Source organism: Stegostoma tigrinum, chromosome 11 (assembly GCF_030684315.1).
Source record: "Stegostoma tigrinum isolate sSteTig4 chromosome 11, sSteTig4.hap1, whole genome shotgun sequence".
Taxonomy (NCBI): domain Eukaryota; kingdom Metazoa; phylum Chordata; class Chondrichthyes; order Orectolobiformes; family Stegostomatidae; genus Stegostoma; species Stegostoma tigrinum.
Window position 1 is genome coordinate 13,991,845 of NC_081364.1, and position 144,179 is coordinate 14,136,023.

Consider the following 144,179-nt stretch of genomic DNA (forward strand, 5'->3'; position numbering starts at 1 on the left):
AGCTGGCCAAGCAGCATCTTAGGAGCACAAAAGCTGACGTTTCGGATCTAGACCTTCATCAAGCTCCACACCTTGAAATCTCTGCTTACCCTTCAGTTTCTTTGGGGGGGGAGCTGATAGATCTGCGCATGCTCAGTATTGGCAGGACCGTCGGCGCAAGCGTGACGACGCCTCCCCACAAAGCCAGCGCTGCGCACGCGCACACGTGAAGAACCGTTGGAGCGGCGATGAGGGGAACTTGCTCGTGTCTGCTTTCCCCTTCAGTTTCTTTGGAGGGGGGGAAAAAAATGCCGACAGATATGCGCATGCGTAGCATTGACCGGCGTGCCGCCTCCAAGACAGCGCTGCGCACGCGTACACGTGAGGAGCCGTTTGAGCGGCAGAGGGGGTCTCGCTCGTGTGTGTCGGCCATGTTGGACGTGGCGTGGGACGACGTGCTGTCGATGGGCGGACCTTCTCTGTCCCGGCGTGCAGCGCGGCAGCTTTGACTCCGATCGGACGGGCCTGGCGGCGCCATTTTGTCGGTGTCGGCTGCGAAGTGTCCCGGAGGACGGCGCCCCTTTTTCTTTTCTCTTTACAGAGGCGGTAAGCTTCGTCCTTAGCGGTGGCGGCGCCTCTTGTTCGATTGTTTTCCCTCCACTCCGTTGTCTGCGAGGGACGGAATTTGGCTGAAAATGAGTAGTGTGTTTTTTTTCGCGGGGGGTGGGGGTGGTGAGGCTCTCCATCCCGGTGCGGGGTCGCTGATGTTGGGAGGATTGAAATCTCGGCCTAGGCGTAAAGCCTCGGCCCTAGGACTGCCACACACCATCTTGTAGCATTTCGTCGTCTTATCAGCATTTCCAGCAGCTGCCTTACTTTAAAATCTACTTGTCTTTAGACGGAAGCAGTTGTTTTGCGCTGCGTTTTATGTGCTGTGCATCTTTTAAAATATTTACCGTACTACAACCTGCGCATTTCAGATTCAACTTTGTGTTTTGCGATGGCCGTCAGCTGTGTTTTATATATGTACTTGTCACCCTTTTTACGATAGGCCCCCTACTTTGGGCATTTTGCTTTCGAATGTTTTCTTGTGTCCGGTTTTGCGAGTTTCAGTGCTCAATATCGTCGAAAGTTGTGTTTCCCTCGACCTTCGATTTGTGCTTTTGTAAACGTGGAACTTATGCAGAATCTACAACGTAAAAACAAACGCTTGGACCGACTGGTCTACACCAGAATTTATACCCAACGAGTCTCCTCTCGTTCCAGTGGCCTCTGCCAAATTCTGTATTTCTATTCTGGTAGCTATGTGTCAGTTCTATTTTATGCAGTACCAAGTTCTGCAATGAGCACTCAGAATTCCTTGTTCATTGCTTTGTATATTTGTAAAAGCCCAGGTCCTCACTTAACCTGCATGATCAAAGTTTCCACATCCGTGTTGATCTACTTCATTTCAACCAGTCTGTTTAGTATAGTCCCTTTTTTTTGTACCCAAAGAAAGAGATTGAATTTCTTTAGACTGTTCTGGTGGTTACTTCCTTGATTCCAACAAATTGTCTTCATTCGAGTCATAGAGATGTACAGCTGGGAAACAGATCACTTGGTCTGGCTCATCCGTGCTGACCAGACATCCTAAATAAATGTAGTTCCATGGCGCCCTCAGCCCTTCCTAGTCATATACCTATCCCAATGCTTTTAAAATATTGTGTTCGTAGCAGTGGCCTCCACTTCTTCTGGCAGGTTATTCCATACATACATCACCCTCTGAGTGAAAAAGTTGCCCCTTCAGACCCCTTTTTAAATCTCTCCCCTCTCACCTTAAACCCATGTATTGGCATGGATAGATGATTGATTGACCAGTAGAAAGCAAAGAGTAGGGGTAAATGGGTGTTTTTCTGGTTGGTAGTCAGCAGCTCGTGGTATGCCTTGGGGATCAGTGTTGGGACCTCAATTATTTTCAATTTGCATAGATGATTTGGAGTTGGGGACTAAGTGTGATGTGTAAAAACTTGCAGATGACACTAAGGTGAGTGATAGAGCAAAGTGTGCAGAAGACACTGAAAGTCTGCAGAGGGATATCGATAGTCTAAGTGAGTGGGCAAAGGTCTGGCAGATGGAGTACAATGTTGGTAAGTGTGAGGTCATCCATTTTGGTAGGAATAACAGGAAAATGGACTATGTTTTAAATGGTTAAAAAATTGCAGCACGCTGCTGTGCAAAGGGATTGGGGTGTCCTCATGCATGAGTCGCTGAAAGTGGTGGGATGGCAGGTGATTAAAAAGGCAAATGGAATTTTCTCTGCCATTGCTAGAGGAATGGAGTTTAAAAACAGGGAGGCGATGCTGCAGTTGTATAGGGTCCTGGTGAGGCTACACCTGGAGTACTGTGTGCAGTTTGGTCTTCCTACTTCAGAGATATACTAGCACTGGAAGGGATGCAGAGGAGATTTACTTGGTTGATTTCAGAGTTGAGAGGGTTGGATAATGAGGACAGACTGAGTAGACTGGGATTATACTCATTAGAATCCAGAAGAATGAGGGGAGATCTTATAGAAACATATAAGATTATGAAGGGAATAGATAAATTGGGGGCAGGGAGGTTGTTTCCACCAGCAGGTGAAACTAGGACTGGAGGGCATCGCCTCAATAAAGGGAAGCGGATGTAGGACTGAGGTCAGGAGGAACTTCTTCACCCAAAGGACAGTGAATCTGTGGAATTCCCTGCCCAGTGAAGTGGTTGAAGCTACTTTGATGTTTTTAAGGCAAGGCTAGATAAATTTCTGAACAGTAAAGGAATTAAGGGTTATGGTGAGTGGGCGGATAAGTGGAGCTGAATCTCAAAAAGATCAGCCATGATCTTCGTGAATGGCGGGGCAGGCCTGAGGGGCCAGATGGCCTACTGCTTCTAGTTGTTATGTCCTCTAGTTTTTGACTCCCAATCTGAAAGAAAAGACCTTGTGTGTTTACCTTATCCATGCCTCTATGATTTTATGAACTTCTACAAAGTCGTCCCTCGGCCTCTGACACTCCAGGGAAAATAACCCCAGCCTCTACCTCGTGCATAAACTCTCAAAACCTGGCAACATCCTTGTAAGTCCTTCCTGAACCCTTTCAAGTTTCACAACATCCTTCCTATAGCAGGGTGACCAGAATTGCATGCACTATTCCAAAAGTGGTCTAACCAATGTCCTGTACAGCTGCAACATGAGCCCCCAACTCCTCTGCTCAATGTGGTGATCAATAAAGGCAAGCATACCAAATGCCTTCACTGTCCTATCTACCTGTGACCCCACTTTCAAGGAACTGTAAACATGCACAACAAGGTTCAGTGATAATTCCCAGGGCCTTACCATTAAGTGTAGAAGTCCAGCTCTGATGTGCCTTTTCAAAAGGCTGCACCTCACAGTTATTTAAATTAAACTCCATCTGCCACTCCTCGGCCCATTGACCCATTTGATCAAGATCCTCTACTGTGAGGCAATCACTCTGAGGTCCACTACAACTCCGTTTTTGGTGTCTTTCACAAATTTACTCACCATAACACCAATGTTCACATCCAAATCATTTTATAGAAATGATGGAAAGGAGTAGACCCAGCACTGATCCTTGTGGCACACTGCTGGTCACAGGCCTCCAGTCAAGCAACCCTCAAACACTGCCCTCTGTCTTCTACCTTCGAGCAGTGCTGTATCCAAATAGTTAGATCTTCCTTTATTCTGTGATTTAACCTTACTAACCAGTCTAGTAAGGTTCCAGTCTAGGAACCTTGTTGAACGCCTTACTGAAATCCATATTATTCACGTCCATCACTGCACTCATCGATCCTCTTTGTTACTTCTTTAAATAACTCAAGTTAGTGAGGCATGTCTTCCGGCGCACAAATACATATTGACTATCCCTAATCGGTCCTCACCTTTCCAAATGCATGTAAGTCCTGTCCCTCAGTATTTTCTTCAACAACTTGCTCACCACCGATGTCAAGCTTACTGGTCTGTAGTTCCCTGGCTTTTCCTTAAATAGTGGCACCACATTAGCCTACCTTCAGTCTTCTGGCACCTCACCTGTGGCTATCGATATGTACATGTTACCAAGAGGCCCAGCAATAACTTCTCTAACTTGCCACAGAGTTCCAGGGTACACCTGATCTGGTCCAGGGGATTTATCCACCTTTGTGCTTTAAGACTTCAATTTTTTTTTGTAGTGCGGAGATTGGAACTTTGTTGTACAGTTTACGAGGTGTATTCTTAACAAGTTTCCAGATGAGTTTAAAATTCTTCCTTTGCTTTCCCATACTGTTTCTTTTGATAGAATCCCTACCTATTTTTGCACGGGTTAGTTTTTCTTTCATGGATTGGGGGCATCATTGGCAATGCCAGCATTTGTTGCTTTTCTTGGACTGCAAGGCCATTTTGGAAGGTTTTTGAGAGACTAGTGACTTTGTGGGTGTGGAGTCAGTTATAAGCCAGACCCATTAAGGAGGGTGGGTTTTCATCCCCTAAAGGACATTTGTGAACTAGACCATTATCAAGTTGATATGCTACTAGTATTTTGTCAGATCTCGTATCATTTAATTTCTTACCTTTGAACAAAGGTCACTCCTTAATCCTTTCAATAATCAACCACTTCGCACTTCACAATATTGAATTTATTTTGTCATTGTAGACATGCTGATGACTGACACAGAAATACAGAAGTGTCATGGTGCTGCAGGAGGCTGTTTCTCCTATTGTCTCCACCAGCTCACCACATCAGGCTAATGACTTACTGTCATTCTCCTGCCTTTCCACTGTTCTTGTACATTGTTCCTATTTCTGTTTATTGTCTTGTATTTTTGGTATAGTCCACAATTTTTTTGGATCCTTAACGTAGCACACCAGCAAACACAATTCTAAAGGTAACAGCCACAGATCAACCATACTTGATGTCCTATATCATCAAGAGAACCCTCCCTTCAAAACCAAAGTGGAGCCTTTTACCCATCTCCAACTTCTGTCTTCACTTGCATTCCTCTGTCTGACCTCGTGTCATCCCTAGATCTCTTTATTGCAACTGCTGGCGTGGCACTGATCATCCAAATTTCCCTGCTTCCCCTCACTCACTGAACTCAACCTATTTCTGCGTCAGTTCAATTTTAACAGCTTCGTCAAACCAGTAATAAATAGAATGATCACTACCAAGCAGGGGCCAAATGTGAACACACTTCCTGCCACTATCAAACATCTAACTAATGTACCTATGATTGTCACAGACATAATTTTCTCTGGAGATTACCCTCACCCTCTCAGCTTTCACCAGGTTGCTGCCTGGAAGAGGTTTAGCTTGGAGAGAGGCTGGATAAGCTTGGAATATTTTATCTAGATCAGAGAAAGACAAGAGAGCACTTTATTGAGGCGCATTATATAATGAGGAGCATGGACAGAGTGGGTAGAAAGTAGTTGCTCTCCTTATTTGAAGTAGATCCACCACCAGGAGAAATTGAAAGCTAACCGCCTTTTCCTTGAATGCAGTCTCTGTCAGTTCTCACTCTCCATTATTTTATTGCACCACTGAACTTGTTCTTACTCTGAACAGTTAGTCTTTGTCTGTGATAATAAAATGTGAGGCTGGATGAACACAGCAGGCCAAGCAGCATCTCAGGAGCACAAAAGCTGACGTTTCGGGCCTAGACCCTTCATCAGAGGGTCTAGGCCCGAAACGTCAGCTTTTGTGCTCCTGAGATGCTGCTGGGCCTGCTGTGTTCATCCAGCCTCACACTTTGTTATCTTGGATTCTCCAGCATCTGCAGTTCCCATTATCTCTCGTCTTTGTCTGTGTTTGTGGCCACTGCCATCACCAGGTGGAGCACTTTTTGCATACAGTAGACTATTAGACTCCCTTCTGCAGTAATCTTAAATGAATGAAAATAAGATCTTCGGGGCTAGAGGAATTCAAAAACTTTGAGAACAGTGGTTCCAGAAAATTTAGTGTAACCTTAATGTTTTCTGCTTTCAATGCTACATTTCCAGCATTTTCTGTCACCATTTACTTCTTACTCGGTCACATTCTGTTATAGTATCACTCTGTAGTTCAGCTCTTTTGTTCGTGGATTTAGATGTTAATGAAGTCAGAAGTGAGATTCAGCGAAACCCAGGCTAAGTGGCAGTAAACAGGTTATTGCAGTTTATCCAACTGGCATTATTATTTCCTCATTCTTTATTTCTTTGGTGCTCTCTTCTGTCATTTGACTGTTACCCAATATCATTTCAGGCTTTTTCGTTTGTTTTTGCTGATGTTTCTTTAATCCTGAAAAATACGAAAGTTGGGGCATTTACTGTGCACAGTTTCCATAATGCTTTTTTGAGGCAAGCATAATAGTTAGTCCAGTAATAGTTAGCTGAGCATCCAATTTTGCTTGCAGTGTGCATCTGTTTCCCACATGATAAATTCCTGTGTTCGTATTGGTAATGGAAATAGATTATGAAAGGTGGTTATAATAAGTTCTCCTTTGTCAAATGTAAAATGGTTTAAAAATGAGCACCAAATAATTTTTGGAATAGGGTCTGAATTACGTACATACTGCTTTGCCCAGTTATTCCTTGGCTCAATCTTCATTAAATAAAGGGTTAAACAGTAAAACGTTTGCAAACACTGATAGTTCACTATTGGATTGCTATGAAAGAATTTTGAACCTGGAGTTTCAACTGACCAATCTGAAGTTGCTGGTCTCTAAACGTGAACTGGAGAACTTTACTGAGTAAAGTGTTAACATGAGCGCTATTGGTTTTGTTCCTGTAAATTGTGTACCTAGATTTATTGAAAATTACCCATTTTTGCTTCCTCCTTACATAGTCAAAAGTTGGGAGAACTTATGGGGTTTTTGTGTGGCGGTTTCTTGAGTTTTTTTCAGAAAGATATTCTGCAACAAGTAGTGAAATGTTTTACAGGATAATGATGAAAATCTAAAAGCTGTTTTGGTTGCGTTTTTGTTGGAGAATGGGAGGGAGCTAAGAACTGAGTTGCTGTACCTTGTAAGGCAATTCGATTCTTCTGCTTGCTTTATCTTCATATTCTTGTACTTAGAATATTTTTCTTCTTCACTGTAGATTGCTACTCAAAAACTTAAGAGTTGAGTTTGCAATAATCCATAACAATGGGCTACGATAAATATGATAAACGGTAGGAATGTATTTCTATTCTGATGTCTTTTAATCTCTTGTCTATGCATGAGTTTAAGTTTTATGTCATTTGTCAAGGAGAGGCTTTGCTTACCCTTATAATGCTGTTAAAACACATCCCAGTATTTGAAAATTACATTATGCACTTTAGGTATTTATGATAGATGAAAATCAAACTGTTTATTTTACTGTTCTACGATTAGATGTTATTATGCATTCTTACCTGTCCTGGCTTGACAAAAAAAAGGAGTGGTGTGGTCCATAATTATCGTCTTCTGGTTACTTTACTGCTTAATCTACTAATGTCGCAGGAAACGCCTGATCTTAATATGTACAAATGCATTTATCTAGTTTGAGTATTATTTTAAAGTGCTTTAGAGACATTAGTAAGTTGATTAGATGTTTCTGGAGAATATGATTATAGAAAGTTGTCATAGGTCCTGCTAAACACGTGCCCAAATTAAAAAGCTCTTGCACCGTTACGATTACATTTTTGTAGTGAAACCAGTCGAAGTGAGCGGAGTGGCCGCTATGGCTCTGAATGGAATAGAGATGACCACAGAGAGTCACGGGGTAGACGTGATTATGACTATAAAGATGTTGATTATCGTGCTCCGCCAAATCACGGCAGGGACTATGATCGTGATAGACGTCGCAGTGACTATCGGAATAATGACCGCTATCAAGATTACAGGAACTATGACAATTCTGAGGTATGTAATTCCACTGTTGCAAGATTACTTGATGTTATTCACAAGCAGCTTGGTCATGGATTAAGTTGTCTGTTTAGACAATTGAGCCCTCTCAAAGGGCAAGTGTTTCCATTCACTTCTGTGTTAGATATCATTCCCTGGATGGGAACCTGGCCATCAATGATCCTGCATATTTTATTTTGATCTTGGCACGTGACCGAAGATGTTAAAGGTGTGCGAAAATGTTGAGGCCTGTTTTGTTTGAGGTGGTGGTTTTCAAGATGTTGTCAGTGAGTAAAGATGTCAGCATAACTCAGGGTGCTCATGCCCTGCTGTAATCTAATAAGTTTATTATAAGTGGGTTGTGAAAGGAATTGAACATGAGTAAAAGCAAACAAATGCATTTCTGGCCTCGTGGCAGTAGACAATGTCATTAGAGCAGAATTTGTGGATGATTGGCCTGTGACTCTTTCTGGAGGAGGTTCTGCAGTATGTGCTGCATTGATTGGCCACTGACACCTCCCACCCATCAGAATTCTGGGAGATTTATGCTTTGACCTGGCCTGTGTTTTGCTGAGGTTCCTTGTTACCGTGCTGTAATGCATGTTGCGTTTATGCTAAAGTTGAGGACTGTCATCTCTATAGGCATTCTGTTTGTGACTGTATATGATTGTTTCGTGGAATATGAATTGTTAGTGAGTAAATTTTACTCCATTTTGTTTATGATTGAGTCCTTTAATTGCTTTGTTTCAGAGGAGCAGCAGCCTTAATATTTCCAATTTTTTATGTACAGACCAGCTGGTGTGAATTCTGTCCACTCTCTCCCTGTGACAAAAGTTCATTGTAACCCATCAATTTGTGAAACGGCTGAATCCATGAATGTTGTGTCCTCAGTTTATAAATGTTAATGTTTCAGGTAAAAGTCAGTCTTGACGACAGGCTCCATGTAGGTCATTCTGCTTAGTCCTCTGATCCCATAATGCTGCATCCACTTACTCAGTGACGTGTCAATTATTTTGTTCCTTTATTTTGGAGTTAACTCTTGGCTAGTCTACTGCACTCTGGATCCGGACATCTGATGTTGATCTTACTGTAGCATGCTAAAAATATTTAAGCATTAGTTTTTCACAACTCTTTTACAAATGAATATAATTGGATAGTTTTAAAAACTAATACCATAATAATTAGTTTGTACGAAGATGTTAACATTTTGTTGTGGTTAGCGGAGAGCATTTTTCTTGACTTTCAACATCTGTCATAAGAGGGTGGCAAATGAAATTGGCCTGGCCCTGGACGTCCGTGTGTTTTGTTCTAAATTTGACCTGTTTTTCTGATCAAACTGTTCAGAGATGTTATTACACACCTCTGCAGTAGGTGGGACTTGAACCCATGCCTCTCAGTTCAGAGGTAGGGATACTGCCACTGTGCTATGTCTTTGAGGGCAATGTATTTGGGTTCAGGTGGTAGTTTAAAACATGAGCTCAATTTGAGAGTTCGCTTGGGTCTGTCACCTGTTTTGCCCCAAGTTTAATCCCAGCATTCATTGGTTGGTATTGTATGTAGGCATAGCGTATCAGCTGTAGTATGTCGTGGTTAAAATAAAAATCAGTTTAGCACGTTATGCTTAAAACTTGGTCTGCGTGTCTTTGTGTTTCTCACATCCTCACCACCACTATTGCACCCAAGTATTATGCAGTGAACGTGTTTTTCCAAGGGCAAACCACTTGTGAGAGGATAATGTTGCTTAATGCTTTTTCACCATTGAAAGAGACATTACATTTGAATTGCACTTGCCTACCATCATTGATATTTTGTACAATAAACAAAAATGTCTCTGCTTCCAGAATTGTGAAGATGACAATAGATTTGAAAGACCTGAGGGAAGCCAATACTATGATGGTGACTACAAGGACCATGATTACAGAAATGATGGAACTGAAGAGAGGGAGAACAAAACGATTATGTTAAGAGGTCTTCTGCCATCAACAACCAGGGAGGATGTACGCATATATTTATTGACATTTTTGTAACATTTGTGTATATTGCAATTCTAGGAGAATAAAAGGAGGGGTTCGGAATGCATTTTTAAAATTTATTTGAGCATTGAAGTATTTATTATTTGTTGTATTTGAGAAAAACATAATAAAGCAATCTCCTTTTCAGAGGGCCTGGGAGAACAAAAAGGTGCAACTTTACTTGAAGGTGGATGTCTGATAGCTAAATGTCTGCTATGAAATGATCATCCAACAAGCAGTCTAATTTGGAAACTGGTGATTTCTAAGCGAACTGGCATTGACAAACTTTTAATTTTGCATTTTTGCTTTACTTGACTACATGGCAACAAGCATTTCTCTGTTGCAATGCTGCATGGGAAGCTAGCATAGCAAAACACCACATCCATTGCAAAGTACATCCTTGCTATGATGTATATTGAGACAAGACATTGAGATGGTTCAGTGAAGTTCAACCCCTTGGATTCCTAAAAAGAGGCACATCTTTTCTCGCCAAATAAGTCATTGTCCCAAGATGATATTGGTAGCTTGAACAAACTGCTGCTGTTAAATTTGAAGAAACTAAGAAAGGTCCAGCTTCTCTTTCTGAATAGATGATACCCCCGAGTCACTCACCATTGGTACGACGGCCCTACTATGTTTCCCAATTTAACAAATGTAATTGCATAGATAGTGTACTTTTTTGAATTTACTGAAACATTTTTGTTTAGGGTGTTTTCTGTTTGTAAATTAGAAGAACTTCCAAGTTGTTCTGTGATTGCATCAAATTTCCAGTTTTTTTTGACCTATTACTAGATTCTCTGTGGGAAGTGAAATGTTTAAATGTGCCTGGTTCATTAGTGAGGCAAATCCATTCAGAGCAATTGTTCTTGGGGTCTTTGAGTTAGCTGTGTTTTATGCAATGGGTTTACATGCTGGGAGGGCAGGCTAGGTTCAAACAATTGGTAGTTAGGGGAAACATTACAATTTGGTGTTACGGTCCAAAGCATCTATTTTCTCTCAAAGTTAATGATAACTTTGAGCTGAACAGCAATATTCCAGTGCAGGTGCAAGGAAAGCTCAAAAGCAGGTATCATCAGATCGTTTAAATATAAAACATGGAAAATAGGGTCAGAGTAGACCATGTGGCTCTTTGAGTCTGCCATTCAGTATGGTCATGGCTGATCATCCAACTCAATACTCTGTTCATGTTTTCTCCCCGTACTCTTCCATCCTTTTAGTGCTAAGAAATATACCTTAACTCCTTCTTGAAAATGTTGTGTTTTGGTGTCAACAACTTTGTGGCAGAGAATCCCACAAACTTATCACTCAAATATGAAGAAATTTCTCCTGATCAGATCCTTGCCTCCAGGAGCCCGTTGTAGTTTACCCTGTCTCCTGATGTCCAGCGATGTATTGACACTATGGTCATGCCCTCATGTGCAGCCCTGATAAGGTGCAGCAATTGAATGTCAAATATTCATGTATTTGTATGCCAAAGCTACTTATCAAATAGCTAATGTAATTGTAAACAGATACTTTTGATTTCATGACTTCAAAATCTCTGGAAAAATAAAGCAGTGGATTTCTGATTTTCCTTTCAGATTCTTGAAATATTTCGGGACAGCGATGAATTTCAACCAAAGGATGTGCGAGTAATGAAGTGTAAAGTATCAGGTGAGATCTTGGCTGCTCTTGCAGCTTTTCCGAGGAAAAAATGTGTTTTCCTCTTTCTGGTTCAGGAAAGGCTACTGCCATTTGTCATGGCAAAGGAAAATATAATTCATGAACCAGTTGTAAGTGAACTTGTGTTAATCTGCAGTGGATAGGTTGCAAAGATTTATGTGGTGTTAGGTTGCCCAACCAGGAGCTTGTGATCAGAAGTAGTTCATAACTTCCATATGCTGCAGCTTCCAAAGTGAATCATGCTTAGTTATTCTAGGTACCACATGTAGTCCTCTGAATGTATCTTTTTCCAGGACCTCTTCCTCAAAATATTTGAATGAGACAAACTGTAAAAATTTTAAAGTTTTTAATTTGTGTGCCACAATTCAATTACTCCCAGTAACTTCTCTCTCTTACAAAGAGTTCTCCCCCTTGTGAATCTTTACATATTCAAGAGGATTTAATCATCCTTTCATTTGTAGTATGATTTGAATCCTTTTAATGTAACTCTACATCTTTTTATCTGTTAAAAATTGATCTTTGAATTTGAGCATTGCTAGTTTGAACCTGTTGACCTGAGCATTTTACTTCAAAACACTTTTTCATATTGTATTTAAAGAGTGAATGCCAGCAACTCCAAAATAAACAAAACTTCATTATTAATTAATCCCTTGAGTCTAAATAGCTTCTCAGGCAGGTTGTTTGTTTCCTTTAGTTAACATCAGTGTTGTTTTTATTCCAGCAACAACTAATATTTATACAGCATCTTTTCACATAATATGTCATAGCTAGGCCCTTCACAGAAATAACACAAAGTAATCTGTGTTAAAAGAGAAATGTTGTAGTTTTGGCCAGAAATTCCAGAGCCTAGGACAGTTGAAGGCACACTCACCGACAGCAGTTCAGTTAGAATGCAGGGATGCTCAAGACCAGAATTAGATGAGCACAGATATCGAGGTAATGTGACTGGAAAATATTGAGCTGATGATGGGTGAGGTCATGGAATAGTTTGAAAACGTGGATGAGAAATTTAAAATTGGTTCATCATGTGATCAGGAGCAGTCATAGGCCAGGGAGTCTCTGGTGTTGGGTGAGTGGCCTGGACAGTTTTGAATATTTCCAGAGGGTGAGTCAACCAGATGTGTGTTGCAAAAGTCAAGCCTCAGTTATGCAGCATGGATGAGGATTTCATTGATAGGTTGACCTAATTGATGTGATGGAGGTGGGAATAGGCAAACATTATGGTGCACAAATGTGATCTTCATCCGTTCTTAGGACTAGTCCTAAGTCAAGATCCCACAATTCTTCATCAGTTATGAGCTCTACAGGAGATACTTGTTCATTGATGAAATAACACTTTTAATATGTACCGAGACAGTCAGGTCATTTGAGACTGTTGTGACAATTGCCAACAAAAGATGGCTTACCCAACACCCCTACTGGTACATTACATCAGTCCTGTTCATAGAATAAATTTGCCTTCTAACATTAATTGCACAGCAGATGCGAGGAAATTATTTGCAGAATTTGAAAGATGTAGTAGCTACAAAAGGCACTGAGGGTGTTTTAAGCTCTATTCTTATTGTATTTTATTATAAAGCAGTATCTTGTGCAGTTGACTGCCTGAGCTCGATCTGGGATCAAATTAAACATTAACAAGAATTTTTTGTAGCCAGTCTTTCCATTTGCTTTTAAACCTTGATTGGCTCAAGTGAATAGTGAGAGTGATATTCTCTTATCCCATAGTAATGATAAAACTCGGATGCAATATGTAGGCAAACTGGGAATGTTAACTTGGGAAACATTTTATGTTGACTTTTTAGTTTCTTCTGAGAGAAACTAATTTAAACTGGTGACAAGTTGTATTTTGTATGCTTGCCCAGCAAAGTAGAGAATGGGTTGGTGACCCCTCATAAACAGTCAACTGCCTTGATTTATTAGGAAGACCCCTCTTTTTGAAATTTATTTTTACTGTGTACATGTGTTTTTATCCCCTTGGAACCTAGATGTAGGCAAATGTTAAATATGGTGTGGAGTTTTTGTTTCAAAAGTAAAGCGGTACAGTTTCTGAGGGCTGCAATGTTCTGTTTCTTCTGTAATTAGAACTGGGGCAGCTTCAACCAATAGAAGTAGTACTAAATGGCTTTAAGTTTGTTTATTGCAGTTACTTGATGTCTGATCATAATATTTAACAGCCAACTCAAAATTGGTGAGTCTACAGATTACTTTTCATCTGTCACTTATTGCTATGCAAATCCAACCAAAGATAACTGTAAATGAGGTGTATTTTCTTTGTTTCATATGCCATCTTTAGAGCTGAGGTGAGGAATTTCTTCAGCTGGAGGGTGGTGACTGTGAAAATCATCGCCACAGAGGGATGTGGAGGCTAAGTCATTGAGTGTATTTAAGATAGAAATATGTTCTTGATTAGTAAGGGGATCAAGGATTACACTAAGAAGCCATGATCAAATGGTGGAGCAGACTCAATGGGCTGAAAAGCCTAATTCTGCTCCTGTGTCTTTTGGTCTTATTTTAAATCTTATTAAGCGGGAATCATAGATTAGACAAAAGTCCAGAATTTTCACATTTGAGGTGGCTACTTGTACCATCATATTATTTTAAATAATTAAAAGATCATTCTCATCCGGAATGAGAAACTAATAACTTAGTTTGGTGAATAACTTCTTAAAACTATCTCAGTAACTCTTTGTCACATAAGTAGATAAAATTATGGCCATGTTAGATTTAAAAAATCTAATTTTTATTTGCTGTCACTTTTTCAGCTGGTATTTGAAGTTGCAGTTAGTGTGATGTAAAAACGTTTGTGAGTTATCTTGAATTTATCACCGTTCATGCAAGAAATGATTGAATGTTTATAAGGCTTCAACTGAATACAACTTGATAACTGCATTGAATATTTGAAAATATTCTATTATGGCATTAGCCAGTGTAAATAATTTTCCCAGAAGCTATATTGTCTGGTTTGCCGTTTAAATGTTGACACCCACTGTCCTTTACACATTTTGGAATTTTTCTTTGAAGAAAAGTCTTCCTTGTGTGTAGTTATTGTAAGGTGGAATACTTCGCTTAAAAAAATTCTGTCACAGGCAGAGCAGCCTCTGACTTTTGACTTTGACAGTGAGGAAATCCAATAATATGCCATTTGGCTCATAAGATGACCTTGACCCTTTGATCGCTTCATTCGTTTGAACATGCATATATTGCAGAGGTTGTTAATTTTTGGAGTGGTGAGGGTTGTATTGTTCAGTACTACATGTTGCTATATGTTTGGAAACAAATCACCCTTTTTAATAATTGTGGGAATTGTAATGTACTTTGCCTTAATTATGTCCCAAAATTGTGAAATAATATGGCTGGAACAGAATTGTTGTGTGTTTTAATAAATAGCAGAGGTGGAATGTGATCAATCTTGGTGGCCAGACTGAGCTTGAATGATCCCGTTAAGGAAGGAATATTCGAAAAAATATGATATAAAATATCTTGCTTTTAGCCTGTTTAAAACATAGCTTGTCACTTGTTACTTTGTCTTGGTACGTTTTTTTCAGTAATTTTGTTTCTAGGGCAGTTTGAAAGAAAATTGCTTAAAATGCTAATATTACTCCAAATTTTGAAATTCAGTGTAGAATAAATGAACATATTCCTCACTGTTAACTTAATGCAAGCTACCAGATTGCTAAAATTAAACGTTGATTGTCCGGATTCTGTCTCCATTCATGTTAATTTTATGGCGAGGCATAAGCTAATTGCTCATGGAGATCCTTTGATATTTAGAGATACTGGGGCAGCTGAGGCCCTGACTTTGCATTCAAAAATTCACATAAATAGTGGGGGACAACTGCCCTAACTATTGTTGCATATCTCCCAACAGTGCTTCTTTCAAGCATGGAATGGTGCAAAGTGCTGTGTGCCCTTACTGTTATAAGCAGGGAGCAGTGTAATTGGGAGCAATATGGTATTGGAAACTAAAACAGAAATTGCTGGAAAAGCTCAGCAGGTCTGACAGTATCTGTGCAGAGAAAGCAAAGTTAACGTTTTGGGTCCTGTGACACTCTTACCGAATTGAAAGCTGTCTCTTATGGAAGGGTTCAAGTATTTTAATCCAGGTAGGTTACATCTGGTGCTAGGATTGGCAGGGGTTTTGTTTTGCAAAAATAAACAATTGCAGCACATTTGTAAACTTGGATGATAGGTGATACTGATACCTGTGTTACAAATGCTTCAAAGAGTGTATGAAATGAGTTCAAATTCTGTTCCCGCCCATGTTTTTTTTAAAAAAGGCAATAAGGCATCTATCGTGCCACACAAATAGACATTTGTACATAACACGTGGCGACAGAATGAATGGCTGCTTTAAACACGCTGACTAACGCAATCCCGTCTATATCTGAATGCTGTCTCTAGGTCAAAGCCGTGGTTTCGCCTTCGTGGAGTTTAATCACTTGCAGGACGCAACAAGATGGATGGAAGCCAACCAGGTTGCTTCATCACAAGTCTAGATTTATTGAAGGGGGGGAAGGATCAAGTGTTTCCCGCTGCAGAAAAGATCCAGAGGGACCAAATATTATCCTGTCCTTTCCCTCAAATATCAGCACTTCACAATTACATTTGGAAAACAAACACAAGTTATTATATGGGTGTTTGTATTTTTATTTGCTTTTGTGGCCGTGTATCTGATAACTACTTTCTGTTTTTAAAAAAGTGATGAATTGGTGCTCATTTTGATCGTCAGTGTCATGTGGCACCTTTCCAAGTACATGCCTGTGAAATTCAGCATTCTGCCATTTAATGTCAAAAAAAGTGCTGGAAAAACAATTGGTCTGGCAGCATCAGTTGAGAGATGCTGTCAGACCTGCTGAGTTTTCTAGCAGTTTATTTTTATTTCAGATCTCTAACATCCACAATAGTTTGCTCTTGTTTTAGCTCCATTTAATGTAAAAGGAACTCTCCATAATACATGTGAGAAAATGGTTTTGGCAGACATAGCATGCCTGATTTTTTTTAAACTGGGTCTTTCCCTCTTCCATTTGCCAAAGGACATGAGAAATGTGTAGCTTCCAGTGCAGTGTCCATTAAATGTCAGTCTGTGCTGACTTAGCTGGTCTAATTCTCAGATGTGACTTCTCGTCACATTCCTGCCAGATTTCTATCTCAAGCAGCAGGATGAAGGTCAGAACCAAAATCATAATTCCTGTTGCTCATTATAATTGTTGACTTTAAGGGGAGATACGTATTAACTATCACTAGATGTTAATGTGCCATATAAATACTTGACATTTCATAAAATTAGTTACAGATCTCACTGAGCCATGTCTGCTGCACGAATGCCAAACGTGCATTGTTAATGGTTGGCTAAGGTGTCGTGGAGAATCTCAACTTAAATGGACTTTATTACTTAGCGTGTTAGTCACTTTACTTACCATCCGTTGAGTGAGTGTAGTCAAGAATGTTGGCTGCAAATCAGATGGAGCTTTATGCATGCGCTGTTGTCTTATATTTGCGCTGTAGATTTTATAGCTTATCACTTGACTTGAAAGGCGCACTGTAATGGCAATTTATTTGCAAATACAGTATCTTTGTCAAGTGACATTTTGTAATGAGAAGCTGAAGGTTTTTGTGGAAATGTTCACATCCTTGATTTTCTCGTGACAAACTGGATATTAAAAACTTATTCCTTTGGAAGGAAAACTGTAGAACATTGCAGTACGTGGACATACCCACCGTTGAGAGATTGTTATCCCCAACATCATGACATTTTTTTTTGAGGATACAACCTCAGGATAAAGCTCACCTTGCAGATTAAATGGGAAGACTATATATAGAGGCAAGCAAGAGACGTCAAGTAACGTTTCATATAGCAAAGAAGAATCAACTGTTTGCCAGTTAAACCCGATTTGCTTAGATTTTGCATCTTTGTTAGAAGAAATATTGTGTACCCTTCATCTTCCGAGAGTTGAGACCCACTTTGATCTTCGCAGTTAAATTGTGACTTCATTACCTAGGTGACTAGATCGACTGCATCCAGGAGGCCTTTTAAAGATATATTTGAGAGTAGTTTTCATTCCTTGTTTGGAACCGATGTGAACTGTTTGACACATGTTTGCTCCATTATGTGAGGTCTGACTTAACCCTTTGTTTTCAGCAGCGTTCCCTTACCATTCTTGGAAAGTCCGTTTCGATGCACTACAGTACAAAGCCTTTTGAAGACTGGAGTTGTAACAAGGTAGTAAAAATAGAAGCTACGCTAGAGCTAATCTGTTGCTTTTTTTCTATCTTTTGTTGATGTTTCAATATTTTGTACAATTGGGTTTGAATTTTGGGGGAAACTTTTTCATTTAAAGTTGAGAGGATGCTCTGTTTTCAATTGTAATGCCTCATGCTGCAGATTAATGGATATAAAGTTTTTACATCTTAATTCGATTATTCTTCCCTTGGGAGACAACGTTGAAAGTCTCTGAACAATTGGCAAAAAGATGTTTGATTATCTGGACAATATTATTTCATATGTTGCTCATGTCTTGTACAACCTTAAGTGTCATTGGAGGTGATGTTTTGCATGTTTTCTCTCATTCCTGTCCCTTTATTCTTCAGGTAGCATGTGCTCTATGTGGTGCCTGATATATTTGTGGGGTTGAGTGACTGAGGCATTGGTTTATTATACAAAGGTTTAAATTTTACGATGTTAAACGGGTCCAATAAAGAAACTTCTGTTTGGGAAACCCAAGAAAAACTGGATCAAGCGCAACAAAAAAGAAAATCTGGGAGCTCTTTCTTTGTACAGAATGTAGTTAAAATTTGAAATTCTGTGCAAAGGCTTTTGCTGTGATAGCAAACTTGAAAGTCTGAGATGTTTGTTTGGTCACTGTCTAAGGATATGAACCTAGGGCACGAAAATGGCGTTGGTGCAGATTGATAATGATTTCATGGAACAGATGAACAGTTTGAGAAGTGGCGATTGATGTACTCCTTCTGATTTATCCTAAGGTTTTTGTCATTTATGAGCAGCTGATGGGGACTTGCTTGAATTTGTGATGTGCCATGCCAAATGGTTAAGTTGAGATGTAAAAGTGACTCATTTTACAAAGGATCAACATTTGGCGGGTTTTTTTTGCCTTACCTCGGCTACTTGTTTATGCCATCTCATGAGTTTCCCCATGGCAATGAGCCGCTGTTTACTCTGTTTCTTGGAGGACTAGACTGTTAATCAGGAGAGTTGCAAGATTCCAGGATTGGCAGAAGATGAATGCTATTGTCTGTGACTCAGGAAAGTTGACTGAAACTGCATCACACTTGACATGAAATTATGGTGAATCTTGTGTTTGAGATTGTGGATTATTGGTATTAGAAATGTAGCACTTTTGTTTGTTTATACTGTACTTTCCAGAACTTTAAACCATCCTGATTTTTTTCTGTAGTGTGGGGTGACTAACTTCAAACGGCGAGAGAGATGCTTTAAATGTGATGCTCAGAAGCCTGGTAAGTAATGTAGAGTAACTTTTACACTGATGTATAGGAGATAGCAAGCTTCTGTTTTACACTATATCATTCTACCACTGTGTTGTGAAGGTGTATTTTTTTTTAATTATTCTTTCCATCTCGGCTGTGGAGAAACTCTGAGGAAATCGGTGTGACGATAGAGGGTTGGGGTAGAGGGGTTGTCCCTTTTGCATTCTTTATAGCTGTGAAGCAAATCTGATGAGTGCTGGTAATTGGGTGTGAAAGCCATAATCTTGCTTAGAGAAAATGAAAGGAATAAATTATCAGGGCCCACATTTCACATTTTGATAAATGCTGCAAGATTCTCTGGCCATCTATGTTTCTTTTCCCCCCACAATTTAATGTTGCAGTTAAATGACCTACAATTTCAAGTAAGTTAATCTTGCCCAAAAATGTGACTTTGTGAATTTCACTTCCTGTGCATGAAAGGATACTTCACCCCTGAAATGATTTAACATTTTCAGTTGGATTTTTGCATTCTTCTGTTTTTTTTCCCTAATTTCTGTACTGAGTTGAATTTCTCAATTTCTCCCAGAAACTGAAGAAGAGCAAGTTCGTGTGCAAAGTGAACCATTTATGTCTGACTATGCAAATGACAGTAAGTTTGTCTGAGTTCAGAGAAAAATAAACACCAGTTCCCTTTGTCTTTGTAGGTTTTGGGTTTTTTGAATTTTTTTTTGCTGTGCAGTGGCAGATCCGTCTCTTTGATCCGATTAGTGTCTGATCCAAACCTGATTTGGAAAAGTATTTTAACTGGACAGGTAACTTAGAATCCCAGGCTAATGTTTTGGGGTCATGCGTGTAAATCCTAAGACAAAATCATGAAAAAGAAGATAGCCTCATGGTGACTGTATTACCAATGTCGATTATCACAAAAAACCCCTCTTGTTCACTAATGTCCCTTACAGAAGGAAAAAAGATGAAGGGTCTAGGCCCGAAACGTCAGCTTTTGTGCTCCTGAGATGCTGCTTGGCCTGCTGTGTTCGTCCAGCCTCACATTTTATTATCTTGGAATCTCCAGCATCTGCAGTTCCCATTATCTCCAAACCCACAGCAATGTTGGCTTTAACTGCCCTCTGATCAGTGAGAGATAGGCAACAAGCTGTGGTCTAGTCTAGCAAGGCCAACGTCCGCGAACAAATTTTTAAAAAATCTTCCCATGTCATTTTTGAGTTTGCACAATGCATTGTATTTGGCTTTAGACTCTAGTCTTCACATTTACAATATTCTGTATAATATTTGGTTTATTCACAGCAGGACTGCTGACATATTAGTTAAAATTTCAGATTCTCAATTTCTATTACGAAAATTAAACTCGACCTTAGTCAAAAACATGGAAGTCAATGAGATCTGTGGATGAAGCTCCTCTCCCAAGACCAACTCCAAAACACAATTGTTGTATATTTTGATAATGTGGGTTGCTGTTGTTTCAACCAAGATAGAAATGTTGCGCTATTCACAAGGAACGTTTCAAAATTGTGATTTGTTTGTAAACTGTGGCTACTGTTCGGGAAATTAAATGCAAGTCATGATTCAGAGCAAATTGGAAGAAAATAATATACAAACCGTGTGCATTTGAGTGCTTTCTTTTCAAAGTGTGAGCTTTAACTGTGTCTGTCATTTACTTTTGTTTCTCCATGCTGAGATATGTTATGATCGGCTGTTATGAATTCTACTTTAGCACCTGGTGTGCTTCTGTGTTTTGAAAATCCCAGTTGTGTGTTGGGCACAATGAAACAGCTTGCTCTGTATTAACCTTGTAACTTCTTCATCCTCAGCAAAATATATTTCCCTTATTGCATGAGTTAGCATTTTTGTTTCTCCATGAGCCCTATTGAGTCTCAGTTTCAAGTACTGGGAAGCTTTGGCTTCTGGATGTATTGTTAACTAGGTGCCACATGTTTTTATAATGTTTGGAGCCATATGCTAGTTTATTTATTTTCCAATACTGTTTTAAAAAAACAAATTTTAGACTTCATTTATAGGTGTGGAACAATACTGAAATCATGTTAATTGATTTTGTATTTAAAATTCAATTATATTCTAATTTAAATCATGTAATTTATCAACAGCCATTATTTTAAGAAACATAGGTCCACACACACCAATGGAATCTATCCTGAGTGCATTGGCTCCATATGCTGTGCTGTCTCCTGCAAATGTCAGGTTGATCAAGGACAAACAAACACAATTAAACAGAGGATTTGCCTTTGTTCAGCTGGATTCATCTTTTGTAAGTTTTTTTTTTCCCTTCTATATGATGATTAAGAGCATAATGGATCCATGGAATAACTTTGACTGAGATATTGCCACAAATATTTATCTCTCTGACCATGAGACATAGGAGCAGCTGTAGGCCATTTTGCCCCTCAAATCTGCTCCATCATTCAGTGAGATCATGGTTGATCTGAATGTTTCTTCAGTTTTATGTGTTTTATAATGTAATTATGCGATCAAGCTTCATACTTCAGTTGGTGTCCTGTTTTAATTTATAATACTTGGGATAAGTTGATTGTGAGCTAATAAGAGCTGAGGCAGTCATGTTTATTTATGACTTTGGTTAATAAATATGGTGTTGCATGCAGCAAGAAATCACACTGAGCAATGGTTGGGGAAGTTTTGAAGAGTGCGTGGCTTCTGAAAGGATTTGGGGGCAATTTTGCACGTACCATGCTTGTTGTGAATGTAGTAAACTTTACATAATTTCTTTACAAGTTTAAGTCTCGATCAGAATTTTTTGCTTTAGCCTGATAGAGTGCTGCAATTTTACTTTGTTTATTTTCTACCTAATCTTTGGGGACATGCCTTAGCATTGGTCATAATGGTTGTTTTCTATGAATGAATTGGAATGTTGTGGTGTGACTTAACATGCTCTGCTACATGGGCGTACTGTATGAGAAACGCCACAATTAATTTAGGTTGTGTGTCATTCACTCGGTTATACAGCACAAAAACAGACCCTTTGATCCAACTCATCCGTGTTGACCAAGCTTCCTAAACTAAACTCCATCCTACTTGCCTGTGTTTGGTCCACATCCCTCTAAACCTTTCCTGTTCATATATCTGCCCAAATGTGCTTTAAATGTTGTAACTCCGCAACTATTACATCCTCTGGTAGTTTATTCCACATATGAACCACGCTCTGTGTGAAACATTTGCCCCTTGGGTTCCTTCTTGATCTTTCTCCTGGCACCTTTAAAAATATGCCCTCTAAGTTTGAACTCTCCTACAGTAGGGAAAAGACCATTGCTAATCACCTTATCTGTGCCCTTCATCACCTGATAAACCTTTATATGGTCATCCCTCAACCTGCTGTGCTCTCATGATAAAGTTCCAGCGTTTCTAGTCTCTCCTTTTCGTTCAAACATTCTAGTCCCAGCAACATATTTGTAAATCTCTCTGAACCCCCTCCAATTTAATAGCCTGTCTAAAGTAGGGCAACCAGAACTCTACATAGTACTCTCAAATATTTTGTAAGTCATATTTTAGACTCTGTGCACTTGCCAATGATGAGCCTCAGTATTTTACAAAGCTGCTGTAGTATGCAGTATTTAAAAGTGCATCTTTTCTCTTTTACAGGAAGCTTCTCATCTCATTCAGATACTGCTTGCTCTGCAACCTCCATTAAACATTGATGGTCGGACCATTAATGTTGATTTTGCCAAATCTTTAAAGAAGTAGGTTGTCTTCCAGTGTGGACAAGTTTTAAATTTGGCTAGACTATGATCAGTGTATCTGATGGGTTTTAAAGCATAATCTAAGTCATTTTTCACTTCATTCACTGTTGAGACTTCTTGAAACTTTTCCAATCATGCAACTGTGGACTGACTTATTGCATGAAAGTTAGACACGATTTTTTTTTAAACCTTTTCCCAAAATGTTTTACAATCCATAATTGAATAGTAATCTTTCCCATGTATACTACATAGCAAGTTCAAAGTTTAAAATGGATTAACTCTGGTTGGGACCAGCCCAAAGTAGAGTGGCAACAGTGGAAATCTCCACCTGGCAGGTAAATGTCAAATTCTAGTTTATTAATGCCACATACTACTCTCGCCAGGCATTGATTTTACACACAAAGCTAATAATGTTATTTCTCTTTTGGTGATGATGTCCCATTCTTTTGATTTCTGCAGCAGTCAAAAAGACTGAAAATAACACTGGTGATCTTATGTGGGCTTTTCCATCTTTCGAAGTTAAATATAAATTAGTTGATTCTGTACTGGTTCTGAAGCCCTCATCAATCCACAATTAACTGTTTATCTTAGGGACCATATCCTTTCTGATGGTAATAAGATCAGTTCGTCAACTGTTGCGATCACAGCTATTGCTGCAGCCCAGTGGTCGTCAAGTCAGGTAATGATTTTTGTGGTTTTCCTCTATAGTGTGCACTCTACCCTTTTTGCTCAATGTACAAACAGCAGCTTTGATCTACATAACCACATCTAAATCTACCTCCTTGGTTTGATTAAAATATTTATGTATTGCATTATGTAGTAAAATGTTCCTCTCATGCGGACTGATGTAAAGCTGACTAGATTTTATCCAGTTTTTTTTAACTTTTCTCCTGAGTTGCAAGCAGAAGAGGGTTATCCAAGCACACAGTGCTCTTTTGTTGTCTTGGCTGCGTCATTCCCTAGGCTTGATGATCAACAGTGGATATTGCCAGACTATCGATACCTGGTGATCATTTCTCATCTTACTGATAGTCATTGGCTGGTGGTTGGGAGTGTAATTTGAGTTTTTTTTCACCCAAAGATTTTTAATTGCAGGTGGGGCAAGGATCAGAAGATGGCAGCATTGACTACAGCTACTTTCAACCTGGACAGGATGGCTACAGTCAATACGATCAAGTATGTTGAAGTAAAAAAGGACATGTTGAAGTGTCTGGTTCTAGTTTATGTAAAATTTGTGGTTGGCTTAAATAGTGGCATATTATCAATGTTCAAACAAATTGAAGTGTGGCACTTTGAAAGTTAAAATTTATCACTATTTTGATCAGGTTCCATGCAAAACTGCTGTATGTTTTTCAAAACGCTTCACACACAATGCACAGAAATTTTGTGTGCCACAATTTTCATTTTCCCTATGTGTACATGCTCTTACTGTGCTACTCATTACCCAGTAGAAACAAGCAACTGAGTAACCCGCACTAATATAGTGAAAATAAACTTAGGTGAGATCGGTAATATCCGGTCAAAGCACAGTATGACTGTTTTATCTTTGTACTGCTTCAGATGGCGTATTCACAAGATTATGGACAGCAAAGTGGCTCTGCAGATTCCACCCAACAGGGATTGGCAGTTTATCAAGCACCTGCAGTAATCTCAGGTGGGTCGTCTTCTTCCCAATGCGTGAAATATTTCTTTAGCTTTCTATTTACCTGTGTTTGCTGCGAGTCTGCATTCGAGGAACCCTTAATATCAGAACCATATGGAGCAACTGTCTCTTGCCACATCCCTTGGTTTCTCAGAGATATTGCTTGGTCTCCACTTAATGTTTCTCTGCTGGAACTGGGCAATGGATTGTTTTGGTATTGAGGCCTTTGAGCAAATTTGAGGCCTCCCACTTCGTTTACAGGATGTTGGCAGTCCAGTGTGCTGCCCCACCTGCTAAAATTTTCAGTGAAGTAAATATTGCTGTTTGGCCTTTGGAACACTTTGTTTCACGTTTACATTTACAATTCCTAACCTTTTATCTCCATGTTGTACTTTGTTCTTTGATCCACAGTTTTTTCTCCCATCTTCTGTGTATACGTTTGGTTATCTTCATTCCTGCCATTTGTTAATTCCATTACTACTTTCTGTCTCTTCTCCTCCAGCACAGACACGTGCACATACACTCACTCTGACTTCTCTCATGTCGTGGAATGTTGTTTCTTACTGACACAAAATCTGATTGTTTACAGGCAGATGCTTCTGTAATCCTAAATTGCAAACTTGTTTGCTGCTGACTGAGCAAACCGGTAAACTTTGCCTCCATTGGAATTAATTTTATATTTATCGTGGAATGGTTAGGGGACAGACCTGCATCATATTGTATTACTAAAATATACTTACCACCTTTTTCACCAATACATTTCTAAATTCACTTTTAATTTTAACAGCTCCTCCTATGGTTGCTAAATCAGCAACAGTTTCCCAAGATGGTCAGTCCTATCAGTCGCAGAATCAATCTGAGGTATGTTGGAAATGTTTTGCCTCCTCCAATGTCATGGCTTTTTGAAGTGACTGACTGCACATCAGTTAGTACAAAAACATTCTTCTGTTCACTTAGTCAGCCTCAAGTGATTTACTGATCTCATTCGGATTAACCAGATAATAAACAAGTTTCTAATGTATGTGGTCTCTTATTCCCCCACCCCAAACTAATGTTCTCTGCTTGTTCCTTGCTTACGCCTAAACGAATGGCTGAGATGAGGGGAATTTGGTTGTTGTACTAACTATTCATATTTTGGACTGCGTTATCTGTAATGACTGTAATTTTTTAATACTTGAAAACAGACTCAAACTACAGAAACCATTCCATCTGATGGTACCACAGAGTCTAAGGATTCAAGCTACCGTGAGTATTTTACCCATCTTGCCCTTTAGTAAGTACTTTAGTGTTTATTAAATTATTTTTCAACTGAGCCGCTTTGTTTATCTGTTCCAGCTGTGCCAGATGTGTCCACATATCAATATGATGAATCTTCTGGATTTTACTATGATGCGCAGACTGGATTCTACTATGACCCAAACTCCCAGGTATAAACATGTCTTAAAGCAGTAAGAAGAAAAAAACTGTTCTGATGCTTTGGCAAATTACAGATTTCAGTGTCTAAGACTTGGATGTCTGCAGCCGACAGCATCATTTGATTGAGCTCATTAAGCAATCAGTGTTTAGATTAAGTTACTAAATGTATCACTCTGATTGTTGAAATGTTTAAAAATCTTTGTTCTTCCTCTAATGATTTGCATGTTTCGCTCAGTTGATCATAACCTTTTGAATCTTTGTGGTCTGAAAATTTCAGGATTTCTTTTGTCTGTTTTCACCTCAAAAGCAACAATAAAATAAGACTTGGTTAACATAATTTTTAGTCAGCGGTACTTAAACATCTAAAATACTCATGTCTGGATATTTTCCTCATTTTCAATTTAAACTTTTGGTATAACACATTGTAATGTCTACTGCTTCACCTTAGAGCATTTTTTTCTCTTTGATCCCAAGATGCACTTTCCTGCTGAAGCCTTCAAGTTAAATGACCCACTTTTTATTTTAAGAAGCTGATTTCTTTTTTAAGCCAGTTAATATCTGGCAATGTCATAGATGTAGTTAATGTCAGTCATTATTTTAAGCAGAAGATAAGGTAGTTTGAAAAAGGAAAAGCAAGTCTTGAGTCAGTGAACTGTGCTGGAATTCAAATATATTGAATTTTATTTTCTAAATGTTGAAGTAATAGGTGCAATAGCTGAATTTTAAAATAAAAGATTTTTGATTTAATTTTGTACTGTGATATCCTTTTTTGAATTTTTTTTATTCATTCATGGGACAAGGGTGTTGCTGGTTAGGCCAGCATTTATTGACCATCCATAATTGCCTAGAGGGCAGTTAAGAGTCAACCGCACTGCTGTGGATCTGGAGTCACTTTGTTGGCCAGATCAGGTGAAGATGGCACTTTCCGTCTCTGAAGGACGTAAGTGAGCCAGATGGGTTTGTACAGTATTGACAATGGATTCATGTTTGCCATTAGACTGTTAATTCGAAATTCATATTTCACCGTCTGCAATTGTGGGATTCACACCCAGGTTCCCAGCTCATTCTCTGGATTAACAGTCCAATCATAATATCACTAGGCTGTTGCCTCCCCTAAATTTGTTGGTGTTGCTAGTAAAGTACCAGTTAGTGGGCCTTGAGAAGGTTGTGATGAGCCACCACCTTGAATTACTAAGGTCCCTGTAGTTTAATGTCCAACCGTAATGATGCTAGGGAAGGTACTTGCAAGTCGATAAAGAAACGGTAATATAAGTATAAGTCAAGATAGTATGTAGTTTGGAGAGTAACTCGCAGGCAGTGAAGTTCCTATTCATCTTCTGACCTTGTCCTAAATGGTCGAGGTCATCGATCTGGAAGGTGTTATTGAAGGTGAGTTGGTAAGCCCACCTTGGTTACATAATTGGATTTAAATAGGTTGGTAAGCAAAATGTAATGAAGTTAAATGTTAAATATTTCACTGAGGCACTTATGTCTTTGGTTAGTAATGCACTTTTGAAATATTTTTGTTCCAGTACTATTACAATCCACAGACTCAGCAGTACATGTATTGGGATGGAGAGAAACAGACTTATTTGCCTGCCCCAGATCAAACTACACAGCAAAGCAAAGCAGCCGGTGGGACTAAAAGTAAAGAGGGGAAAGAGAAGAAGGAAAAACCAAAGAGCAGGACAGCTCAACAGGTAAAGATTTTGTGGATACTTACGAACATGACTTAGTTTAGTTCCTCTCCCTCCTGATTGTCTGTTTTGGCAGAAAAATGTTTTAAACAGCATATTATCTAAATAATGAGCGATTACAGATCTGAGATGCAGACAGATTTGGTTGTCTCACAAAAGATTAACAATATATGGGTACAGCAAGTAATTAAGAAAGCGAAGAGACACCCTCATTTATCATGAGGGAAATTAAATACATAGGTTATGTTTCCGTTATACAGGGCACTATGAAGACAGCTTCTGGAACTGTTTACAGTGTTTGTTACTTTATTTAAGGATGGATGTAAATGCATTGGAAGCAGTTCAGAGACAGTTAACTATATCAATACCTGGAATGGACAGATTGCTTTCTGAGAAACTGTTTATACAGTCTAGGCTTTTATCTGCTGCAGTATAGAAGGGTAAGAACTTACTTGATTGAAACAAAATCTTGAACGATTGTGACAGAGTAGGTCTGGAGAGAATGTTTCCTCCTACGGGAGAATCTAGTAAAAGGGATCACTGTTCAAAAATCAGAGGTAAAACTGATGAGACAAAAACAGCTTTAGAGGTCTTGAGTCTTTGGAAATCTCCTCTTGAAAGGATAGTGGATGTATACTTTGATAAGCAAAGGGTTTGAAGAGCTATCAGAGATGGGTGGAAATGTGAATTTGAGGTTACAATTAGATCAGCCATAATTTTGTTGAATGGTAGAGTAGGCTGAGGAGCTGAATGGCCTACCTCTGCACCTGACTTAATGGAAATGTTACCGGCACCTACTGGAAGACAGTCTAACCAGCAGAATGATGTTTACTTTGTCTCTTGTCGGGAATTCCTTGTCATCTTTTTTCATGTTGAAACTCAGCGGGACATTTGGTGCATGCCACTTGGGCAGTGACTGCACCATTCTTCAGTTTGAGCCCGTGAAAACAAAGGTGGGCCATCGATGAACATTTTTTCTTTTCACCTATAGATCGCCAAAGACATGGAACGATGGGCCAAGAGTCTAAATAAACAGAAGGATAATGTCAAAACTGCTTTGCAGATGATTGCATCTAAAGAAGAAGAGAGGAGAGAATCTGCAGCAGCTGATGCAGGATTTGCTTTGTTTGAGAAAAGGGTATGTGTGCAGTTTGCAAGTTGGCAATGGGTTGGACACAAAACGGCTCACAGGGTCATTGCCTGGATAATTTGTGGGATATGTGCACATTTGAGTCCTAAAGTATTTTGATATTAACCAGCAGAGGACATTGAAAGTGCTGAAGAAGGCTAAGGTGAATGGTGGTAGAACCTCAAAGTAAATGCTGACCTTTTCTGCATGTATTGTGAGGAAAAACTATTAAGTGCAAGTTGAGACCCCTAAGGGGAGTCAAGAGAATAAACTGGAGCCAGAGTACGTACTTTGTGTTTACAGAAGAGAAACTTCTTATGGAGGTAAATCCTGAATTTGTTAAAAACCAGATCAGAAATGTTGTAAATATAAATATAAATTGCAATATAAAGAGCGCAAAGCCCTATGATCTTTAACAGGCTATCTATAAATATCCTGAAATGGGTTAAGAAATAATGAAAGTGCAATAAATTATAATTCGGGGCCTTAACACATGGAGTATTAAAGTTGCTATCACAGTAACCATTTTCAAGAGCGCTGCTTGGATAATTATTGGTCAGCTAGTTTGATGTTGACCCCATTTTACTAATCATGGATTTTAAAAATAAAATCATGTTGTCTGTTTGAGCAAAAGAAAATAATTTGAAGCAGCTGATAACACTGATTTCAGAAAAGAGTAGTTGTGCCATGAAGCCCGATTAGTTCCTTCAGGCTAATGGAAACAGTGAGTGAGGGTATTGGAATGAATGTGTAAATTAACTTTCAGAAATCCTTTGACGAGCTGACAAGCGTAATATTAAGCATCATGGAACTGGGAGAGGATGTAAAGTTAGAGTTCAATAGGGCGATCCCCATGCCGCTGTTTTGACTAGCTCTGCTGTTTGCTGTATGCTTTTGTGACTTGGGAATGGATCTAGATGGTGATCCCTAATTCGTGGATGTTAGATGTGACTCATAACTAATACCTAGTACTAAAGAAAGCAGCAAGGTGATATTGATATAATGGTTGATACAGGCAAATAAGTGAAACTTTCATTCAATGTAGTAAACTGGTCCATTTCCATTTATGGGGTGGCTGGAGGGTATGTGAAAGTGCAGGCATCAGGACTTTGGGTTTGCTTTAGTAAAGTGTCTCAGATAAGACTGTAAGGTGGTAATAGAATGCTTTGTTTTACGTAGACAAGGCAAGATATAATAATTGTACAAATCTTTGTACAGTATCTAAATACTGTATACTCTTTTGGAATCCATACTTGTGGAAATATGTTAATACAGTTGAGCATAGATTAAGAAAATGCCCATTCTGATGAGATACAAAGAAAAGTTGATTTTGGTTTTGTCTTTGGAATAATGGAAGATATTACATTACCTGATAATTATCTTTTAAAATTATGAAGAATGCAGGAACTTAAATGTAAACAATTTTGGGTTGACAGTGGGAGGAACACCCTGTTTGTGGTGTAATTTCTGTCTAATTCTCTATAGTCTGTTAGCCACCTGAGAACGCCAATGCTAGATACTTTGTTGTTGCAGAACCTGCTGCAAAAAGCTTGAAACTTCTTTACACAACTGCATTCTGTTCTTAAAAAATCCATTGTCACTGGCTTCATCGCTCAATTATTCTTCAAAGGTACAATAATTAAATTTGCATTTAATATGTCTCTTACAGGGGATGATAGAACGGCAGCCAATGGTACTTGAACCATTCAGCGGTTTCGTGGAACATCTACGGGATGATGATGAAAGTCCGTTAAAGGTTTGAATGTGTTTCTTTCAAATCTCAATGTTGTTTTTTCCTTTTAAATCCTTCAAACTTCCACTTCTCCAGGCTGGCTGTAGTGTTTGCAGCCCTTGACTGTTGTCAGTTGATTTAAATGCTCCATTTCTTTGGAGCAGTGTAATATCTTCAATTTCTGTTCTTTGTGATGATAGTCATGGAGAAACACCAGTAATACCCAAGTATTGAAGGACAATCATGCACTGCTCTGGATTCATTTGAAACCAGCTGAAATTTGAGTTTGAGCTGTGTTGTCGTTATAGAAGCGAAGCGACAGTTTGTTCTGAGGAAGAGTCACTGGACCCGAAACTTTAACTCTGTTTTTTCCTTAACAGATGCTGCCAGACCTGCTGAGCTTTTCCAGCAATTTGCTTTGTTTCCTGAAAAATTTTCGTATTTCCTTTATAAAATAAAAAGTGCTGGTGAAACTTGAAATCTGTGGCGAGAGAAGGAGTCAATGTTTTGAATCCAATCTGACTGTTCTTCGGAACTGCTTCTTGCCGTGTGTGCAATATTTTAGCTTTTATTTGAGTGTTGTGTTTCCTTTAACCACTGTAGTGTGCTGCTATCATTTTGTGAAATGCATCTGGTAAGATTTTTATTTAAGATTCCCTACGGTGTGGAAACAGGCCTTTCGGCCCAAAAAGTCCATACCGCCCCTTGAAGTGTCCCACCCAGACCCATCCCCCTATAACCCAAACACCTCTGAACACTAGGGGCAATTTTAGCATGGCCAATCCACCTAACCTGCACATCTTTGGACTGTGGGAGGAAACCGGACCACCCGGATGAAACCCACGCAGACGTGGGGAGAATGTGCAAACTCCACACAGAGTTACCCGAGGGGGGAATCGAACCCTGGTCCCTGGCACTGTGAGACTGCAATGCTAACCACTGAGCCACCGTGCCATAATATACACAAATTTATAAATGAGATTGAGTGTACAACTCTTAAGAATGAATATCGATCATCCTGGTTTATGCAATTGGAAATTTTCAATGAACTCGAGCTGTTGTTATTATATCAAGGTTTAATATGTAGTGGAATTGACTGGCATTTTGCTGGTTTAAGACTTCATTCAGAACCAGAGTGTTGCTTTAATATTTCCTTTCCTGATAAAAATTAAATTACTTTTGTAATGTTCTGTTCTTGTTTTCCATTTCTGGTGTCCTTCCATGTGACTACTAATGTATCATTTGGGGTGCTGAAGTATCTTGAGATTTCACTATTCACTGAATAATTAAAATGTGGACAGTTGGCTTAAAAAATGCATGTATCAGACTGAAACTTGGTATCCATCTTACAGAGAAAGTCCAGTCCACTACAGGGCCTTGTAGCATCATACAGTGGAGAAAGTGAAGAGGAGGAGCAAGAGACAGTCCAAGAACTGGAAGAAAAGCTGACAGATTGGAACAAAATAGCCTGTTTGTTGTGCAGAAGACAGTTTCCCAATAAAGAGGCACTTACTCGACATCAGCAACTCTCCGACCTCCACAGGGTAATAAGAGCAAAGCTAACGACCTTTGTAAAATCATATACAATGTGTGCATTCTACAAACGTAAATTAGTATGAATTCAGTTGTCTGAATTCTCATCTCTTCATCTTATTGATTCCAAGTCTCCATTGTTCCACCTTAATATTGAGCCTGTGATGTAATTTTACTTGAGATGTAGTCTGTGATCTTTTGGTCCCTGATGAGAAACCGTGCACCACTCTGACTTGTATCCAAAAAGATGCATTGGAAATGAATCTGAGACCAAAGAATAAGGGAAATCTACTATGTTTTTCACAGATAGTTATGGGAAAGAAAATACTACAATGAGTTTTTTTTAAATTGTACAATTTTTACAACTGTACAAATCCATAAACTTGAAACTGCACAAAATACCATGCGCTGATAGAATGCCTTGTTCTTGCATGTACACTGCAGCTAATTTTACTTAAGTAAATTTACCTTGCCTTCTTTCAAGTTCAAACTGTTTGCTTCAAGCAAATATCATAGTATCACCATTATTTGGAGTCAATTATTAAATATCTTGTCTCTTCTCATTTGCAGCAAAATTTGGAAATTCGTAGAAGGTCGCGAATGTCTGACCGAGAGCTTGAGGCATTAGAAAAGACAGAAAATGAAGTACGTTCTATTGTAATCTAAACGACAAAAGCAAAGAGCTATGACAAGTGATGCAGCTGCCTCCAGTTTCTCTTCTACATGTCACCTTTCTGTGAGCAGTACCCAATAGTACATCAGATTTCATATGTCTGCTGACAACACCACCATGTTTCTCTACTCCATTCCCTCTGATTTTATGTTACTTTTGTCATCTGCTCTTGGATGAGAGAGAAATATTGTCTGATCAGATTTGGTTAACTAGAGCCATTGGCAATTTGGTCTCTGAAACATACTTCATTCTTCTGCTACAGACCTCCCTTTCTATTTTCTGAGGCTAAACCAATATTCTTTGCATTCTCTGTCATGTTTCACTTTGAGCTGAGCTTCTGTTACCAATATGACCTACTTCCTCTTTCACATTTTGACCTGTGTGATACTGTGCTGCTGTTATACCTGGATGAACTTGGATATTCTAATGATCTGTTGTCTGGTGTTTCATCCTCCATCATTGACAATCTTCATCCCAGAATCTGTAGTCAATTCCCTAAGACACACCAAGTGACATGTTGCTGATTCATGTGTGGTGACCAGAGTTGGCTAGGACCACTGTGATTTGAAATTCTCAACTTGGTGAAATCACTCCATTCTGTTTTCCCTCTTCTATAACCTGTCCAACTGTACAAGACTCACCTGTTCACTCCTCAGATTCTAATTGCTTGCCTGCCTTAGTTTCCATTGATGGTCATGCCAAGACCCGAAGTTTGGGGCTTGTTTATGATTCCCTGTTGATTTAAGCCCTTGTTAAAACCTGCCCCTTGGACCAATTAGTTGCAGTATGTCTGGCAATCTCATTGGTTAATATTTCTATAAAATGCTTAGGGATGATTTGCTATTTTGAAGCTGCTGTATAAGTGCACTTACTTGCAGTAACTGGATTGAACACTTGTAATTTGAAGCATCCTGAAGCAATTGCAGATTAATGACTCGGGCACTTTAATGATATTTGTATTAACTTTTTAAAAAGATTTTACTTAAATGAGTTCCTACCATAACAGTTCTTTAATCACTACCTCCCCTACCCCACCTCAGATGAAGTACAGAGACAGAGCAGCAGAAAGAAGAGAAAAATATGGAATCCCAGAGCCTCCAGAACCAAAAAGAAAGAGGTTTAATAATGCTGCAGTAATGTAAGTTTTTGTCATTATTTTCCAGACTTGTCTAATCAATTTGAAATAGATAACTAATAAATCCTGGTCAAAGCTGGAACTTAACTTGAGTCTGAACTATGCTTTCTCCAATTATTTCTAGCTGTTATATTTTAGAAGAGTTTTCTGCGTAGGAGTTTTAATTGAGTTGCTAATATCAGTTCCTCTTTTGTGAATTGAATTTTTTCAAAATGTGTAACCAGGCAGCCAATTAAAATATTGAAGGAAGTATTTTGTGGTGTGATGAAAAATGCAGCAGGGAAGAATTGAATAGAAAACTACATGCAGCCACTAATTGATTTGTAAAAAATGGTCAGAAGTGAAATCCACATTAATGTCCTTTGATAACTTAAGTCATTGAGTTGTACAGTCAGAAACAGATACTTCGGCCCATCTTTTCCATGCTGATCAGATTTCCTGAATAAATCTAATCCCATTTGGCCCATATCCCTCTAAATCCCTCATAATCGTATACCCATCTAATGCCTTATAAATGTTGTTGTAACAGCTTCCACCACCACCTCTGGCAGCTCATTCCAAATACTCACCGCCTTCTGCGTGAAGAAGTTGTTTCTTAGATCCCTTTTTAAATCTTTCCCCTCTTCACCTTAAATCTAAACCGTTCAGTTTTGGACTTCCCTATCCTGGGGGAAACACCTGGGCTATTCACCCTATCTATACCCTTCATTAGTTACCTGAATTAGAACTACAAGATGATCTGACTTTTTTAAGCAAATGCATTGTTTTGTTCCAGTTGTCTGTTTTGAGTAATTGGATAATTTGTACCCTTTAATGCTAAAATAGTTGATTTATCAGAAGTATGGTTTATTTCAAAAATAATTGGGCCAAAACCCCATTTAATTTTAGGCTACAACTTGAGGGAAAACAAGGTCATTTCTAAGGGCATGAAAGCAGAGCTGGCAAAAATGAACTGGCAATTTAGGTTAAGGGATAGGTCAATGGAGATGCAATGTCAAATATTTGTGGGGATGTTTCAGAAGGCACATACACTGGCTTGCATGCTCCATGGATGCTGCCTGACCCGCTGTGATTTCCAGCACTTTTTTTTCAGTACCAATTCCAGCATCTGCAGTAATTTATTCTGCAGGAGCAAATAACATAAGATTTTAGATAAGCATGTTTAAGGGGTGGACCCACCATCCACGGTAAACTTAAAAACCTCAAATTATCAAACTGAAAAGACATACAGAGAATACAGGAGACTGTAAGAACACAGCAAGCCAGGCAGCATCTGGGGGAAAGGAGAAGCCAGCATTTTGGGTGTTACCTTTCTTCGGGACTGGATGTGGGGTTAGGGGGAGCTGCAGATAAAGGGGAGGTGGGCAGTGAAATGGTGATGAGTGGGCACTGACAGTAGGTATGACCTGGTTGGTGGCTGGAAAGGAGGGTCAGAAGGTGGAACAGAATGGATAGGGTTGAACTGGAAAGGGAACCAGGTGATGAGTGGAAAGGATATTTGAAATTGGAGAACTCCGAACTCGGGATTGAGTCCTCTAGGCTGTATGGCGCCCACGTGGAAGATAAGATGTTTACCTTGGATTCCAGCATCTGCAGTTTTGTTTTCTCAAAAATCATATAATGGTGCAAAGATAGGTGGCAGGTTGGAAGATTGGACAGAATATCCAAAACAGCAAATGAAATTACTGATAAGATTAGTAATGAGTGAGAGAAAGTTAACCAGAAATATAAAAACAGGAAACGTTTATTAAGATTTTTAAAAGTTTCCAGAGTTAAGTTGATCCAGATGAAATTCTTCCTGGGGCCTTAAAAGAAATAGCTAGTGAAATAGTTTATGCGGATGCTTTAATTTTCCAAAACACATTAGTTTTGGGACAGGATATTAATATTGAAAAATAGCTAAAGTAATCCCTTTCTTCACAAAGGGAGGGAAGCAGAAAGCAAGAAACCACAAGCCAATTAGCTTAGGTTTTTTTTCTGATGAAGTGTCTAGGCCCAAAACATCAGCTTTTGTGCTGCTAAGTTGCTACTGTGTTCATCCAGTTCCACACTTTGTGTTCTCGGATTCTCCAGCATCTGCAGTTCCCATTATCTCTGAACCAATTAGCTTAACATCTGTTGTAGGATAAAATGTTAGGAGCATTGTTAAAGATTTTATAGAAGCACACTTGAATAATGAGTTTGAAGTAATCAGAACCAACATAGTTTTGTCAGAATGTTTATGTAATTTATTAGAGTTCCTTGAAGAAGGAACATGTGCTTTAGATGCAGGAGAGCCAGAGGATAGTATTGCATTTAGATTTCCAGGAGGCATTTGATCGTTTAGCTGGCTAAGAATTGAGATTAAAATCAGATCAGCCATGATCTTGGCTAACAAGGTGTAGAGCTGGATGAACACAGCAGGCCAAGCAGCATCAGAGGAGCAGGAAGGCTGACGTTTTGGGCCTAGACCCTATCTCTCAGCTATAATCTTGTTGAGTACAGAGCAGGCTCGAAGGGCTGTGTGGCTTACTGTGTTCCTTATTCTTTGTACTTTCATAACCAAATTCATGACCGTGGATTTCTCCAGATTGTATTGCTGAAGCCAAGTGCACTTTTAAATTTTTAAACTACTGAATGTAATTCTCACTATTGTTGCAACCAGAGCAATGATCATCTTTTATGGGGTGCGCTCAATGGTCAAATATCTGTAAAACAAATAGCTGTGGTTTTGGTAATAAGTCTGAACCTATACTTCCTATTTATCCGTTGCCACTGTTCAGTTTTTTTGAAGATGTTTGGTTTTTGTTTCACACTAGCAGTTGCTTTTAACAAGGTCGCTTTTGGCTTGTGCTCTTACGGTGGTTTTGGAGCCTAGAACTAGGGGCCTCCACTTAAGAAGTAACCCCTGATGACTGAGTTGAGAAACATTCCCACTTGGAGCAGAATGTGAATCACTGAATCCTTGACACCAGGAGTTGTGCATGTTCAATGGGTATATTTAAAGCAACAATTAATATATTTTTGGATTCTAACACATCAAAAGATATGGAGATTGAGTGAGGAACTAGTGATCAAGTTGGGAATTGACCATGGACTGACTTAAATAGCAGACCAAGCTCAAGGGGTGTTCTGGCTTATTTTATTGTGTACCTGGAACATAGAATTAGGTCGTTTAGCTTGTCAGTCCAACTTCTTTCAATTCGGTAATGCCTGAATGCTTACCTTTTGCTATCTCCTATCACTTGGTATCATTGTTGATCAGAAAGCTGCCTAGTTCTGTCAATTTGCTCAATTATTGAGGTTTCATAGCCCTGTAGGATAGAGAATTATAAGACTCCCCACTCTTTGTGAAAATTCCTTCTATGTAGTTATAAATGGCAATATCTGAGACGATATCCTTTGGTCTAGACAGAGCAGCCAGGGGGACCAGGTACATCTACCTGTCACACCCTGTTAAAAAGATTTGTATGTTTTACTGAAATCACCTAATTCAATTATTATTTCAAAAACATCTTATTTTTATGTGACTAGTATTACGTCGACACCACACCAGGCTAGGTTTTGGTGCAGTTGATTACTGCTTCAGAATTCTCAGGACTTGCTTGAAGTATTTAGCTATTATGATGAATTGCTTCCATATTAAATAACCTTTCTTGAAAAGTGTTAAAGAGGATTGGAGTGGAAATCCTGTTACATGACTAACATTTTCAAAAGGACAAACTGAACTCATTTTCTGAAATCTATCATTTGAATTCTCTGCTTATGAAGATCAAAAACTAAAATACATTTTTGTTACGACAGTGATTTTGAGCAACCAACAAAGAATGGTATTAACAGTGATAACATTGGGAGCAGAATGCTACAGGCTATGGGTTGGAAAGAAGGTTCAGGGCTGGGTCGAAATCAGCAGGGTATTACAGCACCTATACAGGTATGGTACTTTATATTTTCTATTTTTTCATCTATGGTCGTTTGATGCAAATACCATTTAATATGAGGGATTGTTTGATTCACAAAGTTAATACCATGGTATCAATAAATGTTTTGTTTTCTTGATTAATACATAACCTTTTTTAAGAAATTGAAGTCTGCCACGTTGTAATTTTCACTCTGCATTCGTTAATCATGGCCAGGGTGATATTTTGGAATACTACCTGATTTGAAGCTGTTTCTGAATAGGAATAGATTAGGAGCCACTTTTGGTGCTTACACCGTTGAGTCACTGGGTACTTGCTGTTCACAGCCTGCAGAAAGCTGGTATATTACTTATAAAACTACCTAATTAACCACCACTACCACCAATGAGAGAGGAATGGGGGTGGAATGATATTCGAAAATAAGATTTAGAGTTCCCTACCTATAATTAGGTCATTTTTACTTTTACTGGTGTATGGTCAGGCATTCAACATGTGATTATTATCTGAGCCTGCTTATTTCTGATAGCTGATGTCTTAGAATCTGCTTATGGTTTCTCTTGTATCCTAATAAACTTGGGCCATAAAATATGCTACTTAATAAAATAGATATGCTTTGTATCCTTATTGAGGAGAGCGGGTTCGTTGAGGCTAACTATATTTGCATACGGAGTATGCTGAGTTGATATTCTGTACTCTGATATTCTGTATGGCTGCAAATTAAAAGCAGCATTTTCAGCGACAAGGGAACTAATAATCTGAATGCCCTAAGATGATTTGAATTTGTCTTTCAAACACAATCTGCCAAGATTGGAGCTGGAGTGGTAAGGAATGATAAGCCTATTAAAATTTTAGCGAACTTTTTTCAAAATATCTACAAATCATTCAGATCATCTTAGAACATAGAACATTACAGCACAGTACAGGCCCTTCGGCCTTCGATGTTGTGCCGACCTGTCATACCAATCTGAAGCCCATCTAACCTACACTATTCCATGTACATCCAAATGCTTGTCCAATGACAACTTAAATGTACTTAAAGTTGGCGAATCTACCTCCGTTGCAGGCAAAGCATTCCATTCCCTTACTACTCTGAGTAAAGAATCTTGTTAATTTAATTTTTGAACTGGCATACCTGTACTATTTGAATTAGGTTTACAATGAGGGTGGATTCTGCAAGTTGTAATGATGTTTATTTAAATTCATTTGTGATGCATGCATAAATATCATCAAAATGTAGTCTGATATAAGGTGAGGAATTTTGACCAGTGTTAGCTATCAATCTTTCAATATGGAAATATTTTATCTTTGTAGTTAGGAAGTTGAGAGGCTGTAGTTCTGCTTCTCCTAAGTAGTTGTTCATGTGTGAATGAACCCAAGATCTAATTCCATAACTTTTGAAGTGTTCAGAACTTGTATCAGTAAATGTGGAGCTGGAAAAGCACAGCAGGTCAGACCACATCCGAGGACCAGGGAAGTCAATCTTTTGGGCCAAAACCCTTTGTCACAATGAAGGGTTTTGGCCAGAAACGTTGATTTCTCTGCTTGAATTGCTATCTGACCTGCTGTGCTTTTCCAGCTCCACATTTATTAAGTCTGTCTTCTAGCATCTGCAGTCTTTACTATCTCCACGCTTGGAACTTGTATCCTTGTTTGGTAGGAATGGGGAATATTTGAACATTTTTGAACTTGCATGTTTTCTACAGCATTCAATTTAATCGATTTTTGATTTCAGGCTCAAACAAGGATGAAAGGTGCTGGTTTGGGAGCACGAGGAAGTTCGTATGGCGTTACTACTTCAGATTCCTACAAAGATGCTGTTAAAAAAGCTATGTTTACAAGATTTAATGAATTGGAGTAATTTAAGAGTGACTGTACATAATGTAAATACTTTTTCCTAATTTTTGCTACTGGATATGTTCTTGAGTAAACAGTGCAATTTGTCCGTAGGAAATGTAATTTTTTTGCTTTGGTTAAATCTTATTTATGTTAAATGTACAATGTACATTTTGTATTGTCCATCAAGTGTATAATAATGTATCTACTTTTTTTTGCAGAATAAATTTTGAAAAGAATCCAAGCACTATTGTGTAGTCAGTTTCTACTTTACAAGAATACAATTTTCAGAATATAAGGGGTTTCTTAGCTACATCATAAATAATCTATTAATGTAATGTCAAAGATTTATGCCAAAGATGTGGAGTAATTTTCCTGTAAACAGTACCTTATTTCAGTCTTTAAGGTGAATATAGATGAATGTATTTTTATAATTTGAGACTTCTCGATCTGTGTAATTAGCCCTGAATAGTGTGGCCCAGCACAGTTTCAGAACCTGCTGTGTTATTACATTGAATCTGGACTTTTCACCATGACATTCATGTGTAAAGTTTGTCCACTTTTCCCAAATTTATTGGCCAACAATTATCCTTTAACCTACGGCTAAGCATTATCTCGGCACAGTGGCTCAGTGCTTAGCACTGCAGCCTCACAGCACCAGGGACCCAGGTTCGATTCCAGCCTCGGGTAACTGTCTGTGTGGAGTTTGCACATTCTCCCCATTTCTGCCTGGGTTTCCTCCAGGTGTTCCGGTTTCCTCCCACAGTCCAGAGATGTGCAGGCTAGGTGGATTGGCCATGCTAAATTGCCCGTAGTGTTCAGGGGTGTGTGTGGGTTATAGGGGGTGGATCTGAGTGGGGTGCTGCAAGGGGCAGTGTGGACTTGTTGGGCCGAAGGGCCTGTTTCCACACTGTAGGGAATCTGATCTGATTTCATTTCATTGATGTTTTTGGGTGTTTGTTGTGTGTAGTTTTGTTGCCACAATTACCTTTATAACAGTGACCTGTCTTCGAGCCATTCTTTAGTTTTAAAGCATGGTGGGGTATTGCTGTTGTGCAAGGACCTATATTTGTGAAAGTCCCTTTCTCAGTAACTTATGTTCATAACTTTAAAATTTCAGGTCCTGCAGGTAATAGGTTTATGTTGTCAATAAAGGAGAAATCATTGCTACATGAGTGACTAAGAAACAATTAAATAGAACTACTTAATGTTGCAAAGGTGCTGTCATTTTATGAATTTCTTTCTTCAGTAACAATATTTTAAGCAAGGTGGAACCACTAAAACCATTTCTCATGTTGAAGAGTAGACCTGATAATCTATATTGGTAATGCACACGTATCATGTAAAACTGTAAAATTTTAAATTTAACATTAACAGTAATGCTGTGATGCTCTCAGTGGTTGTTGTGGAAACTAAATATGGGATGGAGATGCAACAGTACTTGTTTTTCATTTTTGAGACTTAAATGACATAAGCTGATGCTGAAGCTGCTACTCCAGCAGGTTTGCTTGTCTAATTGAATTAATGCATTGAAAGTCTAAAAAGGGCTTGTTTCACTGTTGCGATAGCAAGAACTGCAGACGCTGAAGAAGGATCTCAACCTGAAACGTCAGCTTTCCTATTCCTGTGATGCTGCCTGGCTGCGGTGTTCTTCCAGCTTCACGCTTTGTTTTGCAGCTGATAGTTAAAGTTGTCAGAAGACGCGGCCATATATCTTGCCATGTAGCTGTATATAAGATATATGGTGAAACAAACATTAGGCAATTTTTTTATTCATTGAGATTAGAGCATTGCCCATCCCAGAGGGAAGAGTCAACCACGTTGCTGTGGTTCTGCAGTCACATGAGGTCCAGACCAGATAAGGATGACAGTTTCCTCCCGTAAAGGACATTAGTGAACCAAATGAGTTTTTCTGGTCATCAACAATCAATAACCATCTTAATTCCAGATTTTTATTGACTTCAAATTCTATCATCTGTCATGGCAGAACTCATACCTGGGTCCCCAGAACATTACTTGATTGTCTGGATTCAGAGTCTACTAATAATATCGCTATGCCGTTGGCTCTCTGTAAACAAACTGCTTTCCCAGCTTCATATTTTTGCTGAGCCTTTTCCCAGTTTATAAATGAAAACAAATTTCTGCCTTGATCTTATAAAATGACACAATTTAATAAATGCTGTCTATTCCAGATATTATGCAAATTTCATATTTCATCTTCACATTTGATCTTGTATTTTGGTTTTTGGTGAGGATGTGTGGAAGACAGTTGGTAGTCCAAATCTCAACATCATTACAGCTTGTTTTTCTATTTAGACTCAGAATTACAGCCTTTGGTTCACATCCCTCTAGACCTTTCCTATTCATATCTGGATGGGTATGCTTTTTAAATGTAATCCTGTCTGCCTCTGCCACTTCCTGTGACAGCTCATTCTGTATACCCACCACCCTGATTGGAAAAAGTTGTAATGCTCATATGTTTGTTTACATTAAAAGCAGTATAAAACAGTATAGACAGTGAGCTACCATTTATCAGTTCAAATCAGTGAAAGCTTGGTCAAAGTGACAGATTTCAAAGAGAGTGGGCGATGCAGGCAACAATGCTAAAGTACCGTGACTGAAAGCCCAGTCACAAAACACGGGTTTCGTGTGCAAGTCTACAATGTTATCCACAACCTGAGTCAAATCTTCTCAAAAACATTGCGCAGTCACTGGTTGTAGAGGGATTAAAACTTGGGCTGCTCAAGAATTAGATCAGCAAAAGTATTTCCTAGACTGTGGAAACAGCTGCTAGGGAGAGAGGATTTTGGAGAACTGAAAACGTTATATAACAGATAGTAGGAACTGCAGATCCTGGAGAATCTGAGATAATGGGGCTGAGATTAATTCACAGGTCGGCGCAACATCGAGGGCCGAAGGGCCTGTTCTGCCCTGTATTGTTCTATGTTCTAATAAGGTGTAGAGCTGGATAAACACAGCAGGCCGAGCAGGAAAGCTGATATTTTGGGCCTAGACCCTTATAACAATTTATTTGGCAACAGTGGAGTGAGTGGTGTGATATGGTGCAGAGGTAAATCTTGGGGTAGTCTGAATCATATACACTAGTATGACCAAGAAAAACCAAAAGAACTGTGAATGCTGGAAAAGCTCAGGTCTGACAGCATCTGTGGGGGAGAAAACGGTTAATGTTTTGGGTCCGGGGCCCGGTGTCCCTTCCTCAACAAGCAATGAATGCAAGTTTGCTTAACTTCTGAGTGTCACTGGATCTGAAAGGTTAACTCTGTTTTCTACTCCGCTGATGCTGCCAGACCTGCTGAGCTTTTACAGCAACTTTGTTTAGTATGACCATCGGGTTGCATCATTTGTTGGACAAACAGCATTATCCCCAATGACACAGGTTAAGTTTAAACAACTGCATTTCACAAGGATGAGATGTGAATTGCATCCACTGTTGTGATGAGTGTTCTCGTGACAGTCATGTTACTGAAATACTGGTGGCATTTCGCTAAACACCCCTCAAATTTCTTGAGGGAAAGTGGGGAAGGGTTGAGCCAGATAGGACAAAAGCAAAGCTGCTGGAAAACCTCAGCAGGTCTGGCAGCATCTGTGAAGGAGAAAACAGATTTAACGTTTTGTGCTTCCTCAGAACTGATGGTGGCTGGAAAAACGTCAGTTTATAGGCAGAAAATAGGGAGATGGGTGGTGTAGGGAGTAAACGATAGGATAGAGCCCAAAGAGAGAGAAAGACAGTTGGACAGACAAAGGAGTTGCTGAGGAGCTAGATAGATGTTAATCTTGTGGCGTCTGAACTGGGACTGGAGCAAGAACGCTCAGTCCGTTCCATGTCCGCCGAGGCTCTGCGCCATGGTCTAAATTGCGCATGTGCCGAACCGTCCCTGGCAATACGCCTGCGCTGTCTCTACGAAATTGCGCACGTGTCGGGGGTCGGGGTTGGTTTTATTGACTTTAACCGGGGTTGGTTGACGGGGGAGAAGGGGGGGGGATCGAAGGACGAGGGAGGGGGACGGGGGACGAAGAGAGAGGGGGAGGAGGGGGGGGGAGAGAGGGGGAGGAAGGGGGGGGAGAGACGGTGGGGGGGAGACGAGGACGGGGAGACGAAGGGGGGGGGACGAGGGGGGGAGACGAAGGGGGGGATGGAGACGAGGAGGGGACGAAGGGGGGGGATGGGGACGAGGAGGGGACGAAGGGGGGGAGGGGGAGGGGGATGAAGGGGGGGGAGGGGGAGGGGGACGAAGGGGGGGAGGGGGAGGGGGACGAAGGGGGGAGGGGGAGGGGGACGAAGGAGACGGGGGGAGGGGGGAGACGAAGTGGGGGGTAACGAAGGGAGGGGGGGGGGAGGGGGGACGAAGGGGGGGGAGACGAGGGGGGGGACGAAGGGGGGGGAGGGGGACGGAGACGAGGGAGACGAAGAGGGGGACGGGGGAGACGAGGGGGGGGAACGAAGGGAGGGGGAGACGAGGGGAGGGGACGAAGAGGGAACGAAGGGAGGGGGGAGACGAGGGGAGGGTACGAAGGGGGGACGAGGAGGGGACGAAGGGGGGGGAGATGGGGACAGGGAGTGGACGAAGGGGGGAGAGGGGGACGGGGGAGACGAAGGGAGGGAGGGGGACGGGGGGGGAGACGAAGGGAGGGAGGGGGACGGGGGGGAGACGAAGGGGGGAGACGAAGTGGGGGGGGATGGGGGGAAAACGAAGCGGGGGGCGGGGGGAGAAGGAGGGAGGGAGAGGGGGTGGCGGGGGGGGACAAGGAGGGGGTAGGGGGAGGAGGGGGGGAGAGACGGGGGGGGAGACGGTGGGGGGGACGGGGGGGGAGAGTGGGACTGGGGTGAGTGGGAGCAGGAAGGACGTGGGGGTGGGAGAATGGGACTGGGGTGAGTGGGAGCAGGCCGGAGGGCCTGTTTCCACACTGTAGGGAATCTGATCTGATTTCATTTCATTGATGTTTTTGGGTGTTTGTTGTGTGTAGCGCCTGCGCTGTCTCTACGAAATTGCGCACGTGTCGAGCTGTCAGAGATAATGGGAACTGCAGATGCTGGAGAATTCCAAGACAATAAAATGTGAGGCTGGATGAACACAGCAGGCCCAGCAACATCTCAGGAGCACAAAAGCTGACGTTTCGGGTTTAGACCCTGATGAAGGGTCTAGGCCCGAAACGTCAGGTTTTGTGCTCCGTGTCGAGCTGTCCCCGGCTTTCAGCCGGAGCTGATTCCAGGATTCGCTCGAAGCTGCGCATGTGTAGACTCGTCCCCGGCAACGCACCTGCGCTGACTGTGCGTGACGTGCGCGGCTGCCGTTAACGGTCGGACTTACTTCCAATTGTCGATGCTCGTCCGTCAGCTTCTACATTCCTTGTCGTTACCGTCAAATGTAAAATAGACCTGGTACAAGCAGGTTCTCTTCCGATCCGTCCGGACCGCTGGAAAAACCAAGGAACAAATATGTAGAGAGATCTCACAAATATGTAAGAATGATAGTGGCAATAGTAGATGATTTTCATTTTGTAAACATTGAGATTACCATAATGTCACAGGTTTGGATGGTGAAGTATTTGTTAAAAGCGTTCAAGAATTTTTTTCTGTATCAATACATAAATTGTCCTACTAGAGAAGGAGCATGAAGTGATGGCAGGGAAACACTTTGGTTCCAATGATCACGATACTATTTGTTTTAAAATAGTTATGGAAAAGGATAAGCCTCCTGTAAAAGTTAGCAGTTCCTAATTAGCGTAAGGTAAATTTTAATGGTATGAGACAAGAAATTTCAAAAGGTGTTTGGAGTAGACTGTTTGCAGATAAAGGTACATCGGACAAATGGGAGGCTTTCAAGTGTGTGATTATGAGAGTTAAGAGTCATTGTCTTCCTGTTAGAGTGAAAGGTAAGGCTGGTAGGATTGGATCTAATGATAATGATATTGAGGATCTAGTCAAGAAGAAAAAAGAATCATGTACGAAAACAGAAGTTGCCAGAACAGCTCAGCAGGTCTGGCAGCATCTGTGAAGGGAAATCAGAGTTGAGTAAAGTTGAGCAAACTTGCATTCATTGCTCAGACATTTGAGCGTAGGAGTTGGGATGTCATGTTCATGTTGTTTGTACAGGATGTTGGTGAGGCCTCTTCTGGAGAACTGTGTCCCGTTCTGATCTCTCTGTTATAGGAAGGATATTAGAAAGCAGGAGATGGATCAGAAGCAATTTTGTAGGATGTTGCCAGGAATGGAGCGTTTAAGTTATAAGGAGAGGATGGATAGGCTGGGACTTTTTTCACAGGAGCATAGGAAGTTGAGTGGTGACCTTATAGAAGTTTACAAAGTCATGAAGTGTATTGATAAAGTGAATAGCAGGTGTGTTTTCCCTAGGATTGAGGCTTTTAAGACTAGGGGCCATATTTTCAAGGTGAGAGATAGAAGATTTAAAAAAGACATGAGGGGCAATGTTTTTTGCACAGCGTGGTTCATTTATGGAATGACTTTCTAGAAGTAGTGAATGTGGACACAGTCACAGTGTTTGAAAGACATTTGGATAAGTACATTTGAATAAGAAATGTTTGGAGGGATATGGGCCAAGGACAGGCAGGTGGGACTAGTTTGGTTTGGGATTATGATTAGCTTGGACTAGTTGGACAGACGGGTCTGTTTCCATGCTATATGACTCCAAGTCAAAACAAAATGTAAGTGCACCTTCCCAACTGATCCTGCACCACGGGAGACAGGTGGTTGAGGAGGAGAGCTATCTGCACAGAGGGAGGCCAATCAGCTCATCAGCTCTGGGAAACCATTGTTGACAGTATCTGCAGCTCCCTCGATCTCCAACTTTTTGAACTCATTTGGATTAAAATGGTCAATAGGGATATGGGGATTATATTGGCATGAGGTAGTTGAACCGGAGCAGACATGCACCATAACAACCCTGCAATTTCATCGAAACAAAACATGTCCCATCTAGAGCTAATCTTGGTCTATAGCTGTGTCAATTGTGGCAGTTTCAAGTGTATTTTTAATGCAATGAGGATTCCTGCTAAACTTCCATGCTGCGAATTCCAGACCCCTGTCACCTTCTAGTGACAAAAGCTACTCAACTTCCTCCCGATCCATTAATATGATGGATCAACTCCTGACTTTTGACTGTTATACATTAATTTCTCTGCTCACAAAAATAAATCCTTCCCTTCATACTTTAGGTTCGTTCAATTATATCTTACTTCAGCCTTCTCTGTTCTTAAAGTAAACAAATCCAATTTAATTTTTCCTCATCGCTAAAAGTTTTCATTCTCGGCAATTCTTCTGGGCATCTGCTGTGTGCCACTATTGTCCCTTTTTGTTATTATTTGTGCATGGGGGATTTGTCACTGACTGAACCAGCATTTATTGCCCAAGAATGGATTACTATCAACCACATCAGTGTGGGTCTGGAGTCACATGTAGGTCAAACAAGGTAAGAATTACTGAACCAAGATGGGTCTTCTCAGCGATCAATAGGATTTATATGGTCACCGCTCAATTGTCTTTTTACTCCAGATTCCTTTTTGTTGTTGAATTCTAATTTTACCATCAACCCTGGTGGGATTCAAACCCTTGTCATAGAACTTTTGTCTGGTGTTCTGGATTATGATTCCAGTGACTTCACCATTACAACACCTTCTCTGGTTCTGCGAGAATTATGAACATGTTCTTTTCCAGACATATTGATCTTGTTTCATAGCCAACATAGTAATAACTACAAATAGCTATTATGACTGAAGAGCCATAATCTTGAAGCTGCTGATTCTTTATTCCTATATGCTGCCTGACCACCCTGAGTGTTATCCTGAACTTTATATTTCTAATATCTGCAGTATTTTGCTCTTGCACGTTTGCCCTTAATACTGAAAATCATCTCTTGATGCTACACAGGCAGGAGCAAAATATCAGCCAATAAGTTAATGGTGAAATCTGTGTGAAAATTAATGCACATTTTTCAAGGTAAAATGTGTCTTTTCATGGGAAAGTTGGTTAATGTGCTCAATGGCTGATAAAAATATACTAACTGTAATCAATGACTACTGTATGAGATGTAGGAGATGTGAATGTGCTTGAAACGTAGAAATCCTGAAATATATATTGCATTCACTTCAGAGCAAGAGAGATGAGGGAAGAATTTTTGAGGCATTTCTTATGAGGAAGCCAGTGTTCTGGAGAGATTCTCATATATATAGAACATTACAGCACAGTACAGGCCCTTTGGCTCTCGATGTTGCGCCAACCTGTGAAACCAATCTGAAGCCCATCTAACCTACACAATTCCATTATCATCCATATGTTTATCCAATGACCATTTAAATGCCCTTAAAGTTGACGAGTCTACTTACTCTGAGTAAAGATACTACCTCTGACATCTGTCCTATATCTATCACCCCTCAATTTAAAGCTATGTCCTCTTGTGCTAGACATCACCATGAGGAAAAAGGCTCTCACTGTCCACTCCATCTAATCCTCTGTTCATCTTGTATATGTCTATTAACTCACCTCTTAACCTTCTTCTCTAAAACGAAAACAGCCTCAAGTCCCTCAGCCTTTCCTCATAAGACGTTCCCTCCATACCAGGCAACATCCTGGTAAATCTTCTCTGCACACTTTCCAAGGCTTCCACATTCTTCCTATAATGCAGCGACCAGAACTGTACGCAATACTCCATGTGCGGCCGCACCAGAGTTTCGTACAGCTGCAACATGAATTCATGGCTCCGAAACTCAATCCCTCTACCAATAAAACCTAACACACCGTACACCTTCCTAACAACCCTATCAACTTGTGTGTCATAGACTGAAGATGAGCAAAAATAATGCCCCAAAGTAAGTGGCTCAACTGCCACTTAAGTACAATCAAAGTAGTAGTATTTTTATTCCAAGTAAAATAATATAATCAATTGGAAGTAAGCTTGAGTATATTGCATACACCAATTATATATTGAACAGTAACTAGATCAACTCCTTGGACTTCTGTGAAAGTGATAACTCAAGTATTTTGGGAAAGCCCTACAACATGATGTACCTTAGCATCAAGAATATTCTGATAATTTTTCACATGAGCAGTTATTTGTTAAACTTGAAGTTTTAGGGTTTAAGGTAAACTTGGAAAATATAAGAAGCTAACTGAAGGGTAGAAAATAGCACAACACTTGCGAGGATTGTGGCAGAGTGGGTAAAGAATTGAGTGGAATATCCTATACTTCTTTATGAGTAACCTGGATGTAGGAAGTTAAATCAAAGTGATAAATTTGGAGATGATGTGGTTGCACTTGAGGCAGCTCAGAAAGTATGTAATGAGTCTGACTAAATGTGCCTGGGAAGATAAAGTCAATGCTTGTCATCCTATGAAAGGAAACTACGGGAAGAGTAGCTTCTTTCATGAGTAAAACCCTTTGAAATAAATTATACTCATTATTAATCAATTCTGCGCAGAGAAAAATCCCAGGATTACATTCATTTACCATTATCTGCAAAGGATAGGTCGTGGATTTCTGTGGATAACACAAAATGCAGATGCTACTCCTGTGTAATGTGAAGGACTGTGTAATTGATTTATCAAGGACAGTGGGGGAAATAAAGATGGGGGGTGTGTGGGACTGAACTTGTGAGCATGCACACCTGTGGGCAGTAAATCATCAGTTAATGAGGACTTCCTGCAAAATATAGGAATATCTTACAGTGCTTTTAGTTAAAATGATTTCTTCAAATTCAAATTTATGATGACTATTTGTTCTTATTGTGTTGTCACTTCTGGAAATACATTAAACATTTAGATAAAAACAAAATTGTGTTATCAAGCATCTTTAACCTAATCCAAAATAATTAATTTTAGAGGTTAAAAAAGTCATAAATGTACATTTATGTACTTAAGACTGTACATAAATTCATTGTGGATACCAGACATTGTAGGGTTATTAAGCATCACCCAGTGAGTCTGTGTGGTTAACCACGTGACAGCTTCCAGCTAAATAAAGCATACTTCAGTTTGGAGTGTTATACTTGCACGTGTGACGATCAGATAGCTGACAAATAGCAGTCATAAAGAAATAGCTTGTATCTAAATGGTAGCGTTGATGACTTTAAGATAGCTAAAGTATATCACACTCAACAATGTGAGGTCATTATTATGTAGGCAGATTTGGCAACCAATTTACATATACCCAGACCCCTCAAATAACTAAAATAAATGATCAGTTAATTCGTTTTTGGTGGCATTAATTGAGGGATACGTTTTGGCACCGAGAACAAGGGAACCTTTTTGTTAAGATAGTGTGGAAAATTTTGTTCATCTGAACTGGTGGGTAATCCTTAGGATAATGTTTCTCCTGTAATGTAGCACTCCAGCCAATTTAAGCACTCTATTTTACTGTGCTGAACTTTCAGTCTTTTTTTTTCTTTATTCTTGCATGGGGGAATGTGGCTGTCGTTGGCAAACTGTTACCCATCTTGAATTGCCGTTGAACTGATTGGCTCTGCAGCCATTTTGGAGGGCTGTTAAGAGTCAACCATATTTCTGCGGGCCAGGAATCATATATGCCAACTCAGGTAAGGATGGTAGTAATTTTTCTCTAAAGCACATTAGTGAACAAAATTCATTTTACAGCAACCTGCAATGATTACGTTGCTGCCATAGACTATCTTTTCATTCTAGATTTTTCTTGACATCAAATTTTACCATCTAGCATGGTGGAATTTAAACCAGTTTCCTCAGAACATTAGCTTGGGGCTCTGGATCACTAGTCCAGTGACATAAACTACTGTGCCTGCCTCCCTATATGCTTAAGCCCTGAAGTATTATACAATTTCATTATCCATGTTTGTAGTACTCTAGGTACAATTGGTGAGAATTCAAAAGAATCCACTGAATATTCTAGATACAATCCTTGTTAAAAGTATTCAGTTTCTACACTAAGAAAATCAGTTAAAAGTGATTTATGATGTCATTTTGTATTGTGATGTCTCATCTGCTGAAATTTCTGATGTCTCGCAGTGCAACAGCACTGTTATCTGGGATAGGGACTTGGAGCAGATGAAATCTTGTCATGCTGGATCTTTTGGTATGTGCTCTCAAATTCCAAAGTAGGCTGCATCTGTCTGTCCACTACCAACCAGATATCATTGAAGGAGGTAGGACTGATGGCAGTTTTTACGTTTGTCGATTCAGCTCAACATTAGTAGCAGTCTTATTTATGATAATGTGGGTTTTGACACATTAGAGGTGATGGCACATAATTTAGGTTCATACTTCAGTGCTGTACTGAGGGAGTGCAGTGTTTGTCAACAACATTTACTTCCAGTTTATTAAGTGTAAAGCTTTGTAAAATGTTGGGAAAGGTACCAAACAAGTGCAATTGCTGTCTTTGTTTTACAACTGTCTCCTTTTCTGTCAAAATTCTTTGATTTGGCCTAAGTGGGTGCTAAAGCTTTGATACTTTTAATATTGAAACTTCGATACCGTGTACCAAGGTCTAATCCACGTTGATATCTGTACCGAAACCCCTCACTTGGCTTCTGTAGTGCTGAATTTATCAACTGTTTTTCCTCTTTTTTTAACATTACTACTATTCTGCCTTCCTGGGAGTTGTCAAATTTACTGCATAGGGGATCCAATCAGGTTGCAGATTGCTTTTCTGTTGAATCAGGTTGTGGAAGCATTCAGTTCAGATTGAAATTTAAGTCAGAGATAATAGGAACTGCAGATGCTGGAAAATCCGAGGTAACAAGGTGTAGAGCTGGATGAACACAGCAGGCCCAGCAGCATCTTAGGAGCAGGAAAGCTGACGTTTTGGGCCTAGACCCTTCATCAGAAATGCTGAGGGGTCTAGGCCCGAAACGTCAGCTTTCCTGCTCCTCTGCTGGTTGGCCTGCTGTGTTCATCCAGCTCTACACCTTGTTATCTGGAATTTAAGTCAAGCAGGTTGTATGATGTACAGGTGAGGAATTTAGGTTGCATGACAAGATTTAGGTAGGTATGGGTCTAGGAAGAGCTTACAGCTCAGAGTTGGGAATATGACCTTAGCCAAAAGAAAATGTGGAATTCATGTGATTGGCTAAATGAAGGAAATGTAACCAGCCTTCCAGAATTGCACTGGATTCTTCAAATTTGATATCCTGGACAATGCTGAGCCCAGGGGGAAAAAAAAATAGGATTGATTTTCTTTTGTTATCTTGCAGTATTTGTCGTGAAAACATTGCAGATGGGAGAAGAAAAAGAGGTTTGTTACTCTGATAGAATGGTTGGGGTGAGATGGGGACATATCTTTATATATTCAAATTCAGTTTGAGGGCGAAAACTGGAGTCCTACAATTGCATTCTGGAATTAGATGAAGGAAATTACGCAGATATAAGGACTGATTTAGCATCAGTGGACCAGGTGGGAAGACTAGAAGATAGGACTGTTGATGAACATTGGCAGATACTTGAGGAACTACTAACTTGCTCCTAAATAAAATTTATTCCAGAAGGGAAGACAGATTTTTAGAAGGGAGGAGAAAAACAAACATCCATGGCTCAGCAAGGAAGCTAAGAAACTTCTAAAGCTCAAAGGGTTACTAAAAATAGTTACGAAAAGACTAAAGGTAAATTATAAAAGAAAGCTAGCACAAAAGATAAAAAATAATAACAAAAGCTTCTCTGAGTATATTAATGGGAAGAGAGTAGCTAAAGTAAATGTTAGTTTCTTGGAGGATGACGAGGGAGTTAATCGTGGGGAATATTGAATTGGTAGAGTCACTCAATCAATACTAGCTTCAGTTTTCATGGTGGCTGAACATGTTCCATCCCAATAGTAACAAGTAGTGCAGAGATTATAGAAAGGCAGGAACTTAGAACAATCATCGTCACTATGGAAAAAGTACTGCATAAACTATTGAGTTTGAAAGTAGGTGACTGGGGTCTGAGGCCTACATCAGAGGGTCTTAAAGGAAGTGGCAACAGAGATAGTGGATCAATTGGTTATAATGGATGAGAGAAAAATTCCAGTAGATGAGAAAAATGCTAATATAACACATATTCAAAGAGGGGAGAGAGGCGGAAAGTAGGAAACTATAGACTAATTTGCTTAACATATTGCTAGGAAATTGTTGGAATCATTAGGAAGTAATAAGACAGGTGGACAGTCAAAATACAATCTGTCACAGTCAGCATGGTTTTATTAAGGGTAAATCATGTTTGACAAATTTACTAGAGTTCTTTGGGGATGTAACAAGCAACTTGTTTCAGGGAGATTCTGTTGATGGAGTATATCTGAACTTCTAGAGGGCATCAAGAAGGGGCTGCACAAAAGGAAAGATCACAAGGTAATATTACATGGGGTTGGGGTAATGTATTAGCTTGGATTGAGGATCGGCTAGGATAGCGACTAAGCCAGTGCACCTGCTGTCAGCGAGTTTGGTTCCTGTGCAGGACCCTGCAGCACTGACGGCGGCTGCATCGAGGTTGGCCCAGTGTCAGCTAATAGCGGCGGGTTGGTGGAAGCAAGATGGTGCTGGAGAGTGGTGATTTTTTGTTTCAGCGGCGCTGGTGCAGCCAGGTACAGTTGCAGCAGTGTCATTGGTTTAGCAGCAGGGAGTTGAGCTATTGGGATGGAGGAGCATGGATCAAAGCCCAGGGCTAAGCTAGAAGTGGGAGCTGATCCAAAGACTGCCTAACTTTATTGTGATAAGAGTATTGTTTTATTTTCCTGGTCTTATATTTTGTATTTTGCTTTATTCTCTGTGTTTTAAGATGGCAGCAGACAGTGATGAAACTAAACAACATTTTTCACTAATAAATGAATCAAATCAGGATTTGCTAACCAACAGAAAGCAGAGAGTCAGGATAAATGGGTCTTTTTTTGGCTGGCAAGAGGTAACTAGTGTGGTGCCACAGAGCCCTCAACTATTTGCAATCTGTATAAGTAACTTGGATGTGGGAATATTAAGTACTATAGCCAAATTTGCAGATGACACTAAAATAGGTGGAAAGTAAGTTGCAATGGAGAAGTAAGAAAATTACAAATTGGTATGGATAATAGACCAAACCTTGGCAGATTAAGTTTAGTGTGGATGAGTGAGGTATTCCATTTTGGACAAAGGAATAGAAGGGGAATTTATTGTCAAAATGGAAAGAAACTTCAGAATGCTCCAGTGCAAAAGGATGTAGGTGTCCTTGTGCAAGAATCACAGAAAACTAGTATGAAAGCACATTAGGTATGAAGAAGGCAAATGGAATTTTGGTACTTATTGCTAAAGGAATAGCGTATGAAAGGAGGGAAGTGTTGCTGCTACTGTACAAGGCATTAGTGACACCGTCACAACAAAAACAGAAGTTTCTGGAAAAGCTCAGCAGGTCTGGCAGCATCTGTGAAGGAAACATTAGAGTTAACGTTTCGGGTCTGGTGACCTGTTCTGGGGAAGGAACCTAAATGTTAGCTCCAATTTTTTTCCTTCACAGATGCTGCCAGACCTGCTGAGGTTTTGGAGCAATTTCTCTTTTTGTTCCTGATTTACAGCACCTGCAGTTCTTTCAGTTTTCATTATGACACTGCACCTGGAGTACTGTATTGAATACTTGATGAGGGATGTAGTTGTATTGAAGGTAGTTCAGAGGATGTTCACTCTGGAATTCCAGACTTGAGGTGTGTGTCTTATGAAAAGAGATTTGGGCAGTTTAGACCAAACTGTCTGGAGTGAGAAGAACGAGAGGACATCTAATTAAGGAATGTGAGATGCTCAAGGGGATTGACAAAGTAGACGTAGAAAGGATGTTTACTTGTTGGGTAATTTAGGGCGAGAATGTTGTAGTTTAGGATAAGGGATTGTAGATTTAAAACAAATAAGGACAACATTATTTCACTCAAAGGATGCTGAATGTGTGGAATTTCACTTCTAAGAGTGCAGTGAATGCTGGGACATTAAGGACATAGACAGATTTTAATCAGTCATGGATCAAAGGATTCTGGAGAGCAGGCAGGAAGGTGGAGTTGAGATCAGTGTTGATTGTTTTGAGTGGCAGAGCAGGCTCGAGGTGCCAGAGAGTGACAACACTTTTCACCGTATTTGTAATAAAAACATATTCCAATAAATATATCAAATAATATGGACCTCCAGTTCCAAACAGTAGTGAAATTTTGCTTCTGGAAAATTTAAGAACGGATTAGTGCATAACTTGGCATGCCGTTGAGTGATTAGTGATTGACTTTGAGGGTCATCACTCCTCAGACTAGGAATGATGTTGGGAGAGATTGCCCTTCAACGGTAACTCAGCCAGTGTAGGAATTGAATTCATGCTATGACATCGAAGAACACCGCAAACCAGCCATCTGATCTAACCACCATCCAGTCCAATAAATAGGTTTCTGTGAATTGTACAGTCATTTTTGACTGCTGAAAGGCACCTTAAGACATAAAACAAACGAGGTGGGTGTTTGTGGTGCAACGGTAGCGTCTAAGCCAGAAAGTCTCATAGAGGTGTTTCGTGACGTGTCCCAGGCAGACTCCTGTGGCTTTCACGCCGTTCTGTTTCATGGGGGCGGAGTGTGGAGAACTACAACCCCCGGAATGCAAGTTGTCGTTAACCAATAGGGAGGGCGGGTCATATCGCAGTGTGTACCGGGTAAGGCGGACGCCATCTTGTCTGCGTTCTTGCCTTCCTGTTTTGTTTGTCTCTGTAATGGCGGTTAGCCGCCTTAACGGGAGTTGAACCTTAAACCGAGCTAGCACCCCGGGAGTCCTGTCACCGAGGATCCTACGTGATAGCGGAAGGAAACGCGTCGAGCTTGTCGGGTTTCAAGAGGAGTTGTGGTAAAGTTGAGTGGCGGACGGTCGGGAAGGTTCGGCTGCTTCATCTGGGTAAGGGAGGCCCATTGCAGGCAGAGTGGCGGGCTACGCTTGCAAGTTGTGCTTCCCGTTCAGTGTCATTGTTTTTTATGACGACTATATCTGTTAGTTTACAGCAGGAAGTGGCCGCATCCATTTATGCAACATTAGAATGTTTAACGCCGCTTTAAAATTTTCGTCTTTTTGTCATCTTCGTTTACATGATTTGTTTTCCCCTTTTGGAGTCAACTGGCGTATTCCCAACAAATGTTCCTTAGAGGTGTTAACTGGTTTATTTTTATACTTCTGACTTGGCTACATACTTCAAAAACCAAAATTTACTGTCATTTTGTGCCAGATTACAAGCACTGGGACTGATGTTCAAAAACTAAGTTTTGCGACGCACCTTAAAACGAAAGGGATTCTAGGGTTGCGCTACTTGTGTTGCCTCGACATCCAACTCGTTTCCGAATCTCTGCGTGGGGTCTTCGCTCCGTACGTCTATAATCTCCAGGTATACACCCATCGCAAGTATATATTAGAGTCTAGATCTAGTCTCTTGGGCAAGTGTAGCAAACGACTTATTTAAAGTGGATTTTGGTAGTGAAGAAAAGTTTGCCAGAAAATGTAACCTCATGCTTTTTTGCATTGTCATAGCTATTTTTGCACTCCCCTAAATAGATTTGTTTAATGTCACCTAAATGGTTACATCTCTGCGTAGCATACAATGGTTCTGATGAAGGCTCATTGGATCTGAAACATTAACTCTGATTTCTGTCCACAGATGCTGCCAGACCTGTGATTTTTTTTTCCCCAGCAATTTCTATTTTTGATTAGAACTATGTTTTTTTAAGTTTTAAAGTTTTCTCCTGAGACCCATTTCTAGATTATTAATATAGAGAAAAGACATCAATCCAAATAATATCAAGAATATTACAGCATTGAGTGGGGTTAATTTGAGAATCTTGTGATTGAAATGTTCATATGATTGACTGAACTAGGGTGATAGAGGTGAAGAGGGTCTTCATTTTTCATAGCTGTTAGAAATTCAGAATTTGAGAATTGTTGAATTTTTTTATGGCAGATGAATTTGCCATAGCCCCGTGTTCATCACTCGGGTACTGCTGGCTAATGTTTAGTCATTCTGCCTTTTCTCTTTTTAATCTTTTGCCATCTTAGCTGGCCATACACAGTCTTGATGTGTTGTCTGTTCTGTGTTTCTCTAATATGTTTGTATTTTGCGTGGTTTGTGAAGGTTTATTTCTCTCGGTTGAATATGTGTGACGGATAAGTTATACAGCTTAGGAAATTGAGTAGTATTAACATTTAAGCTGCCTTCCTGGAGGGCCCAAAGGACTAGGAGTCTGTATGGGACACTTTTTCTAAGTAGTTAGATTTAATGATTGTTCGTATGTAGGGAATATTAAATAAGATGTGATTCTGAAGTTGCTGAGACTATTTGCAGTAATGCATATTCTACAGAAGTAGAGTCTGCAGTTTTTTTTATTGACTACTTGTTTGCCCCAAAGTTCAAGGGATTACCTAAACACATTAGATTAGTCTCTAGATTTTTAGTTAAAAGTTACCACAACATGGCTTAGAAATAAGGCCTAACCTCCTCGTTTCTGGTTCACTATCACACAGTTGATTTGTTTAATCATTGAGTCTAGAAACGTACCTAATTTTTCATTTCATAATTTCAATTACAAATCAAAAATTCTTTGAAATTTAGCCCTGGGGTGTTTATGGAGCTTGTAATCATCCTACAACTGGAGCCAGCAGGTGTAAAGTAAGAGTTGTTGATAAGTAATTTAAAAAGTGTTGAAATGTCTCATGAAAGGCAAGTTATCCAAAGAATTCTATAGTTTTATGCAGTTAAAATTCAACATGTCTTCTTTGAACCTGAAGGGGGAACATGACAGTCAAGACCAAATACTGTTTGTATTCACGAAGCTGTCATTTGACTTGCAGTTTAGACTCTAACTCATTCCTTTGCACTTTGCCATGACTGAAAATATTTGGAAATAGAACAGACTTCATGGCTGCCTAATTTTTTAAGTCTTAACTTACAGTTTGTAACCATAAGTTCCAGTTAAGAAGTCACATTTGATGACTCATAATCTTATTTAGTGTTAATAATGATGAATGGATATCTGCAAGTAAAATCATGTAATTGGACATTTAAAGCATAAAAATTTTGCACTTCATTGGTTGTTTTTGAGGTGGATTGTTTTTATTTGATTTTGCTTGAAGGTGAACATAATTTCTAGTTTAACTTCTGACTTGGGTAATCCAATTCTGGTAGTTTGACATCCCAAATAGGCCAGGTAGTGAATCAGTCAAAATTATGGAGTCAGCCCCGTTGTTGGTACACAAACATTTTTTTAGCACATAACACATGATAGTACAAAGGTTGTGAGCTTCAGTGTATTGGACAAAATGATAATTTCAGGATCTGTAAGCCCTTTTGAATGAACAAAGAATACATATTGCTATTCAGAGAGCACAGGAGTTCGTCAGGACACTGGTCAACATTTATTGCTCAACTGATTTTTTTTGAAACAGTTGCTTACCTGATTGTCTGCATTATTATTGTTTCTGCAAACTTGCCAAATGTAAGCTAACAACTGGTCGTAACTGTGACTATCAAAGGTGACTTATTATCTGTGAACCAATTTAGAGCATCCTTTGATCATGGAAAGAGCTTTATAAGTGCTGGTACTCTTATCTATGTAAATGGTTCTACTTAAACACAAGGTATATACTTATACCAGAAATAAGGATAGGTTGTTGAGTGTGGCCGGTGTTCGGTTGATATCTGGCCAGACTGATTTGGTGAGGTTTTCTCAAATTGCTTGGACGTTATTTTGGAATAGATGTTCCCCAATTCCTTTAACTGTTGTTTGCACAAATTGATATTCAGCACATCCAAAATGTATATACCTTATTTCAGCCTTTTCCATGTTGTGTTGGTGTCATTCTCTGACCACCTGTCTCAAGAAATATCTTACCTGAAATTATTTCTATTTATTTATTTGGAGAATAAACCCTGAACTCTAGAATGATGCAAGGATTTGATGTATGAAAGTTAGAATTTTGTTGAAGGAATGTCCAAAGTTAGACTGCAAACATGATTTTAGTTGCCATTATCTGACTCTAAAACTTCAGGCAGATGGTTTAGTATTTTCATTTCTGTGTGCATAAATTTCTTATAGTTGCTTGAGCATGGAGGGTTTACTCAGTTCTTGGTAAACTTCGTCCACTTAAGGCAGCCTTATTCCATCACTTATGGTGCAATCTTTACCCCTTCTCTGTGCATAGATAATTGAATAAACGAAGAACACCTAAATGCTAAATCCTAAATGCTGTAGAAATACTGTGCTGAGGATTTGAATTTTGCAGTCTTCCAGCACCAGGCAGCCTCGAGTATTAGCTGAATAGGAAACAGTTAAAGGTGAATTAAAACACAGTTGCTTCCCAGTTGGAATAATAAGAGCTTGCGACTGTGTTGTAAAGTTGAAGTGATTTTTATGATGAACGTGTTGAACTCTGTTGATTTGCTGTTTTGTTTACCAGGGTATATAAACAGGTCATCACTGAGAAGTGGTACTTAGAATTAATTCCTTTTGAAGGATGGGTTCTAATAAGAGGTGAGTACCTTGAATCCACTTACATGTAGTTTTTGCAAGCAATGAAGTATTGCACTTGTATCGTAGAAGTTGCTCTTGACATTTGGTGGAATGAGCCCTGGAAATCCCTAATTTTCAGTGTCCATTTTAGATGTATTCCAATTTCCAACACATTCTGCAACTTGAAATAATTGAATTTGATTAACCATAAGATTCTCATCTTTTCATTGTATTAGAGTCTTTTAGCTTTTGAAATTCCTATCGTTGGCCTTGATACCATACAGTATTAATTTTGATGTTTGAACACGCAGCAAGTGTCATCTTTGTTTTTCAGCCTTTGAGGGTGAAGCAAAAAATAACTACGAATATTGTTTAAACAGTCTTTTGTACAAACTAGTAATCATGTTATGTGACCATGATAATGGTAACCAATAGCTCACTTTGTTATAAATAAAACATTTTCACTATTTAAAACCTTTTGCTAACTTTCTCAATTATGAACTTTTAAATCCACATTTATGTTGGCTTTTTCTTATGCAAACATACTAACACATCCTGGGGTTTTGATTTTTATATCTTTGTCTGCATTGAGAAATACCTAAACTTGAAGCAATCCTGCTTCTTAAATTTTAGTTTTCTTTTGAATGCTGTAGTACGATAATAAAATTTGAAAAGACGTTCTAAATACGGATAGAGCAGGGTAATAAACCATAAGAAGCATCAAGGGCTTGAGGACAGACATTATATATCATCTAGTTGTTCATTAGTCTTAGGGTCCGTTGTGAAATCTGAGTCCTAATAGATCATCATGAAATAAGTAAGGTTTCAGTGGACAAGAATCACCCTTAATGGTAAACACTGTTATTTCAGAGTTTCTAATTGTGTTTATTTGCTGGAGAATATGACACCTGAATCTAAAACTGTTGGATTTATGCCAAATAAAATTGATACTTTCAGAGTAAGCAGAACTGAACGGAATGGCAGGTATGGATCTGATCAGATAAAGGACCGAGTGGAATTCAGAGAGCGGAGGGACAGGAGCTCAAGAGGTGCTGATCGGGACTATGATTACAGAAATTCTAGTGACGATCGCCGTAATCGTCGACATCAAGACCATCGAAATTCTGAGAGTTCAGAAGTTGGTGTGAGTGAATATTTGCTGGAATTTGATACATAGTGCCCATATTGTTCTGAGTAAATAACAGTTAAATTGTGTGCAACATCTGTAGAAAGAATTAGTTAACATTAAAGCCCGTTGCCACAGTTTTTCCGACCAGTGCATTTTAATGTTCCTTATAGCTGTGTTCTTATGCTACTTGCTGCAGCACCATTTTTTTCCTGCAAATGTGCACATGGAAGTTCTATTGAAGTCATTACTATAAATGTTAAAAAGCTAATGCCCAGTGATTATTGGAAGTGCAATCTGATGCGTTCAATCAGTTCTCTTTATTCCTAATCGCTTCCCCACCTTTCAACCAAGTACCAATGCCCATCACAAAGTTGCTTCCAGTTGTGTGACCTTTTGCTATTAATTATATGCGGAGCTTTTAGCAGAGGGAGTTCGTCTAGAAATTCAGATAGCTGCTCCCTTGTCCCTCATTTTTTTGGCCCTCAAAGCATTTAATTAGTTTAACCTAGCTATCACAAAACTTTGTCTTTATCTCCCATGTTTCCAAGTGTAAGTCATCCTTCAAAGAATGGCCTGACAGTGCGAATTATTGTCATCATAACCTGGCAAAATTGATAAAACTTGGTGAATTGTATGTTCCTGTTTGTTTATTTTAAAGTTATTTCAATGGAAGTGGACATTTCTTACAACATTTTATTGGCTCGGAATTATTTGGCTTAGTAGGACTATTTCCGGGGTCAGTTAAAGTAATCTACTTTGCAGTGGATATGGGCTTGCATGCAGGTCAGACCAGGTAAGGGAGGCAGATTTCCTTCTCTGAAGGACGTTAATGAGCCAGTTGGGGTTTTATACTAGTGTTGAATATCATGATCACTGTTACAGCGATGAGCTTTAATTTCCAGAGTTACTAATTTAAATCCGATTCAGTTAGATGGGTTTCTGAATTACTGGTCTTGTGCTCTCACCACTCCATCACCAATCACCATCTTCCTGACTATAATTAGACAATGTATTTTGTGACATGATCGGTGACATAGTCAGGACTTGTCATGTACACTGTGCCTATGATGCAGTTATCCATATATCATTGATAAGTGGCAGTTCTAATAACTCCCAGATTTTCTGACATCTTTGTTGCAGTGTGACACCCGATGTTAGGCCGTTGTCTATTTGATAGCGTTGGAAGATAGTGTTTCAGTCTCTGTTACTGTTGTGATATAAATGAATAATCCATCATCTGGTTTTGTGTGGGTAAATTTGACTGTGTAGATGCATCATATTTTCCCAAGTGATGAAATGTTGTGCATTATTTTCCTGGTTAAATCTGGAATTATATTTAGAAGCCAATTTTGGCTCTTGATGTTGAGTTATCATGGCAGAGTAGTTTTTGTGGGTAATTGTGTATAATCTAGACTTTCTCCTGGGAATGTTGACTGTCATTACCAGTTATTCTGCAAGATATTACATTCTTATGAAGTATGGGGACAATGTCTTAATATATTGAGCTTCAGTCTTCATTTTTTTGAAATATTTGTTTGTTCCTATATGTCACATTGCACAAATGAGGTCATGCTTAATAGGGAATCTAATCTAATCTAATAATGTTATATGACTGTACCATGCAGATTTGTAAGGAACACATGTCTACCTCAACAGTAGAATGTAACTGGGCATTGCATGCTCTGATTTTCTGAAAGTACTAGTGATGATTGGGCTTTAAACTTAAAGAACAATGGAAAAGTGGATTGGGGTAGCACAAAAGGAAAGGATCTGACTGGAGGTGGAGTGATTAAATGACAGAAGAGTGGTGGTGCAGAGTCAAAGGGTGTACAGGTCATGATCTGCAAGCAAATGTATTAAAAAATAAGGCCCATTTAGGTTAAACAAAAACAGTTGGGAATAATTAAAGTTGGTTGATTACTGTGCTGCACACTGTCTCACTTGGTTTCTTCATGCAGTCCCTCTGTCATGAAATCTACTTGATTATCCAAAGTTGAATCTGTTCTTATTGAGATAATGGGAACTGCAGATGCTGGAGAATTCCAAGATAACAAAATGTGAGGCTGGATGAACACAGCAGGCCAAGCAGCATCTCAGGAGCTCAAAAGCTGACGTTTCGGGCCTGGACCCTCTGATGAAGGGTCCAGGCCCGAAACGTCAGCTTTTGTGCTCCTGAGATGCTGCTTGGCCTGCTGTGTTCATCCAGCCTCACATTTTGTCTTCTGTTCTTATTGATATGTCTTTGATTTTGCACTCTCTCAACTATCAGTTGTGTGCCTCTACATTTAGAAAAGGGAAATCCAGAAAGTCAGTTTTTGTCCTCTCCGTAATTCAGTTTGCAACAAGGTTGACAAGTAGCTTTAGCACGGAAGTCTTTAACAGAAGTAGTAAAGTTAAAACTGTAAATAAGGTTTCATGTTAGCCAGTTTCTTGATTACTCACTTAATTGTGATGTAGACTACTCAATTTGTGAATTAAGAACATTGTTGCAAACAAAGTTTGCAGTAGATGAGTAACTTGATTTAACTTGCATCTGAGCCATTTATAAAAAATATTTGTGCACAAGTGACCATTCCTCTTCAGCGCTTTTGAAGCAATGAGAAATTTGTCTTCTGCAAAGTGTCCTTTCAGTCACCCTGTAGGAGTTGAGGTGTTGGTAATGTAATAATCATGTCTCCATGTGAAATTTATTTCATCAGGAAGGTATATGGCTTGTTCTCGGCATTGGCTAGGTAGAGTTGACAAAATAACTTATTTAAGATAACAAGATGTAGAGCTGGATGAACACAGCAGGCTGAGCAGGAACGCTGGTGTTTCGGGTCTGGACCCTTCATAAAATTCTGAAGAAGGGTTCAGACCTGAAATGCCAGCTCTCCTGCTTCGCCTGCTGTGTTCATCCAGCTCTACACCTTGTTATCTCAGAGTCGTCAGCATCGGCAGTTCCTACTACCTCTTCACTTATTTAGTAGTGCACACTTGAATTCCCAATATGCCTTGTCACTTATAAATAGAAACAGGAAGTCTTGAGAATATTCAGCTATCAGGCAGCATCTAGAGTGGAAGATAAATGTTTCAGATCAGTTAATTTTTGTTAATGTTATATTTCCAGCATTCAAAGTAGTTTGCTTTCATATGCCTTGTTAGCCTCTCAGCTGTCAAAATGTTTATCCCACTGTTCTGAGATTTTCTTCACCTTGTTATATTCAAGTTCTTCTCTTAAATTTTCTTTTCAGAGATATCAAGAAAGAAGAAGCAGCGATAGGTCAGATGGTGGTTACCATTCGGATGGTGACTATAGGGATCCAGATCGGAATGACCTGAATAACGAAAAAGAAAGCAAAACTATTATGCTGCGAGGACTTCCCTCATCTACAACAGAGGATGATGTATGTTCTTTTATCCAATGTTAAACTCTATAAAAGGAGAATCATCACTATTAAAGAAAAGGCAGCCGGAAAGACAAATGAGACCTTATTAACAGAATTAAAGAATTAGTCAAAGCAAGGGAAATGATGCTGTAGCTTTTCCTTTCAAACAATATCTAACACAAACTCCAGTCAAAGATACTCTACAGCTTGGAGATAGTAAGGACTTCAGATGCTGGAAGCCTGAAACATTGACTTTGCTGCTATTCTGCTATCTGACCTCCTTTGTTTGTCCAGCTGCACGTTTATTGACATATTCGACCGCTTGTTGTTATATTTTGACTAATGTTTGGAGCGTAAAAGCCTGAGGGAGAGGATATTCTGCTCCAGAATCAGCGTAAGATGCTAAAAAGCAAAGAATAGCAGTTAATTCATTAGTATGTTCATTCATTAGCTGCAGAAAAAATTGATCAGGTAATACCGGTCACCTGATTTCTGGCTGTTTTATCCGCTTCATTTTGTTTTCAAAACTTGTTACCAGTTCTCAGCTGTTATTGTTATGCTAGGAAAAAGTGATGAGCTCACTGCAGCATTGTTGCTTAAAATAAGAAAGAAGTAATATCTAATTTTTTTTCCACAAGACTTACCCACTGTGAACCGTATTGCAAGTCCTTGGTAATTTACTGTCTTGGGATTCCTTATTGACTTGCAGAAAATGTGAATGTCTGAGGGAGTGGGAGCTGTGCAACTACAGAATTAATAGAAATAAGTTTATAAGAGTGTAAGAATATGTGCCAAGTGACTGATGAGAGCCATTGCCAAACTGGCCCAGGGTAAATAAAGCCAAGGTGTTACACGTGTGGTTTAAAGATAGGTTTGGGAGGCATTATTTTCAATTCTTGGGACACTGACAGCAGAACTGAGATAAAAGAGAGCTGTTCCATTGGGACAGATTTCACTAAATCTTGCTGGAACAGGTACTAAGCCACTGCATGCCAGGCTGCTTAATAAAATGACAGACTGTGTTGCTAAGGGTAGTTTTTGGGAGGATTGGCAAACTACTGGAGAGTTGAGATGAAGGCGCATTTTTCACGTGCACCTGATAACAAGTGGAGCGCCACTGGGAACAGTGAGGGGATTGCAATTGTTTACAATACCTGGTAATTACTTGGATGATAGTAAATGTACTATCACCAGGTTTGTGAGTAGCACAAAAATAGTTGGAAACATACTCACAAGCAGTGAGTATGACAGTGTCTAAAGAGAGATACTGACAGATAAGTGGGTGGGCAAAAACCTGACGTCAAATATAGTACAGGAAGATGTGAGGTCTTCAATGAGAATAGAAGAGTTGAATTTATTTTCAAATAGGGAAAGGTTGCAGCACAGAACAATTTAGCCATCTAGCGAGAAAAACGAGCATCAAGTTCGGTAGGTAACAGGAAAGGCAAATGGACCTTTTGGCTCCTTCCTTTCCCCCCAAAAGGAATGGAGTATAAAAATAGGGAAATCTTGGTAAGATTATTAAGGGTCATTAAGCATATTCAAGGTTAAGAGAAATTTTTCATAATTGAGGGAATTGGGGATTATGGGGAAGGCAGAAAAGTGGAGCTGAGAATTGATCAGATTAGCCGTGATCTCATTGACATGTGAAACACGTCAGTAGGCTAAGTAGCCTATTTTTGTTCTTGCATCCCAGTTGAAATCCATTGGGCCTTCTAATGAACGTATACAGATTCTCATCCTTACTGACTATTTGGGGTCTTCTAATGCACTGGTTGTGTCCCTGTTTCTGGGCTGAAAGGCCTGGGTTTGAATCCCACCTGCCCCAGAGATGTCTTAATATATTCAAACAAATTAAATAAAACAGTTTTTAAACATGAGATTGTAATTCTTTGGAAATCCAAAGATTACACTGTTATCCTTTTGCAAATTAATATGTGCTAAACAGATATCCCAGCCACTGTTTATCCTGCAGCCAATAAACAGAATATGCATACTCATCAATGTGAATGGCAAGTACTTCACTTGAAGATAAATGTTTAATTCTGTCTACTCAACACTATTGTGTATGAGAATGTACTCTAGATTTGGATTCACATTATTGTAAACTTGAGATCCCATGTTTTTGCACACCACACCAATGTTATCTCTGCTCATGGTTTTGTGTATGGTGCAATCTGGTATGTTTTTGAGGACAGTTTGGAGAGGAAGTAAAATGATAATTGAGCTGTTAGGTGGAAATGGTTTTTGGCTGCAGGGAAAGTTTTTTAAAAAAAAACCATTAAACTGAAGCATGGGATTACATAAGAGAATTTTGGTGCCAGTTAACATGCAGTTTAACATGGTCAGAAACGATCAGGGAGAATATGCTGTTCTCAAATTGCCATCTTGTTTAGTTGAGGTTTGCTGTAATTAAACAGTACAAAAATGTTCAGTGTTAGTTCCTTTTCAAAAAAAAAGTTTAAAATTTTGACTACTTTAAAATAGAGTACTGCAATTTTTACTGTTTCCTACAGTGGGGAATGAAATGGTACTTTCATGGTTTCACATTGAACTGATGATGTGAACTGCATGATACAATAAGAGCAACAATTTATCAACTTTCTATTGGCGCGGTTTCCTGGAGCAGTGACATTCTGTAACTTACATTGATTAATTTCAGGTGCTTCTACTGATCCTTGTTTAACTTTGCAGTTCATACATTCATTCCAGCAATTGAGTTGACTCAGTAATTTCCATTTTCTTTCTAGATTCGAGCAGTTTTAGAGCCTTATGATGGAGTTCAGCCAAGAGATGTGCGACTAATGAGGAGCAAAATGTCAGGTGAGATTTCTGTTCCTGCTCCAGGTTTTTCCCCTCCCTCCCACAAAGCAGAAAAAGAATATTTGGTTACCCAGTGGCTGAGCGTTCAGAATTAGAATACAAGAATTTGCCATGGCTGAGGAACATGAAATGTAAAATTAATAGTTTTGTTGAGAGCAAGTTGTAACTTAGATTTTAATTGTGTAGTGACAGCTGTAGTCAAGTGTACCATTCTCCTTTTGTAAGTTACAAAGGCTTACAACCCAGGATTTAAAAGGGATTCCAGCACTAAAAAGGGTTAGAAAAGTTGCTTTGCCTTTCCCAAATTATCATTTCCTATTTTTTCTTGCATTTTTATTTTTCTGCCTTTCTTTATCCTTTAATATTACACACTCGACTCCACTACACTCCTTTAATGCTGTGCACAAGGGTGGTGGTAGTGGTGGCGGTAACAGCAGAAATGACTCTCAGAAAATAAAATGCCAGTGAATACTGGGTTGCAGGTGGGTACCATGTAGAGAATTTGTTGTTTCTAGGCTCATTTACACGTGGTCCGCATGAAAGATGCCTTTTTCCTTGCAACTTCTTTCATTCTTTTTGTAGAAGTATTATTACTCCCAGAGCGTGAACTTTGCACTGTTCAATTCCTTGCCATGGCAAAGAAAAGGAAAAAAAAATGAAATCACAGAATCACTGCTTCACAAAATTGTAAATGGAGACGCTTTGAAGCAGGAAGGTGACTTGAGAGATTCATCTGAGAATGGCTGCTTTAAAACCCATTGACTAACACAATCCCGTCTATATCTGAATGCTGTCTCTAGGTCAAAGCCGTGGTTTCGCCTTCGTGGAGTTTAATCACTTGCAGGACGCAACAAGATGGATGGAAGCCAATCAGGTTGCTTCATCACAAGTCTAGATTTCTTGGAGAAAAAAAATAAAAAGGATCAAATTGTCTGTATTGAAAACTGATGTAATGAGACACAGGGGCTTTTTTCCAAAACAAGAGAATTTGTTTTTCTGTATAAATTGCAAGCTCCATAGGACTGATTGCAAGTACAGCCTTTGTATAAATAAGTATAAAGCACAGCTAAAGCATTGATTCATACAGGGCAGCAAAGGTAGTGCTGAACATAGAATAGACTGTAAGTTAAGTCTCAATTTCTGGTTGGCTTTCTGTGGATCCATACAAAGCTATGTTGTTCTCATTGAAGAACATGTTCATTTCGTTCACTATAACCTTATTTTTGGAATGATACTAACGTAATGCCCAAAGTCTCATTCAGTTAGTCTTCCATCACCTGAGAATGGGCCAATTTTTCCACATGTTAGAGCAAAGGCAGTAATGTCAGATGGCAATACACAATGGTGTGTAGGTGAGTGAGTTGAGTACAAAACGGGTATTGGGATGTTTGTTGAGAGCAATACTGACAATTGTATAGTGTATTTAGCTTACCATGCTGTTTCCTGTTGAAGAGGACAGGAAGTCAAGTGAACTGTTTCTAGGCATCTGGTGCTCTGGACCCGTTTGGGGAAAGGTCTTCTGCTACAGCCCTGATTGATTTACCTTTCAACTTAAAGATTGGATTTCCCTGGTTATAGATGTGACTGGTGTGTATACACTGAACAGTAAGCACAAGCCTCTTTCCTTGTGTGAGGTGTTTGTGCACTAATTGGGCACAATACCTCACCCAGACAGATTCTATCACCTTCCTCATGAAGGATAAGTTGAAATAAAAACATTTTCCTTTAGGGCCACGTGTGCTACTTTGTATTTGGTCATTTCTAAATTATTAACTGTGTCTTGTGCTTGTTATCAGATCTATGTATTTGTACTTTATACAGAACAATTACAGCGTGTCGAAGGCATTTTTATTAAAATACAAGTTAACTTTTACGGTACACTCAAGGTCATGAGCAGCCTTAAAAAATACAAATATGAAGCAAGTTACTGCTGAGCATCAAAAGTTAGGAATAAGCTTTAGTCGTAGGTGATGAGAAATCAGTTATTTCAGACCCTACACCTATTTCTCTTCTGTCCGAAATACGCACTACTATCTGCTTCGAAGCCTCCCTCACCTCCTTTTGATATCTACCACAATGATATGCGTGAGAAATTTTAGCATGACTTGAAAATATTCATTGCAGCGGAATAGTTATTTTAAGAAGTATCCTCATGAGACTGATTACAAACACTGCCCTTTCATATCTATGACTTGTATTTAAATTTGTCCCTGTATTTTTTTTAGGCGAAACACTCTTAACACCTGTAAAAATCTTGGTGTAAGTCTGATTTCATGTTTTAAATGGGCATGACATCACACAACCAAATTTCCACGATTTAGGAGTGGTTGAAAGGGTACTGGGAACGAAGTTTTAAAAAGCATTTTACAGTAGGGAGGTATGGCATTGGGATTAAGGCACAGTATGCAGAGTATCTTTCAAAAAAAAATCAATCAGCCTGTGTCTGATTGTTGTGATGGATGGAAATGTTTAAAAGCATCCTTTGGGTAGCTAGGTTAATAAAATTTGCTGTTGTTTGATATGTTGCATTATATTATTCAGTATTCCAGGCAGAATATAAATTGTTCACTACAATAATGAGCATTACTGAGCAGACTGGGTTATGGCTATTCTGAAAATCAATTCTACAGGGTGTCAGATGTGATGATAACCTACTGCTTTGCCTTCATTCTGTGTTCCCTGTTTGATTTCTTCATGTCATCAGACTTTAGACAGCTGCTCTGTTCAGCATGTGTAGTGTTGCTGAGGATCAGTTTTCAAAGTGTTTTTCCTGGTCAAAGCCCACCTTTGAAATATATTGAATTGCATTTTATGAAAATACTCTGCCTGGATTGCCTTCAAGTGATAGAGGAAGGCACGCTGTTCAGTGAGGTGTTGCTATTTTAATGGTTGTGCAGCATCTTTACCAACTAGGTTATGCATCTGCTATATGCATGCACAATTTTTAAAACTTATTTTTATCTCATTGCATTTCCTTCAAAATTGAAATTGATCCCTTACATCCATTATTCAAAATGAATTGTAATATGCAGAGGGGCATTAACAACAAGCTCAATTTCTGCTCTTTCATTTGGAGGTGGTATAATCCACGAAGTGGAGAGTCAACCATTGCCCAGATTTTTAAAATGACAGACATCCTAGTGGCAGTTTTATGTTGTCGAACTTGTTGACAGCCTGCATATTTTCATCAAAGATATTACAGTCTACAGAAAGAGAACTGATTGGGGTCAAAAGGCAGTGTGGTCACAACTTTGAGGGTCTTTTTCTTCGTTCTTATTAAAAGAAATAGAAATAGTACACCATAACTTGAATAAAGTATAGGAAAACAATAGGGACTCATCTAAAATTTGGGAGGTGGTGTAACTTCTCTCACATTTAATTTAAAATATGCTTTTTGAAAAAGCAGTTTTTCCTCTAAAAATTATTCTTCTAGTGCAAATCGAGGAAATGAATGTTCAGACTATTTATAACCCAAACTGCTCATTATTATGTTGTTCACTTTATACTGTGCCTGGGATATTGCATAGTATACATCAAATAATTGCATTTTTCTCTATAGCCAGGTTGTGTTTGAAGGATCAAAATACTAAATCCATGAAACTACTGTTGACACTTCAGTGATTTCAGAGTTTTTAATTTGATTCCATGGAACTTTATATTGTGAGGTCCCCTATTTGACCAACTGAAAATAGCAAGCAGTTTTGAAAACATCAAGGCAGCAAGTTCGAATTGAAAATTGAAAAGTTTAGGATTTTTAATGACGTAAACTTAAGTGCAGTTTTTACTTTGTTGCAGTGCTGAGCTGGTTTGTGGAGATAACCTGTTAGGTTCTGAATTACACTAGATTATCTGGTAGGGCTTGCTCAGCAATGGCTGCTGAAGAGTACTTGCTGTTCCTGACTTTGAAATGACTTGGACAGATCCTGAAAGTGCACTGCGAACTGTGTCTGCAGGTCCCAACTTGTGTTTTAATATAAAGTTGGTAAAACACTTTGTGCATCTAATTTGAAATGATTCTATGCTTGTGGTGTTTCCACCCAGTATCAACGGCTTTCAGTAGTAGCAACAAACTTTCATTGAATGTTGGGTTTGTTTTCCTTTATTGTACTGCCAAAACCAAACATGCAAACTCAGTTTTGTTTCATACTGAATTCATAAGCTTGAAAGTACTGCTGGCTTTCAAAAATAAGGTGCATGTTGAATTCTGAGAAGCTACAGTCAGGATTGTTAATGATTAGGGTGAAGTTCTTGGGCCAGATCAAGATAGTAACACATTTGTCACCAAAGATTTTGTAGCACTGTCACAATGTTACTTATACTTTGTTCAAACTAGCCAATGGGATCAGAAAACCTCCATTAAGGGTATTAGATGATGCTGTAGATTCTGCTAAGGTTAGCACTTGATATGTTATAAAAGGAAGAAAATAGCTTTTTGATTTGTTAAAGAAAAGCATGTTTTAAAACAGTTTTCTTCATAACTTCAAAACAAGTTTTTTTTTTCTCTGCAAGCATTAACACTATAGACGTGTCTCACTCCAGATTGCTTATGATAATGCTCTTCTTACTGGACCTTTTGTGACTTGGCCTGCTTCCATCTTATTGAGGACTAATGAGGATGGGCTAAGTGTAGGTAACCTAGTCCCCTGACCTCCCTTTCCTGTATGAACATAAATGAACGTGTGCATTCATGCACTAATTTGGGAGGAATAACTCCCTTCCTACACGTGTGCACTGCCATGGGAATATTGATACTTTGCCTTGAAACAATACTAAATGACTCTTTATTTTTTTACAGAAACATCTGACTATTCAAGGGAAGTATGTTACCATGCACTACAGCAATCCACGACCAAAGGCCTATGAGGATTGGCTTTGTGGCAAGGTACTTTGATTAATAAGAACAGAGCCTTTATAGGTTTATTACACCAACAATCTATTGGAATTCTCTTTTGAAATATTAATGGATTAGTGCATATCATGATATTTTGGAGGATAGGTAATATATCTGCAAGATTATCTTTCAAATCTTTTTATTAAATAAGCTTCAAGTGAGTTACACCTATGTAAGTTAAAAATAAGTTGTTAAATTTTGACAAAATAAAAATCCTTCAAAAATTACTAAATTTTAATTAACTACAAGTCTAAGTTGTCATTGAATATATTCATTGTATATTTCATTTTGTGTATGGAGTGCAATTTTAGACTTTATTTTACTGTTGATTTATACACCAAATCAGTTTCTGATGTTTGTAAATTTTATGGACTTGCAAATACAGTGCGGCATATATAACTTCAAGAGGAGAGAAAAATGTTTCAAATGTGGGGCATCAAAATCTGGTAAGTAGATATGAACTGATATTAGCTGCAATGTTTATCCAGGAGATTTTTAGGCAGTACCCTGAATTTCGTTGTACTGTCTGTTTGGTTCACTGCCAAGTTTGAACTTCTGTTTAAAAGGGGACAGCAACTTAATTATAGCTCTCTACAGTCACCTTTGTTGAAGTACAGAACTTTTCTTAAATTACCACCTATTTATTCATGTCATTTTAACTATATATTTAAATTTTAAAAAGAGCACATAACCAAGAAGCTGCAGATCAATCAGTTATCCATCACTAGTTGAAAAGGTATTGAAATTGCAGAATTTTCTGCAACAGGTAAAGAATTTAACAAAACATTGAGAAACCGAAAATATTAGTATGGATTTCAAAAGCAGTGGTCTTGCTTGATTAACCTTATTGAATTCTTTGAAGAAGGTATACAAATGTTAAACATGGAAATGTACTAGATGTAACACATTTCTAAAAGCCCTTGAAAGGAATATCACAGATGAATGATTGAGGATTGAACTTGCAAATTCAGGGGTCAGGTGGTAGAATAGATAGCTGACTGAAAATTAGAACGTAGAGCTGTGATAGCTAGGAAACAGTGTTCCTCATAGATATTGCTGGGACTACTATTGTCCACAATGAATGGTTAACACCTTATAACTCAGAAATGTCTCTAAATTCGTGTAGTGCCAAATTGAGGTATATTTTTGGAGCTGAAGAAAAGTGTAATAGCAAGTTAAAAGAAGGCATCAGAAAACTAGTAGAATATGCTGTAATTGGCAAATGTATTTTAACACAGATATGTCTGAAGTCTTCGATTTTGGTAAGGTTCATAAGAAAATAAGAATTCAAAAGGAATTCAGTCCAGGCATATGAATACACTAATCACCAAAAGTTATGACAACAGCCCAATAATATCATAACTGAGACAAAGCAAAGACTTGTGATATTACTAGAGGGATAGAATTGGAAAGCAAATAAGTTAGCCTCACCTGTGTCAAATTTGCTTAGTGTACAATTGAAGTTTTTGCTGTAGTTCAGGCTGTCCTATTAGAAATGCGATGTAGAGACACTGGGGAGGGTGTGGAAAAAAAATTACAAGTATACCAGATCTGAGCAGTGGCTGGAACTATAAAAAGATGAATGAGCTGCCTCAAAATAAAGTCCGAGGGGTAAATTAATGAGGCTTTTTAAATTTTTGAACACTTAGTTTGTGTATTGTGGACAATAGTAGTCCCAGCAATATCTATGAGGAACACTGTTTCCTAGCTATCACAGCTCTACTTTCTAATTTTCAGTCAGCTATCTATTCTACCACCTGACCCCTGAATTTGCAAGTTCAACCCTCAATCGTTCATCTGTGATACTCCTTTCAAGGGCTTTTAGAAATGTGTTACATCTAGTACATTTCCATGTCTAACATTTGTATACCTTCTTCAAAGAATTCAATAAGGTTAATCAAACAAGACCACTGCTTTTGAAATCCATACTAATATTTTCGGTTTCTCAATGTTTTGTTAAATTCTTTACCTGTTGCAGAAAATTCTGCAATTTCAATACCTTTTCAACTAGCCTGTCAGTATAAAGTAATAGCCTACTTGGCAATTTTTGGGTGTGCACAATTTCCATCCTTCATCTATGGTCAAGACTGCCTCTTTCAGCTTCTGGGATATTGAACTCTCGTATCGTACGTCTTTTCCGCTGCTGCGGAAGCCCTTACCCATGACTTCATTATGGTAGAATGAATTAAGAAAACGTTTTCACTCAAGCTGTGGTGGAGGCAGAAACCCTGAAGCTGTTTAAGAACTTAGATGAGGGGATCAGATGGGACAATGAATTTGAGGTTGAGCATTATCTATAAGCAGGCTCAAGGGGCATGTGGTTTATTTCTATTTCCAATCGTCTAAGTAAACATGCAAAGAAAAACAGCCGTTTTGTTTCATAAAATACTATTTTTCTATGAATGACCTCCCGTGTACATTCTTTAAAAGATCGCTGATCTCTTTTTCTATGAAACTTAGCAACTGTTTCTCTTTACCCAGAGTCTGAACAGGATCAGCATCCTGCATCAGTTGAAGTTCAGCAATCGCTTGATTACTACAGTGACAGTAAGTTAAAATTATTTTCCAAGCATTGCCTGCCTGCTTGCTTATTTTGTTTTGTTCAAAGAAATTTGTTATGCTATGTATTTCGTAATGCATTTTAATAGCAGAATTTTTGGCCATCTATTGAATATGGTCTTTCGAAAATCATTCAGTAATGACTCAGTTAGGTGGTCTGGGGGAAGATTGCAATTTACATTTAAAACCTTGAAATTATATTCCAACACTCTTCAATCTTAAATTTGTTTCTTCTTCCATAATCATCATCTGTATTGATGTCCACTGGTTTCTTGTCCATCTTGCAATACCTTTTGAGGTGTTCCTAGTTTGTGACAAGCTGTAATGGTGGGAAAATCAGAGCCATTAACTTAATCATTTATGGTCTCAGTGACCTTTTTTTAATTGTATAACATAGGCATTTGAGTGTCCAATATGATAGGTGGCCTGCTTAATTTGTAATAGAGAGAAGCTGCTGGGCCTTTTGGATCTGCTATCTCAGATTTAGAAGGCAAGCATGCAAAACAATCAAAAGTAATAATGTTTTCTGGATTCCCTTGTAATAATGCAATTGCTGTGAATTTCAGAATGGCCCTGTGCACGTAGGCAGGGGGAGTTTTGGCAGCCTTCAGAATGTGTCTGTGCACTTGCTTCTGATGGCATGCATTTTGTATGCAGTGACGTCAGTGCTAGCACATGTGCAGATTGCCCTTCCTTTATTTGTAGCTAATCAGCTGTCTTGTCAGCTTGTGTCAGTTCGGTTGTGGGGCTTGGGCATCAGTGTGAGTTAATCTCTTGCATCTTCTGCTGTTTCCTTATGCTCTGGGTTCACTGCTTTAGCTTCCTGATGTTCTATTCTCAAACTACAGTTGTTAGAAAAATTTCTGTCAGTTTCAAATGACATTGGATTCATTTTTGTGCATGCTCAATTTTTTTTCACCACCTGAAGATGCCAGTTGCAGCCTTTTTGATATTAGTCTTTCTCAAAGCCAGATTCATGATATGATTAAACTTGCTTAGCAAGTCAAGAAGATACCACTAATTTCAGAAATTCTGTTCCTAAAACACACCCTCTCGTGCTCCCGCTCCATTAATATAACTCAGTCCCAAATTTTGGCTGGAAATGCTCTTGATAGTTATAGTAGGCTAGTGGTGTTAATGTATCCTGATGTGGTTCTCCTGCCGCCATCCCGAGAAAATGTTAAACTAACAAGCACTGCAGATAGAACTGGTGTATGTTCGAAATAAGTAGTGGGAGTGATGGAGAAGGTCACGGTGGATCATGGACTCAGCACTTTTGCCTGAGGCAGCTTTCTGCAGTTCCTACTGTCTCTGAAGCAATTTTAACCCCACTGCAAAGTCTCACCTAAGAATGCCTACCTTTGAAGAAGTTACCCTCCTCCCTCTGGAAAGACCTCATTGGAACTCTTTCCCACTGCAACTTTCTTGTAATCTCTTCGGCCCTGAAACTACTCGACCCTCCACCTATCTTCTCATCTATCCATCTTCGATCCGTCTGCCCCCCCTATTTATTTCAGACCCCCCTTCCCTGCCCCCATTTCTGAAGAAAGTTCCAAGCCTGAAACATCAGCTTTCCTGCTCCTCTGATGCTGCTTGGCCTGCTCTGTTCATCCAGCTCTATACCTTGTTATCTCCAGCATCTGCAGTTCCTACTATCTCTTATCCATGTGTGATCATATTTCCAAGACAGAGTGCAGTTCCAGTGCTATGGATTGGATGGAATATGTCTGAAACAGGGGATAGAGGTCACTGTTGGGAGTTACCCTTAGGCTCCCAAGGAATTACATCAGTGTAGGACACAATATAAATTGGGATTGGGGCATTTACGTTGTCATTGAGTATCTTTAATCTGCATTTTGATGGACTAATTGAATGGGGAAAAGCAAAGACCGGGCACGCTTTTTAGAAGTTTACGTGACACAACTACCTAAGACCAGGCTGTAAATAAGAACCCGCGTAGTTATGAATCATCAACGTGATAGCGGTTACAAGATAGAATTTCAAATTCTGTTTTGGCCCTCTTGTGTTGCTGTAGTAGTTTCACTGTCCCTTGTCTACTGAGGCCTGGGTTCAGCCCACAGCTCTTCCAAAGGTGTGTAATAATATCTCTAAACATGTTGATTAGAAAAAAAATTGGCCAAATTCAGTTTAGGAGGACCCTGTTATGGTGCAGTCCCCTACCCCACGACCAAAAGGGCCAGGATCTAACCCACCTGTGCCATATAAGATCTCTGAATGGTTGATTAGAAAAATAGGTCAAATTCAGTTTGAGGGAGAGCAAATCTGATCTCAAACCGATGTCCTTAACCTAAATTGCAGGGGTTTAAGATAGAGCTGCCTAAAGTGTACTGGGAAAATAAACTAAGAGGAAGGTAAATAGATAAACAGTACCAGATACTTAAAAACGCTCAAGAAAAGGATATTCCAATCAGAAGGAAGGATTCAGTGAGAAGGGTGAACTAACCATGGTTACCAAAGCCAGTCAGGCAGTGCCCAGTCAAAAACTAAGGCAGATGCATGGCAAAAATTAGTTGTGCAAAGGATTGACATTTTTAGGAACCGGCAGCGATGTGGGTTTATAGAAAGCAAGTAGCTAACATCAATGTGGGACCCTTGGAGGATGCAAATGGGAAGCTGAAAGCAAAGAACAGGGAATTCGTACGTAATCTGAACCGATGATTTGGATTGTTCTTCACAGTAGATGACATAATCTGTTATATCTGGGGTGTTTGTAAGGTGCATAATATTTGCCAACAAACGGAACTGAAGGCAAACAAGTCAATAGGACCTGATGTTAAGGGTTTAAATGGAGTGGCTGCAGAGCTGGTAAAGGCAGGGTTCCGGCAGATTGGAAAACCACTCCTATGCCACTGTTCAAGGAGGAAATGAGACAGAATACAGGAACTATGGGTCAGTAAAAGAATCATGCAGCACAGAAACAGGCTCTTCAGCCCAACTCATCCATGCTGACCAGGTTTCCAAAACCCACCTGGACCCATTTGCCTGTGTGAACTGTATCTGTCTAAACCTTTCTTATCCTTGTACCTGTCCAAATACCTTTTAAATATTGTAATTATACATGCCTCTACCGTTTCTCTGACAGTTTATTCCACATGTGAACCACTCTGTTGGAAATGTTGCCCCTCAGATCCCTTTAAAATCTCTTGCCTGTCACCTTAAGTCTATGTCCTTTAGTTTTGGACTCCCCCACCCCTGGGAAGGAACTTTGGCTATTCACCTTAATTATGATGAGGATGTCGCTGGCTTGGTAGCATTTATTGCATGTCCCTAATTGCCCACAGGGCAGTTAAGAGTCAACCACATTGCTGTGGGCCTAGAGTCACGTAGGCCAGACCAGGTAAAGATGGCACATTCCTTCCCTAAAGGACACTAGCGTGCAAGGGCAGCAAATGAAATCTTAGCTTTATTGCTCAGGCGTTGGAAGTTAAAAGTCTGAGAAGTCTTGTTACAATAATTGTTTGAGGCTGTACGCAGGCTATTGTAATGCAGTTTTGATCGCCATAAGTGATGGTGAGCTTCTGTCTTGAACTGCTGCAGTCCTTGGGTGTAGGAACACTTACAGGTACTGCTGGGAAGATTAAGGGGCCTCTTTTTCAGTCTCTGTTATCTGTTGAGCCATTTACCTATTCATTGATCACTTGTGTTTGTTAGGAAACAATGAAATACAGATTTTAACAAAAATGTTGACAAGCAGACGAGGTTAATTGAACCATAAACAACTGCAAGTATACCACGATATATGAATTGTTCAGATTTTCATGCATCTTTACTTCCCTAAACAGCTGTCATTTTGAGAAACATTAGTTCCCACACCTCGGTGGAGTCCATCTTAACTGCCCTTTCGCCGTATGCTGCATTATCTCTCTCCAATATTCGGCTGATTAAGGACAAGCAAACCCAGCTGAACAGGGGATTTGCTTTTGTACAACTTGCTTCTATTGTGGTGAGTTTCATTGTTAAACATCTAGTTGATCTGTTAATGGTAAGGCACGTGGTTTTGCATTATTCAATACTATCACTTCCTGAAAACTATTCACTGTACAGTTCTTTGAGCTGAGGGTGGTAGATATCAGCTCTGAAACCTGCCGATGTTGATCTGTGGCAGATTACATTTGAGTCACAATATCCTAATGATCTGTCTTTGGTGAGATATATGACTTGTTTTCCCTTAGTTGTATTTTGGTTAGGCCAATACTGAATTTTCTGTTACTTAATTGAGGGAATGCTCGTGAAGAACCCAGATTGGCCCAATATGAATGTATCAGATACCAAGCGCACTGACTAAACATAACATTTTCTATCTCCCATACCAACTGTCCCTATGGCCTTTCCGAATAAAACTGCCTGCAACTTGATACCAGGTGACAGATGTACGATTCAGATCTGTCCACGCTAGGAGCTGAACATGATTGCCGACTCAGCATGGGCTTTTCTTCCCATTTCCGTAAACATTACCTAATCTCTGGTTCTTGAAGGCGAGAAAGCCATGTAGCACAATATCAATTGTTTGAACAGAATTTTTATTACTTTCTTAACCAGTGATGTGGGCACTTGGTAAGAAAGCATGCTGTTTACACATTTTGTGTACTATTTAATTAAAATAAAGTTGTCCTTTCAATGAAAACCTCAAATGAGCAACATTTTGTCTGGTCACTGTCAAATCACTACAATAAAACTGTGTTTTGTGCTGAATTATTTAAAATGCCATAAGTGTTTTCTAGAGTAGTGTGTGTGGCAGGTTCTGGTGCTTGCTGTTCAAATTAATCTATTTTGTTCAAAGTGTAGCTTTACTACTTTGCAGCCCTATTTTTCTGTTATTTCCTATTTTGCTGTGCTGTTCCAGGGACACTTTCCATATTTACATGTGATTAATAATGGTCATTGTACTTGATTTATGTGAAGTGCCTTGAGCTATTAATTGAACCAAGTGCACACCCTCCGTCAGTGCAGGGGAATAGAAATTTTCACTGTTAATATAACCGTGTGGGGAATAACTTAGCATGACAGAATTAGCTAAATATTATTTGGACCAACTGAATGAATTATAAATTATTTTAATTGAAGCAGCAATATGAACAATGCTGCACACAAAAGCCTGGTATACATTCATAGCTATCAAATGTATAACTAATCCTGAAAAAGGAATACACAGCTTCAAAATCATAATGTCAAGATCTAAACCAGTAAATCCACCAAAAGAAAATATGGATGAACTGGAATCTTGCCCGTCAAACCACGCCCCCTGCAAACAATGGAAATTGCATCTGATGACCCTCTCAAACAAAAGCATCTCTAGTGCAATTAAATTGACCACTCGCTGTCTTCCTCCCCTTCTGCAATTTACAGGAGGCGTCTCAGCTTCTTCAGATACTGCAGTCCTTGCAGCCACCACTGAGCATTGATGGCAAAACTATTGGTGTTGATTTTGCAAAGAGTGCAAGGAAGTAAGTAACTGACCACTAAAGCTAAACTGAATTTAGTTTTAAGGTTGGATCCAATACCATCACATCACAATTTTAAAATTTCAGCGAAATGTAAATTTTGTGTGACAACCTTATCCACAAATGGTCAGTGTTCTGGACTAGCTATCTGTTTGAGAATCCAGGAGACTGAGTAAGAAGAGGTGTGTGAAACCAATCCTGTAGGTCATCTCAACCCTATTCCATATGCTAGAATCAGAGTCTGCATTTTGGCTGCAAATCCAAGAATGATGAATTCTCTGTTCTCTTCTTCCCCCCCCCCCCCCCCGCAAAAAAAAATACTCCAGCCTTCCCTTGATCTCCGCTTTGTGCTTTCCATTGACTCACCTTTTGAAATTTCACTGGAAAGTTCTATGCCCAGTCTTGCATCGCGTCATTTCATGTACACGTTATCGGACACAGATAGGTGTGGTTGTTTTTATAAAGAAAAGCCTTCAGATAAAATGAAGTTTAGATAAGCATATAAGTTGAGTTTATTCTTTCTCCCATCTTTTTCTCTTAAATAGGAAGTTCATGGTGCTTGTTGCTGTCACTCAGCAATGCAGCTGAATAATTGATGTATGCTAAAATAATAAGTTCTGGCCATCTACTGTGTTAAACAGATTTTTGCCATTGAGAAGCAGTGTTATATTTCATCTGCATGGTCATTTAGTCATACAGTCAGAATTAGCATGATTTGATAAATGCCAACACTTCTCAACTTCAAGTAGCGGCCTGGATTGTCTACGTTGAATCTGTTATGGGACCTGGATTGTTCGATACTGACTTCGGTCAAAATCAAATATGACATTGCAGTTTTATCATTTGATTAATGTTCAACTTCCATTACTGTTCAGGGATCTCTTCCTTGGTGATGGAAATCGAGTCAATGCCATGACTGTTGCAAGTACAGCAATTGCTGCAGCTCAGTGGTCATCAAGCCAGGTAAAACCTTAAGTCTGAAAGAATACATTTTGAACACACAGACTTTACTAAGATTGCCTTCGATTCAATTGCTGAGAGCATGTGAAAACTGCAAGTAATATTAGAATTCAGTCCCACAACATTTCACTATTTTGTAAAATGGAGAGACTGAATTTCATTCATGTATTCAAGTTACCTTAGTTAATCTAAAAGCAATAAGACGTTCCATTGCAGGATCTTGATCATAGGTGGCCGATTGTTCTGGTTTTACAATGCTCATAGTTTATCTTGAAGCATCATACTACATGCAGAATATGTATATGCCTGCTCCAGACCAGAGTATCTCCTGCACACTGATGTTAATCTGGTGCTCTTTTGTTTCATGACTTATTATAGCAGCTTAAGTTTGGCTGTCTGGATATTGTTAGGTATGTAAACTCTCACAAGCTATCCTAAATGTACTTTACTCTGGAGACAACATAGCTCACTGAGCAAAAGAACACACTTTTTACAAAATATCTGCCTCTAGCTTGTTTACAACGCAGGTTTAGTTGGAAGGGCAATCAAAATTGTTCTCTGTGCTTTTTTATTTCTGCATTGATGAGGAAATATATGCACCATTGTGTAATATGGCTAATATTAATTTGTAACTTTAAGCTATTTATCTTCAAGGAATGCCTTTATATTTTCTACTTTTGACTTGTTCCATTTTATGACGTTTCTTTTAAGGCTCAACAGGGTTCAGATCCAATGGACTACAATTATCCCCCACCATCTGGAGTGGATAGTTATGGCCAGCCTTTCGCTCAGGTTGGTAGTGTATCCAGGAGCAATAAATAGAACTTAAAAATAAAACTATGAACTGTGGGAATAAGGGAGAGACATCAGTCACCCCAGGATAGTGTAAGGCACTAAACTCATTTTACTCTAAAGACTCAAATAGTAGGGCGACATAAAACAGTGAGTGTTGCATAAGTGTAATAACTGTAAGTGTAACTACAATTGTCTTGTTAAGCGCATGTTCGAAAACACTTGAGATTTCCATTTACCACTAATTTAATAATTGAAACCAAAACCACCTCAGTTATTTGCTAATTGAGCAGCGGGAAGCCAAGATGCTTATAGAATCAAAGCTTGTCTTTAAAACCTATGATTATAAGTCAATGACTGTCTGTCTGTTTATTCCTGTTAAGTCCTTCTGGCCTTATTAACATCAAAATTTTAATTGTTACTTATGATGAATTCATAAGTTTTTACATTTTGAAGTAAGGGCCTGAAAAGAATGCAGTATTTCTGACGACCGAAAAAGTCTGAATCAAGGACAATAGAATTGCTTTTTAAGTGAAGAGCTGTAAACGTCTGGGTATTTGCTTCCAGTCATTTTGTCTGCATTTTTTTAATTTAACCCTCCTAAGGATTCAAAGGAGGGAGGGATTAAGTGGAGAAACAACTCACCACTGGAAAACTGGTAAATTACCTCCATAGCTCACTCAGACAGTCAGGTGGTTATTTGCAGGTGGCATTAGTACAATTGGAAGTAGGTTGACCACATGTTCACAGCAGTGTTGTATCTGGAACCTGTAAGGTGGAGAAAGATAACTGAAAGGAAAAATGACCATATTACATCAGTAATTATTAACAGATATGTTAGCTACTCAGTAGTAACATTGTAATCAACAATTTTTGACCTTTTTTAAATTTATCTTAGCTTTACCTTTGAAGGCAGATGACACTTTTTTTGTACTTGGGTACTCTAGGATTCTTACAATGTCAAAGCCTTCCTAAATCTTTGCAGAGTAAAGAGCCCACAGAACTTGAATGTTTTCTGTGTCACCAAGTCTACTCGCATCCAAGCTTTTACAGCAGCCAGCTGTGTTGTAACTGGCTCCTAGGATGTGCATAGTGTTTGTCCTGATGATGCTATTTTACTTCCTATCACATCAAAATGTGGACTGACCCTTTTTCATAATGATCTTGGAGCAGTTGTTGGTAAAGTGGTAATGTCACGGGACTAGTTAAACCAGAGACCCAGACCAGCAGTCCAGGCAAAGTGGTTCCAATCCAACTCACAGGAACTGGTGGAATTGAAATTCAGTTAATATTTCTAGAATTAATCTTAATAATCAAATTTATGAAAACATTAGACAATTGTAAAAATCCATCTGGTTCACTAGTGTCCTTTAGTGAAGGAAATCTATTGTCCTTTCACAGTCTGTTCTTGCATTTCACTAGACCTGCATCTTAACTGCCCTCTGAAGTAGTCTACCAAATCACTCTGGTCAAGGGCAACCAAGGGCAGGTAACAAATGCTGGCCTTGCAAGGAACACATACATCCTGTGAAAGGATAAAGAAAAATATATTTGGGGGAGGTGCTTGATACACTGTCTTAGCATTCCATAAGAAAATTACATAAGAAAACAAAATGTGTGATATGATTATCTAAAAGTCATATTTCTGTCACACATTAAATATTTATCAGGAGTTAGTTTTCGTCCTGCTAAAAAATGATCTTTAATCGTAACAGTTCAATGTTCTACAACGTACCCACCATGATTTATAGCTGCACTGTGCTATCTCCTTTCAAGTCTTCATTTATTCAGTGTAACTTCAAAACTGTTGACTCTGTTAGAGGTGCTCTTGAGCTGAGGCCTTGTCAGATGTGAGCTGCGTGCAGTAGATAATGTGCTATCTCTGACACAATTTCTGTTCTAGCATGTTCTTTCTGTTCAGTATCAGGCAAATTTGTACTGAGGACTTTTCCAATTTAGTTACTTTTCATTAATAACATGCCTTGACAAATCATGTTTAGTTGCTGTTTTAAGTCTGATTTCTAATTTGCTACCAGTTTCTTGGTTATTTAATGCTTGAGACCCATGCCTATTGGAAAGGGAATGATTCTGCCCAAACTCTCTACTTTAAACCACCAGGGGATATTTACCAATCACCCTTGGATACAATGAACTTAGATTTTCATATTAAAGAAGTGTACCTACTTGGTACAAAATTCAGTGCCCTGAACTTAAAAGTGCATAATATGCAAAGTGCTCCAGATGTCAGCTTGAGAGGACATGGTTAATAAACGCTGATTTTGCTACTGACATGATGTGGGTGGATGCTGTACTGGGTGCAGTGAGCATTGTCTTTTCCCTAATATTGGCCTGATACATTTTTAAATTTTACTAATATGGCCAATTGAATTATCCAGGGGATCATGATATATACTGCATGTATCATTTATGATGGCCCTCAACCCTGGGATGTGCTAGTATCTTGATGCTATGAATTTTTATTTATGATACAAACAATATATTACTGTACACACGTGTTTCAAGCAGTCCTGACAGTTGATAACAAAACCAGTTCTGAATTTCCTGCGGTGTGTGATGGAGCAGTTATTAGGAGAAACCAGACAGTTGCTTACCAAAAATAAGCTGTAATTATAGTCAAATTAGCGCCTTATTTACTAACTTAGTTGCCAGTTACAGAGCAACACTGACAAAAACCTGGGAACAGGTGGTTGTCCTGGCTTCTTAGCCAAGCAATGTTGCTGGCAAAGGGAGGCAAAAACCAACAAACCTATAACTCCCATTTGTACCACAGTTTTTGTCTTGTTGAGAATCATAGGACAGTGCCTTGAATGTATGTTGTATACGGATATTCTAAAGTGCAGTCTTAATTAGAGTTATTCTATGTGCACCACACTAACTATGAAATGTGTGCAATCGGCACAGTACTCGCAGGAATACCAGTACTTTCAACAAGGCTCTGTGGACCCCAGTCAACCACCACCTGTCACATACCAGGCAGCAGCTACTGTCACAGGTAGGGTGTCAGCGTTCTCTTTCAGAATGAAAGACTTAATTGAGAGGTTGGTGCAATGTTATTCCTTTACTAAACCGCTAAATCAGGTTTAGCCAAAGAAGTAGTTACACAAGTGTTGGTAATTTTGCATCCTGCGAAATGCATAATAAACTCAGGTTTTTGTAAACTGCAAATGAAAGAAAGCCAACTTGACAGTCTCTGTTCATTATAGCCATTAAATCTTTCTTCAATGTTAACACAAACCTATTTAACGACATTTACATCATGTTACTGCATTGGCATAAATAAAAATGCAGCACTGAATGCATTCCAATACCATAAAGTTCATCTTATACAATCTGGTTTGTGTTTGCGTGTTTTACAACATCTTCAAATGTATGTAGTTTTTTTTTCATTGGTTTCCATTGTTGTTGATTGCAGCAACAGCACTAGGATTTCACGGAATATAAAGGCCAATGTATGTGATAGTTGTGCTGTGTCTACTTGTGCTGCAGAAAAACATGCCAGGAGGACAGTTAGGAAATTATGCCCTGGCAGTATGCTTTGTAAGATGCGTTGTCTGTAGCGAGCACTTTGATAATGTAACACTAGATGAGGCATGATATGATAGATTGTTAACGTACCTTGGATTTGTATCTTAGGTTCTGCTCCATGCATTAAAGTAATCCTGCTTCTACATCAAGCTTAAGATCACGCTAATTGTGTTAATTGGCTCGGAGAATTGCATAAATGAAGTGATTGAGTCTGTGCATTTTGAAAATGGGATGGCACGGTGGCTCGGTGGTTAGCACTGCTGCCTCACAGCACCACGGTCCCGGGTTTGATTCCACCCTTGGGCAACTGTCTCTGTGGAATTTGCACATTTTCCCTGTGTCTGCGTGGGTTTCCTCCAGGCTCTCCAGTTTCCTCCCACAGACCAAAGATGTGCAGGTTAGGGTGGATTGGCTACGCTAAATTTCCCATAGTGTTCAGGGATGTGTGGATTAGGTGGGTTCTTGGGAGATGGGGCTGGATGCGAAGCTTTGATGGTTGGTGTGAACTTGATGGGCCAAAGGGCCTGTTTCCCACTAGGGATTCTATAAAAGGTCGAAAAGTTGGGTACATAGTAGTATAATAGTTTCTGAACTTGAGCCATTGGAATACTATATGGTTGAAATATTTGGAATCCCGTTCAGGTTAATTAGTTAGATGTGCAAGACTTATCTGGTTCCAATTGATAGGCAAGGACTTTCACTCAGTTCCATGTTTAGTATGTGTCGTTGCCTGCAGGAATATATGATTGACTTAGATTCAGCATTCTGATTGTTTCCACAGAGTGTTGCTTTTCCAAACATTTGAAAAGCAAAGCTCTTTAGTGACAACTTCTGCTATGGCCCTTTTAAAAATAGAATACTGAAGTGGTCAATCTTTTTCATTCACTGATTCCTAATTCAAAATGTTCCAGGTTAGAAGTTAACTAAAATGATTAAGTTAATAATAGTGACAAGTCTCCTATGTGCACTTGTTTTTCTGCACGGCACCTGTGAAAAGCCGTTGCCGAATGTTATGTGAGAAGCAGTTTTGATTTGTCTGGTTTACCGTGAATTGGAGTAAGTAGCAAATGAAGTATTGGATCAGATATGGAATGAATTATAAAATGGTTATCTGCAAATTATAATCTGTTTTAAATAAGAACGTTGCTTTGAATTCCGCTAACTCAAAATGTTTTATGCAGAGCAGATCTTTTATCTGTTCTGAGCTGTATTGTACAAAATAAGTGGACTCACTGAAAAGAAGAAAAACCTTATTTTTTGCTGCAGGTCCCGCTGCAAGTACTTCTGCCAGCACTCCTGTTTCACAGGTTCAGGTATATTCTAGAGGTGCACAGAGCTACCAGCAGAGTGCGCAGGTAAGACCATTTTGAAGTTTGAATTTCAAAGGCGATCTTACCCTTGCCTCCACTGCTCCATCTCAGTAGGTAAAGGTAGCTTTTGATGTTAAGAAATTGAAAGGACTTTTCAAAGGCTCTGACATTAAAGATTTCTAGTATTTCTCTAAGTCGGTAAATCTGAATGCCTTTTCCATGCGTTTCCCTTTTGTTTACAACTATTTTGTTTTCTATCCTGTGACTTCAGATAGGTGGGTCAGTGTTTCTGCTGTTATGATAAAGGAATTGACTTTCAGGACTGAGTACAGGCAATACTATTGCTCTTTCCATGACAGTCACTGAGCAAACATTATCTAAACATTCCTCATATTGTTGTTTCTCTGCCTCCACCCTCCCTACAACATCATCTTTAGGAAAATAATGTCTTGAAGGAGGAAAAAAAAATTTCAAATCACAAACTTCTGATCGGAATCTTTAATTCCAACACTTTGTTTTGTACGTTGTATCAGTGATCCTTTGGTCATTGCAGAGATTCAGTAAGGAATAATGGTCATTTTTTTGTGTTAAGGAACTTCAATTTCTTTCCTAAAACTGGCTTCAAAAATCATACATAAACTTGAAATGGAATTCATCCCCCATGATTCCTGATCCCTAATGCCTTGAAGTACCCCTTTACATTCTGATCTATTGAAATGTTTTGTTTTATCCTTTATTGTGCTACACTTTTATAGGATGTCTATTAATCACATGTTTGAAATGTGATATTAAAGTTGAGTGGTTGATGCAGACTTGGTTTGTACTCAGCAGGTAGATGGTGGGCAGCCATCAACACCTGGTCAACAGGCTACAGATTCAAGTACTGGTTCTTCAGACTCCAAATTGTGTAAGTAAACAATGAAATATTTTTAATAAAATATGCATACAGCTTTCAATTCCTCAAAGCTTTTGGAACTATCAGTCATTGATACTTTGTTGTTCAGTGAGCTCAAGTTTCTTTCTGTTTATTTGCCATGAATTTCTATCCATAAATTTTACTTATGTTTGCTTTACAGCTGCACCTGATGTTTCTAGTTACCAGTACGATGATGCATCTGGATTTTACTATGATCAGCAGACTGGGCTCTACTATGATCCTAACTCCCAGGTAAGAGCTAAAACACTGTTATATGCGATATAAAATAGGATCATTTGAAAAGATATTGTCCCAAAGCATATCTCAACTATTCCTGCAGTATATAATCGCAATTATTATGAACAAAATCAAACAATTTTCACACAGCAAGGTCTCTGAAACATAAGATGAGTGAACAAATAATCCTCATCTCCGATATTCATGGGCCCTTGAATGTCATGTTTCAGTTCTTTGGTTCTAAATACCAGGCTTCTGTCATTCATGCTTCAGAAGCAGTCACTACATGGTCAGGGCATAAGAACAGCTGCAAGTGCACTAATTTTTTTCCTCCATTTGTTTCAGTACTACTACAATACACAGACTCAACAGTATTTGTACTGGGATGGAGCAAAGCAGAAATACCTGCCTGCATCAGAATATACTGCACAGCAGAATGCTGCTGCTAGTGGGGCTAATAAAGATGGCAAAGAGAAAAAAGAGAAACCGAAGAGCAAAACAGCACAACAGGTTTTAAAAAAATGCGTAGCGCTGGCAGTATCAATGTTGTAGAATTTAAATTTGAAAATCTCTTCGATCTCGCTTTTAGCGTGTTCTTTATAGAAACATAAAAAATAGCAGGAGTAGGCCATTCAGCACTTTGAGCTTATTCTGCTGTTCTGTATGACCATGCCTAATCATCTAGCTCAACACCTGGTTCCTGCTTTCTCCCTGTACCATTTGATCATTGTTAGCCTTAAAAATCATGTGTAACTTCTTCTAAACATTCAGTGTTATAGCCTCAATTCCATTCTGTGGCAGAGAATTGCACACCCTCACCACTGTCTGGATGAAGATGTTTCTCCCCATCCCAGCCCTAAATGACTCACCCTGCATCCTTAGGCTGTGACTCCCAGTTCTGAACTTCGCAGCCATCAGGAACATCCAGCAGCACTCGCCCTGTCTAGTCCTGTTAAAATTTTATAAGTCTCTGCGATTCCACTCCAGGAGGTATTTCTTTCGTCAGAGTAGTAAATCTATGGAATTCTTGACTACAGAGGGCTGTTGAGGCTGGGTCATTAATATGTTCGAGGTTGAGACAGATTTTCAGTCAGAAAGGGAATCAAGAGTTATGGGAAAAGGCAGGAAAATGGGAGTTGAGGGTTATCAGATCAACCACAATCTCATTGAATGGCAGGGCTGACCAAATGGGCTGAATGGCCCAATTCTCTTAATTGTTATGGTCGTTTGTCATGCTGTCTTGTTGAACCAAATCACTTTGCTCTTGGTATCAACTCAGACTAGGCCTTGGCCAGTTCATTTTTTTTAAAATATACATTTAGCACAGTCTGCCTTGAGCTTGATTGCTCTCTCTTAATAGAATTAGCCAGTTCACCTAACTTTGTGGCATGGAGAGTGCACCAAATCAAATGTGTCAGTATTTTTCTTTTACTGAATTGAAGAGTTTGTGTTGATTTGTTGGGTACAAAACTAAATGGAGATCCCATTTGCCTAGTGACTAGCATTAACTGTTGGTTAACTCTGATCAGTTGACATACTGTATGATTTATGCATGCTTTAGGTCAGTATGCACTATTGTGGAAAAGAGGTACTAATTCGGTAATGTTTTCTTAGATTGCCAAAGATATGGAGCGATGGGCTAAGAGTTTGAACAAACAGAAAGAAAATTTCAAAACCAGCTTCCAACCCATTGGGGGGCTTCGAGAGGATGAGCGGAAGGAGTCTGCAGCAGCAGATGCTGGCTTTGCATTGTTTGAGAAAAAGGTGTGAATTTTTAAAAAAAAATTGAAGTATGTGCTTGTTGTTACGTGGGAAATTTTGCAGAAGTATATGACACTTTCTATAACAAAGTATTTTGTCCTAATTTCAGCAGGGCATATCAACAGAGAGATCACCAACAACTGTTGAAATCTTAAGGAGGTCTTCAGCACCTGATGAAGAGGACTATGTGCTTAAGGTTGGATTGCATTAATTTGTAGTGTTTATGATGAAGTTCCAACAACTGTAACTAGATCCTTTGTTTTTGCAACATCTGTTCTCAGTGACAGTTTTCATTTGAAAACGAAACAAACTGTAATCTATGCTGGAAATGAGGTCAATCATTATTCTGAAGACAAGAAAAATGTTCTTCCAGTGGGGAAATGATATCAGTGTGAATTGCAGCATTTTTGATTTATTTTAATGTTTTCTGAGAGGAACGGTAATTCCCTTGGAGTACATATTCTGAAACCTCTTGAGTCAAATGTGTTTTTTGTCTTGCAGAGCATTCAAGAATACATGATTTAGAGTTGGGAAGTTGAAATTAGCTATTGGTTATTGAATTTCAACACAATATTGGAAGTCCGATTTGTCAGTATCACATGTACTAAGATACAGTGAAAAGTATTGTTTTGTATGCTATCTAGACCAGTCATACCTTACATAAGTACATCAAGGTAATAGAACAGAATGTAGAATATAGTGTTGCAGGTACAGAGGAGGTGCTAAGAAAGATCATCTCTAATTTCAGATGTCTATTCATAACATTGATAACAGGGAAGAAGCTGTTATTAAGAGATAATGGGAACTGCAGATGCTGGAGAATCCAAGATAACAAAGTGTGGAGCTGGATGAACACAGCAGGCCAAGCCACATCTTAGCACAAAAACTGACGTTTTGGGCCTAGACCCTTCATCAGAGAGGTTTCTGATGAAGGGTCTAGGCCCGAAACGTCAGCTTTTATGTTCCTTGGAAGCTGTTCTTAAATCTGTTGGTACATATTTTCAAACTTTGGCACCTTCTGCCCAATGTAAGGGAGTGTAAGTGGAGTTGGAGAGATCTTTGATTATGTTGGCTGCTTTCCTGAGGCAGTGAGAAAGTGTAGATGGAGTCAGTGGAAGAAAAGGGATGGCAAGAACTGCAGATGCTGGAACCAAAGTTTGATACATTGTGGAGCTGGAGGAATGCAGCAGGACAGGCGGCATCAAAGGAATAGGAGAGTCGATGTTTTGGGCCGAAACCTTTCTTTAGGACAGGGAGGGGGAAAGGAGCTGGGGGATTATTAGAGGGAAGAGAGGTGGGGCTGTGGGCAGGTAGGTGGGATGGCGATATGTGGATGCAGGTAGAGGCAGTGGGGATTGGTCATTGGAAAAGGTGGGTCGGTCTCCCCTCCCCCAGCCTCATCCCTCTCATTCCCGCCTCCTTGACCTGACACTACCTGTCCATCTCCTTCCCCACCTATCTGCCCACCCTTCCCACTGGCCAATCTCCGTTGCCCCTACCTGCATCCACCTATTGCTATCTCACTTACCTTCTCCCAGCTCCATACGTCTTCCCCCTATTTAGCTCCCAGCTCCCTTCCCCCTCCCCAGTCCTGATGAAGGGCCCAGGCCCGAAACGTCAACACTCCTACTCTGGTGCTGCCTGACCTGCTGCGTTCCTCCAGCTCCGCTTTATCGACTTAATGGAAGAAAGGTTTGTTTTTGTGACGGACTGGGGGTTTGGAGTTACAGAAGTGTTTTAATGTGCCCTGAATTAACAGGAAGGTTTTTTGCACTTTTATCAGTGATCAGTTATTAGAGATGTCTGGTTTGATACAATTGAAAATCATTTGAATGTAAGATATCTCCATGCTGTTAAAAAATAGGATGTTATGTTAAGCTGAATTGAACATTTGAGGACTTGCCATAAACTACCATTTCAATAAAACAAGATTTTAAAGTATCTTTTCTCTCATAATTAGTGCTCGAACAAACTGTCACTTGTGCTTTAATTCAGAGAAAAACAAGCCCACAACAAGGGCTTGTGGCTGCTTACAGTGGAGAAAGTGACACTGAAGAAGAACAGGAAAAAACAGAGGATGGAGAGGAGAAACTAACAGATTGGAAGAAAATGGCCTGTCTTTTGTGTAGAAGACAATTTCCTAGTAAAGAAACACTCATCAGACATCAGCAACTCTCTGAATTGCACAAGGTATCGTAGATCTTTCAGAAAAATTGGATGCATGAGATATTTCAGTAGTATCATTTGAAATTATGCAATTGTGTATTTTATCTCTTTCTTCCCACCAAAAAGCAAAATTTGGAGATTCACAGAAGAGCGAAAATGACAGATTCAGAACTTGAAGCTTTAGAGAAGTCTGAACGAGAGGTGCGTTCTCAGTGATAAGAAGCATAAACCTGTAGAATTTTCTTAAAATTAGTTTACTGTTAATTAATGTTAACTTTCTCAATAGATGAAATATAGAGACAGAGCAGCAGAGAGGAGAGAGAAATATGGAATCCCAGAACCTCCAGAGCCCAAGAGGAAAAAGTTTTTTGCACCCCAAGTTGTGTAAGAAATATTTTTCCTTTAAATATTATGCCATGTTGTTTCATTTCCAAGTCACTTATGTAGCACACATCTGAAGAGTAGTATGTCAGTTACTTGCAGTCCTTGCCAAAAACTGAGATACTTCTCTCTTCCCATAATGTATTCTCTCTCCCTACCCCTTTACCATCCGCCTCTCCCAGCACAAAAAAGGGAAGTTTGTTCAGGGTTAGGTATCGCCTATTTTTGCCCAAACTCTACCCTCTCCTCTGCAGTTTGGAGAATCAGAACACCATCTCTGGGAGGACATGGCTTTATTTCTTCCCATTTTTCTGACAATAAAAGGCTTCGCTAGATAAATCTCAATTGCATTCTTAAGGTCTTCATGGTTTTATCATAGATGTGGAAGCTGATGCTCTGGGAATCAAAACTTTTTTCATTCCTCCTGTAGCATTTGATGCAGTGCAAATGTATTACTGCCTTTTTTTCTTCCATCTTCCTTCATCGTGGCTAGTCAGTGCTACTTCCCACAGTTAAATAGTGCCTCAAAATGGCAGATTCCTAACTTCCCTTGTGCCATATTTCAATACAGTATTGATAGTTTAAAATAAATAGCAGTATTAACAATTGAATTAAGTTCTCTTTCCATTCAACCATATTCATCTTTTGCAGTGATTTTGAGCAGCCAACTAAAGATGGCATTGGTAGTGATAATATTGGAAGCCGAATGTTGCAAGCCATGGGCTGGAAAGAAGGTTCGGGACTCGGTAGAAACCAACAAGGCATTACTGCGCCAATTGAGGTGTGTCAGTGGATACCCCCAGTGGGAATTTCTACTTAAATAGAATGTAGAACTAGGTCACAGGAGGCACTTGAGTCCTGCTGTATTTATTTGCCATGAATCAGTTAGTAAAAATATATTCTGGAAGAGCAACTGGATGGTCTGTACAAATCCTGACTATTCAAAGTGGCACTTGAGGTGGTATAATATAGATATAGAAGTAAATGCACAAGGGAGCTGGTAGGATGTAGGTTTGCAGATAGTCACATCAAGAATAACTGCTGATTTTTGAATGTCGGTGGAGAAATAGTGAAGAGATGCAAGTGATTCTCATTTTGCAAAACTATTTCTCACTAGTTGTCTGCGGATACTCCTGTTAATTTCCATTGGCATGCTGTACAGACAAAGGTGTATAGAACACCTGTTTTTTTGTGGATTCTTGTACTTGCACTGACATCAACCAGTGACAGTTCTTAAAAAAGAATAACTGAGATGCTGGAATTTCTTGTTTTTGGGTATCTCCATAAAATTCAAAGTTTTATTCATCTTGAACTACACATTGCCGAAATAAAGACTTTGATCCATTTTAACAGGCACAGTTAAGAATGAAAGGAGCTGGACTAGGAACACGTGGAAGCTCTTACGGTGTCAACACAGCAGATACCTATAAAGATGCTGTTCGAAAAGCTATGTTTGCCAGATTCTCAGAAATGGAATAATGTTCCTTGTGTTGTAAATATTGTAAATAATGTTACTATGATTGTGCCAAGAAAGAATGTATGTGCATCAACTTTTTTCACTTTTTTCCTGCTTTGGTTAAATTTGTAAGTTTATCAATAAGTCACATTTTAGTCTTTTAAATTATGACCTTGTAAAGCTGGAGGGTTATAGTGAGCGTGTGATACAAGCAAAAGATATGTGTGAAATTTGCTACAAAACCAGCAACATGTACATTCTGTATTATAGTCCACACCCTTTGTACAGATTCTGGGTAAGAGTTGCAAACCGGATTATTTCAAAGCATTGTTCTTTTCTTCCTTTCTTTATTCCCTCAATAAACAAACTCCTTGGTGCTAATGTATTTAGATTATTTGAAGGTTGTTGGAAAGAGGAGCAATAGAAAATCATAGGAGATTGATATCTTGTTGCGGAAGTAATTTGATTAATTTTGGTAACGCGTTAAACGTATACTCAAATGAGTAAAGTTGCTGACCTAAAATGTAACAGGAAAACCTGTCAGTGCATTAACAAAATACAGAGGAAAACTGAACACTCAAAGTTTTGAACTGGATTAACTGAAGTTGAGCACAAGATAAAATACAAAATGACGACTTCCTTCCAAGTATCAAAGATATGACTGGTCTCAAAGTAATAATCCAAGGAAAATTAATAACTTTTATACAAAGTAAATGGCAATCATAGGCTGAAGTGTTAACGAACTTGTTTCTGTTTTCAAACATGTTTTCGCTTTGTCATCTTGAGTTCAGAGGTATGATCCAAATTGGTCTGATTGGAGATAAAACCAATCTGGCAGCAGTGCTTATTGATTAGCTTTGAAGGCATCCCAGTTGCACGGGTGCTCACTAAATGCAAAATGCCACTATTGATACAGGTATTCTACTGACTGAGCAAACAATATAGTTGCAAGTGTAGGAATTTTGGGCAGCTTAGCTTTGAATGAATCCAACAGCTTCAATTAACAATGAAACTAATAGGATGCTAGACTACATTGCTTAAACAGTAAAATACAATTTGGAAACATGCAAAATATACTGGAATTGCAAAATAACCAATGTTGGGGTTGCCTGTCAAGCAGGTAGCACCTATGGAGTGGGCTACGCATTAAAATAGTCAAGGGGGAGACATAGAACATAACAGCACAGTACAGGCCCTTCGGCCTTCGATGTTGTGCGGACCCGTCATACCGATCTCAAGCCCATCTAACCTATGCTAGACGATGGCTTAGCGGTATCACTGGACAGTTAATCCAGAGGATGTTCTGTGGACCCGGGTTCGAATGCTGCCACAGCAGATGGTGAAATTTGAATTCAGTAACTATCTGGAATTAAGAGTCTAATGATGACTGTGAATCCATTGACAATTGTTTGAAAAACCCATCTGGTTCCCTAGTTTCCTTTTGGGAAGGAAACTGCCATCATTGCATGGGACTCCAGACCCACAGCTATGTGAGATAATGGGAACTGCAGATGCTGGAGATTCCAAGATAATAAAATGTGAGGCTAGATGAACACAGCAGGCCAAGCAGCATCTCAGGAGCACAAGGGTCTAGGCCCGAAACGTCAGCTTTTGTGCTCCTGAGATGCTGCTTGGCCTGCTGTGTTCATCCAGCCTCACATTTTATTACCACAGCTATGTGGTTGACTCTTAACTGGCCTCTGGGCAATTAGAGATGGACAATGAATGTTGTCTGACCAGCGACATCCTCATCCCATGAATTAAAAAAGAGGGAGGAAAAAAAAAGTCTGGATCCGTAATTATTCTTGTAGACCGAACAAAGCAGTTCGGTAAAACTACAACTCAATCAGCATTTAATCTTCCCAATGCTAATAAGTGCTACATGAACAGTTGAAAGTAGAAGCTGCAGTTTCAAGTGTTTGTGATGTTGAATTGAGGAAAGCAGGTGAAAATATCTCATCTGCACTGGCATCCAAAGGGTACTGGGTAATGGCAATGTAAACCAGTTTGTTGAATACTATGAGCAGAGGGAAAGTTGTGTTTGGTGGAATATTTTAGAGGTTGTTGTTGAACATGGAAACTGCCAATGGAGATTTCTTAATGGAAGGAGGAAGGCTGAAGGCAGAAGTGGAGTACAGGTTATTACAGTGGCTCAGTGGTTGGCACTGCTGCCTCACAGCACCAGGGATCCAGCTTTGGGTGACTGTGTGAAGTTTGCATGTGGGGTAACGTCGGGTGTGCTGGTTTCCTCACACAGTCCAAAGATCTGCAGGTTAGGTGGTTTGTCCCTGTTAAATTGCCCTGTAGTAGGCATGGATCTGTCATCCAGGTGAGTTAACCGCGTTAAATGTGGGATTGCAGGGATGAGATGGGATGCTCTTCAGAGGGTCAGTGCAGACCTGATTGGCCAAAATGGCCTGTTTCTGCACTGTAGAGATTCTGTGGAAACGGAATGGATGTCAGTCATAACTTAATTGTGGACAACAATGGATGATAGTGGAAACATGGACGCAAGATAGCTTAGTCAGAGAAAAGCATGTTTAAACTATTATTCCTATAAGATTATTGTATTATTTGGTTTACTGGGGCACGAGAGATTTTAAAGATGAAACTAGCATCTAGACTGGAGAGCTTTTAGAGCATGCATTTTGAGGTAAAATGTAGTAAGCAGCATTTAAACAATTGGATCTCAATGATCACGAGTTCTGAATAGGCTAAGGTTACAGTTTCAACAGTAAAGAGAAAGCAGCTTGAAGTTTCAAAATAACTCCGAGATGAGAACAGACTTTAGTTGTGAAACAAAAGCATTTGAATAGTTTAACAAATAATTGGATGCTCTCTATCTGGAAGAATAAGTTACAATGGAAAATGGACCCTTGCTTCATTTGATTCAATTGAAATTGCCTTTAGGATTTCCTCTTGTACTGTCTTTCAAATGAAATGCCTTCCCTCTTCATAATTGCAAAATATTCCATGGTACTACATGAACAACATTGGCCATTAATTATTTTGCCAGAGAATAGTTAAGTCCTAACAGTACCCAGAAATAACCCTGTTTCCATCTTCGGAGACAGTACCAGCTAAATTTTTCAAGTTGATTTGGTATTTTCTGTTTTTGTTTGATTTCTAGCATTAATATATTACTTTTGCCTTTACGAACGTTGGCCTTTGATATTTATGAAAGCTCATTGTGCACAAATTGGCCTGGCATTTCCTACATTAACAGAAACTACTGGCTTTTTAATGCCATTTTTCATGCTGATGTCATGAAATATGTCATGTACATGCAACCTTTTGCTGCCTTTAAACCACCTTGTCTTATCACTTGAGCAGGCTTGTGCACCTGTTTGTAGTTAGAGATTGACATAAGGAGATTAACTGACTGCTGTCTGGCTAGGAAACTGCAATGATAACCTTAAAATCATCATAACTTCTAAGAGGGGGAGAAAAGGCTCTTTTAGTGATCACAAAGGAGCACATTTATTTAATGGATTGGAGAGATGACAAAATTGGGCTACAATGCAGGATACATCATGGGGAAAGCAGTTGGATGGGAGATAAAATTGGTGTAGAATAACATCTGCTACATGAAATAAACTCTTTTGCAATGCCACTGACGAATCAATTTGTACTTCACTGTATTCAGTTTTCCATTGGTGCCACTCGTTTTGTAAAATAAGGGCTTCTCACAACTGAGTTTGTCACCGTTTTCTCATCTTGATCTCTATTGTGCTGTGTGTAGTGCCAAGAAAATGACTGGGTGGTACTCATCGTGGTAGAGTTAGGACAATAGGTACCATGAGCTATACTCGGGTACAATTATATGACATTTCGGTTGCAAGCTGGTATATAGCATAGGAGATTGTGCCTGGGACTTGTGGTGCATTCATAGTTAGGAAAACTATGAGCTAGAAGGCCTGGTTTTGAGTCCCACCTGTCCCCGAGGCGTGTCATGTTTTTGAATAGTTTGATTAGAGGTGGAAGAAAATCTAGCATACGAGAGTTTAAGTCCCACTTGTTCCAAAGGTATGTATAATGTATTTGAATATGTCTAATGCAGGGGAATTGGATTCTTATGGTGTAGTGGTAGTCAGCCTCCAGTGAGCCAGGAGATTTGAGCTCAAGTCCCACCTGCTGAGGAGGTGTATCAAGGTACATCTGAACCACCTGAATAGAAATATCTAGCATAAGAGTTGTTGGGAAAAAAATTAGGACCTTCATCCCAAGAAATTGTGAGATAACAGCACTACGTTAGGGAATGTGCAATAAGCATTCTTTGATTGCAACCAGATTCCATTCCTGAGAATGGCCGCAAGTCAATTTGTACACAAATTGGAACACAACGTAGGGCAATACAAAACACCCATTTGTTCATAGAGGGAATTTTTATATGTTAGATAGTCAAGATGACACCACTATGGGAACGCATTTGTAAGTACAAGCATATGTAAGTCAGAAGTATGCAATTGTCTTAATTTATTCTTTGCTCCATAATTTACACAATTCAGCCATCTAGGCTGTAAATATTTTGACAAAATCATGTGAATTTTTTTCACTTCTCCTACTGGCTTCTCTCCATCATCTTGCTTTTTCACAGTGCAGAACTTAAATAGAGGACATAACCATAATTTTTTAGGAACTAAATTAATTTACTTGTTTGAACAAGTACCTCCCAATCTAACAACATTACCTGTCTACCTTGCTTTAGCTTTTTTTAGGCCCAAGGTGAATGGTCTATCTGCCATTGTTTTGCTCATTTATTTATGTTCCTTTGCATTTTCTGTCTGATCATAATGACTTCTTATCCCACTGAGCAGTATTTTCTGTAAATTTAGAGAAAAAGTTTGAGTCCTTCATTCAAGTCATTCATAAAGGTGAGGCCACTAATTAGAGCCGTGGGAAACATTCCCCTGTTGTAAGCCATCAATATGCTGTTTATGTCCATTCTCTCCCACTTGCCAAACAATGTTTAAACATGTTAAAAGCCTGTACTGTTTCATTTTCGCTGATTATCTTTGTGTGAAACCTCATGAATGTCTTCTGAATAGCTATGTAGGTAACAATACTATGAAATGTATTTACATTATTAGCTGTGATGTGGAGGTGTCAGTGTTGGACTGCGGTAGACAAAGTCAGAAGTCACATGACACCTGTTGAAGGAGCAGTACTCCAAAAGCTAGTGATTTCAAATAAACCTGTTGGACTATGATCTGGTGTCATGCGGCTTCTTACTTCATTAGCCACCTCAAAACATTCAAAACTGAGTCAACCTCGTGGGATGGGTACCCTGGTCCCAGGAGACATGGTTTTTATACCTTGAATCCGTTACAATCTTGATAAAAACGGGGGGAAAGAATCTGAATTTTGAAAAGAGTGACTGTCTTTAACATCACACTATTCCATCAAGTGTTGCATCAAGACTTCCTGGTAAAGTTAAAGTTTCTAGGACTTTGTAGTAGGGATTGTAAAACAGCCCATGTACTCAGATGAAACCTTGTACGAAGGGTGATCGTTGTTATTGGTGGTTAATCATTGCCAGACCCAGGATGTTGCTCTGGGAATTCCCTTGGTTGGTGTTCCAGCCACAAACATCTTTCAGATACTTATCCAAATGATCTTGCCATCATAAAGTCAAAAGAGGGATATCTGTTGATAAGAGCACAATGTTTGATTCCTTTCTTAAGCACCCAGACAATAAAATATGCATCCAAAGAGTTCTAGACAACTTTTACATTTGCCAGTAATAAATAATGAGTAACACTTGTAGAGTTATAGAGTAATATTGCAAACTAGTCCATGCTGACCATGGTGCCCACTCAGCTAGTTCAAATTGCCTATATGTAGCCCATATCCCTCTAAACACTTGTTTTTAAATGTTGCTATACTACCTTCCTCAACCACTTTCTCTGGTAGCCCATGTTCACACTGCTCTGTGAACATGTTGCCTCTCAGGTCCTTCTTAAACTTCCCCTCTCACCTTAACCCTATGCTCTCTAGTTTTCAATTCCCTATCCCTGGAGAAAAGACTATATGCATTCACCCTATCTATGCCCCTCATTTTTATACACCTCAATAAGGTCACCCGTCATTCTCCTATGTTCCAGGGAATAAAGTTGTATCCTGTCTAACCTCTCCATACAACTCAGGCCTTCTAGTCTTTCTTTGCGAACTTTCCAGTTTAACCATGTCTTTTCTATAACGGTGACTAAAACGGTACAAAATATTCCAAATGCAGCCTCACCAATGACTTCTACTACTGTAATGTACTGTCCCAACTCCTCTCAATGCCTTGACTGATGAAGGCCAGCATGCTAAATGTCTTCTTCACCACTCTCTCCACCTGTGATGCCGTTTTCAAGAACTATATACTTTTACTCCTAGGTCTTTCTGTTCCACAACACTCCTCAAGACTTTACTTTGATTTGACTTTGCAAAGTGCAATACCTTACAGTTACCTGAATTGCATTTGCCGATCCTCAGCCCACTTCCCAATCTGATCAAGATTCCTCTGTAATTTTTGGTAACCTTTGCTATCAATAATACCTCCTAATATTGTGTCATTCACAAACTTACTAATTATGCCTTGCGCATTTGCATTCAGATCATTTATGTAAATAACAAAGCCCCAGCACTGACCCCTGTGGCACACTACTAGTCACAGGCCTCTCCAGTTCAAGAAACAGCCTTCAACCATCACCCTCTGCTTCCTACCATTGAACCAATTATGAATCCAATTTGGTAGATCTCCAAAGATCCTATGCAAACTAACTTTCGTGACTAGCTTGCCGTGCAAGACCTTGTCAAAAGGATGTACTGAAGTCCACATAGACAACACCCACTGCCTTATGCTCACCCATCCTCTTAGTTACCTCTTCCAAGATCTCTAAAAGACATGACTTCCAGCAGATAAATCAATGCTGACTATCCCTGATCAGACCTTGACTATCCAAATGTTAGTTGATGCTGTCACTCAGTGTCTTCTCCAATTGCTTGCTTCTCACTGACGTCAGGCACACTGGCCTGTAGTTCCCTGACTTGTCTTTGCTAACTTTCTTAAACAATGAAATGACATCAGTATCTCCCAGTCTTCTGGAACTTCACCAGTAGTAAAGTTGAAGCAATAATTTCTGCAAGGGCCTCTGCAATTTCTTCCCTAGCCTCCCACAATGTCCAAGGATCGACTTGATCATGCCCAGGGGATTTATCCACCTTAATGTGCTTTAAGGCTGCAAATACTTACTCTCTGCTAATGTGTATGTGGTCCAAAACATCCCCATTTGTTTCCTTTATTTTCTCAGTATTTCTCATCTGTAAACACTGAGGAGAAATATTTCTTAAAAATCTCCCTCATCTCCTGTGACTCCACACATAGACAGCCATGCTGATGTTGAAGGAGACCCATTGTCTGTCTAGCCACTCTTTTACTCCTAACCTAGCTATAAAACCTCTTGGGATTATCTTTAACCTTATCTGCCAGATCCACCTTACACCCTCTTCTTGCTCTACTGAGTTCTCTCTTAAGTGTTCACCTATACATTTTATAGTCACCTAAGGATTGACTTGAACCCAATAGCATATACCCAATGTATGAACATAGAACAATACAGTGCAGAACAGACCCTTCGGCCCTTGATGTTGTGCCAACCTGTGAACTAATCTAAGCCCCTCCCCCTACACTATCCCATCATTATCCATATGCTTATCCAAGGACTGTTTAAATGCCCCTAATGTGGCTGAGTAAACTACATTGGCAGGCAGGGCCACGCCCTTACCACGCTCTGAGTAAAGAACCTGCCTCTGACATTTTTCTTAAATCTATCACCCCTCAGTTTGGAGCAATGCCCCCTTGTACAAGCTGAAGTCATCATCCTCGGAAAAAGACTCACTGTTCATCCTATCTAATCCTCTGATCATCTTGTATGTCTCTATTAAATCCCCTCTTAGCCTCCTTCTCTCCAATGAGAACAGACCCAAGTTCCTCAGCCTTTCTTCATAGGGCCTGCGCTCCAAACCAGGCAACATCCTGGTAATTCTCTGCACCTTTTCCAATGCTTCCACATCCTTCCTGTAATGGGGCAACCAGAACTGCACGCAATATTCCAAATGAGGCTGCACTAGCGTTTTGTACAGTTGCAGCATGACGTCATGGCTCCGGAAGTCAATCCCTCTACCAGTAAAACCTAACACACCGTAAGCCACCTTAACAGCACTATCAACCTGGGTGGCAACTTTCAGGGATCTATGTACATGGACACCAAGATCCCTCTGCACATCCACACTACCAAGAATTTTTCCATTAACCCAGTATTCTGCCTTCCTATTATTCCTCCCAAAGTGAATCACCTCACATTTATCCGTAATAAACTCCATAAGCTTCTTCTTTTTCCTGACCAGAGCCTCAATATCCCTCATCAGCCAGGGAGCCCTAAATCTGCCAGCTTTTCCCTTCACCCTAACAGGGACATGCTGACCCCGGACTCTTGATATCACACTTTTAAAAGCCTCCCATTTGCCAGTCATTCCTTTGCCTTCAAACAGACTCACCCAATCAAACGCTGCTAGATCCTGTGCAATGGTTCCAAAATTGGCCCTGTTCCAGTTTAGCACCTTAACCTGTGGACGTGTCCTATCTTTTGCCATAACTATGTTAAAACTAAGAGAGTTATGGTCATTGGACCCAAAGTGCACCCCGACTGACACTTCAGTCACTAGCCCAACCTTGCCTCCTAAGATGAGATTCACTGTTTCAGCCTCCTGAGTAGGGCCCCTCTACGTATTGATTTAGGAAACTTTCTTGGACACATTTGACAAATTCCACTCTGTCTGGACCTTTTACACTCTGGGTGGCCCAGCCATTATAGGAGAAATTAAAATCTCCAACCAATACTACTACGTTATTCCTACAGGTATCTGCAATCTCTCTACACATCTACCCCTCTAGTACCCCCTGGCTATTTTGCGGTCTATAATACAGCCCCAACAGAGTGATCATCCCCTTCTTGTTTCTAAGTTCTAACATATGGCCTCAATTGACAGCCCCGTAGTATCCTCTCTAAGTACTGTTGTTAAATCCTCCCTCATCAAAAGGGCAAACCCCCCTCCTTGCTTACCTATACTTTGGTCACGCCTGTAGCTTCTGTATCCTGGAACATTGAGCTGCTAGTCCTCCCTTTCTAGAACATAGAACATCTCAGCCATGTTTTTTTTAAATTGCTATAATATCCCAGTCCCCAGAGCCGACCTTACCAGTCAGGCCTCATGCGTTGAAATAAATGCACTTTAAACCAGAGGTATTTTCCCCTCCCTTTACTGTGTCCCTGGCTATCCTGAATTGTTAACTTGCTCTCGATTGCTAATGTATTTTCCCCTGACTTCTCAATGGCCTTTCTCTTATTTAGAATCTCACACACTCCAGCCAAACTAGGTTCTAGGCCCGAAACGTCAGCTTTTGTGCTCCTGAGATGCTGCTTGGCCTGCTGTGTTCATCCAGCCTCACATTTTATTATCTTGGAATCTCCAGCATCTGCAGTTCCCATTATCTCTAGTTTAAACCTTCCCAGATAACACTAGCAAATATCCCAAGAGGATATTGGACCCCCTCTGGTTCAAGTTCAACCTGTCCCTGTGGGACAGGTCACCTCTACTTCAGAAGAGATCCCAATGATCCAAGAACTGAAAACCCTGCCCCCTACACCAGATCCTCAGCCACGCATTCATCTGGTGAATGTTTTTATTTCTATCCTCACGGGTACATGGCACCGAGAGTAGTCCGGAGATCACTACCCTTGAGGTCCTGCTTTTTAACTCCTTACACGACTCACTGTACTCATTTCACAGGACCCTATCCCTTTGTCTATCTATGTCATTTGTACCGATGTGCACAATGACCTCTGGCTGTTCACTCTTCCCCTTCCAAATGTTCTGCAAGCTTCATGCATTCTGCAACATTCATTGCCAAATAAGTGCTGTACAAAGATCATCTCCAGTGAAAGAGAACCTAAGAACCCATTGTTGACATTAAACAGCATGGTCATTACTGAATTTCCCCACAATCAACATACTTGGGATTCACAGTGGCTGGTCCATCCACATAAACGTTGTGGCTGCAATGAATGAATCATATCCTGAATCCCAAACTTGTATACAGTACAAACTATAAGTGGCCTGATTGGAGTGACGTGGAATATTCTTATACTCTCCTGGATCATTGCAGCTCTGTCAATACTCCAAAAAAGTCAATATCATCCAGGACAAAACAGCCATCCAATGCCACTGTGAAGTAACAAAATCTTGTAGTGTTTACAAGATGAATTGCAGAAGCTTTTCTAACAACCTTCAATGGCACCTTCTCGAACCTTGAGCCCATGTTCTCTGCAGCAGATGAGCAACAAGCACACAGGAGCACCTCTACTTACAAGTTTCCCTGCATTATACTGGTTTGGAAATATATTGCTGTTCCACACTGGGACTCAGTCAAAATCCTAAAACTCCTTCCCAACAGCACTGCAGGGTAGACAGACCACAACAAGTGCAGTGATCCAAGAAACTGATTCACCTACACCTCAAAGTGATTAGGGATGGTCAGTAAAAGCTAGACTCACCATGACTAAATAAAATCTTGTGGTAATATCACTGAAATCCAAAGATCTAGGTGATGTTCTGGTTGACCTGCATTTAAATCCTGCTACGGCAGATGGTGGAATTTGAGTTCAGTAAAAGCCAGGAGTCTATTAATGGCCATGAAACCATCATTGATTGTTGCGGGGGAAACCCACAGCAATGTGGTTGACTCTTAGTTGCCTTCTGGGTAACAAAAGTTGACTTAGGCAGTGATGTCCGCATCCAGGGAATGGCTTATTTAACAGTTGATTCTTCATACTTAGGGCTATAGCTCACATTGCCATGCTTTCCTATGGAACTCCAGAAAATAATACATACTTGAGGATGGATAGCTGCCTGTGATAACAACTTGACGAATTTGTCTAACAAGTTCTTATTTTGAAGCCAGGAGCTGCTGCATGCTAAGTAACTTCAGGTAAGCATTTGTGCTACACAAGTGTCAGGTAATGACCATCTCCAAAAAGATTAAATCTAAACAGCTCCCCTTGACGTAAAATAGTGTTAACATTGCTGAATCCTATATCTTCCACATCCTGGACTAATGACCAGAAAGTTTACAGGACCAGCTGCATAAAGACTGTACATACAATAGTGCGTCACATGGATATGTGGCTCTTTGTGGCAGTAAATTGCAACGGCACTTCGTACGTTGATGGGTGTCAACTGTCGTTTTCACAAGAAACTACAAACTGCCCTGTATGTATTGAATTTAACTTCAGAGCTGGGTTGACTTCGAGGGTTTCAGGGTTTCACTTCATTAAGAACGTCCAGTTATTTCCTCCATGATCTGACTGCAGCTGCAGCGCGATCTGATTTTCAAGGCAAGCCCAGTTACTGTGATCTCTTTTCTCTTCCCAACCTACCCGTAACAGAAAAGAACAATGTGTGTGTACTGGCATTAAAAGGACAGATGAAAATGGCATTCAGAGCTGTTCAGAACAGACAAATTGGCAGCACCTCACCGCACACTCGTGTCGCTCAAATCCATTCATGCATTTTCTCTTTGTTACATTCCTTTTGTTCCAAATGCTTTGGGAAGGTAAAGAATGGCACTAGAAAAATGCAACTTAAATTTTGAGGGAGATGAGAGTTCCTAGTAATTTGAAATAATGAAAGTATGAGTTAAATTAGACAAGGGTTGCACAGTCGCCTTAATTTTAGTGCAGTGAAAATGCAACATCACAGTACGATACAGTACCCTTAAAACACAATGTTCCAGAGCAGAGTCAGCATCAGCAACGAGGTTAATAAATGCCGTTTGCTTCCAAAACACTATTAAATGATAGAGTTCAGCTCAGAAAGAGGTCATGCAGTCCACCATACTTGTCATGTCTCTGAAAGAGCTCCTCATTTAGTTTCATTCACTTATCATCTCCTCATACCTAGAAACTAGGCCATTTGGTCCATGGAATCTGCTCCACCATTCAATATGATCATGACTGATCCTCAAAGTCAATGCCATATTTGTGTTTTCATCCCACAAACTTGATGCCTTTAAAACCTAGAAAATTATCTCTTTCTTAAATATATTCAGTGACCTGGCCTCTAGAGCCTTCTGTGGTAGAGAATTCCACAGGTTCACTATCTTCTGAGTGAGTACATTTTCCTCATTTTAGTTCTAGACAGCCTACCCTGTATGTGTAGCCCAGTTGCAGGCTCCCCAGCCAGAGAAATCATCCTTCCTACATCCAGTCTCTGCTGCCCTGTTAGAATTTTAGGTATTTCTATCAGATCTTCTGTCACTCTTCTAAACTCTAGTGAACACAGGCCTGGTCAAATCAATCTCTCCTCATAGACTCCTGTCAACCTTGGTACCTGCCTAGTGAACCACCACTGTGCTCTCTGTACGGTAAGGATATCCTTTCTTAGGTAGGTAGACCAAAACTGCCCACAATGCACCAGTGTGGTCTCACCAAGCCTGGTATAACTGCAGGATAATACAGTGTGGAGCTGGATGAACACAGCAGGCCCAGCAGCATCTCAGGAGCACAAAAGCTGACCTTTCGGGCCTAGACCCTTCATCGGACAGCTGGTTTGCAATGCAGAATGATGCCAACAGTGTGGGTTCAATTCCACCTCAGGCTGAGGTTGTCAAGAACAATTCTCTTTCTTAACCTCTTCCCCTCACCTGAGGTGTGGTGACCCTTTGGCTAAACCATCGGTCATCTATCTCTAATGAGAGATCAGTCCTATGATCTGGTATGAATGTGGTGATTTCCATTTATTTTTAATAACTACAGTAAGACATCCTTCCTTCTGAACTCTACTCCTCATGCTAAGGGAGGTTAAGATACCATGGGCCCTCCATTGCTAATTGCTTGCTGAAGCTGCCTTTCTGTATTTGCTGTACAAGGACACCCAGGTGCTTTTGTAGATCCGCACTTCTCAGTATATCACAATTTAACTAATAACGCTTGCTTTTCAGCAGAAAGGATTAAAGAAAAGAAGTATATATGTCCACTGGAGTAGTACCAGAAGATTGGAAGGTGGCAAATATCATCCCCTCGTTCAAGAAAGGGAATAGGGATAATGCTGGAAATTACAGACCAGTCTGGCTTACTTTTGTGGTGGGCAAATTATTGGAGAGGATTCTGAGAGATAGTGTTTATGATTATTTGGAAAAACACAGTTTGATTAGAAATAGCCAGCATGGCTTTGTGAGGGGCAGGTCATGCGTCACAAGCCTTATTGTATTCTTTGAGGACGTGACAAAACACAATGATGAAGGTAGAGCAGTGGATGTGGTGTATATGGATTTTAGCAAGGCATTTGATCAGGTTCTTCATGGTAGGCTCATTCAGAAAGTAAGGAGGCATGGGATCCAGGGAAATTCTGGATACAGAAATGCCTGTCTGATAGAACACAGAGGGTGGTAGCAGATGGAACATATTCAGCCTGGAGCTTGGCGACCAGTGGAGTTCCGCAGGGATCTGTTCTGGGACCTCTGCTCTTTGTGATCTTTATAAATGACTTGGATGAGTAAGTGGAAGGGTGGGTTAGTAAGTTTGCTGATGGCTCGAAGGTTGGTGGAGTTACAGGCAGTGTGGAGGGCTGTTGTAGGTTGTAATGGGACATTGACAGGATGCAGAGCTGGGCAAAGAAGTGGCAGATGGAATTCAACCCAGGAAACTATGAAGTGATTCATTTTGGAAGGTCAAATTTGAATGCAGAATACAGGGTTAATGATAGGATTCTTGGCAGTGTGGAGGAACAGGGGGATTTTGGAGTCCATGTCTATATGTCAAAGTCATAACCCAAGTTGATAGAGTTGTAAAGAAGGTGTGTGGTATGTTGGTCTTCACTGCCAGGGGATTGAGTTTAAGTGCCATGAGGTTATGATGCAGCTCCATAAAAGTCTGGCTACTTTTATTGTGTTCACTTGGAATATTGTGTTCACTTCTGGTCACCGCATTATAGGAAAGATGTGGAAGCTTTAGAGAGGTTGCAGAGGTGATTTACCAGCTTGCTGCCTGGACTGGAGGGCAAGTCTTACGAAGAAATGTAGAGGGAGCTAGGGCTTTTCTCACTGGAACGAAGAAGGATGAGACGTGACTTGATCGAGGCGTGCAAGATGAAGAGAGGCATAGAAAGAGTGGATAGCCAGAGACTTTTTTGCAGGACAGAAGTGACTATTACAAGGGGACATTGTTTTAAGGTGATTGGAAGAAGATATAGGGGAGATGTCAGATGTAGGTTCTTTACACAGAGAGTGGGGGTGTGTGGAATGTGCTGCTGGCAGTTGTAGTGGAGACAGATACATTGGGACATTTAAGTGACTCTTGGATAGGGACATGGAGGATAGTAAAATGTAGGGTATGCAGGGTAGATTGATCTTAGTAGGATAATTGGTCAGCACAACATCATGGGCCGAAGGGCCTGTATTGTTCTTTGTTATAAAGCAAAATGATGAGAGGTTGCAGACTTCTGAGATGTAAATAGGTCTGTGTATCCTATGCATGTATCGCAGAGAAGGTTATTATACAGGTACAATAATTAATTGGGGAGCCCAGTAGAATGTGATGTTTTATTGCAAGGGAATTGAACGCAAGAGTGGGGAGGTTATGTTTCAGTTATATAGAACATTGGTGAGACCACACCTGGAGAACTAGAGTACTGTGTACGGTATTGTTGTGTAAGATGGGCCAAAGGACTAAAAGTTAATTATAATATCTGACAGCTGCATGAGAACAGCATAAAACAACAGCATAAATAAAAAAAAGCTAAACGATAAGAAAAATGTCCAGATTGTAAAGTCTTATCTCCAGAAAGATGCTTGTAATCACCAACACTCGTGCCTGGGCCTAGCCACGGCCTGAAGCCTCGGTCAGCCTGCAGTTCTAGCATCAATCACCAGGGGGAGCATCATTCTTGCTACTGCTGATGCATTGCTGCCACCTCAGATTGTTGGAGCCAGACCTGAACACTAGGAGGATGCCCTTGCTGTTACTGTTGCAGCCACCCTCAATCACCAAGAAGAGCTGCATCCACTGCCACCTCCATCTCTGCCTGCCAAGAGGCAGCTGCCACTCCGCGCCGCCGATGCCATACCGCCACTGCCTCCCATCGCCAAGAGGAGCCTGGGAGACACTGGGTCAGATGCTGCCAACACCTCAAATTTGTGGGAGGATATTGCCATTCCACTCATAGCCTCTCTCCGCCATGCTGAAGCTGCTGATTAACCCTCTGCAGGGGGCTTCAAAAGAAAAGAAAAATAAAAAAACAACAAAAAGAGCAAAAGTAAAAACAAAAAGAAAGCAGACAGGAGCGGATGACCTCAGGAGGCTGTGTGCAAGCCTGCCACCCCACTGCCAATTTGGAACAAATTGGAGAATCCATCTTGGATTTATGACAGGAACCAATGAGAGAAAATGCTCTTTCAATCCTTTATACAACAAAACATATAGTAGCCCCGTAAATTGTATTAAAAAAATCAGAACACCGAATTCAAAGAGCAACTGAAATATTGGCTTCTTCTGAGGATACAAGACATCACATTCATAACCGTGGTTACAGATTGGAACCACAAACTTCAAAGGACACTCTAAGGACTTTAAACTAGATATTCTTCTGTCTCTCTTTCATAATGGACTTATCTCTTTGTACTTCTGTGTATGTAGGCTTGATGTTATGTCTTGATTATTGTCTCAAAGTTAGCAGATATTAAAATTGATCTTTCATTCAAGAAAATATTATATTTGGCTTTTTATTGAAGCAATAAATATCAGGTAACTACATTTTTATTGGAGAGAGGTTTAGCCTCATGCTGAAAGAAGCTTATATTTGTTACCCTGAACTGGACAGGGAATCTGATGGGGTACCCCAGTTAAAGCACCAGGGGAAGGCTGATACCAGCTCCCCTCAGGCTGTTGGTGGTAGTGGAGTGTGGAGGGAATGGAGCTGGGTTAAAAGGCATCTTTCTGTGCTGTAAAAACTTTTTGACTCCATGATGCTATAACTGAACAGGTTCAAGTTTCTATACACCATTAATGTTGGGCTAAACGCCACCAGTCTTTCATCAGCAGATCAGGAGTAGGTGAATACTCACTGAAGCCTGACCTAGGTCAGTGCTCTGTAGGAAGCATTTTATTCAGATCCACTGAAAGAGAGAGGCAGACACCCAGGAGAGGCTTGTGTATTCAAACCCTCAGTAATTTAATAAGTTTCAGCTTTAAACACCCAAGGTGCATAAAATGAAAGCAAGAGGTCAATATTGGAATTGAAATAATCAACACCTCCAAGATGCTAAGCTGTTGAATTCTCAGTCTATTGCCACCACTTCATTCAAACTTACTTCTCACAGGTTCCTGAAGTTCATTGCATGGATATATTTTTCTGATTTGGGTACATACAATCCTAGAGTCAATCAAAATTTTATTTTTTATTATTCGTTCACATGATGAGGCCATCTCTGGTTTGGCAGCATTGACTGCCCATCCCTACTTGCCCAGAGGGCAGTTAAGATTCAACCACATTGCTGTGGGTCTGGAGTCACATGTACGCCGGAGGAGGTAAGGATGGCAGTTTCCTTCCCCAAAGGACATTAGTAAATCAATTATCACAGATAGTAGGAACCACAGATGCTGGAGAATCTGAGATAACAAAGTGTAGAGCTGCATGAACACAGCAGGCCAAGCAGCATTAGAGAAGCGGGAAAGCTGACGTTTCAGGCCTAGGCCCTTCTTCAGAAATGGCAGAGGGGGAAGGGGATTCTGAAATAAATAGGGAGACAGGGAGAGGCAGATAGAAGATGGATAAGGGAAAAGATAGGCGGAGAGGAGACAGATAGGTTAAAAAGGTGGGAATGGAGCCAGTAAAGGTGGGTGTAGGTGGGAAGTTAGGGAGGGAATAGATCAATGCATGGAGGACGGACAGGTCAAGGGGCTGGGATGATGCTGGTAGATAGGAGATAGGGGGGTGTGTCTAGAGGTGGGAGGAAGGATAGGTTAGGGAGGCAGGGATGAGCTGGGGTGGTTTTCGCCTGTGGTTGGGGGAGGGCAGATTTTGGAGATTGTGAAATCCACATTGATATCATTGGGCTGCAGGATTCCCAAGCAAAATATGACATGCTGTTCCTGCAAGCTTTGGGTGGCATCGTTGTGGCACTGCAGGAGGCCCAGGATGGACATGTCGCCCAAGGAGTGGGAGGGGGAGTTGAAATGATTTGTGACTGGGAGGTGCAGTTGTTTGCTGCGAACAAAGTGTAGGTGTTCTGCAAAGCAGTCCCCAAGCCTCCGCTTGGATTCCCCGATGTAGAAGAGGCCACGTTGTGAATAGTGGATACAATAGATAACATTGACATTGTGCAGGTGAACATCTGTTTGATGTGGAAGGTCTTCTTAGGGCCTGGGATAGGGGTGAGGCAGGAGGGATAGGGGCAGGTGTAGCATTTCCTGTGGTTGCAGGGAAAAGTGCCGTGTGAATTGGGGCTGGAGGGGAGTGTGGAGAGGACAAGGGAGTCATGGAGAGAGTGGCCCCTCCAGAAAGAAGATTAGGGTGGGGAGGGAAAATTGTCTTTGGTGGTAGGGTTGGATTGCAGATGGCGGTAGTGTTGGAGGGATGATGCGTTGGATCCGGAGGTTGGTGGGGTGGTATGTGAGGACAAGGTGGATCCTGTTTTGGTTGTTATTGAGAGGAGGCGGTGTGAAAGATGTGCTGTAGGAAACAAGAGAGACATGGTCGAGGGCGTTTTTGACCACTATGGAGGGGAAGTTGCGATCCTTGAAAAATGAGGACATCGGGGATGTCCGGAATTGGAATGCCTCAACTCCAGAGCAGATGCAGCGGAAGTGAAGGAATTGAAAATAGGGGATGGCATTTTTGCAGGAAGGTGGGTAGGAAGAGGTGTATTCTAGGTAGCTGTGGGATTCAGTGGGCTTGAAATGGATATCGGTTTCCAGGTGGATGCCAGCGATGGAAACAGAGAGGTCCAGGAAAGAGACAGAGGTATTAGTTCAGAATCCTCTTCCCTCCCCCATTTCTGAAAAAGGGTCTATTCCCGAAACATCAGCTTTCTTGCTCCTCTGACGCTGCTTGGCCTGCTGTGTTCATCCAGCTCTACACCTTGTTACCTTCGTAGATCAATTATCTGGTTGGGCTACTGACTGGTCCAAAGAGATAAAGAGCTGATTTTTGGTTTGGGCACAGGAAGCAAGAGCCTGGATTGGCTATGGGTCCTAAAACTGATTGTGGGCAACTTGTGCCATCTCTTGGGCTTTTCCCAAGTGGTGTGATAAGTTTCTTACTAGGTAGCAGACAGTAACCAGTTAACAGTCATAATTGATTGTTAAATGCCTTGTATCCATACAATTCACCTTATCAATATTCAACCTCACGCCTTATCAGACTCGTCAAATAAGCATGACATTTGGAAAACACAACAGGAAGCCAGAATGAGAAATTCAGTTCACTGCTTGCTCCAAACAACTTCCCTATTGAAAACCAGGTACCAATATCTCGCCAACAGTAACAGCTGTGCCTCCCACTTTCATCTCATCTAATGCCAACACACCAGCAGGGTTACAGGGTTAGGGCATGGGTTAGATCTGGGTGGGATGTTCTTCAGAGGGCCGGTGTGGATTCAATGGGCCAGTGGCTTACTTCCAAACTGTAGAGATTCTGTGATTCTTCTATAATTCTTTCCCGTGCCTCCCACGTTAGATCCCACCTAGCCCTGGGGTCCTGTTTACTTTACTACATTTCAAGGCATCCAACTTTGTTGTGTTGACCTCTCCAAGAATATTCACACACCGTTCCCTAACCTCAAAATTCCTCATGTCCCCATCTTTGGTGAATACCAATGTAAAGAACTCATTAAGGATCTCACCTGTTTCCTCTGGATCTGCACATAACCGTTCTCCTTTATTCTTGAGTGGGCTGACTCATTCCATAGCCACCCTTTTGCTCCTAATACACGTATAAAATGCCTTGGCATTCTTCTTAGCCCTGCACCAGAGATAAAGTTCGTGAGTCTGCATTCTCCGTGTTTTCATTAAATCACAGGTACCAGCAAATGTGGAGGACTGTCCCCAAACGCCCCATTATATAAAATTTTTTTCTCGTTTTATGTATGAAATCTCTGGCTCTAAATTTGTTAGTCTATATTATTTAATAACGAGTATTGCTAACAAAAGAACACATTTTGTCTAAGCTGTTCATCCTGACCTATCAAGTAGATTTGCAATACCAAAGAGACAACAAGATTTGTACTGTATGAGTGGAGCATGCTGATCGGTCTGTTGGCAAGTGGACTCTGATTGGCAGAGACATTGCCATGCAGAATGCACCAGTTAATGATGACTGACATTTAACAGAAACAAAATCAGAAATTGTTGGAAAACTTCAACAGCATCGATGGAGACAAAATAGAGTCAACATTGGGTCCAGTGAACCTTCCCCAGAACTGACATTTAATTATGAAAATTTGTTAAAACCAAATCAAGGCAAGCAGACTCTGATAGGTCAAGGTATTTCCCTGAGAAATGAAATGGAAAATGGCTGTATGTAAATGTTCTTATTGTCTGTAAAGAACTAGGAACTGTGTATTAATGTACTAGTACACACAAGTGCATTGATACATGAAGCCCAACTGACAATCCTAAATTCGTTGCCAGTATAATTCTTTGCAGTCTTAGGATTATTTAGCAAATGTTTAGCAAAAGCGGAAACATATTAATATTTGACATAGTGTGAGTGTTGTAAGTGCATGGTGGTCCGACACAGCCAGTACCTTGCTTGTTGCGCATGACCGGCTATTTGATACTACCCCTGAATTTTTGGAAAGTATGGCCTATTTAATTAGCTCTAAAGTTTTAAACTGAATAGTGGGGACAATGGGATCAAATTTGGGAAGATGTGAAGATGCACTGAATCAAAGAGCAAGAGGTAATGGCCAAAGAGGGAAAAGTAGTAATATGGGAAATGCTAAACATACCCTGGCCAAAAGGGATAGAAAGTATGAACCTGTGAATCAACCAAAAGATAGGACCAGAATTTACAAAGACAGTAATAGGATAAAACCGGAAGGCTCTGTATCAGAATGCATGTAGGATTTAAAACGAAAGAGACAAGAACACAAATAGAAATGATTAAATATAATCTGGCAGCTATTACTGAGATGTGACTGCAGTTTGACATAGATTAGGACCTGAATTTCGAAGGGTACAGGAACTTAGGAATCTAGAGCTAGGGGTATGGGAGATCTACAACCAGTGGGGAGATCAAGAACTAGGGGTATGGGAGATTCTAGAATTAACGGTATGGGAGATTCTAGAACTAGGGGTAACCATTTAAAAGCTGGCATTGGCCATCTAAAACAGAGATTATGTTATGGTTTTTCTCACAGAGGGCAGTGAGTCTTTGGAACTCTTCCTGAAAAGGTGGTGGAAGCAGAGATCTTGAATATTTTTACAGAGGAGGTAGGTAGATTCTTGTTAAACAAAAAGGCTGAAAGGTTATCAGAGGCAGGCAGGGATGTGGATTTGATGTTAGAATCACGTCAACCACGATTGCATTGAATGGTAGCGCATGTTCAAAGGGCAGAGTGGCCTGATTTGTATGTTTGTAATATTAAGCTGCATTGTTCCTACAGTCCTCACAAATATGACCGTTTGACTAAACAATCAACGTTTTTTACCTAAATGTCTATTTCAGGTCAGAGGAACATTCAACCCGGTTTTCATGAACAGGAAAACAACTTATTACCTAAAATATGTTAACACAAAAGTGGGAGCATTGTTCAGGTTGCTGCTGCGCTGTAACAGCTAACTTTGCCTGTTGCATTGCTGCTGCACTATAACAGCAAACTTTGCCTGTTGCATTGCTGCTGCACTATAACAGCTAACTTTGCCTGTTGCATTGCTGCTGCACTATAACAGCAAACTTTGCCTGTTGCATTGCTACTACGCTGTAACAGCAAACTTTGCCTGTTGCATTGCTGCTGCGCTGTAACAGCAAACTTTGCCTGTTGCATTGCTGCTGCACTATAACAGCTAACTTTGCCTGTTGCATTGCTGCTGCACTATAACAGCAAACTTTGCCTGTTGCATTGCTGCTGCACTATAACAGCAAACTTTGCCTGTTGCATTGCTGCTGCACTATAACAGCTAACTTTGCCTGTTGCATTGCTGCTGCACTATCACAGCAAACTTTGCCTGTTGCATTGCTGCTGCACTATAACGGCAAACTTTGCCTGTTGCATTGCTGCTGCACTATAACAGCAAACTTTGCCTGTTGCATTGCTGCTGCACTATAACAGCAAACTTTGCCTGTTGCATTGCTGCTGCACTATAACAGCTAACTTTGCCTGTTGCATTCGTACTAGGCTGTAACAGCAAACTTTGCCTGTTGCATTGCTGCTGCACTATAACAGCAAACTTTGCCTGTTGCATTGCTGCTGCACTATAACAGCAAACTTTGCCTGTTGCATTGCTACTACGCTGTAACAGCAAACTTTGCCTGTTGCATTGCTGCTGCACTATAACAGCAAACTTTGCCTGTTGCATTGCTGCTGCACTATAACAGCAAACTTTGCCTGTTGCATTGCTGCTGCACTATCACAGCAAACTTTGCCTGTTGCATTGCTGCTGCACTATAACAGCTAACTTTGCCTGTTGCATTGCTGCTGCACTATAACAGCAAACTTTGCCTGTTGCATTGCTACTACGCTGTAACAGCAAACTTTGCCTGTTGCATTGCTGCTGCACTATAACAGCAAACTTTGCCTGTTGCATTGCTGCTGCACTATAACAGCTAACTTTGCCTGTTGCATTGCTGCTGCACTATAACAGCAAACTTTGCCTGTTGCATTGCTGCTGCACTATAACAGCAAACTTTGCCTGTTGCATTGCTGCTGCACTGTAACAGCTAACTTTGCCTGTTGCATTGCTGCTGCACTATAACAGCTAACTTTGCCTGTTGCATTGCTACTACGCTGTAACAGCAAACTTTGCCTGTTGCATTGCTGCTGCACTATAACAGCAAACTTTGCCTGTTGCATTGCTGCTGCACTATAAAAGCTAACTTTGCCTGTTGCATTGCTACTACGCTGTAACAGCAAACTTTGCCTGTTGCATTGCTGCTGCACTATAACAGCAAACTTTGCCTGTTGCATTGCTACTGCACTATAACAGCAAACTTTGCCTGTTGCATTGCTGCTGCACTATAACAGCAAACTTTGCCTGTTGCATTGCTGCTGCGCTGTAACAGCTAACTTTGCCTGTTGCATTGCTGCTGCACTATAACAGCAAACTTTGCCTGTTGCATTGCTGCTGCGCTATAACAGCAAACTTTGCCTGTTGCATTGCTGCTGCACTATAACAGCAAACTTTGCCTGTTGCATTGCTGCTGCGCTGTAACAGCAAACTTTGCCTGTTGCATTGCTGCTGCACTATAACAGCTAACTTTGCCTGTTGCATTGCTGCTGCACTATAACAGCAAACTTTGCCTGTTGCATTGCTGCTGCACTATCACAGCAAACTTTGCCTGTTGCATTGCTGCTGCACTATAACAGCAAACTTTGCCTGTTGCATTGCTGCTGCACTATAACAGCAAACTTTGCCTGTTGCATTGCTGCTGCACTATAACAGCAAACTTTGCCTGTTGCATTGCTACTACGCTGCAACAGCTAACTTTGCCTGTTGCATTGCTGCTGCACTATAACAGCAAACTTTGCCTGTTGCATTGCTGCTGCACTATAACAGCAAACTTTGCCTGTTGCATTGCTGCTGCGCTGTAACAGCAAACTTTGCCTGTTGCATTGCTGCTGCACTATAACAGCAAACTTTGCCTGTTGCATTGCTACTGCGCTGTAACAGCAAACTTTGCCTGTTGCATTGCTGCTGCACTATAACAGCAAACTTTGCCTGTTGCATTGCTGCTGCACTATAACAGCAAACTTTGCCTGTTGCATTGCTGCTGCACTATAACAGCAAACTTTGCCTGTTGCATTGCTGCTGCACTATAACAGCAAACTTTGCCTGTTGCATTGCTGCTGCACTATAACAGCAAACTTTGCCTGTTGCATTGCTGCTGCGCTGTAACAGCTAACTTTGCCTGTTGCATTGCTGCTGCACTATAACAGCAAACTTTGCCTGTTGCATTGCTGCTGCGCTGTAACAGCAAACTTTGCCTGTTGCATTGCTGCTGCACTATAACAGCAAACTTTGCCTGTTGCATTGCTGCTGCGCTGTAACAGCTAACTTTGCCTGTTGCATTGCTGCTGCACTATAACAGCTAACTTTGCCTGTTGCATTGCTGCTGCGCTGTAACAGCTAACTTTGCCTGTTGCATTGCTGCTGCGCTGTAACAGCTAACTTTGCCTGTTGCATTGCTGCTGCACTATAACAGCAAACTTTGCCTGTTGCATTGCTGCTGCGCTATAACAGCAAACTTTGCCTGTTGCATTGCTGCTGCACTATAACAGCAAACTTTGCCTGTTGCATTGCTGCTGCGCTGTAACAGCAAACTTTGCCTGTTGCATTGCTGCTGCACTATAACAGCAAACTTTGCCTGTTGCATTGCTGCTGCACTATCACAGCAAACTTTGCCTGTTGCATTGCTGCTGCACTATAACGGCAAACGTTGCCTGTTGCATTGCTGCTGCACTATAACAGCAAACTTTGCCTGTTGCATTGCTGCTGCACTATAACAGCAAACTTTGCCTGTTGCATTGCTACTACGCTGTAACAGCTAACTTTGCCTGTTGCATTGCTGCTGCACTATAACAGCAAACTTTGCCTGTTGCATTGCTGCTGCACTATAACAGCAAACTTTGCCTGTTGCATTGCTACTGCGCTGTAACAGCAAACTTTGCCTGTTGCATTGCTGCTGCACTATAACAGCAAACTTTGCCTGTTGCATTGCTGCTGCACTATAACAGCAAACTTTGCCTGTTGCATTGCTGCTGCACTGTAACAGCTAACTTTGCCTGTTGCATTGCTGCTGCACTATAACAGCAAACTTTGCCTGTTGCATTGCTGCTGCGCTGTAACAGCAAACTTTGCCTGTTGCATTGCTGCTGCACTATAACAGCAAACTTTGCCTGTTGCATTGCTGCTGCGCTGTAACAGCAAACTTTGCCTGTTGCATTGCTGCTGCACTATAACAGCAAACTTTGCCTGTTGCATTGCTGCTGCACTATAACAGCTAACTTTGCCTGTTGCATTGCTGCTGCGCTGTAACAGCTAACTTTGCCTGTTGCATTGCTGCTGCACTATAACAGCTAACTTTGCCTGTTGCATTGCTACTACGCTGTAACACCTAACTTTGCCTGTTGCATTGCTGCTGCGCTGTAACAGCAAACTTTGCCTGTTGCATTGCTGCTGCACTATAACAGCAAACTTTGCCTGTTGCATTGCTGCTGCACTATAACAGCAAACTTTGCCTGTTGCATTGCTGCTGCACTATAACAGCAAACTTTGCCTGTTGCTTTGCTGCTGCACTATAACAGCAAACTTTGCCTGTTGCATTGCTGCTGCACTATAACAGCAAACTTTGCCTGTTGCATTGCTGCTGCGCTGTAACAGCAAACTTTGCCTGTTGCATTGCTGCTGCGCTGTAACAGCAAACTTTGCCTGTTGCATTGCTGCTGCACTATAACAGCTAACTTTGCCTGTTGCATTGCTGCTGCACTATAACAGCTAACTTTGCCTGTTGCATTGCTGCTGCGCTGTAACAGCTAACTTTGCCTGTTGCATTGCTGCTGCACTATAACAGCTAACTTTGCCTGTTGCATTGCTACTACGCTGTAACAGCTAACTTTGCCTGTTGCATTGCTACTACGCTGTAACAGCTAACTTTGCCTGTTGCATGACTGCTGCGCTGTAACAGCTAACTTTGCCTGTTGCATTGCTGCTGCACTATAACAGCAAACTTTGCCTGTTGCATTGCTGCTGCACTATAACAGCAAACTTTGCCTGTTGCTTTGCTGCTGCACTATAACAGCAAACTTTGCCTGTTGCATTGCTGCTGCACTATAACAGCAAACTTTGCCTGTTGCATTGCTGCTGCACTATAACAGCTAACTTTGCCTGTTGCATTGCTGCTGCACTATAACAGCAAACTTTGCCTGTTGCATTGCTGCTGCACTATAACAGCAAACTTTGCCTGTTGCATTGCTGCTGCGCTGTGACAGCTAACTTTGCCTGTTGCATTGCTGCTGCGCTGTAACAGCAAACTTTGTCTGTTGCATTGCTGCTGCACTATAACAGCTAACTTTGCCTGTTGCATTGCTACTACGCTGTAACAGCTAACTTTGCCTGTTGCATTGCTACTACGCTGTAACAGCTAACTTTGCCTGTTGCATTGCTGCTGCGCTGTAACAGCTAACTTTGCCTGTTGCATTGCTGCTGCGCTGTAACAGCAAACTTTGCCTGTTGCATTGCTGCTGCACTATAACAGCAAACTTTGCCTGTTGCATTGCTGCTGCACTATAACAGCAAACTTTGCCTGTTGCATTGCTGCTGCACTATAACAGCAAACTTTGCCTGTTGCTTTGCTGCTGCACTATAACAGCAAACTTTGCCTGTTGCATTGCTGCTGCACTATAACAGCAAACTTTGCCTGTTGCATTGCTGCTGCACTATAACAGCAAACTTTGCCTGTTGCATTGCTGCTGCGCTGTAACAGCAAACTTTGCCTGTTGCATTGCTGCTGCACTATAACAGCAAACTTTGCCTGTTGCATTGCTGCTGCACTATAACAGCTAACTTTGCCTGTTGCATTGCTGCTGCGCTGTAACAGCAAACTTTGCCTGTTGCATTGCTGCTGCACTATAACAGCAAACTTTGCCTGTTGCATTGCTGCTGCACTATAACAGCTAACTTTGCCTGTTGCATTGCTGCTGCGCTGTAACAGCTAACTTTGCCTGTTGCATTGCTGCTGCACTATAACAGCTAACTTTGCCTGTTGCATTGCTACTACGCTGTAACACCTAACTTTGCCTGTTGCATTGCTGCTGCGCTGTAACAGCAAACTTTGCCTGTTGCATTGCTGCTGCACTATAACAGCAAACTTTGCCTGTTGCATTGCTGCTGCACTATAACAGCAAACTTTGCCTGTTGCATTGCTGCTGCGCTGTAACAGCTAACTTTGCCTGTTGCATTGCTGCTGCACTATAACAGCAAACTTTGCCTGTTGCATTGCTGCTGCGCTGTAACAGCAAACTTTGCCTGTTGCATTGCTGCTGCACTATAACAGCAAACTTTGCCTGTTGCATTGCTGCTGCACTATCACAGCAAACTTTGCCTGTTGCATTGCTGCTGCACTATAACAGCAAACTTTGCCTGTTGCATTGCTGCTGCACTATAACAGCAAACTTTGCCTGTTGCATTGCTACTACGCTGTAACAGCAAACTTTGCCTGTTGCATTGCTGCTGCACTATAACAGCAAACTTTGCCTGTTGCATTGCTGCTGCACTATAACAGCAAACTTTGCCTGTTGCATTGCTGCTGCACTATAACAGCAAACTTTGCCTGTTGCATTGCTGCTGCGCTGTAACAGCTAACTTTGCCTGTTGCATTGCTGCTGCGCTGTAACAGCAAACTTTGCCTGTTGCATTGCTGCTGCGCTGTAACAGCAAACTTTGCCTGTTGCATTGCTGCTGCACTATAACAGCAAACTTTGCCTGTTGCATTGCTGCTGCACTATAACAGCTAACTTTGCCTGTTGCATTGCTGCTGCACTATAACAGCTAACTTTGCCTGTTGCATTGCTGCTGCACTATAACAGCTAACTTTGCCTGTTGCATTGCTGCTGCGCTGTAACAGCTAACTTTGCCTGTTGCATTGCTGCTGCACTATAACAGCTAACTTTGCCTGTTGCATTGCTACTACGCTGTAACAGCTAACTTTGCCTGTTGCATTGCTACTACGCTGTAACAGCTAACTTTGCCTGTTGCATGACTGCTGCGCTGTAACAGCTAACTTTGCCTGTTGCATTGCTGCTGCACTATAACAGCAAACTTTGCCTGTTGCATTGCTGCTGCACTATAACAGCAAACTTTGCCTGTTGCTTTGCTGCTGCACTATAACAGCAAACTTTGCCTGTTGCATTGCTGCTGCACTATAACAGCAAACTTTGCCTGTTGCATTGCTGCTGCGCTATAACAGCTAACTTTGCCTGTTGCATTGCTGCTGCACTATAACAGCAAACTTTGCCTGTTGCATTGCTGCTGCACTATAACAGCAAACTTTGCCTGTTGCATTGCTGCTGCGCTGTGACAGCTAACTTTGCCTGTTGCATTGCTGCTGCGCTGTAACAGCAAACTTTGTCTGTTGCATTGCTGCTGCACTATAACAGCTAACTTTGCCTGTTGCATTGCTACTACGCTGTAACAGCTAACTTTGCCTGTTGCATTGCTACTACGCTGTAACAGCTAACTTTGCCTGTTGCATTGCTGCTGCGCTGTAACAGCTAACTTTGCCTGTTGCATTGCTGCTGCGCTGTAACAGCAAACTTTGCCTGTTGCATTGCTGCTGCACTATAACAGCAAACTTTGCCTGTTGCATTGCTGCTGCACTATAACAGCAAACTTTGCCTGTTGCATTGCTGCTGCACTATAACAGCAAACTTTGCCTGTTGCTTTGCTGCTGCACTATAACAGCAAACTTTGCCTGTTGCATTGCTGCTGCACTATAACAGCAAACTTTGCCTGTTGCATTGCTGCTGCACTATAACAGCAAACTTTGCCTGTTGCATTGCTGCTGCGCTGTAACAGCAAACTTTGCCTGTTGCATTGCTGCTGCACTATAACAGCAAACTTTGCCTGTTGCATTGCTGCTGCACTATAACAGCAAACTTTGCCTGTTGCATTGCTGCTGCGCTGTAACAGCAAACTTTGCCTGTTGCATTGCTGCTGCACTATAACAGCTAACTTTGCCTGTTGCATTGCTGCTGCGCTGTAACAGCAAACTTTGCCTGTTGCATTGCTGCTGCACTATAACAGCAAACTTTGCCTGTTGCATTGCTGCTGCACTATAACAGCTAACTTTGCCTGTTGCATTGCTGCTGCGCTGTAACAGCAAACTTTGCCTGTTGCATTGCTGCTGCACTATAACAGCAAACTTTGCCTGTTGCATTGCTGCTGCACTATAACAGCAAACTTTGCCTGTTGCATTGCTGCTGCACTATAACAGCAAACTTTGCCTGTTGCATTGCTGCTGCACTATAACAGCAAACTTTGCCTGTTGCATTGCTGCTGCGCTGTAACAGCAAACTTTGCCTGTTGCATTGCTGCTGCACTATAACAGCAAACTTTGCCTGTTGCATTGCTGCTGCACTATAACAGCTAACTTTGCCTGTTGCATTGCTGCTGCACTATAACAGCAAACTTTGCCTGTTGCATTGCTGCTGCACTATAACAGCTAACTTTGCCTGTTGCATTGCTACTACGCTGTAACAGCAAACTTTGCCTGTTGCATTGCTGCTGCACTATAACAGCAAACTTTGCCTGTTGCATTGCTGCTGCGCTGTAACAGCTAACTTTGCCTGTTGCATTGCTGCTGCACTATAGCAGCAAACTTTGCCTGTTGCATTGCTGCTGCGCTGTAACAGCAAACTTTGCCTGTTGCATTGCTGCTGCACTATAACAGCAAACTTTGCCTGTTGCATTGCTGCTGCACTATAACAGCAAACTTTGCCTGTTGCATTGCTGCTGCACTATAACAGCAAACTTTGCCTGTTGCATTGCTGCTGCGCTGTAACAGCAAACTTTGCCTGTTGCATTGCTGCTGCACTATAACAGCAAACTTTGCCTGTTGCATTGCTGCTGCACTATAACAGCTAACTTTGCCTGTTGCATTGCTGCTGCGCTGTAACAGCAAACTTTGCCTGTTGCATTGCTGCTGCACTATAACAGCAAACTTTGCCTGTTGCATTGCTGCTGCACTATAACAGCTAACTTTGCCTGTTGCATTGCTGCTGCGCTGTAACAGCTAACTTTGCCTGTTGCATTGCTGCTGCACTATAACAGCTAACTTTGCCTGTTGCATTGCTACTACGCTGTAACACCTAACTTTGCCTGTTGCATTGCTGCTGCGCTGTAACAGCAAACTTTGCCTGTTGCATTGCTGCTGCACTATAACAGCAAACTTTGCCTGTTGCATTGCTGCTGCACTATAACAGCAAACTTTGCCTGTTGCATTGCTGCTGCGCTGTAACAGCTAACTTTGCCTGTTGCATTGCTGCTGCACTATAACAGCAAACTTTGCCTGTTGCATTGCTGCTGCGCTGTAACAGCAAACTTTGCCTGTTGCATTGCTGCTGCACTATAACAGCAAACTTTGCCTGTTGCATTGCTGCTGCACTATCACAGCAAACTTTGCCTGTTGCATTGCTGCTGCACTATAACAGCAAACTTTGCCTGTTGCATTGCTACTACGCTGTAACAGCAAACTTTGCCTGTTGCATTGCTGCTGCACTATAACAGCAAACTTTGCCTGTTGCATTGCTGCTGCACTATAACAGCAAACTTTGACTGTTGCATTGCTGCTGCACTATAACAGCAAACTTTGCCTGTTGCATTGCTGCTGCGCTGTAACAGCTAACTTTGCCTGTTGCATTGCTGCTGCGCTGTAACAGCAAACTTTGCCTGTTGCATTGCTGCTGCGCTGTAACAGCAAACTTTGCCTGTTGCATTGCTGCTGCACTATAACAGCAAACTTTGCCTGTTGCATTGCTGCTGCACTATAACAGCTAACTTTGCCTGTTGCATTGCTGCTGCACTATAACAGCTAACTTTGCCTGTTGCATTGCTGCTGCACTATAACAGCTAACTTTGCCTGTTGCATTGCTACTACGCTGTAACACCTAACTTTGCCTGTTGCATTGCTGCTGCGCTGTAACAGCTAACTTTGCCTGTTGCATTGCTGCTGCACTATAACAGCAAACTTTGCCTGTTGCATTGCTGCTGCACTATAACAGCAAACTTTGCCTGTTGCTTTGCTGCTGCACTATAACGGCAAACTTTGCCTGTTGCATTGCTGCTGCACTATAACAGCAAACTTTGCCTGTTGCATTGCTGCTGCGCTGTAACAGCAAACTTTGCCTGTTGCATTGCTGCTGCACTATAACAGCAAACTTTGCCTGTTGCATTGCTGCTGCACTATAACAGCTAACTTTGCCTGTTGCATTGCTGCTGCGCTGTAACAGCTAACTTTGCCTGTTGCATTGCTGCTGCACTATAACAGCTAACTTTGCCTGTTGCATTGCTACTACGATGTAACACCTAACTTTGACTGTTGCATTGCTGCTGCGCTGTAACAGCAAACTTTGCCTGTTGCATTGCTGCTGCACTATAACAGCAAACTTTGCCTGTTGCATTGCTGCTGCACTATAACAGCAAACTTTGCCTGTTGCTTTGCTGCTGCACTATAACAGCAAACTTTGCCTGTTGCATTGCTGCTGCACTATAACAGCAAACTTTGCCTGTTGCATTGCTGCTGCACTATAACAGCAAACTTTGCCTGTTGCATTGCTGCTGCGCTGTAACAGCAAACTTTGCCTGTTGCATTGCTGCTGCGCTATAACAGCAAACTTTGCCTGTTGCATTGCTGCTGCACTATAACAGCTAACTTTGCCTGTTGCATTGCTGCTGCACTATAACAGCTAACTTTGCCTGTTGCATTGCTGCTGCGCTGTAACAGCTAACTTTGCCTGTTGCATTGCTGCTGCACTATAACAGCTAACTTTGCCTGTTGCATTGCTACTACGCTGTAACAGCTAACTTTGCCTGTTGCATTGCTACTACGCTGTAACAGCTAACTTTGCCTGTTGCATGACTGCTGCGCTGTAACAGCTAACTTTGCCTGTTGCATTGCTGCTGCGCTGTAACAGCTAACTTTGCCTGTTGCATTGCTGCTGCACTATAACAGCAAACTTTGCCTGTTGCATTGCTGCTGCGCTGTAACAGCTAACTTTGCCTGTTGCATTGCTGCTGCACTATAACAGCTAACTTTGCCTGTTGCATTGCTGCTGCGCTGTAACAGCAAACTTTGCCTGTTGCATTGCTGCTGCACTATAACAGCAAACTTTGCCTGTTGCATTGCTGCTGCACTATAACAGCAAACTTTGCCTGTTGCATTGCTGCTGCGCTCTAACAGCAAACTTTGCCTGTTGCATTGCTGCTGCACTATAACAGCAAACTTTGCCTGTTGCATTGCTGCTGCACTATAACAGCTAACTTTGCCTGTTGCATTGCTGCTGCACTATAACAGCAAACTTTGCCTGTTGCATTGCTGCTGCACTATAACAGCTAACTTTGCCTGTTGCATTGCTACTACGCTGTAACAGCAAACTTTGCCTGTTGCATTGCTGCTGCACTATAACAGCAAACTTTGCCTGTTGCATTGCTGCTGCGCTGTAACAGCTAACTTTGCCTGTTGCATTGCTGCTGCACTATAACAGCAAACTTTGCCTGTTGCATTGCTGCTGCGCTGTAACAGCAAACTTTGCCTGTTGCATTGCTGCTGCACTATAACAGCAAACTTTGCCTGTTGCATTGCTGCTGCACTATCACAGCAAACTTTGCCTGTTGCATTGCTGCTGCACTATAACAGCAAACTTTGCCTGTTGCATTGCTGCTGCGCTGTAACAGCAAACTTTGCCTGTTGCATTGCTGCTGCACTATAACAGCAAACTTTGCCTGTTGCATTGCTGCTGCACTATAACAGCAAACTTTGCCTGTTGCATTGCTGCTGCACTATAACAGCAAACTTTGCCTGTTGCATTGCTGCTGCACTTTAACAGCAAACTTTGCCTGTTGCATTGCTGCTGCGCTGTAACAGCTAACTTTGCCTGTTGCATTGCTGCTGCACTATAACAGCAAACTTTGCCTGTTGCATTGCTGCTGCGCTGTAACAGCAAACTTTGCCTGTTGCATTGCTGCTGCACTATAACAGCAAACTTTGCCTGTTGCATTGCTGCTGCACTATAACAGCAAACTTTGCCTGTTGCATTGCTGCTGCACTATAACAGCTAACTTTGCCTGTTGCATTGCTGCTGCGCTGTAACAGCTAACTTTGCCTGTTGCATTGCTGCTGCACTATAACAGCTAACTTTGCCTGTTGCATTGCTACTACGCTGTAACACCTAACTTTGCCTGTTGCATTGCTGCTGCGCTGTAACAGCTAACTTTGCCTGTTGCATTGCTGCTGCACTATAACAGCAAACTTTGCCTGTTGCATTGCTGCTGCACTATAACAGCAAACTTTGCCTGTTGCATTGCTGCTGCACTATAACAGCAAACTTTGCCTGTTGCATTGCTGCTGCGCTGTAACAGCAAACTTTGCCTGTTGCATTGCTGCTGCACTATAACAGCAAACTTTGCCTGTTGCATTGCTGCTGCACTATAACAGCTAACTTTGCCTGTTGCATTGCTGCTGCGCTGTAACAGCTAACTTTGCCTGTTGCATTGCTGCTGCACTATAACAGCTAACTTTGCCTGTTGCATTGCTACTACGCTGTAACAGCTAACTTTGCCTGTTGCATTGCTACTACGCTGTAACAGCTAACTTTGCCTGTTGCATTGCTGCTGCGCTGTAACAGCTAACTTTGCCTGTTGCATTGCTGCTGCACTATAACAGCAAACTTTGCCTGTTGCATTGCTGCTGCACTATAACAGCAAACTTTGCCTGTTGCTTTGCTGCTGCACTATAACAGCAAACTTTGCCTGTTGCATTGCTGCTGCACTATAACAGCAAACTTTGCCTGTTGCATTGCTGCTGCAATATAACAGCAAACTTTGCCTGTTGCATTGCTGCTGCACTATAACAGCTAACTTTGCCTGTTGCATTGCTGCTGCACTATAACAGCAAACTTTGCCTGTTGCATTGCTGCTGCACTATAACAGCAAACTTTGCCTGTTGCATTGCTGCTGCGCTGTGACAGCTAACTTTGCCTGTTGCATTGCTGCTGCGCTGTAACAGCAAACTTTGCCTGTTGCATTGCTGCTGCACTATAACAGCTAACTTTGCCTGTTGCATTGCTGCTGCACTATAACAGTAAACTTTGCCTGTTGCATTGCTGCTGCACTATAACAGCAAACTTTGCCTGTTGCATTGCTGCTGCACTATAACAGCAAACTTTGCCTGTTGCATTGCTGCTGCGCTGTAACAGCTAACTTTGCCTGTTGCATTGCTGCTGCACTATAACAGCAAACTTTGCCTGTTGCATTGCTGCTGCGCTGTAACAGCTAACTTTGCCTGTTGCATTGCTGCTGCACTATAACAGCTAACTTTGCCTGTTGCATTGCTGCTGCGCTGTAACAGCAAACTTTGCCTGTTGCATTGCTGCTGCACTATAACAGCAAACTTTGCCTGTTGCATTGCTGCTGCGCTGTAACAGCAAACTTTGCCTGTTGCATTGCTGCTGCACTATAACAGCAAACTTTGCCTGTTGCATTGCTGCTGCACTATAACAGCTAACTTTGCCTGTTGCATTGCTGCTGCACTATAACAGCTAACTTTGCCTGTTGCATTGCTGCTGCACTATAACAGCAAACTTTGCCTGTTGCATTGCTGCTGCACTATAACAGCTAACTTTGCCTGTTGCATTGCTCCTACGCTGTAACAGCAAACTTTGCCTGTTGCATTGCTGCTGCACTATAACAGCAAACTTTGCCTGTTGCATTGCTGCTGCACTGTAACAGCTAACTTTGCCTGTTGCATTGCTACTACGCTGTAACAGCAAACTTTGCCTGTTGCATTGCTGCTGCACTATAACAGCAAACTTTGCCTGTTGCATTGCTGCTGCACTATAACAGCTAACTTTGCCTGTTGCATTGCTGCTGCACTATAACAGCTAACTTTGCCTGTTGCATTGCTGCTGCGCTGTAACAGCAAACTTTGCCTGTTGCATTGCTGCTGCGCTGTAACAGCAAACGTTGCCTGTTGCATTGCTGCTGCACTATAACAGCTAACTTTGCCTGTTGCGTTGCTGCTGCGCTGTAACAGCTAACTTTGCCTGTTGCATTGCTGCTGCACTATAAGAGCTAACTTTGCCTGTTGCATTGCTACTACGCTGTAACAGCTAACTTTGCCTGTTGCATTGCTGCTGCGCTATAACAGCTAACTTTGCCTGTTGCATTGCTACTACGCTGTAACAGCTAACTTTGCCTGTTGCATTGCTGCTGCGCTATAACAGCTAACTTTGCCTGTTGCATTGCTGCTGCACTATAACAGCTAACTTTGCCTGTTGCATTGCTACTACGCTGTAACAGCAAACTTTGCCTGTTGCATTGCTGCTGCACTATAACAGCAAACTTTGCCTGTTGCATTGCTGCTGCACTATAACAGCAAACTTTGCCTGTTGCATTGCTGCTGCACTATAACAGCTAACTTTGCCTGTTGCTTTGCTGCTGCACTATAACAGCAAACTTTGCCTGTTGCATTGCTGCTGCACTATAACAGCAAACTTTGCCTGTTGCATTGCTGCTGCAATATAACAGCAAACTTTGCCTGTTGCATTGCTGCTGCGCTGTAACAGCAAACTTTGCCTGTTGCATTGCTGCTGCACTATAACAGCAAACTTTGCCTGTTGCATTGCTGCTGCACTATAACAGCTAACTTTGCCTGTTGCATTGCTGCTGCACTATAACAGCTAACTTTGCCTGTTGCATTGCTGCTGCGCTGTAACAGCTAACTTTGCCTGTTGCATTGCTGCTGCACTATAACAGCTAACTTTGCCTGTTGCATTGCTACTACGCTGTAACAGCTAACTTTGCCTGTTGCATTGCTACTACGCTGTAACAGCTAACTTTGCCTGTTGCATTGCTGCTGCGCTGTAACAGCTAACTTTGCCTGTTGCATTGCTGCTGCACTATAACAGCAAACTTTGCCTGTTGCATTGCTGCTGCACTATAACAGCAAACTTTGCCTGTTGCATTGCTGCTGCACTATAACAGCAAACTTTGCCTGTTGCTTTGCTGCTGCACTATAACAGCAAACTTTGCCTGTTGCATTGCTGCTGCAATATAACAGCAAACTTTGCCTGTTGCATTGCTGCTGCACTATAACAGCTAACTTTGCCTGTTGCATTGCTGCTGCAATATAACAGCAAACTTTGCCTGTTGCATTGCTGCTGCACTATAACAGCAAACTTTGCCTGTTGCATTGCTGCTGCGCTGTAACAGCTAACTTTGCCTGTTGCTTTGCTGCTGCACTATAACAGCTAACTTTGCCTGTTGCATTGCTGCTGCGCTGTAACAGCAAACTTTGCCTGTTGCATTGCTGCTGCACTATAACAGCAAACTTTGCCTGTTGCATTGCTGCTGCACTATAACAGCAAACTTTGCCTGTTGCATTGCTGCTGCGCTGTAACAACAAACTTTGCCTGTTGCATTGCTGCTGCACTATAACAGCAAACTTTGCCTGTTGCATTGCTGCTGCACTATAACAGCTAACTTTGCCTGTTGCATTGCTGCTGCACTATAACAGCTAACTTTGCCTGTTGCATTGCTACTACGCTGTAACAGCAAACTTTGCCTGTTGCATTGCTGCTGCACTATAACAGCAAACTTTGCCTGTTGCATTGCTGCTGCACTATAACAGCTAACTTTGCCTGTTGCATTGCTACTACGCTGTAACAGCAAACTTTGCCTGTTGCATTGCTGCTGCACTATAACAGCAAACTTTGCCTGTTGCATTGCTGCTGCACTATAACAGCTAACTTTGCCTGTTGCATTGCTGCTGCACTATAACAGCTAACTTTGCCTGTTGCATTGCTGCTGCGCTGTAACAGCAAACTTTGCCTGTTGCATTGCTGCTGCGCTGTAACAGCAAACTTTGCCTGTTGCATTGCTGCTGCACTATAACAGCTAACTTTGCCTGTTGCATTGCTGCTGCGCTGTAACAGCTAACTTTGCCTGTTGCATTGCTGCTGCACTATAAGAGCTAACTTTGCCTGTTGCATTGCTACTACGCTGTAACAGCTAACTTTGCCTGTTGCATTGCTGCTGCGCTATAACAGCTAACTTTGCCTGTTGCATTGCTACTACGCTGTAACAGCTAACTTTGCCTGTTGCATTGCTGCTGCGCTATAACAGCTAACTTTGCCTGTTGCATTGCTGCTGCACTATAACAGCTAACTTTGCCTGTTGCATTGCTACTACGCTGTAACAGCAAACTTTGCCTGTTGCATTGCTACTACGCTGTAACAGCAAACTTTGCCTGTTGCATTGCTGCTGCACTATAACAGCAAACTTTGCCTGTTGCTTTGCTGCTGCACTATAACAGCAAACTTTGCCTGTTGCATTGCTACTGCACTATAACAGCAAACTTTGCCTGTTGCATTGCTGCTGCACTATAACAGCTAACTTTGCCTGTTGCATTGCTGCTGCGCTGTAACAGCTAACTTTGCCTGTTGCATTGCTGCTGCACTATAACAGCAAACTTTGCCTGTTGCATTGCTGCTGCGCTATAACAGCAAACTTTGCCTGTTGCATTGCTGCTGCACTATAACAGCAAACTTTGCCTGTTGCATTGCTGCTGCGCTGTAACAGCAAACTTTGCCTGTTGCATTGCTGCTGCACTATAACAGCAAACTTTGCCTGTTGCATTGCTGCTGCACTATAACAGCTAACTTTGCCTGTTGCATTGCTGCTGCACTATCACAGCAAACTTTGCCTGTTGCATTGCTGCTGCACTATAACGGCAAACTTTGCCTGTTGCATTGCTGCTGCACTATAACAGCAAACTTTGCCTGTTGCATTGCTGCTGCACTATAACAGCAAACTTTGCCTGTTGCATTGCTACTACGCTGTAACAGCTAACTTTGCCTGTTGCATTGCTGCTGCACTATAACAGCAAACTTTGCCTGTTGCATTGCTGCTGCACTATAACAGCAAACTTTGCCTGTTGCATTGCTACTGCGCTGTAACAGCAAACTTTGCCTGTTGCATTGCTGCTGCACTATAACAGCAAACTTTGCCTGTTGCATTGCTGCTGCACTGTAACAGCTAACTTTGCCTGTTGCATTGCTGCTGCACTATAACAGCAAACTTTGCCTGTTGCATTGCTGCTGCGCTGTAACAGCAAACTTTGCCTGTTGCATTGCTGCTGCACTATAACAGCAAACTTTGCCTGTTGCATTGCTGCTGCGCTGTAACAGCAAACTTTGCCTGTTGCATTGCTGCTGCACTATAACAGCAAACTTTGCCTGTTGCATTGCTGCTGCACTATAACAGCTAACTTTGCCTGTTGCATTGCTGCTGCGCTGTAACAGCTAACTTTGCCTGTTGCATTGCTGCTGCACTATAACAGCTAACTTTGCCTGTTGCATTGCTACTACGCTGTAACACCTAACTTTGCCTGTTGCATTGCTGCTGCGCTGTAACAGCAAACTTTGCCTGTTGCATTGCTGCTGCACTATAACAGCAAACTTTGCCTGTTGCATTGCTGCTGCACTATAACAGCAAACTTTGCCTGTTGCATTGCTGCTGCACTATAACAGCAAACTTTGCCTGTTGCTTTGCTGCTGCACTATAACAGCAAACTTTGCCTGTTGCATTGCTGCTGCACTATAACAGCAAACTTTGCCTGTTGCATTGCTGCTGCACTATAACAGCAAACTTTGCCTGTTGCATTGCTGCTGCGCTGTAACAGCAAACTTTGCCTGTTGCATTGCTGCTGCGCTATAACAGCAAACTTTGCCTGTTGCATTGCTGCTGCACTATAACAGCTAACTTTGCCTGTTGCATTGCTGCTGCACTATAACAGCTAACTTTGCCTGTTGCATTGCTGCTGCGCTGTAACAGCTAACTTTGCCTGTTGCATTGCTGCTGCACTATAACAGCTAACTTTGCCTGTTGCATTGCTGCTGCGCTGTAACAGCTAACTTTGCCTGTTGCATTGCTGCTGCACTATAAGAGCTAACTTTGCCTGTTGCATTGCTACTACGCTGTAACAGCTAACTTTGCCTGTTGCATTGCTGCTGCGCTATAACAGCTAACTTTGCCTGTTGCATTGCTACTACGCTGTAACACCTAACTTTGCCTGTTGCATTGCTGCTGCGCTGTAACAGCTAACTTTGCCTGTTGCATTGCTGCTGCACTATAACAGCAAACTTTGCCTGTTGCATTGCTGCTGCACTATAACAGCAAACTTTGCCTGTTGCTTTGCTGCTGCACTATAACAGCAAACTTTGCCTGTTGCATTGCTGCTGCACTATAACAGCAAACTTTGCCTGTTGCATTGCTGCTGCGCTGTAACAGCAAACTTTGCCTGTTGCATTGCTGCTGCACTATAACAGCAAACTTTGCCTGTTGCATTGCTGCTGCACTATAACAGCTAACTTTGCCTGTTGCATTGCTGCTGCACTATAACAGCTAACTTTGCCTGTTGCATTGCTGCTGCGCTGTAACAGCTAACTTTTCCTGTTGCATTGCTGCTGCACTATAACAGCTAATTTTGCCTGTTGCATTGCTACTACGCTGTAACAGCTAACTTTGCCTGTTGCATTGCTGCTGCGCTGTAACAGCTAACTTTGCCTGTTGCATTGCTGCTGCACTATAACAGCAAACTTTGCCTGTTGCATTGCTGCTGCACTATAACAGCTAACTTTGCCTGTTGCATTGCTGCTGCACTATAACAGCAAACTTTGCCTGTTGCTTTGCTGCTGCACTATAACAGCAAACTTTGCCTGTTGCATTGCTGCTGCACTATAACAGCAAACTTTGCCTGTTGCATTGCTGCTGCAATATAACAGCAAACTTTGCCTGTTGCATTGCTGCTGCACTATAACAGCTAACTTTGCCTGTTGCATTGCTACTACGCTGTAACACCTAACTTTGCCTGTTGCATTGCTGCTGCGCTGTAACAGCTAACTTTGCCTGTTGCATTGCTGCTGCACTATAACAGCAAACTTTGCCTGTTGCATTGCTGCTGCACTATAACAGCAAACTTTGCCTGTTGCTTTGCTGCTGCACTATAACAGCAAACTTTGCCTGTTGCATTGCTGCTGCGCTGTAACAGCAAACTTTGCCTGTTGCATTGCTGCTGCACTATAACAGCTAACTTTGCCTGTTGCATTGCTGCTGCACTATAACAGCAAACTTTGCCTGTTGCATTGCTGCTGCACTATAACAGTAAACTTTGCCTGTTGCATTGCTGCTGCACTATAACAGCAAACTTTGCCTGTTGCATTGCTGCTGCACTATAACAGCAAACTTTGCCTGTTGCATTGCTGCTGCGCTGTAACAGCTAACTTTGCCTGTTGCATTGCTGCTGCACTATAACAGCTAACTTTGCCTGTTGCATTGCTGCTGCGCTGTAACAGCAAACTTTGCCTGTTGCATTGCTGCTGCGCTATAACAGCAAACTTTGCCTGTTGCATTGCTGCTGCACTATAACAGCAAACTTTGCCTGTTGCATTGCTGCTGCACTATAACAGCAAACTTTGCCTGTTGCATTGCTGCTGCGCTGTAACAGCAAACTTTGCCTGTTGCATTGCTGCTGCACTATAACAGCAAACTTTGCCTGTTGCATTGCTGCTGCACTATAACAGCTAACTTTGCCTGTTGCATTGCTGCTGCACTATAACAGCAAACTTTGCCTGTTGCATTGCTGCTGCACTATAACAGCTAACTTTGCCTGTTGCATTGCTACTACGCTGTAACAGCAAACTTTGCCTGTTGCATTGCTGCTGCACTATAACAGCAAACTTTGCCTGTTGCATTGCTGCTGCGCTGTAACAGCTAACTTTGCCTGTTGCATTGCTGCTGCACTATAGCAGCAAACTTTGCCTGTTGCATTGCTGCTGCGCTGTAACAGCAAACTTTGCCTGTTGCATTGCTGCTGCACTATAACAGCAAACTTTGCCTGTTGCATTGCTGCTGCACTATAACAGCAAACTTTGCCTGTTGCATTGCTGCTGCACTATAACAGCAAACTTTGCCTGTTGCATTGCTGCTGCACTATAACAGCAAACTTTGCCTGTTGCATTGCTACTACGCTGTAACAGCAAACTTTGCCTGTTGCATTGCTGCTGCACTATAACAGCAAACTTTGCCTGTTGCATTGCTGCTGCACTATAACAGCTAACTTTGCCTGTTGCATTGCTGCTGCACTATAACAGCAAACTTTGCCTGTTGCATTGCTGCTGCACTATAACAGCAAACTTTGCCTGTTGCATTGCTGCTGCACTATAACAGCAAACTTTGCCTGTTGCATTGCTGCTGCACTATAACAGCAAACTTTGCCTGTTGCATTGCTGCTGCACTATAACAGCTAACTTTGCCTGTTGCATTGCTGCTGCACTATAACAGCAAACTTTGCCTGTTGCATTGCTGCTGCACTATAACAGCAAACTTTGCCTGTTGCATTGCTGCTGCGCTATAACAGCAAACTTTGCCTGTTGCATTGCTGCTGCACTATAACAGCAAACTTTGCCTGTTGCATTGCTGCTGCGCTGTAACAGCAAACTTTGCCTGTTGCATTGCTGCTGCACTATAACAGCAAACTTTGCCTGTTGCATTGCTGCTGCGCTGTAACAGCTAACTTTGCCTGTTGCATTGCTGCTGCACTATAACAGCAAACTTTGCCTGTTGCATTGCTGCTGCACTATAACAGCTAACTTTGCCTGTTGCATTGCTACTACGCTGTAACAGCAAACTTTGCCTGTTGCATTGCTGCTGCACTATAACAGCAAACTTTGCCTGTTGCATTGCTGCTGCGCTGTAACAGCTAACTTTGCCTGTTGCATTGCTGCTGCACTATAGCAGCAAACTTTGCCTGTTGCATTGCTGCTGCGCTGTAACAGCAAACTTTGCCTGTTGCATTGCTGCTGCACTATAACAGCAAACTTTGCCTGTTGCATTGCTGCTGCACTATAACAGCAAACTTTGCCTGTTGCATTGCTGCTGCACTATAACAGCAAACTTTGCCTGTTGCATTGCTGCTGCACTATAACAGCAAACTTTGCCTGTTGCATTGCTACTACGCTGTAACAGCAAACTTTGCCTGTTGCATTGCTGCTGCACTATAACAGCAAACTTTGCCTGTTGCATTGCTGCTGCACTATAACAGCTAACTTTGCCTGTTGCATTGCTGCTGCACTATAACAGCAAACTTTGCCTGTTGCATTGCTGCTGCACTATAACAGCAAACTTTGCCTGTTGCATTGCTGCTGCGCTGTGACAGCTAACTTTGCCTGTTGCATTGCTGCTGCGCTGTAACAGCAAACTTTGCCTGTTGCATTGCTGCTGCACTATAACAGCTAACTTTGCCTGTTGCATTGCTGCTGCGCTGTAACAGCTAACTTTGCCTGTTGCATTGCTGCTGCACTATAAGAGCTAACTTTGCCTGTTGCATTGCTACTACGCTGTAACAGCTAACTTTGCCTGTTGCATTGCTGCTGCGCTATAACAGCTAACTTTGCCTGTTGCATTGCTACTACGCTGTAACAGCTAACTTTGCCTGTTGCATTGCTGCTGCGCTATAACAGCTAACTTTGCCTGTTGCATTGCTGCTGCACTATAACAGCTAACTTTGCCTGTTGCATTGCTACTACGCTGTAACAGCAAACTTTGCCTGTTGCATTGCTGCTGCACTATAACAGCAAACTTTGCCTGTTGCATTGCTGCTGCATTATAACAGCAAACTTTGCCTGTTGCATTGCTGCTGCACTATAACAGCTAACTTTGCCTGTTGCATTGCTACTACGCTGTAACAGCAAACTTTGCCTGTTGCATTGCTGCTGCACTATAACAGCAAACTTTGCCTGTTGCATTGCTGCTGCACTATAACAGCTAACTTTGCCTGTTGCATTGCTGCTGCACTATAACAGCTAACTTTGCCTGTTGCATTGCTGCTGCGCTGTAACAGCAAACTTTGCCTGTTGCATTGCTGCTGCGCTGTAACAGCAAACTTTGCCTGTTGCATTGCTGCTGCACTATAACAGCTAACTTTGCCTGTTGCATTGCTGCTGCGCTGTAACAGCTAACTTTGCCTGTTGCATTGCTGCTGCACTATAAGAGCTAACTTTGCCTGTTGCATTGCTACTACGCTGTAACAGCTAACTTTGCCTGTTGCATTGCTGCTGCGCTATAACAGCTAACTTTGCCTGTTGCATTGCTACTACGCTGTAACAGCTAACTTTGCCTGTTGCATTGCTGCTGCGCTATAACAGCTAACTTTGCCTGTTGCATTGCTGCTGCACTATAACAGCTAACTTTGCCTGTTGCATTGCTACTACGCTGTAACAGCAAACTTTGCCTGTTGCATTGCTGCTGCACTATAACAGCAAACTTTGCCTGTTGCATTGCTGCTGCACTATAACAGCAAACTTTGCCTGTTGCATTGCTGCTGCACTATAACAGCTAACTTTGCCTGTTGCATTGCTACTACGCTGTTACAGCAAACTTTGCCTGTTGCATTGCTGCTGCACTATAACAGCAAACTTTGCCTGTTGCTTTGCTGCTGCACTATAACAGCAAACTTTGCCTGTTGCATTGCTACTGCACTATAACAGCAAACTTTGCCTGTTGCATTGCTGCTGCACTATAACAGCTAACTTTGCCTGTTGCATTGCTGCTGCGCTGTAACAGCTAACTTTGCCTGTTGCATTGCTGCTGCACTATAACAGCAAACTTTGCCTGTTGCATTGCTGCTGCGCTATAACAGCAAACTTTGCCTGTTGCATTGCTGCTGCACTATAACAGCAAACTTTGCCTGTTGCATTGCTGCTGCGCTGTAACAGCAAACTTTGCCTGTTGCATTGCTGCTGCACTATAACAGCAAACTTTGCCTGTTGCATTGCTGCTGCACTATAACAGCTAACTTTGCCTGTTGCATTGCTGCTGCGCTGTAACAGCTAACTTTGCCTGTTGCTTTGCTGCTGCACTATAACAGCTAACTTTGCCTGTTGCATTGCTGCTGCGCTGTAACAGCAAACTTTGCCTGTTGCATTGCTGCTGCACTATAACAGCAAACTTTGCCTGTTGCATTGCTGCTGCACTATAACAGCAAACTTTGCCTGTTGCATTGCTGCTGCGCTGTAACAGCAAACTTTGCCTGTTGCATTGCTGCTGCACTATAACAGCAAACTTTGCCTGTTGCATTGCTGCTGCACTATAACAGCTAACTTTGCCTGTTGCATTGCTGCTGCACTATAACAGCAAACTTTGCCTGTTGCATTGCTGCTGCACTATAACAGCTAACTTTGCCTGTTGCATTGCTGCTGCACTATAACAGCTAACTTTGCCTGTTGCATTGCTACTACGCTGTAACAGCAAACTTTGCCTGTTGCATTGCTGCTGCACTATAACAGCAAACTTTGCCTGTTGCATTGCTGCTGCACTATAACAGCTAACTTTGCCTGTTGCATTGCTACTACGCTGTAACAGCAAACTTTGCCTGTTGCATTGCTGCTGCACTATAACAGCAAACTTTGCCTGTTGCATTGCTGCTGCACTATAACAGCTAACTTTGCCTGTTGCATTGCTGCTGCACTATAACAGCTAACTTTGCCTGTTGCATTGCTGCTGCGCTGTAACAGCAAACTTTGCCTGTTGCATTGCTGCTGCGCTGTAACAGCAAACTTTGCCTGTTGCATTGCTGCTGCACTATAACAGCTAACTTTGCCTGTTGCATTGCTGCTGCGCTGTAACACCTAACTTTGCCTGTTGCATTGCTGCTGCACTATAAGAGCTAACTTTGCCTGTTGCATTGCTACTACGCTGTAACAGCTAACTTTGCCTGTTGCATTGCTGCTGCGCTATAACAGCTAACTTTGCCTGTTGCATTGCTACTACGCTGTAACAGCTAACTTTGCCTGTTGCATTGCTGCTGCGCTATAACAGCTAACTTTGCCTGTTGCATTGCTGCTGCACTATAACAGCTAACTTTGCCTGTTGCATTGCTACTACGCTGTAACAGCAAACTTTGCCTGTTGCATTGCTGCTGCACTATAACAGCAAACTTTGCCTGTTGCATTGCTACTACGCTGTAACAGCAAACTTTGCCTGTTGCATTGCTGCTGCACTATAACAGCAAACTTTGCCTGTTGCATTGCTGCTGCACTATAACAGCTAACTTTGCCTGTTGCATTGCTGCTGCACTATAACAGCAAACTTTGCCTGTTGCATTGCTGCTGCACTATAACAGCAAACTTTGCCTGTTGCATTGCTGCTGCACTATAACAGCAAACTTTGCCTGTTGCATTGCTGCTGCGCTGTAACAGCAAACTTTGCCTGTTGCTTTGCTGCTGCACTATAACAGCTAACTTTGCCTGTTGCATTGCTGCTGCGCTGTAACAGCAAACTTTGCCTGTTGCATTGCTGCTGCGCTGTAACAGCAAACTTTGCCTGTTGCATTGCTGCTGCACTATAACAGCAAACTTTGCCTGTTGCATTGCTGCTGCGCTGTAACAGCAAACTTTGCCTGTTGCATTGCTGCTGCACTATAACAGCAAACTTTGCCTGTTGCATTGCTGCTGCACTATAACAGCAAACTTTGCCTGTTGCATTGCTGCTGCACTATAACAGCTAACTTTGCCTGTTGCATTGCTGCTGCGCTGTAACAGCTAACTTTGCCTGTTGCATTGCTGCTGCACTATAACAGCTAACTTTGCCTGTTGCATTGCTACTACGCTGTAACACCTAACTTTGCCTGTTGCATTGCTGCTGCGCTGTAACAGCTAACTTTGCCTGTTGCATTGCTGCTGCACTATAACAGCAAACTTTGCCTGTTGCATTGCTGCTGCACTATAACAGCAAACTTTGCCTGTTGCTTTGCTGCTGCACTATAACAGCAAACTTTGCCTGTTGCATTGCTGCTGCACTATAACAGCAAACTTTGCCTGTTGCATTGCTGCTGCGCTGTAACAGCAAACTTTGCCTGTTGCATTGCTGCTGCACTATAACAGCAAACTTTGCCTGTTGCATTGCTGCTGCACTATAACAGCTAACTTTGCCTGTTGCATTGCTGCTGCACTATAACAGCTAACTTTGCCTGTTGCATTGCTGCTGCGCTGTAACAGCTAACTTTGCCTGTTGCATTGCTGCTGCACTATAACAGCTAATTTTGCCTGTTGCATTGCTACTACGCTGTAACAGCTAACTTTGCCTGTTGCATTGCTGCTGCGCTGTAACAGCTAACTTTGCCTGTTGCATTGCTGCTGCACTATAACAGCAAACTTTGCCTGTTGCATTGCTGCTGCACTATAACAGCAAACTTTGCCTGTTGCATTGCTGCTGCACTATAACAGCAAACTTTGCCTGTTGCTTTGCTGCTGCACTATAACAGCAAACTTTGCCTGTTGCATTGCTGCTGCAATATAACAGCAAACTTTGCCTGTTGCATTGCTGCTGCACTATAACAGCTAACTTTGCCTGTTGCATTGCTGCTGCACTATAACAGCAAACTTTGCCTGTTGCATTGCTGCTGCACTATAACAGCAAACTTTGCCTGTTGCATTGCTGCTGCGCTGTGACAGCTAACTTTGCCTGTTGCATTGCTGCTGCGCTGTAACAGCAAACTTTGCCTGTTGCATTGCTGCTGCGCTGTGACAGCTAACTTTGCCTGTTGCATTGCTGCTGCGCTGTAACAGCAAACTTTGCCTGTTGCATTGCTGCTGCACTATAACAGCTAACTTTGCCTGTTGCATTGCTGCTGCACTATAACAGCAAACTTTGCCTGTTGCATTGCTGCTGCACTATAACAGTAAACTTTGCCTGTTGCATTGCTGCTGCACTATAACAGCAAACTTTGCCTGTTGCATTGCTGCTGCACTATAACAGCAAACTTTGCCTGTTGCATTGCTGCTGCGCTTTAACAGCTAACTTTGCCTGTTGCATTGCTGCTGCACTATAACAGCTAACTTTGCCTGTTGCATTGCTGCTGCGCTGTAACAGCAAACTTTGCCTGTTGCATTGCTGCTGCGCTATAACAGCAAACTTTGCCTGTTGCATTGCTGCTGCACTATAACAGCAAACTTTGCCTGTTGCATTGCTGCTGCACTATAACAGCAAACTTTGCCTGTTGCATTGCTGCTGCGCTGTAACAGCAAACTTTGCCTGTTGCATTGCTGCTGCACTATAACAGCAAACTTTGCCTGTTGCATTGCTGCTGCACTATAACAGCTAACTTTGCCTGTTGCATTGCTGCTGCACTATAACAGCAAACTTTGCCTGTTGCATTGCTGCTGCACTATAACAGCTAACTTTGCCTGTTGCATTGCTACTACGCTGTAACAGCAAACTTTGCCTGTTGCATTGCTGCTGCACTATAACAGCAAACTTTGCCTGTTGCATTGCTGCTGCGCTGTAACAGCTAACTTTGCCTGTTGCATTGCTGCTGCACTATAGCAGCAAACTTTGCCTGTTGCATTGCTGCTGCGCTGTAACAGCAAACTTTGCCTGTTGCATTGCTGCTGCACTATAACAGCAAACTTTGCCTGTTGCATTGCTGCTGCACTATCACAGCAAACTTTGCCTGTTGCATTGCTGCTGCACTATAACAGCAAACTTTGCCTGTTGCATTGCTGCTGCACTATAACAGCAAACTTTGCCTGTTGCATTGCTACTACGCTGTAACAGCAAACTTTGCCTGTTGCATTGCTGCTGCACTATAACAGCAAACTTTGCCTGTTGCATTGCTGCTGCACTATAACAGCTAACTTTGCCTGTTGCATTGCTGCTGCACTATAACAGCAAACTTTGCCTGTTGCATTGCTGCTGCACTATAACAGCAAACTTTGCCTGTTGCATTGCTGCTGCGCTGTGACAGCTAACTTTGCCTGTTGCATTGCTGCTGCGCTGTAACAGCAAACTTTGCCTGTTGCATTGCTGCTGCACTATAACAGCTAACTTTGCCTGTTGCATTGCTGCTGCACTATAACAGCAAACTTTGCCTGTTGCATTGCTGCTGCACTATAACAGTAAACTTTGCCTGTTGCATTGCTGCTGCACTATAACAGCAAACTTTGCCTGTTGCATTGCTGCTGCACTATAACAGCAAACTTTGCCTGTTGCATTGCTACTACGCTGTAACAGCAAACTTTGCCTGTTGCATTGCTGCTGCACTATAACAGCAAACTTTGCCTGTTGCATTGCTGCTGCACTATAACAGCAAACTTTGCCTGTTGCATTGCTGCTGCACTATAACAGCAAACTTTGCCTGTTGCATTGCTGCTGCACTATAACAGCTAACTTTGCCTGTTGCATTGCTGCTGCGCTGTAACAGCTAACTTTGCCTGTTGCATTGCTGCTGCACTATAACAGAAAACTTTGCCTGTTGCATTGCTGCTGCGCTGTAACAGCAAACTTTGCCTGTTGCATTGCTGCTGCACTATAACAGCAAACTTTGCCTGTTGCATTGCTGCTGCACTATAACAGCAAACTTTGACTGTTGCATTGCTGCTGCACTATAACAGCTAACTTTGCCTGTTGCATTGCTGCTGCGCTGTAACAGCTAACTTTGCCTGTTGCATTGCTGCTGCACTATAACAGCTAACTTTGCCTGTTGCATTGCTACTACGCTGTAACACCTAACTTTGCCTGTTGCATTGCTGCTGCGCTGTAACAGCTAACTTTGCCTGTTGCATTGCTGCTGCACTATAACAGCAAACTTTGCCTGTTGCATTGCTGCTGCACTATAACAGCAAACTTTGCCTGTTGCTTTGCTGCTGCACTATAACAGCAAACTTTGCCTGTTGCATTGCTGCTGCACTATAACAGCAAACTTTGCCTGTTGCATTGCTGCTGCGCTGTAACAGCAAACTTTGCCTGTTGCATTGCTGCTGCACTATAACAGCAAACTTTGCCTGTTGCATTGCTGCTGCACTATAACAGCTAACTTTGCCTGTTGCATTGCTGCTGCACTATAACAGCTAACTTTGCCTGTTGCATTGCTGCTGCGCTGTAACAGCTAACTTTGCCTGTTGCATTGCTGCTGCACTATAACAGCTAACTTTGCCTGTTGCATTGCTGCTGCGCTGTAACAGCTAACTTTGCCTGTTGCATTGCTGCTGCACTATAACAGCTAACTTTGCCTGTTGCATTGCTACTACGCTGTAACAGCTAACTTTGCCTGTTGCATTGCTACTACGCTGTAACAGCTAACTTTGCCTGTTGCATTGCTGCTGCGCTGTAACAGCTAACTTTGCCTGTTGCATTGCTGCTACACTATAACAGCAAACTTTGCCTGTTGCATTGCTGCTGCACTATAACAGCAAACTTTGCCTGTTGCATTGCTGCTGCGCTGTAACAGCAAACTTTGCCTGTTGCTTTGCTGCTGCACTATAACAGCAAACTTTGCCTGTTGCATTGCTGCTGCACTATAACAGCAAACTTTGCCTGTTGCATTGCTGCTGCAATATAACAGCAAACTTTGCCTGTTGCATTGCTGCTGCACTATAACAGCAAACTTTGCCTGTTGCATTGCTGCTGCACTATAACAGCTAACTTTGCCTGTTGCATTGCTGCTGCACTATAACAGCAAACTTTGCCTGTTGCATTGCTGCTGCACTATAACAGCAAACTTTGCCTGTTGCATTGCTGCTGCGCTGTGACAGCTAACTTTGCCTGTTGCATTGCTGCTGCGCTGTAACAGCAAACTTTGCCTGTTGCATTGCTGCTGCACTATAACAGCTAACTTTGCCTGTTGCATTGCTGCTGCACTATAACAGCAAACTTTGCCTGTTGCATTGCTGCTGCACTATAACAGCAAACTTTGCCTGTTGCATTGCTGCTGCGCTGTAACAGCTAACTTTGCCTGTTGCATTGCTGCTGCACTATAACAGCAAACTTTGCCTGTTGCATTGCTGCTGCGCTGTAACAGCTAACTTTGCCTGTTGCATTGCTGCTGCACTATAACAGCTAACTTTGCCTGTTGCATTGCTGCTGCGCTGTAACAGCAAACTTTGCCTGTTGCATTGCTGCTGCACTATAACAGCAAACTTTGCCTGTTGCATTGCTGCTGCACTATAACAGCAAACTTTGCCTGTTGCATTGCTGCTGCGCTGTTACAGCAAATTTTGCCTGTTGCATTGCTGCTGCACTATAACAGCAAACTTTGCCTGTTGCATTGCTGCTGCACTATAACAGCTAACTTTGCCTGTTGCATTGCTGCTGCACTATAACAGCAAACTTTGCCTGTTGCATTGCTGCTGCACTATAACAGCTAACTTTGCCTGTTGCATTGCTGCTGCACTATAACAGCTAACTTTGCCTGTTGCATTGCTACTACGCTGTAACAGCAAACCTTGCCTGTTGCATTGCTGCTGCACTATAACAGCAAACTTTGCCTGTTGCATTGCTGCTGCACTATAACAGCTAACTTTGCCTGTTGCATTGCTACTACGCTGTAACAGCAAACTTTGCCTGTTGCATTGCTGCTGCACTATAACAGCAAACTTTGCCTGTTGCATTGCTGCTGCACTATAACAGCTAACTTTGCCTGTTGCATTGCTGCTGCACTATAACAGCTAACTTTGCCTGTTGCATTGCTGCTGCGCTGTAACAGCAAACTTTGCCTGTTGCATTGCTGCTGCGCTGTAACAGCAAACTTTGCCTGTTGCATTGCTGCTGCACTATAACAGCTAACTTTGCCTGTTGCATTGCTGCTGCGCTGTAACAGCTAACTTTGCCTGTTGCATTGCTGCTGCACTATAACAGCAAACTTTGCCTGTTGCATTGCTGCTGCGCTGTAACAGCTAACTTTGCCTGTTGCATTGCTGCTGCACTATAACAGCAAACTTTGCCTGTTGCATTGCTGCTGCGCTGTAACAGCAAACTTTGCCTGTTGCATTGCTGCTGCACTATAACAGCTAACTTTGCCTGTTGCATTGCTGCTGCGCTGTAACAGCAAACTTTGCCTGTTGCATTGCTGCTGCACTATAACAGCAAACTTTGCCTGTTGCATTGCTGCTGCACTATAACAGCAAACTTTGCCTGTTGCATTGCTGCTGCGCTGTAACAGCAAATTTTGCCTGTTGCATTGCTGCTGCACTATAACAGCAAACTTTGCCTGTTGCATTGCTGCTGCACTATAACAGCTAACTTTGCCTGTTGCATTGCTGCTGCACTATAACAGCAAACTTTGCCTGTTGCATTGCTGCTGCACTATAACAGCTAACTTTGCCTGTTGCATTGCTGCTGCACTATAACAGCTAACTTTGCCTGTTGCATTGCTACTACGCTGTAACAGCAAACCTTGCCTGTTGCATTGCTGCTGCACTATAACAGCAAACTTTGCCTGTTGCATTGCTGCTGCACTATAACAGCTAACTTTGCCTGTTGCATTGCTACTACGCTGTAACAGCAAACTTTGCCTGTTGCATTGCTGCTGCACTATAACAGCAAACTTTGCCTGTTGCATTGCTGCTGCACTATAACAGCTAACTTTGCCTGTTGCATTGCTGCTGCACTATAACAGCTAACTTTGCCTGTTGCATTGCTGCTGCGCTGTAACAGCAAACTTTGCCTGTTGCATTGCTGCTGCGCTGTAACAGCAAACTTTGCCTGTTGCATTGCTGCTGCACTATAACAGCTAACTTTGCCTGTTGCATTGCTGCTGCGCTGTAACAGCTAACTTTGCCTGTTGCATTGCTGCTGCACTATAAGAGCTAACTTTGCCTGTTGCATTGCTACTACGCTGTAACAGCTAACTTTGCCTGTTGCATTGCTGCTGCGCTATAACAGCTAACTTTGCCTGTTGCATTGCTACTACGCTGTAACAGCTAACTTTGCCTGTTGCATTGCTGCTGCGCTATAACAGCTAACTTTGCCTGTTGCATTGCTGCTACACTGTAACAGCTAACTTTGCCTGTTGCATTGCTGCTGCACTATAACAGCAAACTTTGCCTGTTGCATTGCTGCTGCGCTGTAACAGCTAACTTTGCCTGTTGCGTTGCTGCTGCACTATAACAGCTAACTTTGCCTGTTGCATTGCTGCTGCGCTGTAACAGCTAACTTTGCCTGTTGCATTGCTGCTGCACTATAACAGCTAACTTTGCCTGTTGCATTGCTACTACGCTGTAACAGCTAACTTTGCCTGTTGCATTGCTGCTGCGCTATAACAGCTAACTTTGCCTGTTGCATTGCTGCTGCACTATAACAGCTAACTTTGCCTGTTGCATTGCTGCTACACTGTAACAGCTAACTTCGCTTGTTGCCTTAGACTTTATCATGGTATCCCTTTTTAAAAAATTCCTTCATAGGATGTGGGTATCACTGATGAGGCCAAGATTTATTGCTCGTCTAGTTAAGTGTCAACTGCATTGTGTTAAGTGGGGCTTCACATGTCGGCCAGACTGGGTAAGGACAACGTTTCCTTTCCTACAGGACATTAGTGAATACGATAGCTTTTTTCCTGACAGTTGGCGACAAATTCAAGGTCATCATTAAACTATTAATTCATGACTTTTATTGAACTCACAAGTAGATAGGGTGGTAAAGAAGGCGTATGGCATGCTTGCCTTTATGGGCCAGGGAATTGAGTACAAAGGTCAGGAAGTCATGCTGCAGCTTTATAAGACTTTGTTTAGGCTGCACCTGGAGTGTTGTGTTTA

At 41.1% G+C, this 144,179-nt stretch overlaps 2 protein-coding genes across 11 annotated transcripts; both read left to right on the plus strand.

The window, feature by feature from the left end:
* Positions 1–462: 462 nt before the first annotated feature.
* On the plus strand, positions 463–39,567 carry LOC125460370 (RNA-binding protein 5-like). Of its 2 annotated transcripts, none has more exons than XM_048547792.2 (25): positions 463–585; positions 7,058–7,130; positions 7,629–7,842; positions 9,666–9,821; positions 11,417–11,489; positions 15,900–15,973; positions 17,638–17,718; positions 18,911–18,971; positions 19,528–19,590; positions 21,065–21,225; positions 22,572–22,669; positions 23,261–23,348; positions 23,765–23,845; positions 24,230–24,323; positions 25,099–25,172; positions 25,496–25,556; positions 25,647–25,738; positions 27,260–27,427; positions 28,416–28,562; positions 30,223–30,309; positions 31,638–31,829; positions 32,389–32,463; positions 33,532–33,629; positions 37,410–37,539; positions 39,258–39,567. In XM_048547792.2, exons 2-25 carry the CDS (start codon positions 7,105–7,107, stop codon positions 39,381–39,383), a joined length of 2,520 nt encoding a protein of 839 aa, XP_048403749.1. In that variant the 5' UTR covers positions 463–585; positions 7,058–7,104; the 3' UTR covers positions 39,384–39,567. The 2 variants fall into 2 exon arrangements, with proteins under 2 accessions (XP_048403749.1, XP_048403750.1); XM_048547793.2 differs by having other exon boundaries at positions 17,641–17,718.
* Positions 39,568–44,695: 5,128 nt separating this feature from the next.
* LOC125460431 (RNA-binding protein 5-like) lies at positions 44,696–92,944 on the plus strand. 9 transcript variants are annotated; one of them, XM_048547929.2, is made up of 26 exons: positions 44,696–44,839; positions 55,536–55,691; positions 58,754–58,827; positions 59,764–59,950; positions 63,169–63,321; positions 66,054–66,126; positions 66,927–67,000; positions 70,922–71,008; positions 71,403–71,463; positions 73,499–73,564; positions 77,380–77,540; positions 78,944–79,041; positions 79,914–80,001; positions 80,710–80,790; positions 83,713–83,803; positions 85,603–85,691; positions 86,475–86,553; positions 86,723–86,814; positions 87,145–87,309; positions 88,414–88,563; positions 88,670–88,756; positions 90,556–90,750; positions 90,853–90,927; positions 91,013–91,110; positions 91,759–91,888; positions 92,461–92,944. In XM_048547929.2, exons 3-26 carry the CDS (start codon positions 58,811–58,813, stop codon positions 92,584–92,586), a joined length of 2,523 nt encoding a protein of 840 aa, XP_048403886.1. In that variant the 5' UTR covers positions 44,696–44,839; positions 55,536–55,691; positions 58,754–58,810; the 3' UTR covers positions 92,587–92,944. The 9 variants fall into 9 exon arrangements, with proteins under 9 accessions (XP_048403886.1, XP_059505752.1, XP_048403890.1 ...); XM_048547925.2 differs by lacking the exon at positions 44,696–44,839 and adding an exon at positions 54,976–55,210; XM_048547931.2 differs by lacking the exon at positions 44,696–44,839 and adding an exon at positions 54,976–55,210 and having other exon boundaries at positions 88,673–88,756.
* Positions 92,945–144,179: the final 51,235 nt, after the last annotated feature.

What these genes read in the sequence shown, in the direction of transcription:
- LOC125460370 (XM_048547792.2), top strand. Translation starts at nt 7,105, where the DNA reads ATGGGCTACGATAAATATGATAAACG. An exon ending in AAGACTGGAGTTGTAACAAG is followed by an intron (nt 17,719 to 18,910) that starts GTAGTAAAAATA and finishes TTTTTTCTGTAG; the next exon opens with TGTGGGGTGACTAACTTCAA. An exon ending in TTGCTTTGTTTGAGAAAAGG is followed by an intron (nt 28,563 to 30,222) that starts GTATGTGTGCAG and finishes TGTCTCTTACAG; the next exon opens with GGGATGATAGAACGGCAGCC.
- LOC125460431 (XM_048547929.2), top strand. An exon ending in CATCTACAACAGAGGATGAT is followed by an intron (nt 63,322 to 66,053) that starts GTATGTTCTTTT and finishes TTTTCTTTCTAG; the next exon opens with ATTCGAGCAGTTTTAGAGCC. An exon ending in ACTATGATCCTAACTCCCAG is followed by an intron (nt 86,815 to 87,144) that starts GTAAGAGCTAAA and finishes CATTTGTTTCAG; the next exon opens with TACTACTACAATACACAGAC.